Source organism: Callorhinchus milii, unplaced genomic scaffold, assembly GCF_018977255.1.
Source record: "Callorhinchus milii isolate IMCB2004 unplaced genomic scaffold, IMCB_Cmil_1.0 Scaffold79, whole genome shotgun sequence".
NCBI classification, from domain to species: domain Eukaryota; kingdom Metazoa; phylum Chordata; class Chondrichthyes; order Chimaeriformes; family Callorhinchidae; genus Callorhinchus; species Callorhinchus milii.
The window spans coordinates 14,608-158,786 of NW_024704820.1; the positions used below are offsets into that span (position 1 = coordinate 14,608).

At 43.1% G+C, this 144,179-nt stretch overlaps 3 protein-coding genes across 7 annotated transcripts; 2 read left to right on the top strand and 1 right to left on the bottom strand.

The window, feature by feature from the left end:
- Positions 1-960: 960 nt before the first annotated feature.
- Positions 961-17,894, bottom strand: myorg (myogenesis regulating glycosidase (putative)). The gene is made up of 3 exons (XM_007897154.2): positions 17,743-17,894; positions 4,835-4,933; positions 961-3,522 (listed from the first exon to the last, which is right to left on the bottom strand). Exon 3 carries the CDS (start codon positions 3,477-3,479, stop codon positions 1,263-1,265), a length of 2,217 nt encoding a protein of 738 aa, XP_007895345.2. The 5' UTR covers positions 3,480-3,522; positions 4,835-4,933; positions 17,743-17,894; the 3' UTR covers positions 961-1,262.
- A 19,007-nt stretch (positions 17,895-36,901) lies between these two features.
- On the top strand, positions 36,902-81,198 carry zfr (zinc finger RNA binding protein). Of its 3 annotated transcripts, none has more exons than XM_007897156.2 (20): positions 36,902-36,987; positions 37,161-37,242; positions 48,362-48,641; positions 49,924-50,047; positions 51,115-51,348; positions 52,704-52,921; positions 57,818-58,006; positions 59,084-59,369; positions 59,889-60,064; positions 61,088-61,207; positions 61,303-61,448; positions 64,610-64,748; positions 66,656-66,855; positions 68,268-68,433; positions 68,723-68,864; positions 72,205-72,302; positions 73,188-73,283; positions 74,655-74,766; positions 77,521-77,618; positions 80,096-81,198. In XM_007897156.2, exons 1-20 carry the CDS (start codon positions 36,951-36,953, stop codon positions 80,279-80,281), a joined length of 3,129 nt encoding a protein of 1,042 aa, XP_007895347.1. In that variant the 5' UTR covers positions 36,902-36,950; the 3' UTR covers positions 80,282-81,198. The 3 variants fall into 3 exon arrangements, with proteins under 3 accessions (XP_007895347.1, XP_007895348.1, XP_007895349.1); XM_007897157.2 differs by having other exon boundaries at positions 36,911-36,987; positions 64,613-64,748; XM_007897158.2 differs by having other exon boundaries at positions 36,911-36,987; positions 51,115-51,315.
- An 8,538-nt stretch (positions 81,199-89,736) lies between these two features.
- On the top strand, positions 89,737-120,954 carry mtmr12 (myotubularin related protein 12). Of its 3 annotated transcripts, XM_007897159.2 has the most exons (17): positions 89,737-89,948; positions 98,854-98,905; positions 102,787-102,929; positions 104,409-104,481; positions 105,113-105,249; positions 107,647-107,740; positions 108,991-109,132; positions 109,456-109,528; positions 110,315-110,424; positions 112,078-112,208; positions 112,718-112,796; positions 113,861-113,931; positions 114,829-115,001; positions 116,375-116,542; positions 116,988-117,146; positions 117,636-117,692; positions 119,308-120,954. In XM_007897159.2, exons 1-17 carry the CDS (start codon positions 89,880-89,882, stop codon positions 119,890-119,892), a joined length of 2,316 nt encoding a protein of 771 aa, XP_007895350.1. In that variant the 5' UTR covers positions 89,737-89,879; the 3' UTR covers positions 119,893-120,954. The 3 variants fall into 3 exon arrangements, with proteins under 3 accessions (XP_007895350.1, XP_007895352.1, XP_042201646.1); XM_007897161.2 differs by lacking the exon at positions 117,636-117,692; XM_042345712.1 differs by lacking the exon at positions 116,375-116,542.
- The last annotated feature ends 23,225 nt before the right edge of the window (positions 120,955-144,179 follow it).

The following is a 144,179-nucleotide window of genomic DNA, read 5'->3' on the forward strand; positions in this document are numbered from 1 at the left end:
TAACTTTCTCCTTCTGATGCGGATCGACCTGCTGTGAATTTTCATCATTTGGCAGATTTCAGCCTATTCCACTCACACCAAATCGTTTTTCACTACAGATCTGTACAGCAGGTTCATTACATTGTCCACACAGATAGGACACAGAGGGACACAACACAGATAGCAGCTTACTGCAGTGAATTCATGGAACTCCGGCTGATTATTCTCCTTAGACCAAGGCTACTAAGATGCTGTGAGCTTCTGATGAAGGGTCACATCTGAAATATTAGCCATTAGCAAATGTTTCCCTCTCAACGTACCAAACCCAAGTTACAGTCTTCCTTTTTGATGCACGGTTGAAAAACAACAAGATTACATTTGTATAGCGCCTTTCACGTTGGGAGGACAAACAGTAAAATGCTAGAAAAGGGACTCACTTGTTTTCCTTCTTTCCACACGGACACACATGCGCAGACAATTTAGAAAAGGGACTCACTTGTTTTCCTTCCTTCCACACGCACACACACACACACACACAGACAATTCCCGGGAGGGGAGAAAACAATACTTTTACAAGAGGAGACCAATTGTCTGAGAGATTGGGGGGATAAAATTCCAAAAGTAGCAACAACAACAACAAAAAATCAGTCTCTCCTTGGAAGTTATTTATCCTGCTTCCTCTCTCCTCGTTCTCATTATTGAAGCGTGTTTCTGGTATATCGATCAAGAAACATGTAATGTATTTATTTACTAAAAGGCATTCTTCTGATGCTTTCATTTGGTTTCAATGCTAGGGATCACATGTGTAACTTAATTAAACAGGACCATTTAGATTAGAGAAAGTATTTCCTTTCTAGACACATGCACACATACAAACAAACAACAGGGAATTGGATATGTACTTGAAAAGGAAAAAATTGCAGAGCTACAGGAAAGAACGGGGGAGTGGGACTAGTTGGATAGCTCTTTCAAAGAGTCGGCACAGGCACGATGGGCCGAATGGCCTCCTTCTGTAATGCAAGATCCGATCATTCTATGAAACACACACACCAAAACACACACAATGGTTGATACATTTTTGAACCACTGCTCCCACCTCCCCAACGCACACAGTATAAAGAGTTACAGCAGAGTCCAGTGCGGAGAGCCGTGCAAAAAACGCTCACAGCTGGCTCTGTGGTCCAATTTGCCGGACGCAATTTAATTGAGTTCAGTTTGAATATGAAGAAAGAGGGTTGGTGGGTTGTTGGTGGGAAAGTGGGGGAAAAAAATATATAACGCATTCAATTAACTTTGGTAAAATAGGCCACTTCATCGAGGTTGACGGCAAATTCGGTGATGAGGAAGGGAGTCTTGTCATAGAGATCTCCTTTGAAGCTCTGCCACTTGCCGCTGGGCAGGTACACGTCTCTGATCTTTGTGCCCTTTTCCACCACTGGAGCCACCATGAGCGAGTCTCCGATCAGAAACTGCGTGTCCGCGCTCTGGGCCTGGGGGTCGCTGGGTGCCAGCCACCAGAGCGGCCTGATGATGGGGCTGCCTGTCTGTGTGGCCTCCTCTGCCAGCTGGAGCAGCAGCGGTGCCACCAGGCTCTCTCGCAGGCAGGTGAACTTGTTTGCGATGGCCAACACCTCGGAGTCGTACAGCCAGGGCGGCACGGAGAACTGCATGGCGGGGAGGAAAGCCGAGAGCTCCAGCCAGCGGATGTATAGCTCGCGGTCGGGCAGGTCGGGGTCGGAATCGGAGACGTCCGTCCTATTGGGGTAAACGTTGCCCCCGATCATGTCGGGCAGGATGAAGTGGTAGCCGAGGAGGCTCATGGTCAGCGCGGTGGGGATCAGCGACTTCAAGCCCAGCTCGTAACCCCAGACCGAGTCACGGTCGATCATCCTGACAAAACAAGGCAGTCCCTGAGACCTGAAGCCCACTCGCACTTCGCACAGTCGTTGGGGGAAGGAGGCCGCCATTTCGGCGTACGTCTTGCTGAACGCGCTGGGGTCTGCTAGGTGCTTGTGAGTGGCGAAGCGGGCGGGGAGGTAAGTGCTTTCTCCCGCGTCAAACTTAAAAGAAGCCACGGCATATCCGTCTCCGTACCTGGACCTCAGGTTCTCCAGGCCGCTGCGAAACCACTCGGCCGAGGCAGGCTTGGTGAGGTCCAGCAAGGCTGCCACCCCGTGCCACCATTCCACCAGCGCGGGGAGCCTCCCGCCGGGGTCCGTGACGAAGAGCGAGCGCTCGACGCCCTCGGCAAAGCTGGGTGAGTTGTAGCTGACGAAAGGGTGAACCCAAAGCGTGACCTTGAAGCCGTCGCTCTCCAGTTTGTCCATCAGCTCGGAGACGTTGGGGAACTTGACGGGGTCGAAGTCGAACTCGCCATAGGTGCTGCTGTATTTGTCGTCGATCTCCAGGTGGCTGTGGTTGAACTTGTACTTCTTGATCTTCTCCGCGTAGTGCAGCACTTTGTTCTGATCCACCTGGGTTTTGTACAGGGCCCAGGTGGACCAGACCGGGTACCTGAACATGCTCTCCGCAGGCACGTTCCTGGGCTTCTTGAAGTGCTTCTTGGCCATGTAGCGGTGCATGACCTTCAAGTCTGTCCCCACGCACACCTGGTAGCTGAGCTCGGCCACCGGCTCCTTCCCCGGCCCTGGCTCGTGCCCCTGCCGGGGTTTGAATGGTGAGCCCTCCCCGTACCTGGCCTGCAGGCACACCGCCTCCTGGTGTGAGCTGTTCCAGCCCACGTGCAAAGGCACTGAATCATTCACGCGGACCGCCACCCCCCTCGACGACACCCAGTACCTCTCCAACACGCCCCCGAAGCCACCGCGGAACGAGTAAACGTCGCCGGTCACATAGGGCGCGGGCTCCATCGCCCCCGATACACGCATGGGCCAGTGCTGGGTGCTCATCTCCGCCCCACCATACCACTTAGCACCCGCCCAGAACATGCAGTGCTCCACGGCGGAGCCCGGCCTCCCCGCCCTCCAGTGAATGTTGTAACAGGTCACCGTCTCCTTGGGCTTCAGGGTCTCGACGTAGAAGTTGACCTCCCCTCGGTTGGACTTGGTGCAACTCAGCCGGTTCCCGCTGTCCCCCTGCAGGCAAGACTCCGGGTCGATGGAAGCCGAGCGGAAGCCCATTCGGAAGGAGACCGAGTCGGGGCTTTTCCTGATCACGAACCCCTCCCTGTGGAGCTCTAGCTGCTCTAGTCTGAAGGTGATCGAGGTCTTCAGTGAAGCCGTGTAGTAACACCAAGACATCACCGAGGCCACCACCAGGGCCAGGCCCAGTAAGATGGCACAGATCAAGGGCTTGAGTTCTTTGTATTGCTTCTCCTTGGTGGTGGCAAGGCTTCCTGGCACCACCTGGTACATGGTGTCCACCCGCGAGCTCTCGCCCTTGCCCGGCCTCTGCTGGAGCTGCTCTCTGTTCAGGGTCTGAGGCATGACCACGCAGTCGGGCACTGTGGCATCTCTGCTCTGCTGGAGCGGGCGGCTCATTTTCGTGACATCAAACGGAGCCAGGAGGAACCGCACACTGAGTCTTCACAACGGCACAACGGGAAGGAGGGAGATTGGGAGAGGGATGGAAGAAGTCAGTGAGTCAGTCACAAAATGCATCGATGTTAGATAGTCAACAGACAACAGCAACAACAAATTAACAAATTGTACCACGCCTTTCGTGTCAGGAGGAAGTCCCAAGGTGCTGGATGGTCAGGAATTTGGGGAATGGGATCAGGAGGGGTGGAGGGCAGGGAGGGTGGGGGTAGGAGGGTGACTGAAGGCACGGTCGAAGAGGAGGGTCTTCAGATGGACCTTGAAGGAGGCAAGAGATGGGATGAGGCTAAGGGACTGTGGGATGGAGTTCCAGAGGGTGGGGGCAGAAAAGCTGAAAGCGGGGTGGACAGGGTGGAGGACATGGAGTGGCCACTTAGTGTAGGGACCAGACTGGAAGGTATGGAGCAAATGGGGAGGTTAGGAGAATTTTGTTCATGCATAGAGGGGTTAGAGCATGGAATGTCCTGTCGGGAGTAGGTGGTTGGGACAGAATCCATACTAGATTTCAAAAGGGATCGAGATAGATATCTAAAAAAAAGGGAGTAAGCCTTGGTGTATGGAGCAAAGGCAAGTAAATAGGACCGAAAGGAATTGCTCTTTGAAAGCAACAGCACAGACCCGATGAGCCAAATGGCCTTCTGCACTGTACATTTCTATGGTTCTATTTCTATGATTCTAAAGAAGAGAAAGGAAAGATTTCCTTTAATTCAGAGCTCTCTAGTCAGATTGGTAGAATCATAGAAATTTACAGGTCTCAGAGTCTCAGAGCGAAGTATACTCCCAGGGACGCTACCCTGCATGAGGGGCACTATATAAATGCAAGTTGTTGTTGTTGCACTTTCAATCCCACTGCCCTGCCTTGTCAACCTCTGGCTGGACCTTCTACTGGTCACTGTGTTTCCAGCAAGCTAAATAGAGCCTTAAAAAACATACAACAAAAATTTCTATACAAACAAACTAGCTTTTTAAAAAAAGAATTCTTGTATTTAAAAGGCTTTCTGCCAGTATTTAAACAGAAAAAAGATTTGTTCTCAAATTGATTTTGATCTGAAGCCCGGCTACAGCTTAGCTCTCCCTTATCTCCTGTATTCAGATCTCACTGCTTAAAAGTTCAACAGTTCATGTTTACACACGTTTAAGACATGAACCACTAGAAGGAAGAATTTGCTTGGTTTCTCTCTCCCTGTGGAATTTTCACACACATCAAACGACTACCCCGAGATTGCAAAAAGAAATGACGCGCAAAGAGGCATTTGGTTTTTAATTAAACGCAAGTCAATTAATAATACACGACCTACCATGGAATTGGAGAAGCTGCATCTTGGGCGTCACGGAAACCTCAAGCAGTAACGTACACTCGATTTTTTGCTCAGGTTGTCGTTGTGCGAGTTAATCGCCTGTAAAGCATTGAAGTTAAAAATAAATACTCAAAACGAAAGTTATTCAAGGACCTGAACAAGAAAAACTCTTTAAACCTGTCTCACATCCAAGCCAACTAATATTTTACACATTGCAGATGTTTGCCTGTGTTAACCTGGCGCAGTAACATCAGAGGCGCTATATAGAAGGCATTACTATTATTATCTCAAAATGTCAATTATAATAATAATAATTCTTGGATTTGATATAGCGCCTTATCACATCTTCCAGATGTCTCAAAGCGCTTCACAGAATAAACTGTAAAATGAATTGACTGTCTATTTTGTGGGCGAAACACGGCAGACAATTGCGCACAGCAGTGTCCCGCAAACAGTCCTGGATTTAGTGACCCAATTTTTTTTAATGATTTATTTATTTTGATAGGATTATTAACCCCGGAAAAGCAATCTGCCAATCGTCTAGCAACTAGGTTTCTACTTACTGCTAGATAAACAGAGGCGTGTGAAATAAGGAAACTTGCCCAACATTTTGTTTGTTTCACCCTGCCCGGGAATCTATCCCAGGTCCTCTCGCTTGCGAGGCGAGTGCTCTAACCACTAAGCAACAGGACTCCACAAATGAAGGACAAAGCACACAGTACCTCTTCCAATGCTTGGAGCAAAGTTTAAGACTCTCCAGACAGCTCCCTCATAAGGTTCACAAAATTTCCCCTCTCCAGCAAATTCCATAAAGTTCCACGCAAATTCACCAATGTCGGTCAGGGTCCTCCTTTCCTCCCCCCCGTAACCATCCCCCCACAAACCCCCACATGCCTATACAGGGCAGTACGCCAGGAATACTGGTAACAAAGAAAGCTTCTCGATCTCAAAGTGCTCTCTGTGGGCAGGTTTTCATAACAGCACAGAATTGCACAGGCATTTCATGAGCTACTGTGAAATACTTTTAAACTGCTCATTGGAATCTCTGGCTTGCAAGCCATAAATTCCAGATAACAATACGGTTTTATGAAAATAATCAAATGTCGGAACTGCATGACAGAGATAAAGTAATTGGCCTGTATCTTTCACACTTTTTGCCCCCATTCTGCCTTTGCAGGTTCTCTTCTTGCTTCCACCAGGCCACACACATGTGTGGTCTGCTCAGTACATAAACATTACCATCACTCAAAGCCATCCAACAACAACAACAAGATTGCATTTATAGAGCGCCTTTCACGTCGGGAGGACGTCCCAAGGCGCTGTACAGTTGGGTCAGGACCCGAGCAGTGAGGAAATGGTCAGGGTGAGGGGAGGGAAGGGAGGGAGCGAGGAGGGGGTAGAGGGTCGAGAGGGGAGCTGAAGGCACGGTCAAAGAGAAAGGTCTTGAGACCGGCCTTGAAGGAGGAAAGGGAGGAAGCAAAGCGAAGGCACTGGGGGAAGGTATGGAGCAAATGGGGAGGTTAGGAGAATTTTATATACCTCCATACCTTCCAGTCTGGGGGAAGTTAACCCCATGTCTGCGGATGATGTCACCGAGGGGGAGCATATAGAGGGTGAAGAGGAGGGGACCGAGGACAGAGCCCTGAGGGTCACCGCACGAGACAGTGCGGGGGCTGGAGGAAAAGCCGTTTGTGGAAACAAAATGAAGATGTTGGGAGAGGTAGGACCTAAACCACTCAAGGACAGGACCTTGAAAGTTGAGGTGGGAGGACAAGTGGTGGAGGAGGATAGAGTGGTCGACCGTATCGAATGCGGCCGATAGGTCGAGGAGTTCGAGGAGGCAGAGGGAGCCCTGGTCGCAGATGGTCAAGATGTCATTGATGACCTTGACCAGGGCGGTTACTGGTGTCTGTGAGAAGTGGGGCAAGGAGGTGGAGCTGGGAGATAAGAAGTGGAGTGGGGATAGGGTCCAGGGAGCAGGTGGTGGTTTTCAAGGACAGGATGAGGTTGGTGACAGAGGGTGGGGAAACGGGTTTGAAGGTGTGTAGGGGAGGATGGGTGTAAACAGAGCCCCAGCGGACACTCTCAAGGTTACCTGGAATACAAGAGCAGAAAAGACTCCCATTGTGGAGTCCTGTAGTGTAGTGTTTAGAGCACCCGCCTTACAAGAGAAAGGACCTGGGTTTGATCCTCGGCAAGGGGAAACCTTAGGCAAGTTTCCTTACTCCACACGTGTCCGTTTATCTAGCAGTAAGTAGGAACCCAGTTAGTCGATTGGTGGATTGCTGTTTGGGGATAATAATCCCTAAAAAAAAATGTGGTCACTCAATCCATGGCTGCTGTGTTTCACCCACAAAATATACACAGTCAATCCACTTTACAATATATTCTATAAAAAACGCTTTGAGACGTCTCAACAATGTGGAAAGGCACGGTAACAAATGCAAGGATTATTATATTTTTATTATTACTACCTTACAGCCATTTTTTTGTCTGGCCTTTTTTTTTCCCTTGACTGTGCTTAACAGTATCCAGACCAGACCGAGAGGTCCACGTAAACATGCTACTTTGCGCGTGCCCGGGAACTCGGAACCATAAAGGAGAACTGTTTGGACACATATTGTATTCACCACAAGCTTAACCTACATTGGGACCTTGCTGTCCTTGGGGAGATGAGAACGACCAGAGTGATCTTCGTCCCTTCTCAGTGTTGTCCCAGATTACCATGTCCAAGCAAAATTTGGTGTCCACCACAAAGCGCAGATCTGATATTTCCTTCGCTCAGCAAACTCAGGCCTTCTATACTCCCCTCGACCCCTCACCCCCCAAATCGACAGCTATGCTTTCAGTCACTACACCACCAATAACAACAAAATTACATTTATATAATGCCTTTCACGTCAGAAGGACAGTTAAGGGTTTGCACCCGAGCTGGGGGTTGGAATCAAGAGAGATGGAGGGTGGCGGAAAAATTAGAGGGTTAACCTCTGGAACTTCCTGCTCAATCCCCTTCTCCTTGCTCCCTCTTTGCTTGTCTTTCCTCTTTGACCGTGCCTACGATCACCTGCCCTTTCACCCCAACTTGGCATCAAACTACGCCATTGTTAGGTGCTACCGAGACGCTACACTGGGTGAAGGGCACAGCGTAAATTCAAGTTATTGTTGACACAAATCAATAATTGACATGGAATCACTTGAATCTTCTAGTCAATACCTTCAAGATCCCCTCTTTTATGATCTAGCTTATCTCCCTCATTCTCTCCAGAAAGCCATCTGGGTGTCTCTTAAACCGATTTACACCATTTACTTACATAGCTTTCCTTTGTAACCTATTACACCTGTCCACTATCATTTCATTAAAGGTTATGATGAACCTTTATAAAACACTGGTTAGGCCTCAGCTAGAGACTGTGTTCAGTTCTGGGCACCACAATTTAGGAAAGATGTCAAGGCATTGGAAAGGGTGCAAAGGAGATTTACCAGGATGGTACCAGGAATGGCTAGAGAAGCTAGGATTATTCTCCTTGGAGCAGAGAAGGTTAAGAGGAGACTTAATAGAACTTTACAAAACTATGAGGGGATTCGATAGGGTGAACAAGGAGAAATTATTTCCACTAGGGGGTGGGTCGATAACCCGAGGACACCGATTTAAAATACAACAAAATACAACAACAAAATTACATTTACACAATGCCTTTCACGTCGGGAGGATGTCCCAAAGCACTGGTTGTTGTTAAAAGAAACAGAGGGGAGGTGAGAAGAAATTTTTTCACACAGCGAGTTGTTTGGATCTGGAATGCATTGCCTGAAAGGGTGGTGGAAGCAGATTCGATAACAACTTTGAAGAGGGAAGTAGGTAATTATTTGGGGAGGACAAGTTTGCAGGGATATGGGGAGAGAGCATCTTTTTCCCATGCTCAGACTATCACTATCTACCACTATCACTTTTTGATTCTAACCGCTATCAGACAATCTTGATTAAAGTTAAGTAAGGCCGCTTGTAAAAGATATAGGTAGGGCACTTTATATGTCACAGTAGCTTCAGGTAGATAAATATCCCCTAGGTTTGGAGCTGTAAACATCCACTAGGTTTGGAGCTGAGGGATGTCAAAGCTGGAGAACTATTTACCAGCCCTCCCCCGGCTCATATATAAGAACAAATTGCATTTACACAGTGTCTTCCACATCGGGAGAATGTCCCAAGGTGTTGGACAAAGAGGAGTTTGCACCCAAGCTAGGGATGGGACCAAAGATGGGTGGAAGGCAAGAGGGGGTGGAGGAGGGAAGATGACCGAAGGCACAGTCGAATAAGAAGGTCTTGAGATGGGCCTTGAAGAGGAAGAGGGCGAGTGAACTCAATCCTCTGGGGAATGGGGAGCAATGAACCTGGGAGAGGATGGGGGTGATCAGCTCACAGAGCTTAGTGATTACAATAATAATCCTTGCATTTGATATTGCTCCTTATCACGTCTTCGAGACGTCTCAAAGCACTTCACAGTATATACTGTAAAGTGAATTGACTGATTAATACATGTCCCAATCACATCTCAGCATTCCTATGAGAGAGACACCATGTAAAATCACTTGCTAGCACTGGCAGATTGCCATCATTTGGCTATACGTTAAAATTGCTTTTGGACACATGTACCATGGGTTCACATTTGGTGACTTCAGATATTTGGTGGTAGCAATTACTGTTACCCCCCCGTCTGAACTTTGCGTCAAAGGCAAAAGGACACAGCATCACCCAATCCCCAAATACAAGCTTTGCTCATAAAGGGGTAATTAGAAAACCACCATCCGTTTTTTTAGACTTTTGTCTCTGGAGCAATAATTTGGCAAAGCTAATATAAGCCTTGGCCATCCCATAGATTAAGTCATTTTCTGTTCCTGTTCTTTAACTTATACAACAGGAAACGCACTTTCCCTGACCTTTTAAGTCTGTTACTCAGGCCCACATTAATCATGGGATGTACTGAAAAGTGGATTGACTGTATATCTTGAGGGCGAAAAGGGGCAACGAATTGCGCACTGCAATGTCCCACAAACAGCCATGGAGCGAGTGAACAATTTTATTTGGAGGATTGATGGCCAGGACACCGGGAGAAACTCCATTCTCTTTTCAGATAGTGCCATAGGATCTTTAACATCCATCTGAACAGGCGGATGAGACCTCTGCTTAACGTCTCATCCGAAGGGCGGCACCTCCGACAATGCAACCCCACCCCCGCCTTGCAACTGCATTGGATTATCATCCATGTGATTCCATGTCTCGAACCCACAACCTTCTGAATCGTTGGGTATAAGGGCACATGATATGGAGTAAAGGCAGGAGAATGGAACTGAGATTAAAAAACAAAGATGCCAAGCCATCAGCCCATTGTGTTTGCGTCGGCTCTCTGTCGGACCCTAAACCCTGTCAGACGTGCTTTGAGGTGTTCTCCCCACGTAAAAAGAGCTATTCCAAATTAAGTTATAACATATTTGTGCTGAGGACTACATTACAATATCATTTATAATATTTAGCATCTTTTTCCATCTGGAGGACGTCTCACAGAGCTTTACTGCAAGTGCACACATCCAGCCCACATGCCTCCTGCACACATCCAGCCCACATGCCTCCTGCACACCAGCTGCTTTCATGTTTAAATGGCTCACTTCCAGGTTATGTGCAGGAAACGGGAAGTGATGTCGCCACAACCTGATGACCCGGAAGTGGACTTTTATTTTATCTTAAAGCACTAAAACCTGCTCGGGTCCCGACCCAACTGTCCAGCGCCTTGGGACGTCCTCCCGACATGAAAGGCGCTTTATAAATGCAATCTTGTTGTTGTTGTTGTTGTTGTTGTTGGTGGTGGTGGTGTACAGGGACTAGGTTGGCTGGCTTAACACATCCACGGTGAAACCAGTTAATTGCTCCTTACTGTTTTCGTTTGGGTTTTATGGATCCAATCACTGGGTCCACTGGACAATTAGGCTGTGTCCTGGGGACACAAATTTCAGCTTATTTTCCAGCACCAGATAGAAGTCCTGTAGCTCAGTGGTTAGAGCACTCGCCTCGCAAGCGAGAGACCTGGATATGATTCCCGGCAGGGCGAAACCTTGGGCAAGTTTCCTTACTCTACACGCCTGATAATAATCCTTAAAAAAAAAAAAAAATTTGTCACTTCAATCCATGACTGTTTGTGGGACACTGCTGTGCGCAATTGGCTGCCGTGTTTCGCCCATAAATATACAGTCAATTCATTTTACAGTATATTCTGTGAAGCACTTTGAGACATCTAGAAGACATGAAAAAGCGCTATATCAAATATATATATATATATATATATATATCAAATGCAAGGATTATTATTATTATATCCCTTTGAAGAACACAGTCCTGTAGGAGTCCTGTAGCTCAGTGGTTAGAGCACTCGCTTTGCAAGTGAGAGACCTGAGTTCAATTCCAGGCAGGGCGAAACCTTGGGCAAGTTTCCTTACTCCACACTCCTAATAATAATCCCTCCAAAAACTAAAAACAATAATTAAATTGGTCATTTTCAATCTACGACTCTTTGTGGGACATTGCTGTGCGCAATTGGCTGCCGCGTTCGCCCACAAATATACGGTCAATTCACTTTACAGTGTGTTCTGTGAAGAGCTTTGGGGCGTCCTCCAGACGTGAAAAGCGCTATATTAAATGCAAGGATTATTATTATTATTAACTTCATATGGGAACAGGAATTGGATTTGGCTGCCATGGCAACTCATGGTTACCTAGCTTTCTGTTATTGATATGTCAGCCTGGCTCATGTGACAGGACTTCTGTCTACTGAGTCAGAAGATCGTGGGTTCAAGCCCCATGTCTCACGTTGGGACATTGAACTCAGTCTTGGCTGACACTCCAATGTCGAGCTGGAGGGGTTGCTGTATTGTCAAAGGTGCAGTCCTTCAGATGAGACGTTAAACCGAGGCCCTGTCTGCGTGTTCAAGAGGAAGATCCCATGGCACCATTTGAAAAGAGAAACGACTTTCTCCCAGTGTCCCAGTCAACAATCCCCCACATAAACATTGGTCATAAACTTCATGGCAGTTTGTGGGACATTGCTGCTTACAAAGTTGGCTGCCGCGTTGGGCTGTAAATACATAAATAGTCACTGTACTTTACAGTAACATCCCGTGAAGCTCTATGAGACGCTGACATGACAAGGAGCGACGTCAAATACAAGGATTCTTATATACTGCCTAGAGTCACATGTGAAGAATGGTCCTCAGAAGAAAATAGCTGGTGTCTGAGGAGACTACACCCCAGCGTGAATCAGCGCCTTCAGTCGGAGGGGGGGAGAAGAGAAATGACATTCAATTGTGGATAAACATATGTACACACGACTGAAGCATAATTCTAATTAAAGCATTAAATTACAGATACACTAAACCACTTCCATCGGTCAGTCCCTCCCAGCAAACAGGATTCCTGAAACAAAACGGAAAACGCTGAGGGTAGAGGTTCCTGCAGCTGCAGACAGTCACATGGCTCCTGAGGTCTCACTTGTGTAGTGTAAGTTATGTTATTACAATCAGAGCTAAGGTCAGTGGCTTCAGAGATCAACAGCTTTCTCCCTCTCCATTCTCCCTTGTGTCCTGCTTCTTTTACAATACAATACAATATTTTACTAGACAATACTATTTACATGTATACCATGCCTTCCACATTGGGAGGTTGTCTCAAAGTGCTTTACACTATTGGTTGACACCTGAACCGAGGGTGGGGTGGGTGACGTTGGAGGGGGGAGCTGAAGGTGGGAAGAGGAAAAAGTTGATTGGAAGCTTGGTCAAAGAAATAACAAGATTGGTCTGGATGAAGGAGGCCCTTTGGCCCATCTGATCTCAGGCTTCCAGAATTCCTTCCTACCGTTCCCCCATTACAGTATCAAGCTGCTTTTTAAACGAGTCCAGTGTCCTAGCCCCAACCACCCTTCCTGGAGAACCCCCTACCTCTGCGACTTACTTACCCCACAACCCGCTGCCTCCACTCGACCGATTCCTGCCTTCTGCATGTCCCTCATGCCCTTCATTTCACCATTGATGGCTGCGCATTCGGCCACTACGCCCCGAAACTCTGGAACTCTCTTCCTCTATCCCTCCGCCTTGCCCCTTTCTTCCCCATCTTCAGGTCGCGCCTGAAGACCTTCCTATGTGACTGTGCTTATGGTCAACCCCCCACCCCCAGGCTTGGAGTTGTGCTCCGCCACTGTCCAGCATTTTGGGACGCTACATAAATGCAAGTTGTTGTTGTTGAGACCTGTTTGTCATTAATTACCCTCTGAGTAAAGAAAAACTTCCTAGTGTCTGTCCTGAAATTGCCCTTTCCAACTCAAAGCATATCCTCTTGTTCTACTGGGTTGGTGTATCCTAAAGTATTGTTCTGGGTTTACTTTTTCAATCCTATTTAAACTTTTAAAGACCTCTGTGATGCCCCAATTTGCCTAATTGTCGCTCATAGTTCATTTACTCTAACATTGGGGATCCTCATTGCTCTCCTCTGCACTCCTCCAAGGCCTGGGCAGTACATTTATGTTGTGTTGATCAGAACAGTATTTAATGCAATCTGACCGCAGCCCGAGTATGAAATCAGAGGCTCTAAACTCAACTGACTTAGCAATGCTTTTGCCTTTTACTGAACTGATGATTATCTGGAGGGACCTTGTCATGACATCATATAGAGGATTAAGCTTTGGAGAATCAAGTACGGAAAGAAGCCAAACCTTTACCCTCTTTATGGCCTCAGAGTTTTGCCAGGTTAAGTCCCAGGGCACTCCAGCATCCCTTTTGCCTAGTTTATTGTTGCCTGGTAAGTCTTGAGGAGTTTTCCAGAGAATAATAATAATAATAATCCCTGCATTACATATAGCGCCTTATCGCGTCTTCAAGAATCTCAAAGCGTTTCACAGAATATACTGTAAAGTGAATTGGCTGTATAGTTTGTGGACAAATCGTGGCAGACAATTGCGCACAGCAGTGTCCCACAAAGAGTCGTGGATTGAGAGACCAAATTATTATTATTATTTTTTGAAGGAATTTTTACCCCCGCAAAAGCGACTAACGACTGGGTTCCTACTTACTGCTAGGTAAACAGTCATGTGGAGTAAGGAAACTTGCCCAACATTTTGTCCTGCCAGGGCTCTCGCTTGCGAGGCGAGTGCTCTAACCACTGAACTACAGGACTCCACAATGGAGGCAGAATGGCTGAAACCTCAATTGCCGATAGTAGGGCATGGAGGGCATAGGGCATACGGTAGGATTGTAGGAGGTTTGCAGAGGTAAGGTTGTGTAGAGGGATTTGAATGTGCGAATAAGGATACTGAATTCTATCTGCTGGGGGATGAGGAGAGAATCAGAGGCTGGAGGTTTGTCAATTATCAGTCTAATTACCCTCCATGAAAAAGTTGCAGCTGTCAGCCTGGCTCAGTTGGTAGTCCTCTTGCTTCTGAGTCAGAAGATTGTGGGCTCCAGCCCCACGTTAGGGCTTTAGGCTCATTATTGAGGCTGACATTCCATTGCAGTGCTGGGGGTGCGCTGCATTGTCATAAGTGACATCCTTCGACCAAGACGTTAAACTAAGGGCCTGTCTACCTGTTCAGGTACTATTCGAAAAGAGAATACACATTAAGCCCTGTAAAACACTTTGAGATGTTTTGACAATGTGAAAAGGCTCTATATCAATGCAAGGATTAGTGTTAATTTTTACTATTATTAAATTGTTTTGTTTATATTGTACTACTTCCTGCAACTCTCTCTACTTGACTAATCTCTGGGCTTCCCTGCACATAGGTGGGTTTATTAAAATGGATGCAGGTTTGGCAATAGTAATACCCTCTACTATATTGGCAAGATCACATCTGTTTTAATAGGCCCGCTTCCTGTTTTACCACTCATTTTCTACTCATCTTTGTAAAGTACTCTGAGATGTTATTGTACGTGAAAGGCGCTATATAAATGCAAGGTGTTGTTTTCACACTGGGTACCAGTCAGTCTCCTTTTGGTAGCTGACTCAATCAACAGTTCTATGTGTAAAAACTCATACAGTCAAAGTCAAAAAGGCTATTCAACTGTGGGCGGGGGTTATAGTGCACCACATAGTGTCCATCTCCAAAGTTTAAGTTATTTAAAAAAACTTTTTTCCCAACATTACTCCTTCAAAGCTCGTCTCAAGACCTTCCTTTTTAACCGTGCTTCCGGTCATCTTCCCTCCTTCACCCCCTTTGCTCTTCACACCTCTCTGATCCCAACTCGCAGCTCGGGTGCAAATCCCTCACTGTTCAACGCCTTGGGACGTCCTGTTGTGGTTTACATGTGTCCACAAAACACGCAGTCATTACACTTTACAGTACATCATTGGGATGTCCTCCTGACATAAAGGTCACTATTCCAAATGTAAGTATTATTATTAATCATTTTTATTATATGAGCATTGTTTAACAAGGAGCCACAGTAATAGCAACAGCAAACTGAAAACCCTGGTCAATTTGCTCAAGGACGCTGAGTGTCAAAAAATACAGCACGTTGGCTTAAGGTTGTTACCAGTTTACATATAATAATGTTAGCAAAATATCAATAAGGGTTTGAGCAAGCACCAGGGAGGGGAAACAAGAAAGAGAGACATTGGAAACTATTACAGATTTTTAAAATTCCCAAATCCTAATAATTCAAGACCAGTGTAAAGGAGTAATCTTTTAGTTCTTCTTTATTCCTCTAGTTGGTCAGCACCCCAACGCACACTCTGGGGTTCCCAAGATTTGGCTCTTGCCAACCTGTGCCTAATAATTTCCTGAATTAGATACACAGGATGCGTCTCTTATTTTTAATAAACGACTGTTTTTGGGACCCGTCTGTGTGCAATTGGCTGCTGCGTTTCGCCCACAAAATATACAGTCAATTAATTTACAGTATATTTTGTGTAAGACGCTTTGAGATGTCTCAATGACGTGATCAGACCCTATATCAAATGCAAGTATTACTTAATACATTCTAACAATCTATCACTGGAATTTACATGTGTAGGTGGAATGCACGGAATTCTTAGTTTGGCTTGGATACTCTTAAGCACGGTGATGGGTTTCCGCATGTGTCAGACACCTGGCCGACCAAAACAAATTCAATCCAATAAAATAAAACAGCTCAAACAGAAAAATGTAACAATGTATAAGGAAAGGGTAGGGGAGTGGAATTACATATCCATAACGGATTTAAGCAGGCACCAGGGAGGTGAAAGGCGCTATAATAAATGCAATGTATTGTTTCTTGCTTTTGTAAATGCAATACAATGACTCTTTCAAAGAGCCAAGGTTTGCCTCATTCTGTGCTGTAAATTATATGGTTCTAAAGTTTAGAAATAGACTTTTAACAAAAGAGGTGCCTTACCCAGTGCCTTGGGATACCCTCCCGACATGAAAGTCGCTAAAATAAATGCAATTTGTTGATGTTACAGATTTTGTCAAAGGTTAGTGGATGACAATACCCTTCACCACTATAAAAATAATAATAATAATCCTTACATTTGTTATAGCGATTTTCATGTTGGGAGGATGTCTGAAAGCCCTGGGTGATTGAACACAGTAGCCAATTTGCACCTAGCAATGTCGCACAAACAGCTATTCAGGAAGTGAATGTGGAATTATATTTGGTGTATTGTTGTCCAGGGCGCTGAGTGAAACTCCCTTCTCACTGATTTACATTTTTCATTTCCTTAACAATAACTTTGATCATCCACGGCACGTTCACAAACACACAAGTCACCACACTTCAAAATAAAGTCCTGCAAGACACTTTGGGACATCTCGAGGACACAATAATGTACCGAATCAGGCTCAAGGAATATCATTATCATCACACTGCATTAACAAACAAACAACAACATCATCAAATAATTACACATGTGTAGCGCCCTTCACATCAGAAAGACACCCTTTGGTTAAACACAATCTTTTGTGATAAGATTGTCACTTCCTAAAAAATACATCATTTGTAGAGAAAGTGTTAGGAGTTGTATTTCGTCAATCAATCCACGACTATTTGTGGGACACTGCTGCGCGCAACTGGCTGCCAAGTTACACCCACAAAATACACAGTCACTACACTTTACGTTATGGGCACTTACAATATAATCTGTGAAGCGTTTTGAGACGTCGTAACAATGTGAATAAACGCTATATAATAACAATAATAATCCTTGCAATTGACAGAGAGCCTTATCACGTCATTCTGACGTCTCAAAGCGCTTCACAGAATATACTGTAAAGTGAATTGACTGTATATTTTGTGGGCGAAACACAGCAGCCAATTGCGCACAGCAGTGTCCCACAAACAGTCAGGGGTTGAGTGACCAAATTATTATTATTTTGATATCAAATGCAAGGATTATTATGATTTTAAACTGTAATATTATTTAAATATTTGGATTTCTTTTTTAAGACAAAATAAACGCTGAAGAAGACCGTAGACCGAGAGGATTTGGGCTTTCATATATATATATATACATCAGCCTTGCAGAGTGAACCATGAGTGAGTGTCTCAGCACCTACCTGATCTGCAGAATCATGCAGTTAACAGGAGCTTCTGTGAATGATGAATAATTCACAGGATCCCTTTTTGTGTTCCTGTCCACCAGATGGTTATTAACAGTGCTTCAGTTACACCAGATAGATAGAGAGAGGGTAGAGAGAGAGAGAGAGAGAGGAGATACAGAGAGAGAGAGAGAGAGAGGAAAGGAACCTATTTGTATCCTTGAGACAAACTGGAGGATACAGTACAAGGCCCTCACTGAAGAGTTTAGTTACAAAGTTTAGGTTTAATGTATATTTTCCCCACCTCCACAGAAAGCAGGCACAAGCCTGGCAGGTCAATGAACCCCCTGTGACTGCACTCACCTCCTTTATGATACAGATGATGGTCATGCAGCAAAGAGAGAGAGAGAGAGAGAGACCCACACAGATGTCCTTCACAGCACAATGTCTCTCTCCTGCCACAGCTCAGCCTCAGAGCCCAGGAACCTCCCCAGATTGATGCACAAACACCCCCCGCCTCCCTGCCTGCCTATTCCTGCTTCTGTGTGGCTCTCTCTCACCCATCAATCAACACTCCAATGGTTCACTGTCAACAGCCTGGTTCTTCCACTGGGAGGAGAGCATTTGTCACCTCGCAGTCAGAAGGTTGTGAGTGACAGACATCCCGCCACGTACGTACTTTGATAGTCTTAAAAGCTGAAGCTCCGATTACATTGCTGGGGGAGCGCTGTTCTGTTGGATGTGTTGTCCTTTCTTCTTATGAATATGATAATAATAATCCCGTTTTAAATGATATCACGTCACGAGATGATTCAAAGCGCTTCGCAGAATATATCGTAAAGTGAATTGATTATATATTTTGCGGGCAAAATGCCAATTGCACACAGCAGTGCCCCACAAACGGTTGTGGATTTAGTGACCAAATTGTTAGTTATTTACTTTTTGAAGCGTTTATTACACTCGGAAAAGTGATCCACAAATCGACTAACAACTGGGTTCCAACTTACTGCACTTACTGCTAGGTAAAGAGGCATGTGGAATAAGGAAACCTGGTTAAGGTTTTGCCATGCCCGGGAATCGAACCCGGCTCCTCTCACTTGTGAGGCGAGCCCTCGCTATCTTCAGATGAGACATTAAAGTCATGAGACGCACGGAAAAAAATAATCACCCACTCCATGGCTGTTTGTTGGGACATTGCTGTGGGCAAACTGGCTGCCGTGTTTCGCCCACAATATACACAGTCAATTCACTTTACAGTATATCCTGTGAAGCACTTTGGGACACCTTAATGACGTGATAAGGCGCGATATAAAATGCAAGGATTATTATTATTATTTAAGGACAGCACATCCAGTTTGACATATTGTAGTCATATGCCACAATCAACCATGAAAGTCAAATATTACAGTCGCTGGACCTTGAAGTCAATCTGCTGATCTCAAACCCTTTCACATCCTTGTCAGAGAAGATTCAGGTTACCTTGAACAAATGCAATTTGTGTTCAGTCTATAAAAATAATAATGATAATCCTTGCATTTGACATAGCGCTTTTCACGTCTTTGAGACGTCTCAAAGCACTTCACAGAATATACCGTAAAGTGAATTGACTGTGCATTTTGTGGGTGAAACGCGGCAGCCAATTGCACACAGCATTGTCCTTAAATAATAATTGTGGATTGAGTGACCAAATTATTTTTTTTTCAAGGATTATTTTCCCTGGAAAAGCGATTTGCCAATCAACTAACAACTGGGTTTCTACTTCCTGTTAGGTAAACAGAGGCATATGGAGTAAGAAAATTTGCCCAATGTTTCGCCCTGCCAGGAATCACACCAGGCCTCTCGCTTGCGAGGTGAGCGCTCTAACCACTGAGCTACGGGACTCCACTGTAATAAAAATTCAGCAGGTCACGCAGCATCTATGGAGAAAGGAAAGTGAGTCAACGTTTCGGGTGCATGACTCTTCGTCAGAACTATACATAGGTTTATATACAGCTGTTTCCTATAAAAGAATATCTCCAAACATTTACGAGATTAGTCAATTTTGATCTAATTAGCTAATTTCAATGTATTACTGGTTCAGTAGCCTTTTTGTTGATCCATTGGGCGTCTGACACACAGAAACCTATCACCAGGCTTAAGAGCACTTACATGCCATTTATACTTGGAAATTTCCCCAAGTAGAGTGGAATGCACACACCCTCCCTAGAGGGACCACTTGCTTAGTCTCAGGGTGGACTGGGTAGGGTAGGCAATTGCATCAAATCACAGTGAGGTTTCACAGTTAATAATAACAATCCTTGCATTTGACAAAGCATTTTATTGGCACTGCCAAAATGACTCAAAGCATTACTCAAGATATAACTGTAAAGTGTAGCCACTGCTTATTTATAGGCAGCCAATTTACATATAGCAGTGTCCCAACCATGAAGTGAAGGACCAATTTTATCTGGGGGATTGTTGGCCAGGACCCCAAGAGGAAGTCTTCTCTTTACGATCTTTAACATCCGTCTGAACAGGCAGATGGAGGCCACCATCCTCCTGCCCACAGCTTGGACACACATCCCTACTCATTGAGCGATGATTCCATCAATTGGAAGTCCAGAGAACATAAGAACAGAAGAATTTTCTCGGTGAAAGAAGACCAAGGTCCATCCAGTTTGTCTTCCACCATCCTGGCAGTTGCATGACATGTCATCTGAGGTATTATTTCCTAACAGAAATCTATCTAATTTGTTCTTGAAAGAATCAACACTGTCTGCTTCCACCATCTCCCTAGGCAGCCTGTTCCATACTATTTGCTCACTGAAGTAGCGTTTCTGCAGACTTGCTCTGAATTTACACCCCCTGCAATCGCAGGCCATGTCCTCTGGTTTTACTGTTCAGTACAAGATAAAACAGCTTATCCACCGTCTTCATTTTGTTTCCACAAACGGCTTTTCCTCCAGACCCCGCACTGTCTCGTGTGGTGTCCCTCAGAGATCTGTCCTCGGTCCCCTCCTCTTCACCCTCTATGTGCTCCCCCTCGGTGACATCATCCGCAGACATGGGGTTAACTTCCACATGTATGCGGATGACACCCAACTCTACCTTTCCTCCTCTACCCTCAACTCCACGACCCCCGATGTCCTGACAGCTGCCTGTCCGACATCGAGTCCTGGACGAGAGACAACTTTCTTCAGCTCAACGTGCGCAAAACTGAGGCCCTCCTGATTGGCTCACGTCAGCGCCTCCGCTCCTCAGGTGCTGACAGCATCAGCATCCAAGGCTGCACTCTCCACCTCTCAAAGCCGGTCAGGAACCTCAGCGTTCTGTTCGACCCTGAGCTGTCCTTTCTTCCTCATATCCGCGCCACAGCTGGCACCGCCTTCCATCACCTCCGAAACATCGCCAGACGACGGCACTACCTCACCCCTCATGCTGCTGAACTCTGGTCCACGCCTTTATCACCTCAAGGCTGGACTACGGGAACTCTCTCCTCGCCGGCCTTCCCGGCACCTCCCTCCACACTGCAGGTCATTCAGAACTCTGCAGCTCGTGTACTGTCCCGCACCAGGCTTCACGACCACATCACTCCCACCCTCGCTCGCCTCCACTGGCTCCCCATCCCCCAGAGGATCGAATTCAAGATCCTCATCCTCACCTACAAGGCCATTCACGGCCTTGCTCCCTCCTACCTCTCCGACCTTCTATCCCCCTACTTACCCGCCCGTACCCTCCGTTCCTCTGGCTCCGGTCTGCTCCACATCCCCCGCCCCAACCACCCTACCATCGGTGGCCGGGCCTTCAGCCTCTCAGCCCCGAGGCTCTGGAATTCCATCCCCCAGTGCCTTCACCGCCTCCTCCCTTTCCTCCTTCAAGGCCGGTCTCAAGACCTTTCTCTTTGACCGTGCCTTCACGGTCGAATCTCTACCCCCTCCTCGCTCCCTCCCTTCCCTCCCCTCACCCTGACCATTTCCCCCCTGCTCAGATCCTGACCCAACTGTCCAGCACCTTGGGACGTCCTCCTGACGTGAAAGGCGCTCTATAAATGGAATCTTGTTGTTGTTGTTATCTTGGTCTATGTTATCTAGTCCCTCTTCAGCTTCAGAGGCAGCTGCTTACTTCTCTGCATACTCGGTATCTAACCCTGTCTCTGTGAATCATTCTGAGATGTTGCTGAAACCTGTCGTTGGTCATGGCAGGAAAGGCCACACTGAGTTGGTGCCACATGTTAAGGGCACTATATAAATGCAAGGTGTTGTTGTTGTCATTGTAGGATTTCACATTCACCGTTGCCAGTCACCTTCCGAAACCTTCCTTGAGTGATTTATCTTAAATTTATCCCTGTAAACTGCAACAGTTACTTTCAAGTAACACAGCTGCCATACACAGAACTGAAACCACAACTGGTAACCAGAGGACACAGATTTAAGATGATTCGCAAAAGAACCAGAGGGGAGACGAGAAGAAATTAATTGCCCAGTGAGTTGTTATGATCTGGAATGCACTGCCTGAAAGCACGGCGGAAGCAGATTCGATAGTAGTTTTCAAAAAAGGAATTGGATATGTACTTGAAAAGGAAAGATTTGCAGGGCTATGGGGTAGTGCGGGGCAGTGGGATGAGTTGGATAGCTTTTTCAATGAGCCGCCACAGGCTGTAAGATTCTATGATTCTGTGATTCTATGCAACAAATCATTCCATCAGGCACTCTGACAACAATGTAAACTAATGCAGGCACGTCTCTGGGGCACGTAGACTCAAGTGCTTCTGTAAAACTAGTTCCGGGTGCTTGAAAACTGAGCTGTTTATAGGTTCTACAACAGCAGGTTTTTCTTCAAACAACTGAGTGTGGCTCCGTGCCATCTGGGTTCGAGGGCCTCAGCTGTGAACCTACTGGTGTCTCAAAAAAATTACTGTCTCCAGAGAAAAGCCCCCGTGAGTTGCACAGTTGTCAGATTGTCTGCTGAAATGATCTCGTTCAGTTGCGTGTATTGCCTGTTTTACGAAGAACACATAGAGAGTCATCAAAACGTCATCGACCTGAAATATTAACTCACTTTTCCCTCTCCATAGATGCTGCCTGACCTGCAGCGACTTAGCTAACCTTTATGGTTGGCTAACAGAATAAATGTTATGGATTGAGTATTTCTTGATTTATGCCATAATTCGAGAATTATTCAATCAAGAGAGAAATAAAAACACACTAACAAATGAACACAGACTTACCTAGACTCGTGCAATTTTTGGGGGGATGGGAGAGGGGGTGGGGGGGCTGCTGATTATTGACAGCCCCGAGTGCCACTTCCGGCCCGTGGGTCACAGGTTGGCCACCACTGAACTAGCACCTCAAAGAACTTCCCAGGTAATTGCTGTCAAGTGTAGTGACTATTTTTCCTCCATGGTCTTGCCCCACTCTACCTCTGCGACCTCCGAGCCCCCAACCAACTCGCCTCTTCCCTCCGCTCAGCCGGCTCCGGCTGCTCCACGTCCCCCGATCCACCCGCCCCACCATTGGCGGGAGAGCCTTCAGCCACTCTGCCCCCAATCTCTGGAATTCCATCCCCCAGTCACTCTGCCTCACCCCCTCCTTAGCCTCCTTCAAGTCCCGCCTCAAGACCCTCCTCTTCGACCATGCCATCCCTTCCTCCCACTTCCCCTCCCCTCCTTATCCCCCCAACTTCAGCTCGGGTCTGAAATGCTGTTCTCTGTCCAGCGCCTTGGGACGTCCTCCCTATGTGAAAGGCATTATACAAATGTAATCTTCTTGTTGTTGTTGTTTTTATTTGCAAACCCAACAGCCATTTATACACAGCAAAGTCCCGCAAACATTCAGGAGGTAAAGGTCCAATTCATCTAGAAGATTTTGGCCAGTCTACACAGAGTTACTCCCTAAATTTTTAGAATAGTGCCTTGGGATTTTTATCATCCATATGAAGGTGGTAGACGGGTCTTCAATTTAATATTTTATCTGAAAGACGGCATTTGCAACATTACACGTTTAGAGTTGTTTAACCTCGTAATCTTGAATTTCTTTCTTTAGAAGCTGGAATATGGTTTGCGACTCCAAGTTTCAATTTCTTTCTTCTCTTTCGAATCGATCTCTGTTTATACTGTTGTTTAGGTGACCTTTCATTTATTGTCTTTTGCAAGATGGTGCCTTTGTAAAAAAACAAATGCAACACAGCTCTCTCCAGCTGCAGACCATTTATTCAGGAGAAAATGACTGATAAGGAATGAAAACAGTTTGTTGTTGAAAAACAGTCTTTTGTTTCTCCTTCTTGAGAAAGTATCTTCTTTGAAGCTCGTCCCAACCAGCTCCCCTCTTATGAGATTGATCATATGTTTCAAATGTATAAACATCTCAAATATAATTTGAGATATGATTTAACACATTAAATACAGAATCCTACAATCTGCCCTGAAGTGGGTTAAGGTTACAAACATAAACCCGCTTTTATTATTGTAATTAATGTAAAATCGGTACCAATCTGCTTCATCTCTCTCACCACATTCGATCTCCAACCTATTTTAACATTTTTATAATTCTTAAGTGTTCATATAAAAAAAATTTACATCAGGTTTTTTGATACAATGCATAATCCAACAATTACAGTAAATCATTAAATAAAAATATATATAAATAAAAATAAACTAACAAGGTTATACTTAGATAATATTATCACATAATAAAATGTCACTTCAGTGGCTGTTCCCTTTTTTATGGGCACACTTCTTTTCTTTCAAAATATCATCTTACAAAATTCCCAATAAATGTATCCATATTTAATTTGTATAAACATCACTTTGATTAAATACTGGAATACACAAAATAAATGAATGCTTCTCTAACGCATCTGTTCTTGTCAATAAACAAGTAAATGAGAAAGGAGAGGATGGAGCCAATGAAGTAAATGAAAGTCTGTATGATCATTATCCACGAAATGGGATCAGAAAATATCTGATAATATATCCAATAATACAGGACATAACATTGGCTGGCCGGTATAACTGCCATGTCTCAATATAATTAACTCCACCGCACCAGTGTTCACCAACAATCAATCTCCAACTCACTAAATGCAACTTATCAAATTCCACCATTACTTAATTTCTAAACAACATTAAACATTTGTATTTGTTCAACTGCATGAAAGTGTAGGATTCTGTAATTAATGTGTTAAATAATATCTCAAATAATATTTGCGATATTTATATATTTGAAAGATATGATCAATTTTATATGAAGGGAACTGGTTATGACTAGCTTCGAAGAAGATCCTTTCTCAAGGAGGAGAAACAAAAGACTGTTTATAAGTAACAAACTATTGGAGATGGAGTTCCAGAGGGTGGGGGCAGATTGGCAGAAGGCCCGCTTGCCAATGGTGGAGTGGGCGAGACGGACGTGAAGCTGGCTGGAGCTCGCTGAGTGGAGGGAGGGGGCAGGTTGGTAAGGGGTTACAAGGTTACAGAGGTAGAGCGGAGCAGGATGAGGACCAAGATTTTGAACTGTATCCTCTGTGTGATGGGAAGCTAAGTCGGGTGAGGATGGGGGTGATAGGGTCACGGAGTTTGGTGCAGGAGAAGACATGGGTTGCATAGTTCTGGATGATCTGCCGCCTGTGGAGGGGGGAGTTGGGGTGGCCAACAAGCAGGGAATTTGCGTGGTCGAACCTGGATGTTATGAATGCATGTATGAGGGTATTGGCGGCCTGTGGTGTGAGACAGTGGCAGAGCCGGGCAATGTTGTGGAGGTGGGGGAAGGCAGAGTGGTCATGGAACGGATGTGGGGTAGAAACGATAGTTGAGGGTCAAACAAGATGCCAAGGTTCTGGACTGGCTTAGTAGGGTGGAGTGTGCAACCATGGATGGTGATGCTGTCAGCGCCTGAGGTGAGGAGGCGCTGACGGGAACCAATCAGGAGAGCCTCGGTCTTGTTGACATTCAACTGAAGAAAGTTAGCTCTCATCCAGGACTTGATGTCTAACAGACATTCTGTGAGGACAGCAGTGGTCCTGGAATCGAGGGTGAAGGCAGAGAGGTAGAGTTGGGTGTCATCTGCATACATGTGGAAGTTGACCCCATGTCTGCAGATGATGTCACCAAGAGGGAGCATATAGATATTGAAAAGGAGCATCTAACTGTTTTTAACAATTAAAAATAATAATACTAGCAATTAATACAGCACCTTACCACGTCATCCAGACATCTCAAAGCACTTTCAAGAATATACTGTAAAGTGGTTTGACTGTGTACTTTGCGGGTGAAACATGGCAGTCAATTGTGCACAGCAGTGTCCCGCAAACAGTTGTGGATTGAGTGAACACATTTCTTACTTGGGGGATTTGTTGGTCAGGAGACCAGGAGAAGCTCCCTTTCCTTTTTGAATAGTGCCAAGGGATCGTTAACATCTGCTTGAACGGGCAAACAGGACCTTTATATAATGCACCACCAACAAGGCAGCACACCCCAGCACTGCATTGGAGTGTCAACTTAGACTATGTCATTAATTACCCTCTGGGGGTACATACAATCCACTGTCAGGAAGATGAACAATCCAAATACAACCAGACATTTGCCAATGCCATGTTGAGGTAATAAACAGTGGGAATAATAGATAAACTTGTTTTTATACAGCGCTCTTCACTCAGAATTGGCTTGGAATCCTGAGCAGTTGCCTGGGGATATTATTCCCTCTGCTTTTCCCTCCCCGTGTGTAAGGACTTGTCTATCCCTTAGCCCATTTACACAGCAACACAACTGAGTGGAGAAAAATCAAGTTCACCTTGGGGCTCCAATATAAAACATCATGCTTTCCTTAAACATTGTTTAAAACAATTTTGAAAGGCAATTTAAGAGAATGTACCACTTATATTACACTTGGGAGGTACAGATGCTGTACACTGTGTTTCCTTCATTAAAGTGCCATAAAAACATCAAATAACACAATGCTATAACTGTATTGATGGCTTAACGTCTTTGGAAAAGGCATGAACCAAGTGACATTTTCAAGATTATAAAGGGAATTGACAATAATGATGTAGACAATTATTTCAATACCAGGGTACACCACTTGAAATCTAGGAAATTACTAGTAACAAGGGAATTCAACCATAACACTTCTGTTTAATGGACATAATAACTTTTACTGCTCAAAAAATGTCACATACATTCAGATTGGGGTCAAATTAATAGTAGCCTCTGTTGGCTACTTAGCACTCTGTGTTGGAGTTTGTGTGGAGCAGAGTGCGATCCCTCACTTTGCTGAGTTTCTGATCAGCAACTCCTATCTCTCCACAGGAAGGCCAGCGACCTGGTTCTAATCTCTAACCTGTGCTGAGTTTGCTGATCTCCGTCTCGGCTGTGTGAGGAGGTGAAAATGGACCCGTTTTTTCCAGGGTTAGGGAGGTGAAACCAGCCAAGGTTTCTGCTCCTGGTCTCTCCACAGCACCTCCACACGTGGCTTGCTGTCACTTACTGCCAAGGCTCCCACATCAGGCTACTTGGGCAGGTTACTTGGAGAGCAATAGGCGCCTGGGGAACAACAACAAGAAATTACATTTGTATAGCGCCTTTCAACTCGGGAGGATGGACGGGCCGGGAAGATGACCTACAACAACAACAAGATTTCATTTATAGAGCGCCTTTCACGTCGGGAGGACGTCCCAAGGCGCTGTACAGTTGGGTCAGGACCCGAGCAGGGGGGAAATGGTCAGGGTGAGGGGAGGGAAGGGAGGGAGCGAGGAGAGGGTAGAGAGTCGAGAGGGGAGCTGAAGACCTACTGAGCGGTGGAAGCAGAATATATGGGGATAGCAGGTCCCAGAGGTAGGAAGGAGCAAGGCCGTGGAGGGCGTTGAAGGCGAGGATGAGGATTTTGAACTCTATGCTCCGGGGGATGGGATGCCAGTGGAGCCAGGCGAGGATGGTGGGTGATGGGGTCACGGAATCTGGTGCGGGAGGGGACACGAGCTGCAGAGTTCGGAATGATCAGCAACTTGTGGGGGGAAGAGTTGGTAAGGACGAACCGCACTCCAGCACAAGGAGGCCAGACCACGGCAGAGAGACAGCAGAGACAGAGGGGGGAAAAAAAAAGTTAGAAAAATAACTGTGCATTTGAATTTTTTTAAAAGCGTTTGATTTCTTAAAAAGAACTTGTGTTCTTGTTGCATCGCATATTTAACGAATGCATCCCCTTTGAATGCTACAGTGTGTCTTATTGTTGACCAAACGTGGGAAGCAAATAAGTTGCCTTTTTTTAAAACAAAAGTTTCACTGCAAAGTGCAATACTGTACGACTCAAACATTTCTGTCTGACCACAAGATCATACACACAAGTAAACAGTTGCGAGTATTAGAAATATACCCAAAGTGAGTTTGAGGTAGGGTTCCGATTCATACACAAAGCAAATAGTTTTTTTTTGGACAACTGGGTGTATGACCAATGCGGAAACCCATCGCCCTGCTTAAGAGTATCCAAACCAACAGCAACAAGAACAAAATGACATTTATAGAGCGCCTTTCACCGATGGTAAGGCGGATAGGGCAGGAGACGTGGAGCAGACCGGAGCCCACTGAACGGAGGGAACGGGCAGGTTGGTAGGGAGTCAGCAGGTCAGAGAGGTAGGAGGGGCAAGGCCATGGAAGGTCTTCAAAATGAGGATGAGAATATTGAATTTGATCCTCTGGGGGATGGGGAGCCAGTGGAGTCGGGCGAGGGTGGGAGTGATGGGGTCACGGAGCCTGGTGCGTGAGAGCACACGAGCCTCAGAGTTTTGGATGATCTGCAGCTTGTGAAGGGAAGAGTTGGGAAGGCTGATGAGGGAGTTCCCGTAATCAAGCCTTGAGGTGACGAATGCGTGGGTGAGGGTTTCGGCAGCCTGAGGGCTGAGGCAGTGGCGGAGTCTGGCATTGTTGCGGAGGTGGCGGTAGGCAGTCCCGGTCATGGCACAGATGTGGGGGAGAAAGGACAGTTCAGGGTCTAACAAGATACCCAGGTTCCTGACTGGCTTAGTGAGGTTGAGTGTGCAGCCGTGGAGGCTGATGCTGCCAGCGCTTGAGGTGCGGAAGTGCTGGCGCGAGCCAATCAGGAGGGCCTCGGTCTTACTGACATTGAGTTGGAGAAAGTTGGCCCTCGTCCAGGACTTGATGTTGAACAGGCAGTCGGTCAGGACGCCAGTAGTCCAGGAGTTGAGGGTGGAGGCAGAGAGATAGAGTTGGGTGTCATCTGCATACATGTGGAAATTTACCCCATGTCTGCAGATGACGTCACCAAGGGGGAGCATGTAGAGGGTGAAGAGAAGGGGATTGAGGACAGAGTACTGAGGAACACCACACGAGACGGTGCGGGGGCTTGAGGAGAAGCCGTTTGCCGCGACGAAGTGGAGGCGGTGTGAAAGGTAGGACCTGAACTAGTCAAGGACAGAACCTTGAAGGTTTGAGAGGGAGGAGAGGCAGTGGAGGAGGATTGAGTGGTCCATGGTATCAAAGGCGGCGGAGAGATCGAGGAGGACGAGGAGGCAGAGGGAGCCCTGGTCATACATGGTCAGGATGTCGTTTGTGACCTTGACCAGAGCAGTTTCCATGCTATGGGCAGCACGGAAACCCGATTGGAGGGGTTCATTGAGTGAATGAGAGGAGAGGAAAGAGCGAAGCTGGGAGGCAACGGCTCTCTCAAGGACCTTGGATAGGAAGGTTAGATTTGAGATGGGCCGGTAGCTAGATAGCTGTGATGGGTCAAGGGAAGGTTTCTTCAAATGATAGTGGCTGTTTTGAGTGGGGAAGGAACAATGCCAGATGACAGGGAATGGTTAATGATGTCAGCGAGTAGTGGGGCAAGGAGGTGGAGCTGGGATTTAAGGAGATGGTGGGGATGGGGTCCAGGGAGCAGGTAGTGAGCTTCATGGAGGTTACGGTGGTGAAGACAGAGGAGGGGGTGACAAGTTCATAGGTGTGGAAGGAGGGATGGGTAGTTGTGTGGGGTGGGGGTAGGGAGGGGGTGGAAGTTCGGAGGGCAGTGGCAGCTGAGCGGATCCCTTCGATTTTGGCCTTGAGGAAGTCCAGGATTTTCTCACAGTGAGTCAGAGGGAAGAATTTGTGAGCCATGTCGGGGAAGGCGGAGGAGCCGGTTGGTGGTGGAGAACAGAAGCCTGCGGTTGCTCTTCGCTTCCAGGATTAACCTGGAATAGAAGAATAGTGAATAGTGAATTTATGGAATTCACTACCCCAGAAGGCTGAAGATGCTCAGTCCTTGAACATTTTCAAGGCTGAGACTGATAGATTTTTTAAAAAATAGAGGGATTAGGGGATATGGGGATAGGGCAGGTAATTAGAGTTAGGTCAGAAGATCAGCCATGATCTTATCGAATGGCGGGGCAGGCTCGAGGGGCTGAATGGCCTACTCCTGCTCCTAATTCTTATGTTCTTATGTTCTTATGTAAGAATAATTTGGCTGAGGCGAGAGCGGAGCGGTAGGTTTTGATGAGGTCCAGCCAGATGTGGCGTGGACTGTTAGGCTGGATTTGAACCAAATGCGTTCGGCAGCCCACACCTGGCCTTTAAGCGAGTGGAGGTGGCTGGTGAACCAGGGTAAGGATCGGGAATAGGGGGCAATTCGGGAGGTGAGGGGGACAAGGATGTCAAGTGCGGTGGAAAGGGTGCTGTGGAGAAGAGTGAGTGCAGCGAGTGGGTTGGTGTGAGAGGTGGGCCAGAAGGGGAGGAGATCAGTGGACTCCAGGGTATCGTGGAGGGATTGCAGGGAGATCTTCTTCCACAGGGTGTAGAAGATGGTGGTAGATTTAGAGACAGTGGGGAGAGGGATATGGGAGTTGAGGGAAATTAAATGGTGGTCAGAGATGGCCTCGTCAGTGATGGTTACATCCGAGACCCTGAGGCCCCAGGTGATCACCAGGTCGAGCGGGTGACCATGGGTGTGGGTAGCAGAGTGGATGTGGGGAGAGAGGTTGAGAGAGGAGAGAAGAGGGGAGAAGTCTGAGGAGATGGAGCAGGAGGGGGTGAAGCAGAGGTTGAAGTCGCCTAGGATGATGAGATGTTCGGAGCAGAGGCAGAGGGAAGCAAGGAGGGTGGAGATGTCAGAGATGAAGGTGGGAGATTGGGGCGCGGTAAAGTAAGAAAATTTTTAGAGAGAGATGGGAGAGATGGCAGAGGGTAAGGTGTTCGAAAGAGGGGAATGAGCCGGTGGAGTAGGGGGATAGGGCAAGTGACGCCCTAGATATGAGGGCCACACCACCTCCACGACGGTTGGGGTGTGGGGCACGATGGTAGGTGTGGCCGGGTGGTGTGGCTTCAGTGAGGGGAAGGTGTCACCTGCGGTTATCCAGGTTTCTGTGAGGGCCATGATGTCAATGTTTTCATCGAGGACCAAACCAAACTGAGAATTCCATGCTTCCCACCTACACGTGGGAATTCCAGAGCTGGATTGTTGGAATGGAATGCACACTCTCTCCCTGGAGGGACCCATCCTGCTCACCTAATTCCAGAAAGTATTAGGCGCAGTTTGGCAAGAGCCAAGGCTTGGGAACCCCAGAGTGTGCATTCGGGTACTGTTGGAGTCTACCCGACTAAAACCACATAGCTTGCCATTGATATCTCTGTCCCACTGCTTGTCCAGCTATCAACGATACTCTGGATGGGCCAAAGGACATTCAGAACATTACTCAATGAGTCAACTTTTAGTCAAAACAAAGACGTAAAGTATGCATTTCGAAGTCAGGATTATATAACAAAAAAAATCTTAAAATAATAAAGTTGATTATGTGACTAAGTAGAGTGAAGGACATTCTCCTGACCTCAACTCTCTCCATATCTAATTGTGGTGTGCAACACATGACCATGACTATTAGGCAGAGTTTAGAATTGTAACTATATCTTGTAGTACTAAATAGTTTAGAACTTCACATCATCAAATTGATAAAAGTAAAACAATTTATTCTCTTCCTCCTGTTGTCTTAGTCATTTCACTTCATGGCTGTTTGTGGGACATTGCTGTGGGCAAATTGGCTGCTGCAGTCACCTCCAAAATACACAGTCACTACATTTTACAGTGAAGTGTTTTGAGACTGCCTCCAGACATGAAAGGTGCTGTATGAAATGCAAGGATTATTATTGTAATTATTATTATTATTAAAGGCATTGATTCTTGATGGGATACAGTTTCATGAGAAACTTGCATTCCTTTGTGATTTAATTGAAGCGGCCATTGTACATGTGTGAGACTCACTAGGCAGTGGAGAGCATCGTAGACAAATGATATCCTGTCTTGTAATGAGGACATCACTTCTTCACTGAATAGTGGTACAGTATTCATCCTCCATCATTATATATGGCTATTTTCCTTCTCTCGTCTAGGACCATTGAGGCCAATTGTAGCACTCCAACTGATGTCTTTGATGATATCAGATAACTCAGCACAGACAAGGAATCAAACTTGCAAACTCTAGACTGTATAACTTAGCACTAGGTTGTACAGAAACTTTATTTTCAGAAAAAGGGGAAGGGCGAATTGCTCAATAATACAATTAGATTTGGGGTCAAGGAGGGTCAATGAAGCAATCCCTAGAACTCATAAAATATATGTACGGCACAAAGTGCCCATTGAAGTACTTTTCCATTAAAATATCTGCAGACTATTTCTCAATAGACCTGATACGATGATGTCACCATCCAACGCTCCAATGCAGTGCTGCAGGTTCAGGTGGACGTTAAAGATCCCACAGCGCTATTCGAAAAGAGAAGGATGTTTCTTCCACTGTCCTGGCTAACAATCCCCCACATACTAATTGGTCTTTCACTTCTTTGCTGTTTGTGGGACACTGCTGTGAGCAAATTTGTGTTCCATGTTCGCCTACAGATACACAGTCACTACACTTCACAGTAAAATCTTATGAAGCTGTTTAGAGACATCTCAACTACTTTTCTTCACTTTGTGGAATTCTCTATCCCAGAAGACTGTGGATGCTCAGTCCTTGAACATATTCAAGACTGAGGTTGATAGATTTCTAAAGGATAGAGGGATTAAGGGATATGGGGATAAGGCGGATAAATGGAATTAGGTTAGAAGATCAGCCATGTTCTTATTAAATGGTGGGGTAGGCTCAAGGGGCCGAATGGCCTACTCCTGCTCCTATGTCTTATGGTCTTATGGTCTAATTTGGTCACTCAATCCATGTTTTTTTTTGAGACACTGCTGTGTGCAATTGGCTGCTGCGTTTCGCCCACAAAGTTTACAGTCCACTACAGATTACAATATATTCTGTGACGAGCTTTGAGACATCTCGAAGATGTGATAAGGCATTATATTAAATGTAAGGATTATTATTATTATCTTCAGTGACCTCTCTTTGAGCCTGCCTCCAGATGTGAAAGATCCAATATCAAATGCAAGGATTATTATTATTGTTACTAAAGGCATTGATTCTTGCTGGGATACAGATTAAATGAGTGAGGTGGGGGAACGAGGCCAATGACATTTGCACTGTACTGTAGAAGATAATGAATTGGGACTATGCATTTATCTGGACTCAGATTAATTGTTTTTTATATGAATGGTGACAGGGAAATTTATTCAATAAACCAAATTATTTGTATATATAGTGTTCAATTAACCAATCTATATTCTTAGATTAGACATCCAAATGGTTTGGGATTTCTAAATTCTATTCAATAAACCGAACTACAACAATAACAACAACTTGTGTTTATATAGCGTAGGGTAGCATCCCAGAGGGCTTGACAGTGGCAGAGTGGGATACCGAGCCAGAGGAGGGGGGAGACCATGCAAGCACGGTCGAAAAGAAAGGTCTTCAAGCATGATTATTCAACTATTCAATTATCCGACATTATTCAATTACCCTAATTTCACTGTATTGTTATAAATATTAATAATAATCTTTTAGTGTGAGTTGCTAACATGTGTCAAAGACATGGAGCCTATCAGCAATCAGTAATAATAATAATCCTTGCATTTGATATAGCGTCTTAGCACGTCTTCGAGACATCTCAAAGCGCTTCACAGAATATATTGTAGAGTGAATTGATGGTTTATTTTGTGGATGAAACACACATAGATGTTCCTGGCACAGAAACAGAACTATAGAAAGTCATCCAATTAAATAACAGATCACTAAAACAGCCACCCTGGAGTAAATTCAAGATGCAAATCTAATCTCAGGTTTTGAAGCCAGTTATAAATCACTTAACAACAAGAACTAAATTAAATTTGTATACTTAAGCTTTGCTCTCGCACTTTATCACACCATCTGAAACCCCTTGATAAGATTACTGTCTGGTAATCACTCTGGTATCCATTAAAATGCGTAGCACCCTCAGTCGATATCTAGTTCTTGACACATTCTCAGATTTTACTAATGAATTAATTTCATTATTTAACCTGTAGTACTTTCCAAAGGAACGATTTAAAAAAAATATTGAAAATGTGTCTTGGTGGTTGACCCATTTGAAATGCTTTTCTAGTGGGACATCATGACAAGTAAATATAACAACAACAGCTTGGATTTACATAGCGCCCTTAACTCAGGGTAGAGTCTCACACCGTTTAACAGTGGCCGAGCCTGACGCCGAGCTGGGGGAGAGGAAGGAGGTGACCGTAAGTCCAGTTAAGAGGAAGATCTTCAGGCGTGAACTGAAAAAGGGGAAGGAGGAGGCAAGATGAAGGGAGAGAATTCAAAAGTTTCAGGATGTAGGACTGAAAGGATGGCTGCTGATGGTGAAGTGGAGGGCATGAGGGACAAGCAGGAGGCTGGAGCTAGCCGAGCGGAGGCGGTGGGTTGTTGACTGGGTATTAAGCAGGTCGGAGAGGTAGGGAGGTGCCACAGGTGGACGGGTATTTGAGGAGGACGGGTTTGCAGGGTTATGGGGAAAGAGCCGGGGAGTGGGATTGACATTACATTGCTCTATTCAAAGAGCCGGCACAGACTCGATGGGCCGAATGGCCTCTTTTTGTGCTGTACGATTCTATGATTCTATGATTCTATGAGGATCTTGATGTTGATCCATTCTGTGATAGGGAGCCATTGGAGCCTGGTGAGGTCTGATGTGATGGGGATATACATATTTATAGTGGCATAACACACATGTTTTTAAATAAAAGAATGTGCTATATCAAATGCAAGGATTATTATTATTATATTATAAAAGATTGAACCTCTGATAATGTAATACTCTCTTAAAACTGCTATAGAGTGTCAGCCTAAACTGTGAGTTCAAAGTCTTAGTGTAGGGCTTGAACCCACAACCTTCTGGCTCAGAGGTCAGAATGCTATCAGCTGAGCTAGACTGGCTCTTGATCAGTAACCAAAGACCCCTGCTAGAGGTGCCAATGTGATCATATTGGGTGAGGATAGGTTTGGGTTAACCTACGAAAATCCTCGCCACTGACACATATGAATAATGATCATTTCACTTGGGTGAGATACTCAAGGCTACATGGCACCTGTGGAACCATCTTTCAGGAGAAAGAAAAGAGAAGTCAAACAAATTTAGGAGGAAAGGGAGAAAATTGTTGAGAAAACAAAACAAGCATTTATGCTGTTTTTGGTCAGTAGAGTATCTGAAACATAGCAGCATACTTAAGAGTCTCCAAACCATGCTACTAAGAGTTTCAGATATGTATGGCATTGTTTGTCTTGTATAAATGCGCTTCCAGGAGGACGCAACCTCCTTGCTTTTTTCCAGAGTTTAAGCGCAGGTTGGCAAGAGTCACGTTTTGGGACCCCAGAATGTCCATTGAGTATTCACAGTTGATTACTGCCAAGTATAATGGAATAAGGAACAGTAATTTGCAAGGGCAAGGTCTCAATAACAGTCAAAAAAATTAGTGTCTGATATATCAGAAGGATTGTTGGCTAGGACACTAGGAAAATTTCCCTTCACTTTTGGAATAGTGTCACAGGATGTCTAATCTTCACCTGAACAAGCAGATGGGAGATCTATCCAATGTCCCATCTGATAGACTATACCGAGAAAAAAATAAATCATGTTTTCCTGTGCACAAAGTAATTTCACAGGAAAACAAATTTTAGGCACTTTGGAGCTTTTTAAAAAAAATACGAAGCTATCCCAAAATTATTTTCTGTACATTGGTTTGAAGCCCAAAGAAAACAGAGACAGAATGAAGGCTGTAAGATGAGCCGTAAATGTGTGAGCCACATGCGTAAGACTGGACAGGGTAGGATTAAGAGTGCAGTTTGCATACTTGCCAAGGTCAAACCATTCCCAGCACAGTGAAGCAAGAATGAGATAGAGAAAGAGAAAGGGAGAGGAGGAGGGTAGGGAATTAAACAGTCAGCCAGTTTGTTCACCAGTTTAAACGAACAGAGCTGCTGAAGCATGCTTGTGTTCTTGTAGCCAGATGCACAAGAATAAGTAGATTTGTTTCTGGCTTTGCAAAGCGAATGGATGGGAAGATTTGGGCACATATGTGTTAAATAGTGGGAGGGAATCAGAGAGAGAGGCAGAAAGATACAGAGAGAAAAGCATAGAGTGGGGCCCAACTCCACTGACTTCCCATCACACAGAGGATATAGGTCAAGATCCTGGTCCTCACTTTCAAAGCCCTCCATGGACTTGCTCCTCCCTACTTCTGCAACCTCCTTACCCCTTACCAACCTGCCCCCTCCCTCCGCTTGGCAGGCTCCGGGCTACTTAATGGCACCCACCCTACCATTGGCGGACGGGCCTTCGGCTATTCTGCCCCCACGCCCTCTGCAATTCCATCCCGCAGTCCCTCTGACTCGCTTTCTCCCTTGTCTTGTCTCCTTCAAGACCCGTCTCAAGACCCTCCTCTTCGTCCTTGCCTTCGGTCACCCTCCTTCCCCCTCTGTCCTCCGCCCTCCCTGATTCCGACCCTCAGTTCGGCTCCGAAGCACTGATTGTCCAGCGCCTTGGGACATCCTCCCAACATGAAAGGCACCGTACAAATGTCATTTTGTTGTTGTTGCTGTTGTTGCTATTGATTGCAGCACCAACCCTCTGGACTGAGTAAGCTTGGAAATGCTCTGCCTGTCATTAATTTTTACAGTTCCTACATTTAATTTACAGCTGTGCTTCTTTTTAATGTATAAAAAAATGAAAAGCATTTAAACACATACACGCAGATAGATAAAAATATATTTCAAATAACTGCTTCTCCTTTGTTTCTTTTGAGAAGTTAAAACAAGCGATTGTTTGAAGAAATAATAATAATAATTCTTGCATTCGATTAAGCACCCGATCACGTCGCTGAGACAATCTCAAAAGCGCTTCACAGGATATACTGTAAAGTGTAAAGTGACTGTGTATTTTGTGGAGGGGGGAAAAAAAAACCAAATAAATCTGCCCTTTGCTTTGATTATTTATTCATTGCGATGCATTATTCCTTTCCATCTTGGCTTCCAACATGCAGCTGAAACCAAGGGCACAAGCAGCACCCGAAGCACTACAACTCCCAGAAGGCATTGGGGGGGCGGGCGGGCGTGTGGCACATGCGCAGGAGAGCAAGAGGCCGCCGCCGCTCAGTGACGTAACATCCACGGGTCACCAGCGGGTGAAAGGTCAGAGTTGGTCGCTCAAAGAAACCCCCATGATTCCTATATGCCCAGTCGTTTCTTTCACCTACGGTAAGTGTCGAATAAAACGCCTAAAAACGCGCCGGTTTCGGTAACTGATGCTTTCTACGTGTAGCTGGGAGTGTAGTGATGCCGGACGGTGCCTTTGGGGTGAGCTCGCTAACCGTGTTTCCCCTGTTTTGCCCCCCCTCCCTGTTTGTTGGGGCGCCTCGCGTGCCGCACAGTGCCCGGCCGGCTCGGCGAAGATGCCAAAATGGCTACCAGTAACTACTTTGGATTTACCCATGGTGGTGCTGCACAGTACAGGTACGTGACCCACCGCCAGCGGTGCCTTCAAACACATCTCTTCACCCCCCCCCCCCCCCCCCCCCCCCTCTCCTTACCCTCCCCTCCCCCCCCTCCTCACACACACACACACACCTATACACTCTGCACACCTCATCTCACCCAACACCCATCTCTCTCTCTCTCACTGTCTTTCTAAACACACACATATTCTGTCTGGAAACTGTTTCTCTCTCCCCCCCCCCCCCCCCCTCCCTCTTATTTCTTAATCGTTCATCCTTGCCCCGCGTTTCTTTTTTTTTAACACAAAAAAACACCACCTCAAATTTCTTGTTTTTTTTCCCCTCTCTCCCCCCCCCTCCCCCCCCCCAAAAAAAAAAAAAAATTTTTTCGTCACGTATTTGTATAACTATGTGTTGGTGTTTAAAAATCAGCGTTTCCAGTAATCACCGAGTTTACCGTTCGGTGAATCAAATGAACAGTGTAGGTAACGAATTCTGTTTATTGGAAAAATATATACTGCATATATTTTTTAAAAGTCTTCAAATTGAGGTACAGGGTTAGCTTTAATGATGGAGGGATTTTTTGTACGTGATGGTTTTGTCAAGTGGATCAAACCCCCCCCCCCTTCCCCCCCACCCTCTTCCCCCCCTACCAGAAAAAAATTCTAAAAGTATTGTGTTGTTCCCCAGCCCTTCCCCTGCCTTTTAAGTAAACTAGGTTGCAACAATATAGATGTTTGTGTATCAAACAGGTAAGGCTAGTTAGACTGGGGTCTTACTCGCACCCTGTACAATGGAAAGACTGACAACATTTTGAGAAAAATGAATATTAATTTTTGTTAATGTATAACTAATATTTTTGGCCAATGTGTTCACAATTAAAGACTATTTAAAGACAATTAAAAACTAATTAAAGAATATAACCATACATAGATACCGTGTACAGTTCTGGTTGCTGCAGTACAAAAAGATATTGCAGAAATCAAGAAGATACAGAGGAGGGTAATGGAAGGACTGGACTGTGAGGAGTGACTAAGTATATTGGGCAAGTTCATGCTGGAAAAGAGAAGATTGAGAGGTGACATGATTGCTGTCTAAGATTCTAAAAGGGCAAGACAATATAGATCATGACAGGCTGTTTGAACTTATCCAGAATAGTAAAACCAGAGGACACAGGCTGTGATTGAAGGGGTAAATTCAAAACAAATCTATGCAAACACTATTTCAGTGAGTGAATAGTGAACCTGTGGAACAGGCTCCATAGGGAGACAGTTGAAGCAGGAAGTGTTGATTCTTTCAAACACAGATTAGATAGTTTTATTTTAGGAAATAACATGGGATATTGTACATGGGTAGTTTGGGACATATGTGCATGCGACTGCCAGGAAGATGGAAGGCGAACTAGATGGATCTTAGTCTTTTTTGGCTAGCATTTTGTATGTTTTATTCCATGTATTTCAAACGTGATTCTTAATTCTATATTGAATTAGTTAGCTAAAATAATCTTACATCCTACTTTCTTCCTCCCAGTCACTGCAGTTTTCTAACCTTTTTAAATGGTTTATTTGCATACTGTTATTAGTCACTTAATAGTTTTGAGTAATTTATGCTGAAGGCAGAACAGTGCAACCTAACACTATTGTATGAAAGTATAGTCCTGAATTATTTATGTTCAGAAATTTGAGTCTTAATGTATAAAACTTGCAATAGATTCAGCGAGTGAACTCATACTAGTCCATGTTTACAATTTAGCTTATAGATCAGGTTATGGGCTTGATCTCTGAACAAAATTCAGAGCTTTGCAAGGAGACACAAATAGAATTCATGATGCCTCATACACTGTGCATTAGTATCTTAATTAAAAATAGTCTTCAACTATGTTAAATTGAATATCGTGCCCTGCTTATATTACTGGGAATGATTTGAGATATTTTTTGTTGGTATTGCATTGTGATACGAGAATAGGATGTGAATTGTTGCATTCTGGCATCATCCAAACATATTATGTTTACTGTATTACTGGAGAGTGCAGGCTGCTGGGAGGGTTCATGTTTTGAATTTTAAATTGCCAACAGCCCCTCACCCACTTAACATATAGCTGCTACATCACTCGGACTGACCACCTGCTCTGCAAAAAGTCAGATACATCTGCTGAAAGCTATTGTAGAATTTATTGTGGTGAAGAATGATACAGTAGAAAGAGTTTGTATAAAAGCACATTTCCATCTAAAGGTCTTTAAAAAGAAATCCAACTAAAGTAATTGTTTCATCAAACCATTCTTGTAGATAGATGTAACGACTTTTCTATAAATTTGATTTACTATGTCTTGAGACTTATACGATTTGTATGCAGTGGGTAGGGTTAATTGATATTATCCATTTGCTGCATTTTTGTTCTGGCAACAGCTAACCTGGCACATTTCATTCCCCCCCTTCAATCAAAGGTGCTGACTGTTGGTGAGTACAATTCCCCAGGCACCATTTGCTCTCTGATAGGGTACATTCTTCATGAGCAGTATATGCTTTGATGAAGCTTTTGTAAAATTCAAATGTGTGAAAATCTGAGTCAAATCCAAAGCTGTTTACTGGTGCGTTCCATTTCTCTTTTTTTCCTGCAAAATTTAGTAGATGGTGATGAGGAACGGCAGTCTAGCTTTTTCTTTTTCTCCCTACCTCAGTGAGCTTAGGCAATTATAGTTCTCTGAGGTGAGATCAGCTAACTCAATACAGAAAAAAGATTTCATTTGGATCTTTATGGCTGTTATTATTGGAGTTGATTTTGTTTTAATTTTACAAAGAAACTGTTGCCTTCTCTGGCCTAGGATGCTAAAAACATTTTTTTTTAGTTCTCTTATGGCTGCTTTGGCAGCGATCAGCTAACTCAGCATTAACAGTGGATGAACAAGCTGAGTGTTTTTTTCAGTTTGTGTAGCTGGAAAATAATTCCACCCCAGGCGAGTTGGCAAGTATCTATTTTCCAGTTCTGGTCTTGTGCAGTTCACCCATATTGATGTATGCAAGTTGTTGCTATCAAAATCATTAATCCTGTTACTGCACTGATCATAAAAATTATAACCTGGAAAAGTAAATGAACTGTAACTGTTACTGCATACACATTATTTTACATTGTCTTTAATATGGTGTTTTTAAACCTGAGTTGATAGATGTGCGCTGAATAGTAAAGGACGAAAATATTATTGGTGTTGGAAAGGCAAGTTAATGGTGAAACAACTTGATATAAAAAAGCTTTCTTTCTTACCAGTCAGAAATTGCCTGCAGGGGCGATTTTAGGAGATATTTCTTCTCTGGAATATTCCTCCACTCCTCACATCATGATTTAAGATCTGGAATTATTGTGTAGTAGCTGTTGGATCCCTGAGGTATTAACATTTTCCAGATTTTGCTGCACTATCTTCCCAATAAAAAGCTGTTTTCTTGGTGCTTTTAGTAGTTTGGGTGTAGGTTTGGGTGCTACTTTGGGCTGATAGTCTAGCCTGATCTTGCAAATAGATTATTGTTAGTGGTACTATCCTTTACATCCAACATTAAACTGAGATCCTGTTTGCCTGTTCAGTTGAACCTTAAAGACCCCACTACTGGCAATGGGGTCTCCTCTCACTCCCTCCATGAACCCCTCCAATCGGGTTTCCTTGCTGCCCACAGCATGGAAACTGCTCTGGTCAAGGTCACAAACGATATCCTGACCACGTGTGACCAGGGCTCCCTCTGCCTCCTCATCATTCTTGACCTCTCCGCCGTCTTTGACAACGTGGACCACTCAAACCTCCTCCACTGCCTCTCCTCCCCCTCAAACTTCAAGGTTCTGTCCTTGACTGGTTCAGGTCCTACCATTCACACCGCCTCCACTTTGTCGCGGCAAACGGCTTCTACTCCAGCTCCTGCACCGTCTTGTGCGGCGTTCCTCAGTGCTCTGTCCTTGGTCCCCTCCTCTTCACCCCCTATATGCTCCCCCTTGGTGACATCATCCGTAGACATGGGGTAAATTTCTACATGTATGCGGATGATACCTCTCTGCCTCCACCCTCAACTCCAGGACTACTGGCGTTCTGACTGACTGCCTGTCCGACATCAAGTCATGGACGAGGGACGACTTTCTTGAACTCAACATCAGCAAGACCAAGGCCCTCCTGATTGGCTCGCACCAGCTCCTCCGCACTTCAGGCGCTGGCAGCATCAGCCTCCACAGCTACACACTCAACCTCACTAAGCCAGTCAGGAACCTGGGTGTCTTGTTCGACCCTGAACTGTCCATTCTCCCCCACATCCGCACTGCCTACCACCACCTCCACAACATTGCCAGACTCCGCCACTGCCTCACCCCTCAGGCTGCCGAAACCCTCGCCCACGCATTCGTGACATCAAGGCTCGATTACGGGAACTCCCTGCTAATTGGCCTTCCTAACTCTTCCCTTCAAAAGCTGGACTTTATCATCCAAAACTCTGCAGCTCATGTCCTTTTCCGCACTATGCTCCGTGAACCCACCACCCCCACCCTCGCCCGGCTCCACTGGCTCCCCATCCGTCAGGATAGAATCCAGAATCCTCACCCTCACTTTCAAGACCCTCCATGGCCTTGCCCCCTCCTACATCTCTGACCTGCTGACCCCCTATCAACCTGTCCACTCCCTCCGCTCAGGAGGCTCCGGCCTGCTCCAGGTCTCCTGCCCGAACAGCCCAACCATCGGCGGTGAGCTTTCAGCCTCTCTGCCCCCATTCTTTGGAGCTCCATCCACAATCCCTTTGCCTTGCTCCCTCTCTTACCTTCTTCAAGGCACGACTCAAGACCCTCCTTTTTGACCATGCCTTCCGCCACCCTCCTACCTCCTCCTGCCCTCCTTATCCCAACCATGCCCCCCCACCCTCAGGTCCTGATTCCTGACTGTTCATTGCCCTGGGACATCCTCCCAACGTGAAAGGCGCTATATAAATGTAATTTGTTGTAAGGAGTGTCAGGTGAATTTTAATGAAGATAAATGAAAAGTAATGTATATTGGAAAAAGAAACCAAAGGTTTCCGAGCAATGTGAAACTGCTGTCAACACAGCACATATTGGGTTCCTTTTCAAGGATATTTGATGGAACGCAGCAGAGAGGTTACTCGAGTGTAACTCTTGGTCTCTGCTATAGTTGTTTAACTAGAGTGCCTGTTGGTTCAAAAGCTAAGTTTATGTGGATATGTGACAATACATGTACTTGATTTAAAAAAATGTCACCTGTGTGAAGAAAGGTGCTTGGTATCAAAGGCCCTTATTGAGCATCTTAGTACAGCAGGAGGCCTAGGCAAAACTCAAGTGTTGACAATAATAATAATAATCCTTGCATTTCATGTCGTGCATTATCACACCGTTAGACATCTCAAAGCACTTCACAGAATATACAGAATTGACTATTAGTGGACTAAATGCAGCTGATAACAATACTGACTGATGCTAGCTGGAGGAAAGATAGAGGAAAAAACAAGAATATTCTTAATTCAGTGTAAGACTTCTAAATTTCTCTTGCTATTACAGCACCAATTTGTTATATTTGACTAAGGTTTTCTCTTGCTCTCATGCTCTCACAAGTCTCACATTGACCTAGAACTATACCCTCTCTCAGCTGACCCAACCTTCCTTATTAGCAAAACCTTCACTGAGCCTAACAACTTAATCCTTTAAAGTGCCTTCAATAGTTCTGTCTTTCAGTAGGTGGTAAATATTACTTTGGTGACATGATAGCCAATTGGCTTAGAGAATAAATTACTTAACAAAGATAGATATTAATAATTTAGCTGAGTTGTATATCACAAGAATGCAACTGTAGATTGATGACACTCAAGCAAAAGACTTTGGTGGAAGTAAGTTATTAATAATAATACTCTAATCCTTGCTTTTGATAAAGTGCTTTTCATGTCAGGAGAATGTCTCGAAGTCCTGTGAAGCTAAGAAGCAACAACTCTTTCAAGGACCTTGGAGAGGAAGGGGTGGTTGGAGATGGGGCAACAGTTTGTGAGCAGCGATGGGTCCAGGGAAGGTTTTTTTTTAGGATAGTTGTGATGACAGCTGTTTTTAGGGGGGTGGGAACGGCCCAGTTGCCAGGGAGATGTTGACGAGGTCTGAGAGTAAAGGGGCGAGGAGGTGGAGCTGGGAGGTATGGAGAGCGATAGAGATGGGGTCGAGGGAGCAGGTGGTGGGCTTCATGCAGGTATAGTGATAGTGAGAGAGTAGGGGGATTCAGGTTTGAAGGTGAGGAGGGAGGGGTGGGTAGTGGCGTAGTGTGAGGGAGAGATAGGGAGTGAGTGGTGGTTGGGAGGGTTAAGGCGGCGGAACGAATCAGTGATTGAATTTGTTTTTTCTAAATACAATTTGACTTTTTTCAAATGATTTCATAATTTATCAGCTTTGGTCAGTTGCTGTTGCAAGCAAATGTACAATACAAGGCTATAAACAATAAATAGCTTGAATATGAAGTACTGTTCCTTATTCCTACTGAATTTGCCTCCCTCCAAAAGAATTGTTGAACAGAAATTTCAAAGTAGGTTAGACTAAAAATAGACTAAAATTTTGTATTGCAAATCACTTGCCTTGCATAATGGTTCTTGGAGCTAAACTGGAACTGTGGTAACAGGCAGAATTCCTACTAGTAAATTCAGTTTCTCCAGGCTCGGACTGTTGCACCACATACAAAAGAAAACCCCACGCTGTAATGGGATTCTTTCTGGGTATAAAGGATCTTTTCAATATTTTAACAACTAACCCTTTGATCGCTAAATGTTCTCTGCAGTTTTCAAAGTGTGTTCTCGAGCTTAAATTTTTTTTCCCTTGAACTTCTGATACCAGGGGGTAAGATTTGTATTGGTTCGTAGTCTTCTTTGTCACAAGAGTAATGATCATTCAATTATGTAATGCATGGAAAATTCTATTTAATATCCCTGTTTTGAGTATTCCATTAATTTGGTAACTAATGTTTCATTTTGCCTTGATGAAAATTTCCTTTTCAACATTACCCCTTCCCCCAAATTAAACTATTACTAATTTAGACTCGGGTCTGGTGTCCGTTGGGCTAAAACTAACTCCCTTAAATTTTTCCTAGTGATTGATTGTATTCTTAACAGAATAGAGTTCATTCTTCCAGATCTGAAAACACTGTAGGCATTTTTGTTGATGCTTTTAATGCTGCACTTGAAGTGCTGATGGCATTCTTGCTTTGCCTCATGGGGGGGGGGCATCCTCAGTTCTCCAAATCTGTCTTTCTGCTGATGACAGGTCAGCCTGTCCAGTCTGCAGGACTTGGAGGGGCAGATCAGTCACATGAGATTTTTCTCCATCGGTTCCCGTTAACCTTACAAGCCAAAGCCCAACGAGTCGGGTGGTCCTAGCGGGACAAGCAGCAGGATGTTTCCCAGACAGTGTTTTCAATAGCAGGTGTGTGGCTTTAGCTGGTTAAACTTCAACAGTACCTCAGTGAACACTCTGGGCCGTGGCCTTAGCCAGCCTGCACCTAATACTCTCTGGATTTAGGTAAACGCCCTCTTCGCCGGTCTCCCATCCACTACCATCCATAAAATCCAAATCATTCAAAACTCTGCCACCCGCAATCTCACCCGCACGAAACTCCGCTCCCCGATTACCCCAGTCCTTGCCAGACTGCACTGGCTGCCTATCCCAGAGAGGATCGATTTCAAGATCCTCACCCTTGTATTCAAGTCCCTGCACTCCTCTGCAACCCTCTACCTCTCTGACTTCCTCTCTCCTCAAAATAGTACCCATTGCCTCCGTTCCTCCGGGTCTGGCCTCCTCCTCGTCCCCCGAGTCCTCCGCTCCACCCTCGGTGGCCGTGCCTTCAGCCACTATGCCCCGAGGCTCTGGAACTCCCTTCGCTCCCTCCCTTCCTATTTTCAGGTCTCTGCTGAAGACCTTTCTTTTTGACCGCACCTTTGGTCACCTTCCTCCCCCTTCCCCCGGCTCGGTCCCAGAATCCGTTACTGTAAAGCGCTTTGAGATGCCGTCCGGCGTGGAGGGCGCTATATAAATCCAAGATGTTGTTGTTGTTAAACATGGTGCATCCTTCCGGTGCACTCTGTTCCACACAGAGAAATTTCCATTTATAGATTTCAGTGCCTTGGGACGACGTGAAAGGCACCATATAAATGTAATTTTGTTGTTGCATGTGTGGAATTCTAGTTTGAATACTCTTTAAGCAATCTTAAAAGGTTTCCACTTTTCATGTACCTGGTTGACCTAAAAAAAAGTTCAACATCACGATAATGGGTTCCTCCCACTGTCTCTGATAGCCGCAGTTGCAATTTCTTTTTCTAGTTCTGCTGTTGAGATTTTAGTCCTGCCACATCGGACAGAAATGTGATTTTGTTTTGACAGAAAATTACTATGAATACAGTTTGGAAAATCATTTTGCATGCAATGATGCCTGCAATTCAGTTCCCCCAGCCCTACAGCAGCAAATATTTTGGTCATGCAACAGGGAACCAGCACCTTAACACAAAATGTCTGCGCCTACTCTGCTGCTAATAGAGACTTTAGAGCATTATGAGGCTTATGACATTAATAGCAAATTAACTAAGTGAAAACTCTCCTGGCAATGGGAAGCTGATGTTTATAATAAGTGGCTTGTTGGAAGTGAGCAGTTGAATTCTGCAGCTCTGGTCTGTTATTTGTAACTGAATAGTGAGGAAGAACGCTCTCAAAATTACAAAGTGTGTTCTTGGTTCTGGATCAACTAAGTGTTCTAAGGTAATTCACAAGCTATGAAGGGGGTGTTAATCAAAGAAAAATGATTTAGGCTTGGTTGACTTTTTCTAGTTAGTGTGAAGCTGTTGACCATGATAATCGTGCACAGTACTAACAGAGTTCATTTGAAGCAGTTTGTAATAGGTCACCGGTGAGGCCACATTCAGAATAATTGCGCATTTTTGATATTTTGCCTTCAAAAGGACATTGGTGAGTGTTCCAAGAGAAACATTAAGGGTGGTTCCAGGAATGAGGCTCCAAGTAATGGTATCAGTGACTCTGAGGTAACCTTTTCATTATGGAAAGCACTTGAAAGGAGCTAGGTTTTTAAATTGCTGGGAACCTAGATACAAGTAGGTTGTAAACTCACAGATAGCTCACATGACACAAGTATAAAATAAATAAGCTCATGCAAGACATATATTAAAGGATTTCCCCTCCCCCTATCCCCTGTATTTGTGAATGTCTGGAATAGACTTCTAAGGAAAACAATAAATGTGTTGTATGAATAATCTTAATGATATGTTAGAAAGAGAACAGTGAACAGAAATGATCAAGTGATGTATGAAATGTGAATGGTTGGGACTTTGGAAAGGAAGAGCAACCTACATGAGAGGTTAAATAGATATTGTGTCATTTGTTTTATCTTTTAGAAGCTGAGAGCAATTTTTTTTAAAATCTAGCTTTTGAAAATTAATTGGAATGAGTAAATCCATGAAGGAGCAAGTTATAGATGCCTTCTGAAAGGGCACCAAATGACCGTTTCTCTTTCCATGTTTTATTTGAGGCCTATTTTGACCACATTTTCTGTTATCCACCCCGTTCGGCACCTACCCTCAGTTCGAGTGCCCAGCCAGCAGTGTCAAGCTCTTTAAGACATCCTCTTGATGTGAAAGTTGTTATGTAAATGTACTGTCTCGTGCGGTGTCCCTCAGGGCTCTGTCCTCGGTCCCCTCCTCTTCACCCTCTATATGCTCCCCCTCGGTGACATCATCCGCAGACATGGGGTTAACTTTCACATGTATGCGGATGACACCTAACTCTACCTTTCCTCTTCTACCCTCAACTCCACGACCCCCGATGTCCTGACAGCTGCCTGTCCGACATCGAGTCCTGGACGAGAGACAACTTTCTTCAACTCAATGTGCGCAAAACTGAGGCCCTCCTGATTGGCTCACGTCAGCGCCTCCGCACCTCAGGCACTGACAGCATCAGCATCCAAGGCTGCACTCTCCACCTCTCAAAGCCAATCAGGAACCTCGGGGTTCTGTTCGACCCTGGGTTGTCCTTTCTCCCCCATATCCGCGCCACAACTGGCACCGCCTTCCATCACCTCCGGAACATTGCCAGACTACGGCACTACCTCACCCCTCACGCTGCTGAAACTCTGGTCCACGCCTCTATCACCTCAAGGCTGGACTATGGGAACTCTCTCCTCGTCGGCCTTCCTCTGGCTCCGGTCTGCTACACATCCCCCGCCCCAACCGCCCTTCCATCGGTGGCCGGGCCTTCAGCCTCTCAGCCCCGAGGCTCTGGAACTCCATCCCCCAGTGCCTTCGCCGCTTCCTCCCTTTCCTCCTTCAAGGCCGGTCTCAAGACCTTTCTCTTTGACCGTGCCTTCAGCTCCCCTCTCGACTCTCTTCCCCCTCCTCGCTCCCTCCCTTCCCTCCCCTCACCCTGACCATTTCCCTCCTGCTCGGGTCCTGACCCAACTGTCCAGCGCCTTGGGACGTCCTCCCGACGTGAAAGGCGCTATATAAATGCAATCTTGTTGTTGTATTAACCCTTTTCAAAAGTATTTTAAAAGGCTTTCTTTCTGTACCTTATTGGATTTGTCAGGTTTTGGTAGATTGATGGGCCTTCGATTGTATTCCAAGCATTGCAGTAATAGAGCTTGATTTTTGAACGTAAGTGATGTGGATGAAGACCTTGCACACATCTCTCTAACTAAACAATGGCGCATAAACTTGAAGCAGAAAATAAACGTGTCAGTCTGCCTGTCTGGAACTATCTGAGAATCCTCTTAAACACAAGAAGAAGATTCCCCAAGTACTAAAGTTTTGAGCCAGTCAAATGGGCCTCAAAGGAAACAATAACAACTTGCATTGATATAGTGAGAAAAGATCACTTGGTGCCAGTAAATCTTCCCCTTTGAGCCCCCAAAAAGCTGAATCAACATGAATGTATTTGCTTTCGGACAATGAAGAGCTGCAAATTCTTCATCAAATTCTGAAATGTAATGGAACTTTGGTAATTATTGAAGCGAAATACTGACATTATCGTTTTTGCTTTTTTTTAAAAAAAAAGCCAGAGTATCACGACTGCTATTTGAAGGCTCTGAGAATTCTACGTATGTAATCAAAACGTGTCTTGTTTGTTTTGAATTTCGCAGCCAACAGCCGGCCACTGGCATCGCATACTCCCATCCCACCACAGCTGGCAGCTACACTGTCCATCAGGCCCCAGTAGCTGCTCACGCTGTGACTGCAGCTTATGCTCCTGCCGCTGCTGCTTCAGCAGCCAGGCCAGTTCCAGCTGCTGCAGCAGCTGCTGTTGCCACAGCTGCCTATGGGGGGTATCAGACTGCACACACAGCAGCAGACTACGGATATGCACAACGGCAGCAAGAAGCCCCTCCACCGCCGCCGCCAGTCACCACACAGAACTACCAGGTACACCATAAATAAAGCACGTGATGTTGATTGCAGTTGTCAGATTTTAGCTGAATATTTATTGGAGGAAAAACGTCAAATTGTATGTTTAATAATATGTTGCGCTTCTGTAACAATCTCTTTGGTCCATCTGATCTCTCCCACACTACTTTCGTCCACAAAATATAGTCAATTCACTTTACGTTATATTCTGTGAAGCTCTTTGAAGACATCTTCACAATGTGAAAAGGCGCTATATCAAATGCAAGGATTATTATTAATATTATTATTAGTGTTACCAGTTCACTGAACATAAGTTATATGGCTCACCGGTTCAGTAACCAGGTAACAACAGTTTGGGGGAAACCTTCGGCACTGGAAATCTTTCTGTTATTCTAGAATACCTTGTGGATTTTTTTAATGCTAACAAAAAATGAAAATGCAATATTTTGGAATTTCATGCAATTTTAAGTAAGTTTTCTACCAAATGTTCTGCATGTCCAACTTCCAAACTTGTACATCAGAGGCCATTACTTTGGTGGAGAAAGGAAGGCTTGCTATATTTTTCTTCCTTTGTCTTTCCCTAACATAAGGGCATCAAGGTTAATTCCAATGCTTCCAGCTGACATCATCTGACTCGTTACATATGGGAAATTCAGCCTGTAATCTATCTTTTCTGTCTGACTTTGTACTAGACCTAATAGTTCCTTCTGCTTCTATCAGAGAGGGAAAAAAATCCTATTTATGGCTGAATTTTTAAAATCCAAATTAGAGTGAGTTTCTCCCAGTTTCCTGGCCAACAAATCCTCCCCCACTCTCCATAAAAATTGGTTACTCCATTGCTGTTTGTGGGACATAAAATTGCTCACTTCAATCCACGACTGTTTGTGGGTCACTGCTGTGTGCAATTGACTGTCGCATTTTGCCCACAAATATACAACCAATTCACTTTACAGTATATTCTGTGAAACGCTTTGAGACATCTAGAAGACGTGAAAAGTGCTATATCAAATGCAAGGATTATTATTATTGTTAATTGGCTGTTGCATTCGCCCACACAGATGCCCCACTTTACAGTAAATCCTGGAGGCACTTTGAGATGTCTCGATAATGTGATACAGCACTATATCAAATGCAAAGATAATTTTTCTTATGTCATTAATTTTTGCTCCTAGGACTATTTTTTGATGATCTCAATCAGTTTCTCTGCAATGTTTTCTTTCCAATGCTAATGCAGGACAAATGTGATGAGTAATAAAAATCTTGGGAGTTCGGTTTGGTAACCCTGTTCTTTTTATATTAGGATACCTATACATACGTGAGATCCACAGCACCAGCTCTCGCCTATGACAGTAAACAATACTATCCGCAGCCTACTGCTGCGGCTCAGCCACAACCCACTGCAGCAGAAGCTTACTACCAAGCTGGTGAGTTTGATGACAAAGGAAAGAATAATTAAAGTATGAGGATAATCAATATTAATACTGTAACCTCTGCTTCTACATAACTTGTACCACATCTACGTTAGCAAATAAGTAATGTAGAGTTTCATTTGCTAAACTGGAGTACTAGCCCCAGAGGTGTTGATTTTATTGAGTATATATTTTTTCATCTCAATTTTTTTTAAAGATACGGCTAGGTTGATGTATTGGATGGTTGTGCAAATCTTATCTGACTAAAATGGGTGGGTGGTACTATAGTTCATTACAATTTTGAGCATGCCAATAGGTTTCCCATTGAATAAAGCCTTGGGTAAGGCTTTAAATGTTTTAATTCTGTATGAATGTGGGACGGATGACTTATTACTATTTGAAAACTAAAGTGCATTATTTTTAAAAAAACCTGCTGTTTAAGTTTGACCCATGTAAATGTAAAGTGTTACATTTCAACTCTTTTGCTTCGGGTCAGAGTCTTTGAAGTCATATTTGGGAGAATGACCCACTTTTACTGTAGTTACTGGGTGCAGGCCAGTGTGGTCCAAGCTTTTGGCTGATTAAGCAATATTTTTGTGTTTCCCTTCCAGTAACGTATCAGGTTTATGCAGGGAGTGGAGGGTAAAATAAATGGAGGGAGGGAGGGAGGTGGGGGCTGATGAAATGGAGGGAGGGATGGGGAGCTGGATGAAATTGGCCTGCGGATCTAGGCTTCCAGCAACAACCTGAAGAGAACATTCTCTGTCTCAACTTGAGAATCCAGTGCCACTCCAGATGTTGCATGATCAGATAAATGAAGAGATTCTTGACTGACTGCTGCTGTTTTGCTGAATAACTAAGTATGAATTAAAACGTTAATCAGTGATTGCTTTACTGTGCATCCTACCACATGGTGTTCGTTGATAGAGCTCACTGAGTCTGGGGCTGCTAAATTTGGGTGGAGTTTACAACAATTCATAGCATATCTTATGAGACCCAGCAAGTTGGATTTAACGATAACCTTCTGTTAGTGTTCTTTTAAATCTTTTAATAAGAGGTGCTGAATATGTTTTTTTTTCCAGCTGCAAAGGCGGGATATAGCCAAGCTGCAACACAATACACCCAGGCACAACCGACTCGCCAGGTCACGGCAATAAAACCAGCTGCACCCAACCCAGCGACGACCACCTTCACTGTTTATCCTGTCTCCACCACCGTGCAGCCAGCTGCAGCAGCTGCTGCAGCCGCCGCAGCCACTGTGGTGCCATCCTACACTCAAAGTGGTACGTACGGCTCAACCGCTGTGACTTACACTGGTAAGTGGGGAATCCACTTAGATTTAGGGTCTTTTTTTGTCACTTACCATTTTAAAAAAGACTTTTTTCTTTGCTTGTAAAGATAAGGGATGTTGAGACTGGAAATTGGAACAGTGTCAGCAATGAGTACTCCCAGGTTAGGTACTGTAGGATTAAACATGGATTTGCCCAACATCCATTGGGAACCAGCTTGAGAAGTGCCAACAACCAGTTTAATGTTGGACCCTTACAGCCATCAATCTGGAGTAGATTTGATACCAAGGTCTCTGAGCAGAAAAGCTAGTGCTTAGCCATTGTGCTCCCCAGCTCCCTTGAATTGGAGGTTCTGTGCGTCTTTGTTCTTGGCTTTTTGGTTGCAGTGTTTTGAACGGAGTTTTTGTTGTCAAGAAATCATTTTTATGCATAATTGTGCATTCTGTATCCCCCCACCTAAAGTGGTTTATTAATAAGCCTTGATTAATGTCACCATGAGGCAACTGCCAGGATGTGTCCCAAGTTCAGTCTGGGGTTAAAAACTGAAGTTTGTGCCTCACCTTATTGTGCTGTCACTGGAATATGGAAAATTAAATGTATATCCCCACTGTTATAGTATTGCACTGTTATTGCAGGGCACTTGGCTATCAAGTTGGCTTTGTGGGTATAATTTAAATGAAGCTTTTCTACGACTGTTAAATCTGCCTCTTGTAGAAGCGTGGGCTTAATTTATACCCAAACAAGCTTCGTGTGAGAACCTCTAAAAATTTATTGAAGATATCAAATAATATCAAGTTAAATTACAGCTTGCAGGACTGAGATTACATTGGTATATTTGTCTTGATTAACAGCAGCTGCTTAGTGAGATCTTGTTGCAGTCAGAGTGTTGTGTTTTTGGTTGTGTTCGTATTGGACCTTCTGATGAGCTGTTGCAGGACCACATTAGTGTGCGAGTGCAGATGGCTGCAATTTGGTTTGCAATTTAGAAGCACTTTTAAGAGATTGTATGAAATCTATCATATATAAGTCTATTCTTGGGTCAGGCACGCAAACAAACTAGTTTTTAATGCCTACCTTGTATTGAAATCTGAATTGAAGTTACTCTCATCTCTCTGGTTTGCGTAGCACTTTCCTTGCAAAACAGTTGAAATATCCACAATGCTATCTGGATAAGGACCATGAACACTATTCATCAAACTACTCCAGTTCCAATGGGACACCTCTACCTGAAAGGGACTATTTAGTAGTATGTTCTAATAGTATTATTGCACAATCTGGCCCTTCAAGCATTATTACACCCACTCTCACCTTTCTTGGTTTCAGCCATTCGCGCCTGTTGTATCGATCTGCGAGGCAAAAAAGGTTTCTACTTTATTTTTTAGGGGCTACGTATGCTGGATATGAAGCTGCAGTGTATTCTGCTGCATCGTCCTATTACCAACAGCAACAGCAGCAACAACAGAAACAAGCAGCAGCTTGGGCTGGGACCACTTTCACCAAGAAAGTGCCATTTCAGAATAAACAGAAACCAAAGCAGCCACCCAAACAGCCTCAGATCCATTACTGTGATGTTTGCAAGATTAGTTGTGCTGGGCCACAGGTAAGAAATGTTTTACAATTGATGAGCAATGAAAATTGTGCTTGGTCTGTACACTGTGCCAATGTGCTTTAAACATTTTAACAAACAACTTTGGTGCATTGGAAAGCAATTGAGTCAAATGAAGCTTGCAGCACCAGCAAATAATAATCCCTGAATTTGTTTTAGCACCTTATGTCGTTGAGATGCCTCACAGCACTTCACAGAATATATTCTAAAGTGGATTGACGATATTGTCGGCAAAGCGCGGCAGTCGATTGTGCACAGCAGTGTCCCACAAACAGTCGTGGATTGAGTAATTCTACATTCTATACAAACCCAAGTAATTCGACATTTGACATAGTAAAACCTTTTGTTGAAAAATGTTTAGCAATCTGCCTATTTATGTAGGCTTGTTTTCGGTATACGTAATGTATATGCTCAGGTAAAAATACAAATTTAAGAAAGTACTTTATTTGAATGATGGCCTGAAATTACTGTTACTGTCCAGGATTGCACACAGGAAGAATGGCAAGGCATTGTAAGATTGCTGATGCCCATACATTAGTAAGAGTAATAATAATAATTCTTGCATTAATGTAGCGCTTTATCACCTTTTCGAGATGTCTCAAAGGCTTCACGGAATATACTATAAAGTGATTTGGCTGTATATTTTGTGGGCGAAACATGACAGTGAATTGCGCACATCAGTGTCACACAAACAGTCGTGACCAATTTTTAAGAGTATGCAGCTTTGTGCGAAAATTTTTAAAAATCTGGAGAACAGTTGCATTAACATTTGCTGTTGATCTATGAATGGTATATTCATGGTGACAAGGCACTATAGCTTCCATAGTGACGTTGACAGAGACCTTATCTTTTTTTTCTCTCTTCAATCCCTCCCCCCCTCTCCCCGTTAATAATTCAACAGGAGGTGGTAAGAATATAGTGTTTATTTCACTAATATCAAATATATATAAGACGAACGGTAAAGTTCACAATCTGTATTCAAACCATATGACCATATAATACAATAGTCCGCACCATACAACGACACAGATATACGAATCAAATAATTGAGAAATAACAATATGCACTCAGGAATTGCTCAGTACTCCAGACAAAACAGTAAGCCCGAGAACACACCCCAACATACACAGCAGAGATCAGCCCCTGGAAATCCTTCAGGGACAACTGATTGTGTGATACAAACCTTAATAAGGACTGGAGCCCGGTAAACCCTCGGACACAACCAATCCTATAAAAACAGTACTTAATCACAGAACTATCACTCAATATCACAGAGAGTGGCTCCTGTAAACTCAACAGAAACAATCAGCTCTTAGCACACACCTCACTTGTGCTGCTTAACCTGACTTCTGCTTTTCAAACAGACCAACCATCACTATTGTTATTACTTCTCTGCTTAGCAAACAGAACCGAAAACATATTACCCACTGTTCATCCTCTTTCACTTGGTCACTTTCTTTCTAGAAGTAAATTCACTCACCCCTGTTCATACGCATAGATACATTAGAATCGATATTGATTCCACTGGGAAGTGTGCTGACCCTCTACACAACTCCCAACTATTTCAAAGTTACATCTTTTATGTGTTTCTAACTCCACCTCTCCTTGTCACAGAGATTGCCCCCACCCTTCGCAGGCTGCTAGCAATCTTTGAGCAGACTCTTTTCGCATAGGAAAATAACTTAAGGAGAGAGATATATGTACAGCTAATTGGGAGGATTCCTTTCCTGTTTCTTAGTCTTGAGCTAATCAGATTTCCAGGAGTGCGCTTCTCTCTCTCTGAGTCTCCTTGATTTCATATCTGTGCTCAAGGACATGATTACTCAGTTCTTAGATGGGAGGATGACAATGCATCCAGGCACGGAGCGAGGGAAGGTTATCAGAACCTGACCTCAGCTGGGGTCAGGCCAATATATTCTTACCTTTGCTAATACTAATTGGCACATGTACCCTCTCAGGGGTCCTAAGGTAGTCATTTAAAAACACACACTTGTCTATCAAAGATAAAAAGAAGAACAGTAAAGTTCACAATCTGTATTCAAACCATATGACCATATAACACAATAGTCCGCACCATCAAAAATCAATCAAAAATCCTAAAAACAGTAAGCATCACAAATATAATCTTACGCACCCCCTTCCCCTGCATGTGCCTGTAACTTTGACATCAGGTTTCATGTTAATCTAAAATTAGCATTTGAAGAGAAAGAACTTGAAAGAGGATGTGGAAGGAGCAGGGTGTTTAGAGGTTAGTTGAATACTGAAGTGCCAGGAATGAGCAGCTGTATTGATTTGATGATACTACTTTACATTTATCATAATAATGTTTGCATTCGATATAGCTCTATCATGTTGTCGAAATGTCACAAGATATACAGTAAAGTAATGTGACTATGTATTTTGTTGGTGAACTCAGCAGCTAATCGGTGAACAGCAATGCCCACAAACTGCCATGGAGTGAGTGACCAATTTTATTTGGGGGATTGTTGACCAGGAGAAACTCCCTTTTTTCGAAAAGAGCCATGGGATCTTTACCGTCCTCCTGAACAGGCAGACAGGACCTCTCTTTAATGTTTATCCGAAGGATGGCACCTCCAACAATACAGCATCCACCCGGCACTGTATTGGGAGTGTCAGACTATATGAGTTTCAAGTCCCAATGTGGGGCTTTGAACCCAAACTTTCTGACTCCGAGGTGAGAGTGCCACCAATTGAGCCACGCTGACACTCCCCACCTTATTCACAGAAGATAATAATAATAATAATCCTTGCATTTGATATCGCGCTTTTCACGTCGGGAGGACGTCCCAAAGCGCTTCACAGAACATACTGTAAAGTGAATTGACTGTATATTTGTGGGCGAACGTGGCAGCCAATTGCGCACAGCAATGTCCCACAGACAGGCGTAGATTGAATATGACCAATTTATTATTGTTTTTGGTTTTGGAAGGATTATTATTAGGCTCTGTGTGGAGTAAGGAAACTTGCCCAAGGTTTCGCCCTCTGCCTGGAATTGAACTCAGGTCTCTCGCTTGCAAAGCGAGTGCTCTAACCACTGAGATACAGGACTCCACAAGATCACCATCATCTCACAGAGTTTTAGATTAAGAGTAATGATATCATGATTATAGGGGCTGAGAGGCTGAAGGCCCGGCCACCGATGTTAGGGCGGGGGATGTGGAGCAGACCGGAGCCAGAGGAACTGAGGGTAAATAGGGGCAGGTAAATAGGGGGATAGTAGGTCGGAGAGGTAGGAGAGTGCAATGGCCTTGTAGGTGAGGATGCGGATCTTGAATTCGATCCTCTGGGGGATGGGGAGCCAGTGGAGGCGAGCGAGAGTGGGAGTGATGTGGTCGCGAAGTCTGGTGCGGGACAGTACACGAGCTGCAGAGTTCTGAATGACCTGCAGCTTGTGGAGGAAGGTGCCGGGAAGGCCGACGAGGAGAGAGTTCCCATAGTCCAGCCTTGAGGTGATAAAGGCGTGGACCAGAGTTCAGAGGCGTGAGGGGTGAGGTAGTGCCGTAGTCTGGCGATATTCCGGAGGTGATGGAAGGCGGTGCCAGCTGTGGCGCGGATGTGGGGAAGAAAGGACAACTCAGGGTCGAACAGAACCCCGAGGTTCCTGATGGCTTTGAGAGGTGGAGAGTGCAGCCTTGGATGCTGATGCTGTCAGCGCCTGAGGTGCGGAGGCGCTGACGTGAGCCAATCAGGAGGGCCTCAGTTTTGCGCACATTGAGCTGAAGAAAGTTGTCTCTCGTCCAGGACTCGATGTCGGACAGGCAGCTGTCAGGACATCGGGGGTCGTGGAGTTGAGGGTAGAAGAGGAAAGGTAGAGTTGGGTGTCATCCGCATACATGTGGAAGTTAACCCCATGTCTGTGGATGATGTCACCGAGGAGGAGCACATAGAGGGTGAAGAGGAGGGGACCGAGGACAGAGCCCTGAGGGACATCACACGAGACAGTGCGGGGGCTGGAGGAAAAGCTGTTTGCAGAGACAAAATGAAGACGGTGGGAGAGGTAGGACCTAAACCACTCAAGGACAGGGCCTTGAAGGTTGAGGTGGGAGGACAGGCGATGGAGGATAGAGTGGTCAACTATGGGACACTGGTGGACAATAAGGGTTTGCACCCAAGCTGGGGGTTGGCTTGGTTGAGAAGCCAGTTGGAAAACCACAGCAGGAGTCAGGAGATGAATGATTAATTTATTTTGGAGCATTGTTAGCCAGGACCCCAGGTTTTTCAAAAAGTAGGCAAGGGAGGGAACTAGGCAAAGGGAATGTAGGATGGAGTTCCAGAGGATGGGGGCAGGAAAATCTCCCTTCCCTTTTTGAATACTGTCATGAGTTCTTTAATATCCATCTGAACAGATAGATGGGACTTCGGTTTAATCTAACATCCGAAAGATGATTCCTCTGTTCCCCAACAATCTCCTGGACTAATGCCTAAACATTTCTTTAGATTGTCTTCTAGACAAGTCATTTCCTGATTGATAACGCAAACAATAGTCTGAAAAACATTAAGCGATGGTAGAAACACAAATTTGTAGCACAGAGGTGCTGTTTGACTCTTTTTTTCTTTTTTTTAAATTGCTCCCAGTTTTAATCCCACTTTCCAGTTCTTTCTCCATGTCCCTCAATATTTTACTTCAGCGACTTGTCCAATGCACTTTTGAATAAATCTATTGATTCAGTCTCAGTAAAGGCACCTGTAGTGATGAATTCCACACCTTGAAACCTTGTAAATGAAGAAGTTCCTTATAATTTCTGAAACCCCTGATTCATCTGTTAATAATCCGTTACCAAGCAAACTTTACTATCTGTGAACAGCAAGTTTAACAAAGAGTTTATATTGATAGTGAGGGAATAATGTATCCATTGGTTTTGTAACCAGACCTACAGAGAACATTTGGAAGGGCAAAAACACAAGAAGAAGGAAGCTGCTCTGAAATCCACGAACCAGAGTAGTAGCACAGGAGTGGCTCGAGGTGTTCAGAATCAGCTGCGTTGTGAGCTCTGTGACGTTTCTTGCACCGGTGCAGACGCTTATGCAGCTCATATTCGTGGAGCAAAACACCAGAAGGTAAATGTGCTGTTTGCAGTTGTATAACTCAAATGCTTTTAATAATTTAGTTCTGGAGATGCTTATCCAATTCAATTGGTTTGTTAAGCTTCCGGCAAATGTCCATCAAAGTCAGGGAAAGCTCTTTTGAGGGAAATTGCAAAAATGTATTTTCAAATGTACTTGAGTGTATGGAAAAAGCTTGTGAAACTTATTCTATTGTGGCTTGAATGAATGCTATTCTTCGGCTTTAATGGAAATAGAATTAGTTTCTTGCAGCAATGGCTGTTGAGCACAGTTTGCAACTGGCAATCTGACCATTTTGGGATTGATTTGTGTGTGTGAGCGTGCGTGTATGTGTGCGTCCAGTCTTACTTCAAGATACAAAGCTTCCTTTGGATTTTTTTCCAGCTTTATTTTTGAGCTGAGAGTGAAAGAGTAAATAGGTACAACACGAAATACTGCAGATGCTGGAAATCTGAAAACAAAAACAGAAGTTGCTGGGAACACAAAGGGTCGTGGATCTGAAAAGTTGACTCACTTTCCTTTCTCCATAGATGCTGCCTGACCTACTGAGTGTTCCCAGCGACTTCTGTTTTTGTTTTTAAATACGTACAACTGTTGTTACCTTTTTGTTTAAAAAAAATGATCTATGTATACAATGATTTGTAGTCCGAGTAAGTGAATGCACTTGGCATTCAACTTTGCCTGCCAAAATGTTACGGTTATTCTTTTTTTAACTGTGGGCATTTTGTTTGGACAAGGGTCAACGAAAGAGGCACAATGCAAGGAAAACTAGAAAATATTTAGCTTGTATTTTGAAAGAATATATTCAAAGAATTGTGTGCGATGATGAGATCAATTGGCTTCCTCATGCCAGGCAGCATGAAACTTGGAAATTCCTACAGTGAAATCATTTAAGTACTACTATTATTATTATGATGACTGAAACTAAGTGCCAAATGACTGAAGAAACGCTCTAGTGTTAGACCCTTAATATGAAATGTAATCTTTTTAATTAAACCTGAATTTACACAATACTTGTTTTGCTGCTGCAATTCTGTCACAAAGCAAATTGATGATCTTTATGCAATCTAGGTAGTCAAATTGCATACCAAGCTCGGCAAGCCTATTCCATCAACAGAACCAAGCGTGGTGAGCCAAACCGCCACAACAACAATGACTGGAGCCTCCAGCAAGCCGACTGCTCCAAACCCTCCCACAGGGACCAGCAGCACTGCTGCTGCTGCTGCTACTGTTAATGCTACTGTTCCCACTGTTGCTCCAGCAAAGTCCAACCCTGTGACTGCTGGACCTGTCAATAATGCTGCTAACAAACTGGTTGCTCCTAAAAAAGCAACAACACCGAAGATAACCTTTGTAGGTAAGTACAAATACTGGGATTTACCATTGAAATTACTTTGGGGTTTTAGTTCGTCACTTGAAAACTTTGCTGTGGGCACTCCACTAATGCTTCATTAGCCAAGGCTTTTCTGTTGCTTTTTTTTTTAAAAAAAAGCTGTTTTCCGATCGTCAGATCCCTGCTGATGTTGCTTCCTTCATGCTGCTCACACGCGGCCAACAGGACTTGATTTCAACAGTAATCTGATTGACCTGAAAGTAAGACATTGTTTTAGCGAGCGAAAGTTCGACTGGTGTTTGAAGTGAGACAGGTGGCCTTCCTGCGCAAATGCAGTGAATGTGGAAGCAACAATTGCGCCCTTTTGTAATGCTGTTTGAGATTTTATGATAACCAACTACTATGTCGTAAATATAATTTTCTGCTATTTGAATACTCTTTGTGATAAAATTGCATAATTATCTCATCTGGGGTGGGGGGAGATCAAATTTTATTCAGCTAAGATGAGTAAGTAATTCCCGCGTATTGATTTCTGTTCGTCAGGGGGTAACAAGTTGCAAACCACAGGGCCGAAAAATGAGGAGGTCAAAGCAGCTGAAGTCAGGGTGACTTCACCACCTATTCAAGAGATGAAACCTGAGCCAGCGGTGGAGCCGATGACCACACTTGCTTCATTGCAGAACGACGTCCAACCTGTTGGTCATGATTACGTAGAAGAGGTAATTTTAGAGAGGCCCTTTGAGAAAGCTGGGATGTGCTTTTTTTCTCATAATTAGTTTCACTTTCTCACAATTAACATGTACTTATAAAAGCATTTTAAAAAAAAGTTTTCTGATAGCTGAGATTAAATTCATAAGGTTGTGTGTTGATGGCTTCTCAGTGCTGAGTTGGCTGATTCTGGTGGTAAAGGTGGGGTGGGGGTAGAAAATCTCTCTGCTGTGGTTTGGAGAAGCTTGTGCTCCTGTTCCTCATCACTGTCCATTTGCTTTTCTACTCTGTGCCACTACCATGGAGTCTGTGTTCAGACATATCACAAAGACGCAACCACTGCTATTCCCCCCCCCCCCTCCCACCACTCAAATGGAATTTCCAATGGGTGTTCACTGTTGTGGTTTGCACATGAATAACAGCCTCTTGGGACAAGTACTGGAAGGACATCTGTATGCGTACCTACATAGAACGAGTCACAATTGGAGAGAGAACAAAAGTTAACATAAAATTACTACATTTAATGTAGATTTAAAAAGCTGGTGATTCTCTAGGTTTTACTCGGTAAAGAGAAAGATGAGTATGTTCCCTGATTTTTGGAGGGGAGGTGAGCTGCCAGATAGCGCTCGCAGTGATGAGCTATGCAGTTTTAGCTGGTTAAACTCTTGTGGTACCCCCAACAAATCTGGAATCCCCAAGCCTTAGCTTACCAGCCAGCATCTTGTATATTCCGGATTTTGCGCAAACTCCATTCCAGACTTGGTGGGAACTACTATGTTGGCATACATGTGTGGTTTCTCAGTCTGTTTTGGATACTCTTAAGCACAATGATGATCTATATGTGTCAGAAATCCCTATTTGGAATCCAGTTGTTACTGATAACTCGTGTGATATTTGGAAATTTCAAAATGTACTTGCATGCAACAACCACAAACGTTTTCAGTGGACACATGTTCCTGTGCAAAAATATCTTGGAAAGCTTGTTCTCTGAAAAAAATGTCAGCTTTAGTCACCTCATTCCTTTGTTTTCCTAGGTTCGAAATGATGAAGGAAAAGTGATTCGCTTCCACTGCAAATTATGTGAATGCAGCTTTAACGATCCTAATGCAAAGGAAATGCACCTGAAAGGAAGAAGACATCGACTGCAGTATAAGGTACGTGTTGAGTCAACAAAATTATTCCCATTGCTGGCGCCGTGCGTGCCTGGTGGATGTAAACATTGATGTGGAACTTTTAATTTATATTTAAGAAAAAAGTAAATCCGGAATTGCAAGTGGAAGTAAAACCAAGCATTCGAGCAAGAAAAATCCAAGAAGAAAAGATGAGAAAACAAATGCAAAAGGAAGAATACTGGAGAAGAAGGGAGGAGGAGGAGCGCTGGCGCATGGAAATGCGGTAAGCAGGACTGGAAGCCAGCAGCAACAACAAAATGACATTTATATAGAGCCTTTCACGTCGGAAGGACGTCCCAAGGCGCTGTCCATTCCTGAGGGTTACACCTTTAAGCAGTATACAATGCAGAATTACATTTGTAAAGCGTCTTTCACGTCGGGAGGATGTCTGAAGGTGCTGAACAGTCAGGGATTAGGACGCGATTGGGGGGACGGAAGGGTGTTGGGATCAGGGAGGGTGGAGGTTAGGAGGGTGGTCGAAGGTACGGTTGAAGAGGAGGGTCTTGAGGCATGACTTAAAGGAGGCAATGGAGGGGGTGAGGCAAAGGGCATATGGGATGGACTTCCAGAGGGTGGGGACAGAAAGGTAGAAGGCCCGAACTCCGATGATGGGGTGGGCAGGGTGGGGGACATTGAGCAGGCCAGAGCGTGCTGAGCGGAGGGAACGGACAGGTTGATAAGGGGTTAGTAGGTCGTAGAGGTAGGAAGTGGCACGGCCATGCATAATAGTAATGGGAGTTTTTCCAATCTGTGTTTATGAAACGTTATACATATATTTAACATATGCTGTGTGCAATTAGCTGCCGTGTTTCGCCCACAAAATATACAGTGACTACACTTTACAATATATTTTGTAAAGCGCTTTGAGACGTCTCAAAGACGTGATAAGATGCTATTTCAAGTGCAAGGATTATTATATTGTATTGTATCAAGAAGAGTCACTAAGGAAGGGTTCGGTGGGGTGGAGGGCAGAGAGGTAAGAGAGAGAGGAGAGTCTTGGGAGGGGTGAGGAGAAGGGACTGTGGGATGGAGTTCCAAAGGGTGGATGCATAAAGGCTGAAGGTCTGACAGCTGATGGGGCGAGCAGAGTGGGAAAGTGGAACAGGCCGGAAACTGCTGAGCTTTGTTTTGTGCATATATTTAGCTATGGAAATATTGAGTATCAAGATGAGTCACTAAGGAAGGGATCTTGGGAATGGAATTTATTACTGCAATTTTCCCTTGCGGTAGGATCAATAGAATCTTTCCAAATAGAACCGGGTCAGCACCTGAGGAGTGAAAGCATTGAGATATAAGGAAAGAGCTGGAAAGTGGGATTAATGCACAACAGAACTTTCTCTTGTCTACTTTTATTTGTGGTCACCTGGCATTCTTTGGTCCAAAAGATGGAGAAAGTGTGAGAAGCAGTGCCCCTCACTCTCTCATTACAAGCTTTCATCTTTCTATGTCCTACAATGAGGTTTATAGCTGAGAATATTACTGCTCTGTTTATCTACCTCCATAAACTAACATAACTATAATGTGTGTGTGTGTGTGGGGGTTGGGTGGGGGGTGGGAGGATAGAGAAAGAATGTGCCTTCTTACCTCTATAGTTATCTTGACAGAAACCATTATTAAGGACCCAGAAGTACTGTTGTGATGAAAAAGCATAGTTCAACTCCAGAGAGCCTGCTGTTTTCCCCTGTGTATTTTTCTCGTTTTTCTTTTCTCTCACACACCCACACCCACCACCAGCCTAGTGTTAGTCTCGCTCAGCTGGTAGTACTCTCACCTATGATTCAGAAGGTTCTGAGTTCAAACCCCATGTCAGAACTTGGAACTCGTATAGTCTAGCTATGCGGCATTATTGGGAGTATGAGATGTTAAACTAAGGTGCTGCCTGCTTGCTTAGGTGGCATTAAAGATCCTGCAGCATTATTTGAGAAAAGAAGGGAGTTTCCTCTGGTGCCTTGGCCAGCAATCTCCCTGATTTTAAAAATTGGTCATTCATTTCATGGCTGTTTATGGACATTACTGTGTGCAAATTGGCTGCTGTGTTTGCAAATCAACAACAAAATCACATTCGTATAGTGCCTTTCACATTGGGAGGACATCCCAAAACGTTGGACAGACAGAGTTACGGACCCAAGCTGAGGGTCGGGGTGTGGGANGGGGGAGGGCAGGGGGTGAAGCAGGGAGATCGAAAGCATGGTCGAAGAGGAGGGTCTTGAGGTGGGTCTTGAAGGTGGCGAGAGAGGGGCCGAGACGTAGGCAGTGCGGGATGGAGTTCCAGAGGGTGGGTGCAGAGTGGTGGAAGGCCTGCCCGTCAATAGTGGGGCGAGCAAGGCTGGGGATGCGAAGCAGGTCGGAGCCCGCTGAGCAGAGGGAGCGAACAGGGTGGCAGGGGGTTAGGCGGTCAGAGAGGTAGGGGGGAGCAAGACCTTGGAGGGCTTTGAAGGTGAGGACCAGGATCTTGAACTGTATCCTCTGTGTGATGGGAAGCAGGTGGAGTTGGGCGAGGATGGGGGTGACAGGGTCATGGAGCCTAGTGCGGGAAGTTCTGGATGATCTGCAGCCTGTGGAGGAAGGAGTTGTGGAAGCCCACAAGCGGTGACTTTGCATAGTGGAGCCTTGATGTAATGAAGGCGTGTATGAGGGTTTTGGCGGCCTGCGGTGTGAGACAGTGGGGCACAGATGTGGGGTAGAAAGGATAGTTGAGGGTCAAACAAGACCCCAAGGTTCCGGACTGGCTTAGCAAGGTGGAGTGTGTAACCGTGGATGATGACGCTGTCTTCGCCTGAGGTGAGGAGTCGCTGACGGGAGCCAATTAGGAGGGCCTCGGTCTTGTTGACATTCAACTGAAGAAAGTTAGCTCTCATTCAGGATCAAACTACTTATTCCAGGTTAACCTGTAAGGCACTTTGGCAGGCTGGCTGGATCTGGCTGGCTAGCTCAGCCTCCTGGGTGCATGCGGAGTGAGAGTTTGGAGTAGGCTAGATCCCTTCCTTCTTACAGGTTTTCTCTTTTTACTGCAAATCCACTTCACAGGTGTGCTGTTGTAAACCTATCTGCTGAATGTTTCATGCAGGATAAGTCTGTCCACTTGTCTTGTGTGACACTATCTTACAAAAGGAGAGCTCCATTAGAACACCCAGCAGTATAGTACCATTTCACTTAAAAGGCGGTAACACATCTTGACATTTTGTGACCTAAAAGCATTAAAAACCCCAATTTCATAAAAATAAAGTTAGGAGGTTAGGTTGTGCGTTACAAAAGCAGCTGGCTGGCTTTCTGTGGGCATATATGGAGCACTCCATTGAGAAATGCTATGAAATAAAACTCTGTAGTGTTAATTCTTGTGAATGTTGACATTAACCTAACACGCAAGCTATCACTTTTGCTCAGAAGGTATGAAGAGGATATCTATTGGAGGCGAGTGGAAGAGGAACATCATTACTGGGACGATCGCCGCAGAATGGGTGATGGGTATCCTCCAGGCTTGCTTGGAGTTCGACCAGGAATGTTACAGCCCCAAGGACCACTGGTACGTTATCTTTTGTGAAAGCTCAACTTCTTGAAAATAGTCTGTCGCTGTCAGTAAAGTAGCCTGGATTGAAAAACAATTGTGAGTTAACATGAGGTTCTTCAGAATTTAGAAATTGGGTTTTAAACAATTAAACAAGCTGAAGTCCCTGTAGCTATCTAGCAACCTTCTGGAAACTGAAAGCAAAGATGGACAATATTGAGATCAATTTAGCTTTCCATGTTTGAAAAGAGAAGGAAGTTGCTCTCAGCATCCTTGCTAACAATTCTCCAGATAAAAAGGGCCATTCACTTCAAGCAGATTGACTGTCTTTAATGTGCTTTGAAACATCCTGATGTAAAAGGTGCTATATCTTATGCACAAATTGTTGTTATAATTGATTAGCCAGAATGGGTATAGCTGAGTAATGGCTATTTGGGTGAATTACTGGAAAGGAGGGGATAAATTACAGGTGGAAAAGTAAAAATGTGCTTTATGATTGCACAAGAATATTTTGCACGACAGAAAATAGTACATCTACGAAGATTGCACCTTTTTATCGTGCATCACTTGTGACTTGCTTCACGCCATTTTAAATAAATTACACAGTCTTTTCCAACATTTATTGTGTAGTGAAGTTGTGAGCAATAATAATTCTAGTTTAATTGCTCGACTTAATTGATAGTGACGTTTTTAGAATCATCCAAACATATTCAGTCTGGCCTTTATTTAAAAAAAATGTATAATGGTTTGCCTATTTATTTGTTGACCTGAAAGGGCACATCTCAGCTGGGGCAGCAGTCTGCTTATTCCCAGACCGCTACTTGTAGCTCCTGTAACCAGCTGTCAGGGCCTACGAGAGGCTCCAGATCTGACATCCTTCTGATTTTTGACTTGACTTCTCCTATCCCTGAAGAGAAAGTTCTTTATAAATATTGCGTGATCCCTAAGGCAATTGAGCAAAAGCTGTACCATAATCATCCATATGTCATTCCAGCCCTGTTCCTTTATTTTATTCCTGCTCAATGCCAGCTGCATTGCACAGACTTGAGTAAAATGTGCTTTAGTCATGTTAGTTTTGAGCATCAAAACGATTTTATTCATTTCAATCTCTACTTGTGTCTATCAGTTTGTAATATTGCTCCCAACCAGATATTTATCTGTTTTAAAAGTGGGTTATCAAAGCATCATCGACTGTTGTATATGGCATTTCACATTGCTGCTATTCTGTTGGGAGGGAGAGAGGAGATATTCCTTGCTAATATCCTTCTTTAAATCTCTTTTCCAGGCCTGCTCTGTTTTCAGTCAAACAGGTTGCATTCATGTAAATTACTTGTGTATCACCAGGTTAAGATGTTTAATGTTTTTTGAATGCAAGCGGCGGTTGTCAGGGAGATTATTGGAAAAGAGAACATTTCTGTTTCCGACTAAATGGGAATCAGTAGACTGGATTGGCTATAAATTTTCCTGTGGAATTCATTATTTGCTGAATTTAAAATTGTGAAACTACTGCCCTCCACGGCCTTGCTCCTCCCTACCTCTGTGACCTGTTAGCTCCATATTGACCTGTCCGCTCTCCCTCCGCTCAGTGGGTGCCGGCCTTCTCCACGTCCTCCGCGCCCCCCATGGCGGTCGGGCCTTCAGCCTCTCCGCTCCCACTCTTTGTAACTCCATCCTACATTCCCTTTGCCCCGCTCCCTCGCCTCCTTCAAGGACTGTCTCAAGACCCTCCTCTTCAACAATGCCTTTGGTTACCCTCCTACCCCTACCATCCAACCCTCCTGATCCCAACCCCAGTTTGGATCTGAATCCTTGACTGTCCAGCACCTTGGGACGTCCTCCCGACGTAAAAGGTTCTACACAGGTGTAATTTATTGTTGTTGCAATGCAAATTTTTTTAGGTGTTAAACTGTCATCCTCTGCTTTAGCCTCCTAGGCGTCCAGATTCCTCAGATGATCGCTATGTGATGACCAAGCATGCTGCCATCTATCCAACTGAGGAAGAGCTGCAAGCGGTCCAGAAGATTGTCTCACATACTGAGCGTGCTCTTAAACTTGTATCTGACTTCATCACAGAGCAAGATAAACCAAAGAAAGAGGAAGAAAAGAAGGAAATTAGCAAAGAGAGGTAATATTCTTTCCAGTAGCAACATTTATTTTCAGTTATATGAGAGTTTAAAACGTAACTAATAATTTTTTTAAAATCTTTGCATTTAATAGTGCCTTATCTGTCATTGGGGTACAACAACAACTTGCACGTATATAGCGTCTTCCATGCAGGCTAGGGGGTTCAGAGTACTTTGGAGGATATACTGTAAAGTGTTGTATCTGTTTCGTGGACAAAGTTTGTAGTTAACACCATATCCACGACTGTTTGTGGGTAAACTGCTGCGTGCAATTAGCTTACGCGTTTTGCTCACAAAATATACTATTCACTTTACAGTATTTTCTGTGAAGCGCTTTGAGACGTCTTGAAGACTTGATAAGGCGTTATATCAAATGCAAAGATTATTAGTATTCAGCATTAGGAAAGATAAAAGATTTCAATGTTTTGGGTATAAGATGTCAGAGCTTTTCTTTTTATCTATCCCAGCTTGAATCCCATTGTTGGAAGAATCGCTCCATTGATATGGCTGTCATTTCTTTGTTTTCCATCTGTTTGTAATCTCAAATCGTTAATTTTTCTCCAGTCCCTAATGTTAATTACTGTTTGGACAGAATTGTCATCTTTACGACAACTTTTAGTCTTTGTGGTTTCTCGGTCCCACGGTCCCTTCGCCTCGCTTCCTCCCTTGCCTCCTTCAAGGCCGGTCTCAAGACCCTTCTCTTTGATCGTACCTTTGGTCGCCCTCCCACCTCTCTGCCTTCCCTCACCCCTCACCACCCCTCCCCCATGTTCGGGCTCTGACACCTGACTGTTCAGCGCTTTGGGAAGTCCTCCCGATGTGAAAGGCGCTTTATAAATGTAATTTTGTTGTTGTTGTTCTCATGTTTCCATTTGGCTGTAACGTGATGTTGCTGAAGCATGGAATGTGAAACGAGCCTTTCAGTGCCCTGAAGCCCATTCATTGCGCCGATTTGAGTATAATGTGCCGATTTAATCATGGACACTATCTTACTTCTTACATTTCCTAAAGAAAATTTCTGTTTCTGAATGGTCAGAAAGTCATCTAATGTCCCATTACAAATAAGTTATTTAATGCTGCCTGTTTTCAAAATATTAATCACTCTGTGGCATGTTCAGTGCAGTCAGGAGGAAATTTGAAGCCCAAAACAGTTAATAGTTAAGTGGACATTCAATCAAAGCGAGTTTGAGTTTCAGTATTCGCAGTAATATCCTCTGTTGGTCTTTTTCTCTCTCTCCTTCCCCTTCTTTTTATATAGTAGGGGGTTTCTAATGATGAAAGCTCGGAAATAACAATTTGTTTAATTACCGTCTTAATGAATTATCAATCCTTTTCTTTCTCCTGCCTCTCCCCCCCACAACCCCCCCCCCCCCCCCCCTCCACATCTCCTCTCTCTTCCTGCTTACTCCAGAAGGGATGAAAACCAGAGAGCCTTGAAGGGGGTAATGCGTGTCGGTGTACTCGCTAAAGGATTGCTCTTGCGCGGAGACAAGAATGTGAATCTAGTGCTGCTTTGTGCAGAGAAACCGACCGGAGCTCTACTGAATCGCATTGCAGAGAACTTGCCAAAACAAATAGCGGTATGGGAATTTTACTCCAAGCAGCGATCTGGTTACTTGGTACTGAACTTGCTTTTTTCCCCCGACACCTCTTCCTCGTTGTAGCTGAAGCTCCAAGTACAGATGCAAATGCATTAAGCATTTATGTGCAGTATTAAAGCTTGTTAGATTGTATACAAGATCCCGGTGAAATTGTATTGATGTGTATGGTCCAGTGTGGCAAGCCAGTCTTAAAAAGGCTCGGCATCTCTATAATGTTTGTGCAACATGTTCCCTATTAATATTTTTAAAAGATCTTCTCTAATTACAGGTAACAACCCCTGAGAAATATGAAGTGAAATGCTGCATACCGGAAGCATCCATAGTTCTGTCCTCGTGTACAGAACCCAAAATGCAAGTCACCATCACTCTTACATCCCCAATCATTAGAGAGGAGAACATGAGGGATGGAGGTTGGAAGTTTATTAATATTCTTGACTTATCTGCTTTTTTTTCTTGCTATCTTCAGATGCCAACTTCGGGCCCTAGGAGTTTCTCTATGACACTTTCAGTACATTAGAGATTTGAAAGAGGGCCAAGTTTGCAGCATGCTTTAATGTGTGCAGAATGTGAAGTCCGCTGTGTGGTGAAGAGGAAAGTGTTGTAGAGCTCGCCATTCTGAGGTCCTTTGGTGGTCTAAATTTAAGGTGCTCCCCTGAGTACAAGCTGGCCCCTCTATTCTTCACATTATTGTATTGCAATTTATAATGTGCCGGTTTTAGATTGATATTTTTAACCTAATCCATGGGCTATCTTATTGCAGAACGGGGCTCTTAATTTCCACAGACAGCAGAGTACTGAATAACACCATGGGAGCCTTAGAGCTTCCCAAGTTACAAGGCAAGGTGTGGAATAACTGGTAAAATGGCCTGAGGAATGCTAGATTATAACCCATCGATACAAATTCCCAAACGTGTTGTGCTGTCGGTCTTTTTCTGGGTTGACAGCGCACAAAATGTATTTAAAATGGCAAAAGTTGCAATGAGCAACAACAAATCACATTTGTATAGCGCCTTTCAGGTCAGAAGGACGTCCCAAGTCATGGGTCCACATTTCAACAAAAAAAAGCAATGTCATCTGAATTCTTGGAGGGGAGAAAGCGAAAACCCAGGCACCAATGTACCACATGCCTTGTGCGTTGAAGTGTTCTCTTTGATCTTTTTTTGGGGGAAAATTCTGTTGCTCTCGCAAAAAAAATCTTTGCAACTTTTTAATAAACCAATAAAGAACGGTAGAGTTTGCCTTGACAGTACAGATGCGTTTTGAAGTTTGTTGAATTTGAGAGCCCTGCTTAAATGTAAGATTTAATTGTAGGCCTTCAGAATATCCTTTGGGGAGTTACTGAACGACAAATGAAGGCTTTGTGAGAGGAATCTCTGGATGAGGGACCGGGGTAGTAACACATATTTGAAAAATTGTCGAATTGTTGGTGAGACTGCCACCAGTGTCTTGCTACTGTTGACTCTGCAATAACTTGTGACTCTTGTTGGGATGTAGATTTGCAACACGATGGTTACTTTTATCTTATCCCTAGCTCATGGATTCAGTCCAAAGCCTTCTTGCATCAGCAGCAAGAATCGAATCCTCTCAGGGGCTGCTGCCACGTCATCGGAAGGATTTTTGACCAAGGTTTTTGTAAGAGCTTAGCCACACCTGCCACACAGTTGTCGGATGGACTGGAGCCACTCCAGCCTTGCTTGTGTATAAAGTTTATCAGAGATCGAACAATGCCATCTAGTGTTGGTATCAGATACTTTTTGCTCTGTGAAATGAAGCAACTTGACAAAGGCAGTAATTCCAACAAACCCTTTCCTGTGAAAATCACACCATTTTGAATTCTAATTTGATTTGAATTTCCAAAAAGCATTCAAGTTGTGTCTGGAACAGTACGTGCCATAAGGAAATATCTTATGCCAGCATTATGCATATTACCAGATATGTGGTATCGGTCTATCTCTTTAAGTGTGTTACTTGCAGAATTTCCATTTCCTTTCCTGCTTTCTTCAAGTCAGTCTGATGCTGCTGATTTAAAACTGATAGTTTCTGTCAAACTTTAGCAGGGCCACAAAAATTCATTACTGCAGAAGTTAACCATCAATCCCTTCCTTTTCAGTAAATTTTAAATCCCGTGTTTTCTAAATACTATATTGTAACATTTGCAGCTGAGAACATTTCTCCCTCCTGTGCCCTCTCCCCAGCCATTGAAGATGAAAACTATGTAATTGGTACTTAAATGATCAACATAAGTTGTTGATAAGGAAAAACACACTGGACAGGGGGATTGAGTCGCACAGTGGATTAGAACTCTGACTGTTCATCTTTTATAATATAATAATTCTTACATTTGATATAGCGCTTTATCACGTCGTTGAAACGTCTCAAAGCACATCACAGAATATACTGTAAAGTTGATTGACTAAATTTTGTGGGCAAAACTCGGCAGCCAATTGCATCCAGCTGTGTCCCACAAACAGTCATGGATTGAGTGACCAAATTAGGATAGACTCCAGTCCAGCCCAGAAGAGGATAAAAGTATAAAAGTACCTGTAAACTTTCTGCCTGCTCTTTGAGTCCTTAAACCAACTATTGAATATAATGCAATTGGCTGTTAATTGTAAACTTTGACAAAGCTACGTTGTGTTCAGCAGTAGATATTCAAAGTATCAATCACTCCTTCTCTTAACTCCACTTGACCTAAAACTAAACTGAATCGAGTGCGATAAGAGGTTTAGTCCAGCCTTCAGTGGATGGGAGCCAACCAAGAAAAAAGCACACATTAACATTTGGCAAAATTGCCATCAATTTTCAATCTCTGACTGTAAAAACAGGTAGTTAGGAATCAAAGCTATGCTGGAACGGTGGAGGTACTAGTGAGGTTTTGATAAGCAAGCTCAAGGTAGTGTTGGGATTCCTCTGCTTTCTATCCATTGATAGTAATGATCAGGCATCAAATTGGTCAAGTTGCCAAGTTTAAAAATTTAATTCCTGGGATATCTTCCTGTTCCTCTGAGCACAGGCATTTTTTACAGTAATTTTAGAGAACTCTTTTTTAAAACAAAAGGATAAATTGAAGGGGATCTGACAAGGTCGACTAGAAAATCTTTGTTTCCCGTGAGTTGGTTTTGAAATATCGTTAGCATGTAACACCGTTATCTTTTGCTTTGTGCACCATGTACTGTAAGAATATTGCAATATGTGGTAACTGGTAATGAACCAATGCCCTAGTTTTGATGAAATCTAAACTGTAAAAATAATCCCCTTCCAACAAAAGCAATGAGAATCAAATACTGTAATAGTATATCATTTCAAACTTGTCCACCTTGTCAATTGACCTTATCAGGTTAATAAAATCAATCTTCCTCTTCAAGACATGGATTTCTAGTGGCCCTTCTATTACATGTTCTGAATTGGCTGGTAAAGTGTGGCTGACAGTCCTCCCCTGTGCTTTGGGGCAAACTGATATTTGAAGCAGTCGTTTCCATTATGTTGGGTGCTTTCACATATGTTTTTCTTAATTTAAATAAAAGGAAAAAAAATGCAACTTCATCGCCCATGTAAGATGCTGAAACGTTTTACAATGCATTCAATTGGAAGACATTGGGTATTCAAAATGAAGTTTTATTGATCTCTCTCCCATACGAAGTGTGAGTTTTTAGGTAGCACGTGTGGCAGTATGGCTATGTTTCTGAAATGAAATGCTACCTGGTCAAACACCCGTTCCTCACTGCACTTTGCCAATTCGATCCATTTTAGATGTCACCTCGGTTATGGTGAAAGACCCACCGAACGTCTTGGACAGGCAAAAATGCCTTGACGCTCTGGCTGCTCTCCGCCACGCTAAGTGGTTCCAGGTTCGCAACATCATTTTACTTTCTTCTATGTAGCCTTATGAGAGATGATTGAGTAATGACTTTCCATTAAAACGAGCTATTTACATGGTAAATTTAATATTCCCAAGGCTGCCTACATTGATTGTGCCATTGCCTAAGACTGACCAGGAAAAATAGTTTTTTTAAGTGCAATGTTTCTAGGTTACTTTTTCAGTTTTTCCATTTTTATACATAAAAAAAAACTCAGTTGTGCATTCATTTTTTTCTGGTCATTGACTGTAGCATGAGGCATCCTTGTGTCGCTTTACATAACGTTTGCTCTTTATCAGTATTGTGTTGACGTAGTAATTGTTCCATAAGGCTGCAGTTATTAACCTGCTTTTAAAAAAAATTATAATGCTTCCGTTCAGCTTTTGTAAACTTCACCTGCTGCATTAATGACTATTTTAAAGTTAATGGTTTCAATCCTGGTGTGGGAGACAGAGGGAGCTGCTTGACTTACTGTGACTTTTTGCAGTGCAGCAAATGTACAGTAAGAAAAAAAGCAGACTGCCATGTCTCATTCCCTTTTTAATTTATAATTGTGCACTTAATTTATATAAATGTCTTGTTCTGTAAATATACGCTAAGAAAATGGGGACCTGGGTTCACAAGAGGGCAGGAAGATAAGCTTGGCAAGCTTCTTCCTGTTTCTGCTGTGTACTTCGACCCCCTATTTCTTTAAAATCAGAAAAATTCTGCTGTAAACAGTGGGCTCGCAGGAAAAATAGTGGAATTATATTTTGAATGAATCCACCGTCTTTACAAGCTCCTGTTTAAAGTAGCAGAATTTTTCCCTCTGTTATGTGCTCTGTGTCCTTGAGAGTTGTTGATGTTCACTTGACTAGATTTTTGTTTCTGCTCAAGGCTAGAGCCAATGGTCTCCAATCCTGCGTGATTATTATTCGCATTCTTCGTGACCTCTGCCAGCGTGTACCAACCTGGGGAGTTTTGCCAGGCTGGGTGAGTGCAGCTATGTTAGCTTACAGTAAGCTCAGGGGACCCTCAATGCAGAGGATGAAGAACCGCTTTGAATCAGGGCTGGGGAATGGTTCTCTTAGTACAACATGTTTGTCTGTGATGTAACATTAGGAGACCGCACAACTTTATTTTTCAGTCAGTTTTGTTTCCCGAACAATCTTTTTTATCATCCGGATAATGTAACCTAATGTGATGCGCCATTTCAGAACTTGAGTGGAAGTTGCAGATCTAGATGTGCAATTCAATTTTTTTTTGATCTTATAAACTTTTATGTTCCTCGTTTATGACCTGAGTAACTGGAAAAATTGGTAGTCCATTTATTGCATTGGTAATCGGTATGTATTCCACCAAACCTTGTTTTAATGCAGATAATCAACAGAATGGAACCTATTAAGAATTATGCAACCCAGTTGTAAACTAATCCATTACTCCTGATTTAGCCGAAAGTTGATGTCTTATTTCTAATACCATCACTAGAATCTAATGTTTGCAGTACATTTTTTTCCTTTCTCATGAAAAATATGTCAGCCTATAGAAAGGGTACAAGAGTGAAACTGAAGGGGTTTGGGAGGGGTGGGGGGTGGTATGAGTATTATCCCAGGCATGTTACTGTACACTTCCAAGCATCCCCTTCAAGAACCATATTGTCAACAGTCTGGGCTGTTTACCAGCCACTGACCAACTTTTGAGGGGAAGTGGGACATGAAGATGTGGTGAAGTGTATTTGGTATTTTTATTCTCTATCGCACCACACTGACTGATCTGTGTACGTGGAAATCTATAAGATGTATGAAGTGGTTTACGCCTGACAAATTGTTGGGTTTCACTGTGAAATGTCAGTCTCAACTGATTGACTGTGTTGAAATTGCTGTGTAGATGCCATTTATCCACTCTAATTGGCACTGACCCTACTGTGGATGAGCAAAACTGGAAATTGGTCACCACCAAAATACACATTGACTGCAATTCTAACTTTAAAAAATGGATCCATTGTTATTCCTTCACAAAAGTATCACACTGTGCCAACCGTACTCTCTCTAACTCATTCTTGCACTCTTTACCTTTATCTCTATCTTTCCCTTTCGTGGACTTGATGCCTACAACATCCAAAGTATTAAAAACTAGGTGATGTGAAGTTGCTCGGGCCATGATATACTTGTGCAGTGTGACAAGTTTTGTGTCTCTAATACCACCCTGTGAAGTAGCAATTTTACACTTGCACATAATTTTTTTTTTGCCGGTTTCTTGCGGGCTACATCTACGTAGATAAGCGGACATACAGAAAGTTGTACGGATAAATGGCATCCTACTGTAACCTGTTTCGTGCTGCGATTAATTGTTTGATTTACATAGGCCATGGAGTTGCTGGTGGAAAAGGTAATCAGCAGTGCTTCTGGACCTCTTAGCCCTGGTGATGCCATGAGGAGAGTTTTTGAATGCGTTGCTTCTGGAATACTCTTATCAGGTGAGGTTTGAATTTTTGACTCAACTGGTTCTGAAATCACTGATTGGAATATAATTTAAACATGAGTAGTTGATTTAAACAAATAGTAATTCATTTTTCTGCTTGACTGAATTTAATTTACAGAAACCTATTAATACAGGTTGTGGAACAAGAAACAGCAAAGGAAATGAACCATTTCGAGTCAACTAAAAGCATTCAGGATGGTTAGATTTAGAGAATAGATGGAAGGAATATTGTAGGAAATTCAAGGCGTAGACTGATGGTCTACTGATTCCTGACTTCCAGGCATGACTACGCCAACTCCCTGCTTGTTGACCTTCCCAACTTTCCTACACAAGCTGCAGATCATCCAGAACTCTGCAGCTCGTGTCCTCTCCCACACCAGGCTCCGTGACCCTATCACCCCCGCCCTCACCCGTCTCCACATGCTCCCTTTTCCCCAGAGGATAGAGTTCAAAATCCTCGTCCTCACCTTCAAAACTCTCCACGGCCTTGCTCCTTCCTAGCTCTGCGACCTGCTAACCCCATATCAACTTGTCCGCTCCCTCTGCTCAGCCGGCTCCAACCTGCTCCACGTCCCCCGCCTGGCTCATCCCACCATCGGTGATCGGGCTTTCAGCCTCTCTGCCTCCACCCTTTGGAACTCCATCCCACAGTCCTTTCCCCTCACTCCTTCCCTTGCCTCCTTCAAGGAACGTCTCAAAACCCTCTTCGACTGTGCCTTCGACCACAGACTGCGCCTAACCCTTATCCTACCTGCCCTCAACCCCTCCCGATCCCAACCCCCTGCTCCTGTCCAAATTCTGACGTTCCAGCGCCTTGGGACATCCTCCCGATGTGAAAGGCACTAAATAAATTACTGTGTCAGCACATTTCGTAGATCTTTTCATTTGATTTGTCAAATTATTCCGCATACTGAGTGATGTCTGTGGGGATATAATCCTGTCCCAAAATTTGAACAACTTCAATTGGAATTTTGTGAGCTGTCAATCACACTATGTGTAATTTGGCAGCATTCAGAGGCAAATTAGAAATAAGCACTATTTTGGGGGGTTATTGTATTGGAGACTAACTATATTGGGGACTGAATGTTTGTAGAATGAGGTAGCAAGAGTGTTGCACCAGTTAACTTCAAAATCAAGAATGGCACAGGTTGGATGCATTGTAAAGTGAGAAAAAATATTTTGGTCCCCTTGACCCCAAAAGTAAAATTACATTACTGAATGAACACTTAAACTTGTAGTGATTCTATAATATTTAGTTTGCATTAATTTTTTTGTAGAAACCAAATGAGTAGTTACAATAATCAGAGCTGGTGGAAAGCCGTTGAGAATTTGCAAACATTTTATCTCTTCTATGAAGTATGAAGTCTATCATAGCCCAGCAATGAAAGACTTCAAATATTGCACTCCTTTAAACTAAGCCCACCATTTCTATGTGAAAATAGCAAATCCTAATTATGATATTGCCATTGTGAAGATTTTTAAAACTTTTTAATTAAAAAAAATTAATTTCTGTGCCTTATCCATTAAACACACTAAGTATAATATTTGCTAGGAAATATACTATTGGGGCAGGTATTTCTGCAGCCATTATGCTGATTGACAAATTGACATTTTATCGTCTGCTTTGGTTCACCCAACAAATGACGTTTTAGAAAATAATCCAAAAATCAGTTTGGGGTAGAATTGTACCGTTCGCCTATTTTTTGGTCAGCCGGGTGTCTGACACATGTGGAAACCCATCACCATGCTTATGAGTTTCCAAAGCAAGCGGAGATTTCCATACATCCCACCTACACTTGGAAATCCCAGAGGTAGATTGTTGGAATGGAATGCGCTCTCTCTCCCTGGATTCTGGAAATTATTAGGTGCAAGTTAGCAAGAGCCAAGGCTTGGAGACCCCAGCGTGTGCGTTGGGGTAACTGCTGCAGTCTTAACCAGCTAAAACCGAGTCCTGTAGCTCAGTGGTTAGAGCACTCACTTTGCAAGTGAGAGACCTGAGTTCAATTCCAGGCAGGTCAGGGCGAAACCTTGGGCAAGTTTCCTTACTCCACACGCCTAATAATAATCCCTCCAAAAACAATAATAGATTGGTCATTTTCAATCTACGACTGTTTGTGGGACATTGCTGTGCGCAATTTGCTGCCGCATTTGCCCACAAATATACAGTCAATTCACTTTACAGTGTGTTCTGTGAAGCGCTTTGGGATGTCCTCCTGACGTGAAAAGCGCTATATCAAATGCAAGGATTATTATTATTATTGATGTTGCTGTTTGGCAAGCTTTCCTGCTGCTTGTCCCCTAGGACCACTCTACCTGTTAGGTCTTTGGCTTGCAGGGTTAACAGGAGCTACGTGGGGTGACTCTTTGCCCCCAGTGACTGGTCTGTCCTTCCAGGTTCTGCCAGGTGAGCCAGACTGGCTGTGGTGTCATCAGCATTCCCTGGAATACTGCCGACCCGCCTGGCTCAGGAACCGGACTACCGAGACCACCACAGAGAGCTGGCTCGATTCTGACATCCGATTGACAGGCATGTCACCTTGAAGCCAGTTCAGCTGCAAGGAGACCCTGCTGTTCGCCTACAAATCTAGTCCCTACATTCATAGTAAAATTCCGGCAAAGCGCTCTAATATGTTTTGAGGATCTGAGAAGGCACTATATAAAATGCAAGGATTGTTTATTTGTTGAGTTGCAAATATACTCATGAAGGTTAAATACCAGACTAAAATTTTCCTACCAAATTGTCTTTCAGGTGGTCCTGGATTATATGACCCATGTGAAAAGAATCCCAGTGACACACTGACTTCAGTGGCTGCACAACAGCGGGAAGATATCACAGCCAGTGCACAGGTATGGTTCTTTTAAGTATACAAGGCTATTATGCAGTCGATGTGCCTTTGAAAGATGACTCAAAATCCATTGTTGCAGTCATTAGGGATTACTGGTGACACTGTTGTTTCTGGGTTTGACTGGGGTCAGTGCTTCAACAACTGTCTAGTGCTTTCCGCCAACATCATCTGTCCCATCTGCCTTGTTTATAAGGCAAGCTGGTAATTACAAACTGCAAATGAAAGTTGAAGTATTAAAGCCGTTGACACCTCTTAAGTATGAAGAGCTGTTTAGTTCAGGGCTGATACCCTTTGTACATAATTTGTTTCTTCAATTCCCATGTCCTGATTACTGTAAATAATAATAATGACCACTGTGATACTACTCACTCCATCTTCCTTTGTAGCCATACTTTTCTGCCCTTCAACCATGTCTCTTATCCGTGTGGTCACGTTGCCTTTAATTTCATGTACCATAATCTTTCTCATAAACCTCTTATGTGTGTATCTTCTCAAATGCTTTTTGGCACCAACTGGAGCTGAGGAGGTTTGTGGCTAATGTAATGGTGTCCCGTAGCATAGCAGTAGTGCGCTCAGCTCGCAAGCGAAAGGCCTCTAGTTCAATTCCTCGGCGAGGGAAACCTTAGGCAAGTTTCCTTACTCCACCCACCTCTGTTTACCTATCAGTAAATAGGAACCCAGTTGTTAGTCGATTGGCAGATCCCTTTTTGGAGGTAATAATCTATTAAAAAAATAATAATAATTTGTCACACAATCCATGACTGTTTGTGGGACACTGCTGTGGCACAATTGGCTGCCACATTTCGTCCACAAAATGTACAGTCAATTCATTTCCCAGTATAATCTGTGAAGCGCTTTGAGACGTCTCGAAGCTGTGATGAGGCACTGTATCGAATGTAAGGATTAGTTATATTTTGTTTATAACATGCTGTGTCATGATGCCACCAATTTTTTTAAAAATTAATTTGTTTTTAAACCTATTCTAATTGTTTAGAGTTCATGCAGTTCATTTTCACAGATGTATATTTTTGAGCTCCTGATGCCAAAATTGGTAGATTTAGCACTCCGAGATGCTATATGAATATGAAAGCAAGTTGTTGCAGTTGTTCTATTACTTGTTCTCCAAGACGGAAGCCATACTTTTTGGCTCTTGTCAACGTCTAAAATCGCATGGTTCTCACCTCCTCCACCTACCTGACCTGCCCCTAAAACTCCGAACCCATACGCAACCTGGGCGTCAGGTTCGACCCCCAATTATCCTTCCTCCCCCACATCTGGTTCCTCACCAGCACCGCTTTCTTCCACCTCTGACGCAACGCCCGTCTCCGCCAATACCTCACTCCAAAAGCCACCGAAACCCTGGTCCATGTCTTTGTCACCTCTAAGCTGGACTATTCAGATGCCCTCCTCGCCGGTCTTCCCTCCACTACCATTCATAAAATCCAGGTCATCCAGGACTCTGGATTCTTACCTCATTCTTACCTGCACCAAACTCTGCTCCTCGATGACCCCAGTCTTTGCCAGACTGCACTGGCTGCCTGTCCCAGAGATGATCGATTTCAAGATCCTCACCCTTGTATTCAAATCCCTCCACTCCTCCGCACCCCCCCTACCTCTCTGACCTCCTCTCCTCACAACAGTGCCCATTGCCTTCGCTCCACCGGGTCTGGCCTCCTCCTTGCCCCCAAGTCGTCTGCTCCACCATCAGCGGCCGTGCCTTCAGCCACTATGCCCCGAGGCTCTGGAGCTCCCTTCCTCACTCCCTTCGCCTCGGCCCCGCTCTTGCTATTTTCAGGTCTCGGCTGAAGACCTTTCTTTTCGACCGCGCCTTCCTCCCCCTCCCCCTGGGTCGGCCCCGGGATGCGTTACTGTGAAGCGCTCTGAGACGCCGTCCGACATGGAGGGTGCTATATAAATCCTTGTTGTTAAAATCACTCTCCCTTATGGCACTGACTCATTTATATATTTAAAAAAAACAGGAAGGTGCTGGGTTTTATTCATGTTGAGAGCAGCAATACAGGTGTTACAATTGTGCTCCATAGACCAAGTCTTTGTGGGGAGTCAGCCCTCTAGTGGCTGCAGTTGGAAAATGCAAGTGTATGAATGTTGGGTGAATATTTGGAGCGGTGTTGGGTTTGCCTCTTCTTCATTCAGCCGGTCTTTCTGAAGAATGGCCACTTCAACTAAATACTGGAGCCACATGGTTCCTGTGTTAACCCTGCAAACCAACAGCTAACAGGAAGTTTCAAATGTGTAGGTGGCAGAGATATGCGGAACTCTACGTTAAACACTCTAAAGCATGGCAACTGGCTTTTGTAAATGGACCCAAAAAAGGCAGCAAGCACATGTGGGGCTCCACTCAGCTGGTACGTTTCCAGGAGGGGAGGGATATTAGAAGAGGATAATGAATTGAAAGCTTTCTTCCTGTTCATCGTGTTTTGGGGTTTATGAAAGGTGTTTTTCTTTGCTCATTTTCAGTTTGCGTTGAGATTGGTAGCATTCCGACAGATTCACAAAGTCCTGGGAATGGATCCATTACCTCAGACAAATCCACGTTTCAGTGTTCGCAACCGCAAGAGGAGAAGGGACAACAGTGATGGCACTGATGGATTGGAAGCGGAGGGAAAGAAGGATAAAAAAGATTTTGATGGTGGCGAGTTTTAATGTTCTCCTTAGTAGCCCCCCCCCACCCGCGTCTATCCCCAGATTAATACGGTATTGACCTTCTTGGACTTAACAGAAAACAATGTCTGACTTACAATAAAAAGTGCTTCTGTTTTACTTTAAATAGTTATGATAAATGTAAATAAAGCACACCCATTTTACACCTTAGTGGCATGTTGTCATACTCATATTTAAACATAATTGTTAGTGGTCCCACTGTGACCTATTTAAATACTCAGCTAAACTGTATGTGGTTTTTCTTTGTTTTTTTTTCTCCCTTTCTATTGCCTAGTTAGCACTAAACCACATTGTGTAGAAATGCTTTTGTAATCAGACATTGCCTTGTTGTTGTATCTGGTCTCGTTTAGTAAGTGTAAAGAGTACATGGGTGTGTGCATTCTAACAAATCCTGAAGGTGACCCAAACTATGGACTTGAAGGTCAATACTGTAACTTCAGTTCAACTAAACTCTATAAGCTTTTGCAGAGCCTGTGACTTGTCTGATAAGTAAAGTATGACGATGTATGTGAATAAGAACCCGTTTCTTCTGTTACCCAAAGTTAGTTCATTGTTAGCTGTGCATCAGCAAAAGAGAAAAACAGTTCTGTGTATGGGCTTGCCAGCAATTTTAATGCAGTGATTTTACATTCATATCTAGGAAACCCGCTTGCATGACTGAGTTAAAGCTGAAAAAGGTTTGTGTTGTAGAAATGCTTTTATAAAACTAACAATTTGCTTGTTTTGTTTTCAATGTGTAGTTTGTTTTTATGGTTTAAATATTATGTAGTGATTATAAGCTTGTATGCCGTTAACGTGTTGAGGCAGTTCTGTTGTACCTAAGGTGGAACTGTAACCCATGGTGTATACTTTGATGGCTGTCGATTCCTACCACCACAATAAAACTTAACAGAGGAAAAGTTTCTTGTTTTTAATGTTACAATTGGCTGCCTAGATTTTACATAGTAGCTTTCGCATCACTACTCTTAAGAAAAAGGTTATTGCATATTCCAAAGTACTGAGTAAACTGATCTGATCAAATAAAACTGTCCTATTCTTTCCTCTTCCCAATTACTTCAATAGCTTAGAGATGGTAGGTAATTGTCTCTCATTCTTTTGAAGTATAAAAAGTGGCTTGAAGGATGCAATTTTGTACCTTTCTTGCTGTATGTTGCACTTGTACGGGACTCAGAGCATTAAGACTGAGCAGGAACTGATCACTTTGAAAGATTTGATAAGGTTTTTGCTTTGAATCGTGAGTGGGTGACTGTAGCAATGCACTTCATGATTCTTGATTCAGTTAGAACCCAAATGGCTTTGTGCTCATCAACAAGATTAAACAATAAAAGACAGTTCTATAACTCGTTTATATGTGAAGAATGGCCACTTGGGTGGTGAAGCACTAGATGATGAAATAGTAACGGTGCTTTTAGAATTAAAAACCCAAATATTTTGGCACCTTCCGGTGGGATGAACAAGGAGGAGAAATCTGCTGTTCTTCAGGTGGATATTAAAGATATCGTGACAATTTTAAAAGAGAAAAATATTTTCTCCCTGTATCCTCAGTAAAAATCCACCTGACTAGCAGTGGGACCTGAATGTGCACAATATGACTGCTGCAATTGTCTACAAAATACCTTTTTGACACAATAAGGCACTATAATAATGTTAGTTTTTGCTCTTATGACTTCTCCATCGGCAACACCTCTTACAGCAAGAATTTATTTTTTAATCTATACATTGTCTTCAGATTTTTGGTTTTGCAAGTTAACATCAAGTTTCTCTCAAATAGTATATTTTAGTTTCATTTCTCTTTCGTTGGTCAATTCAGGATTCTGGTTTCAAGAACTGTATTTATCCAGGAATCATTTCCTATATGTTGACCAAGACAATGTCTGACACTGTCTGGTTTTCAGAAGAGCAGTGTGTGCTACGTTAAACTGTAACTGCGTAGTCCTTTGTGACCATCTGATTCACTGGATTTTGATTTTGATGGAAGATGTCACAATCCTGCAAGCAAAGGTGCTTTGTTTGGACTGGAGAATTGACTACAAATTATTTGTTGCTGATCCAAAATGCCGGTGTTGAATGCTTGTCAACTAAAAACAATGGGGCTTTTAAGAATTGCTCAGCTCCCTTCAGTTAAAGCTGTGAAATTGCTTCTTAAGAGTTCTGCAGCTGTCTTACAGGAGAGCAAATGTAGCTGCAGTGTTTTCAATGTAGTGAGGCATGTCTTCTGTTCCTAAATGTGCATTGACAGCTGCGTTAGCTATGCTTGCTGCTTCAGCAGTGAGTGCAATTTAATGCTGAAACACATGACCATTGTACGTGCTTTTCTCCCCTTCATCCTGTAAATCCAGAACTGGTTCTGATTGAGGCTACACTACTATGAAGCTGCTTGGAAGGCTTTGAATTTCATTTCTCAGCCATATAAGACATTACAGGCATTAACGTGTTTATCAGTGTGTGGTGGGAGTTCCTTGTTCCGTAAAGTTGTGTAAATCTTTTTTAAAAATCCCTATTCATCCATTTGAGCATTTTTATTTCATTTACCCTGTTTGCTTCCCTTATGCATGCTCCACACAGTATTTTTGAAGGATGCCCATTTATCCTCAGCTGATATAACCTTAACCTTGTGCTTTTTCCCCTGTCCTAGTCTAACTTTACTAAGCTTGACGTGCCCAGTTTAAAGTTGTCATATCAAGGTTTGTTTATGTACCAGCACTGTTTCCCAAGTTGGATTGAATGTTGTGCTAAGGTCACTATCTTGGTCTTGACTGATACTCAATACTGATACTTGACTGATATTATTATTATACTCAGACTCGAGTTTCTTCCAGGTCACAAGCTGGCTATCTTGGGCACATTGTCAAATACAGCTATGCATAGAATTATTTAGTCTAACCAATGGGTATCTTTGGAGCGAGCCACGGAGCAATGTTTGCACATCCTCTCTCTGTTAAAGTGCTCTGGGACACTACCATGTGTGGGGGGCACTATACAAATGCAAGTTGTTGTTTAGTTCAGCTCATTCAGCCCAAGTACTTATGAAAAAGGCAGAAAAATTGCAATGAAGACTTTAAATTTTTTTAGTTTGTATTCAAATCTTTGGACTGACTTGATGAAGTTTGACCTGATTTTGTTTCATCCGGAAATATCAAAATGCACACACGAGCCATCTTTTCCCCAAGTGGCTAAACCAAGTCTCGTAAACATGAACCTTCTCATCTCTAAAGCTATTCCAGCCACTAGAATGTAATCTATTAAAAGATTTTTTTTAATAAATTTATTTTAAAAAAAATCTTGGTGTTAAATGATAATGTTCTATTGGCTGGAATAGCTTTAGAGATAAGAGAGATTCACATTTGCAAGACTTTGTTTGACCATTTGGAAAAAGGGTGGCTTGTACAGTACTTGTATTTAGTTTAATTCAGTGTAAATACGTACATTCAATCTGTAGAGTTTAGTAAAATGTTAAACAAATGATCCCTTGAGGAAACTAGTGTCAGTTTCACTCTGTGTATGTCTGGGTGTGTGTGTACTCATCCTTTATTTATAATAATAGAATTACAACAATAACTTGGATTTATATAGAGTCCTCCACGCTGGACGGCATATCAGAGCGCTTTACAGTAATGGATCCCGGGACCGAGCCGGGGGGAAGCGGAGGAAGGTGACCAAAGGCGCGGTCGAAAAGAAAGGTCTTCAGCAGAGACCTGAAAATGGGAAGGGAGGGAGCGAGACGAAGGGAGTGAGGAAGGCAGTTCCAGACCCTCGGGGCACAGTGGCTGAAGGCACAGTCGCCGAGGGTGGAGCGGGGGACGAGGAGGAGGCCAGACCCAGAGGAACGAAGGCAACGGGTACTGTTTTGAGGAGAGAGGTCAGAGAGGTAGGGGGGGTGCTTAACAGACATAATGTTAGCAGGAATTAACTGATATATCTTTGCTGCTGCTATTTCAGGATTTTATACAGAAAGGCAAACCATACTCCACGTACCTTTTTTTTAAAAAAAAAAGTAAAACTAGAGGGACATTCTGTGCTAATGTTTGTTACAGTCCTGGGGGGTGGGAGGAAGATGGTAAGTGAGGTGGCTCTGACATGATGTGCTTGTCAAAGGAATGTCAGAATTGAATCCACTCCCTGTGGCAAAGTTGGTAGTGTGGTTCCTGAGCGAGGCAGGTCTGCAGGACTCTGATGACAGATCAGTCAGCCTGGCTTATCGGCAGGACTGGCCAGGGCAGACCAGAAGGATGAGTTTATAATCTGAGTTCCTTCTACTATTTAATTTCTTTCTCCTGTACCTCTCCACATAGCTTTTTTTTTCTTTAGTGCCATCTAACCTTTACTGGTCAGTCATACACTCCTGTTTTCTCTCCACTTATAACTTCGAACAAACTACCACCACCAACAACTTGCATTTGATGGAGCGTCCTTTACACTGGAGAAACTAGGAGAATGAAGGGATAAACACACTTGATTTGATAATGTCAAAATGTCTCACACAATGAGTTATTTTTATTCTGAGTGGTGTCTGATACACGTGCAAACCCATAGTTAAGAGAGTCTTAATTCCAAACTAAACAATCGAGAGCTCCACATACAGTTTGGTTTCTGTTTGATTATAGAATATTCACTATTTCCCTCGAGGGACACACCCTGTTTATCTAATCCAAGGCAAAGGTAATTAGGCAAAGGTCAAGTCTTGGGATCCCAGAGGGTGGATTGTGTTCCTGGAGCACAACAGCTAAAACCTATTATCATTGTGAACACTCATCTCTTGCTTATCTAGGACAACCCTATTCGTTAACCCTATTCATTAATAATAATAATCCTTGCATTTGATTTAGTGCCTTAACAGGTCTTCAAGACAACCAGCGCCTTAGGATGTCCTCCCGATGTGAAAGGTGCTGTACAAATATTTTTTGTATTTTGTATCTCAGAGCGCTTCATAGAATATACTGTAAAATGAATTGACTATATTTTGTGAGCGAAACTGCTCTACAATAACTAGTGCAATTTAATCCATAAGTGCTAATCAGAAACTTCTCAGTCAACATAAATCTGGATTCAGGTGATATTTTTTGTATTGTGAACTGGCTGCATTGTAATATAATGCATTGTTGAATCAATAAGGAAGGATAGGGGCATTAAAAGGGGTTTGAATTTTAGGGACAGTCCTTATGGCCACAAATTACTAACACAACACACTGACATTAAGGGGCATGTGGTAGTGCAGAGACTTGCATAGCTTCGGATCAGAATCTGAATCTGCAAAAAAAAAACTTTGGAAGAGAAAAATGATTTGCCTTCTGTCAAGACTGATCTTGAAAACAGCTGCACAACATGGGATTCTGTGTTCTCTGATCCATTCCTGACAACACACACACAGACAAACCATGAGTGTTGTTGGTTAAAGACGCCTCCAGCTCTGCTGGCTCTCCAACGTAATAGAATACCTGAGACTGTTGCAGACATGTAAAAGTGTGACCTGGGACTATGTGCTCCTCTTCTGAGATGTTTTTCTTCCTGCCCCTGCGCAGTAATAAAGGCTCCATGTTTCTTTTCCTCATTTACATGCTCTCTCTTGCCGACGTCATCTGCAGACACAGGGTAAACTTCCCCATGTATGCGGATGATACCCAAATCTACTTTCCTCATCCAGCTGAGACTCCAGGTCCACTGATGTTCTGTCGGACGTCATCAAGACCTCCAAAATCCTAAACCTGCGGCTGAATGTTAATGAGAAGCCATACTCCTTGGCTCCTGTCAATGTCTTCTCTCCTGCAGTTCTGACTTCCTCAACCTCCCCGGACTTTCCCTAATACTTATCAAACCTGTATGTAACCTAGGTGTAAGGTTCGATCCCCAGCTGTCCTTCCGACCCCACATCTGGTCCCTAACCAACACCGCTTTCCGTCATATTGTCACCTCCGAACGTACCTCACACCCAATGCAGTCAATACGCTCATCCATGCTTTAGTTACTTCCCGCCTCAACTATTCCAATGCCCTCTTCACTGATCTCTCTCGCTCTACTGTCCACAAAATCCAACTATTTCAGAACTCCACTGCCCATATAATCATCCACTCTAAACTCCGTACTCCCATCACACCAATCCTCACACTACAAATCCCGTCATGCTCTAGCACTTCCCTACCTTTCCGACTGGCTTACTCCCCTCTCCACCATCCGCCACCTCCACTTAGATGACTCCAGCCTCCTGCTTGTCCCTTGTTCCTTCCGCTCCACCATCGACAACCATACTTTCAGCCACTACACCCTGAAACTTTGGAACTTCCTCTCTCAATCCCTCTGCCTTAGCCCCTCCTTTTTCAGATCATGTCTGAAGATTTTCCTCTTCAATCGTGCTTACAGTGACCTTCCCCTCGGCTTGGTGTCAAGCTCCCCCACTGTTAAGTATTCCGAGACGGTACCCTGCAGGAAGAGGGCTATAATAAATACAAGGCATTGTTGTAATGAACGTTGGTGTAGTTCTTCCGAGAGCAAAATAAAGAATGTTTATTGTTTCCCTCTCATTACATTCTCTCCTCTTCTGAGACTGTCCCACTGAAACTACTTATACATAGACTGAAATTCAAACTTGGATAGCATCAGCAGTATTCCTGGTTAATGTTTCCCCCACAGTAACCCTGGAGCACTGATGTCACTCTTCAGTGACTCAACCAAATGGTTACCATTTATGTAGGAATGTTACCAGGCTTATTAATGCTTAACTAGTATTTCCCTGGAATATGAACTTGAGTCCCCATGGCAGGACCTCTGACGCAGAGCTGAGGGTGCTACCAAGTGAGAGGTAATAATAATAATAATAATCCTTGCATTTGATATAGCACCTTATCATGTCATTGAGATGTCTCAAAGCATTTCCTTCACAGGACACACCGTAATGTGGATTGGCTGTATATTTTGTGCGCGAAACACGTCAGCCAGTTTGCACACAGCAATCTCTAGTTTTTTTTATTTTTTTGGATCTGTTCCATCCTTTGACGTTATTTATTTACACACTGTTCCTGCACTTAATAATAATCCTTGCATTTGATGTCGCGCCTTATCACATCCCCAAGATGTTTCAAAGTGCTTCACAGAATATACTGTAAAGTGAATTGATGTCTTTATCCATAATTTGTTCCCAATCTTGGTATGTATTTTATATCTAAATGTCAAATATTACAGTGATTATTAGATTTCATAAAATGTTAATCTTTAAACCTCTTTCCTCCCACAATGTTTTGAGTCGTGTTGATTTTTAAAAAATGTTTTTGGATGTGATTAAGAAATTTGGAGGGGGGTATTTGGGAAGGGAAATTTACATTTTTAAAACACAAAAGTATTGCTAAATTCCTATTTTAAAAAAGATTTTGAAATGAAAGAAATTGTCTTGAGGTGTTGCAGTGTTGTGAAATTTTCTGCACACAGCAGAGGGTTCCTGATAAGGATTCTGGCCTAACTTTCGTGGGTAAATATTAATAATAATAATCCTTGCATTGATATAGCACCTTATCGCGTCTGAGAATGTACTGCAAAGTGAATTGACTATTTTGTGGGTGAAGCGCGGCAGTCAATTGCGTGTTGACGAACAGTCGTGGAGTGTGTGACCAAATTATGATCATTTTTATTAAGGGATTATTTTTATCCCCAGAAAAGCGATCCGCCAATCGACTAACATCCAGATTCCTAGTTACTGCTATGTAAATGGAGGTGCGTCGCGTCAGGAAAATTGCGTAACGTTTTGCTCTGCCCGGGAATCGAACCCGGGTCCTCTTGCCGGAGCCTAACCAGCTAAAGCCGCATAGCGGGCATTGACAGCGTTGCCTGGCGAGCTTTCCCGCTGCTTGTCCAGCTCGGACCACCTTATCCTTTGGGGCTTGCGGGGTTAACTGTTAACTGTGGAGTCCCGTAGCTCAGTGGTTAGAGCACTCGCTTTGCCAGCGAGAGACCTGAGTTCAATTCCAGGCAGAGGGCGAAACCTTGGGCAAGTTTCCTTACTCCACACGGAGCCTAATAATAATCCCTCCAAAACCAAAAAACAATAATATATTGGTCATTTTCAATCCACGACTGTTTGTGGGACATTGCTGTGCGCAATTGGCTGCCGCGTTCACCCACAAATATACAGTCAATTCACTTTACAGTGTGTTCTGTGAAGCGCTTTGGGACGTCCTCCCGACGTGAAAAGCGCTATATCAAATGCAAGGATTATTATTATTATTATTATTATTAACAGGAGCTGAAGGTGGAGCATCTGTGCTCGCAGTGACCGGTCTGCCCGGCCAAGTCCTGGGCTGCCATCAGCAGTGTCCTGGACTGCTGAGGACCTGCCTGGATCACTCAAACCTGCAGCTGCACTGGGGCTGGGGGTGCGAGAGCAGTCACTGGGGGGAGAGAGGAGTCACTCACTGACCACTCCTTCAGGTCCTCAACTGGAGGGAAAGGGGTTAAAAGGAAGACTCACAGGGGGTGGGCGGGGCCGAGCCGTGGGTGGGGTGATTGACGGGCGAGTCGGCCAATCAGGCGGCGAGTGTGTCGCGAAGTGGAACGTTGCGACGACTGGGCCGCCAATGGGAGGCGAGAGGGAGAGGAGACGGATACAAGTGGAGTCGCTGCCGCCTGAGCTCTGACTGTAGAGCAACACTCACACACTCACTCACACACTGGGGGTACAGAGCACTCACACACACACACACACTGGGGGTACAGAGCAGCACTCACTCACTCACACACACACTGGGGGTACAGAGCATCACTCACACACACACACTGGGGGTACAGAGCACTCACACACACACACACTGGGGGTACAGAGCAGCACTCACTCACACACACACACACTGGGGGTACAGAGCAGCACTCACTCACTCACACACACACTGGGGGTACAGAGCACTCACACACACAGGGGTACAGAGCAGCACTCACTCACACACACACTGGGGGTACAGAGCACTCACACAAGGGTACAGAGTAACCCTCACACACACAGGGGGGGTACAGAGTAACCCTCACACACACAGGGGGTGGGTACAGAGTAACCCTCACACACGGGGTACAGAGTAACACACACCCAGGGGGTGGGTACAGAGTAACACACACGGACTGGGTACAGAGTAACACACACACACACACGGGGGGTGGGTACAGAGTAACACACACACACGGGGTGGGTACAGAGTAACACACACACACGGGGTGGGTACAGAGTAACACACACACACGGGGTGGGTACAGAGTAACCCTCACACACGGGGGGTGGGTACAGAGTAACCCTCACACACGGGGGTGGGTACAGAGTAACACACACACACGGGGGGGTGGGTACAGAGTAACACACACACACGGGGGGTGGGTACAGAGTAACACACACACACGGGGTGGGTACAGAGTAACACACACGGTGGGCTACAGAGTAACACACACACACACTCACACGGGGGGGGGGGTACAGAGCAACACACACACACGGGGTGGGTACAGAGTAACGCTCACACTCACACGGGGTGGGTACAGAGTAACGCTCACACACACGGGGGGTGGCTACAGAGTAACCCAGAGACTCACACACAGTGGGGGGAGCGCAGGGACAATGCTGAGTCTGGGGTCTGGCAGTGGGAAAACTGCTAAACCCTCCTTCGTCTCGTACGTCTCTCCAGAGGTGAGTGGTTTTTATTCCTTGTGTTTTTATTTGTTTTTTCTTTTCTTTTTTAAAAAAACATTGACTGAACCTGACCCAATACCTTGGTTTTGTTGCATTGATCTCTCTCTCTGGTTAGTGAGGGAGGGAGGGAGGGAGGCAGAGGTGGGTGTTGTTATTCCTTTATCCCTTCTGTTCTTATTTTTTGAATATAAATATTTTTTTTAAAAAAAGCCCTGACTTGCCCTGACCGCCCGCCCACCCGCCCGCCCGGCTTTTGTTTGCTGTTTGGCATGAAATCTCTCCTCTCCAGTGAGAGTGAGTGAAAGGAAACCTGCGGAATGGGCGCGGTGCCCCCCCTGGCATTACCGCCGGTGTTTGCAGAGACCCTGTGCCAGGCGTTGGCTCACAGGCCTGGGTATGGGTGTGGGTGGGTGGGTAGAGAGAGAGGGAGGGAGGGAGGGGGTGACCAGCTTTTCTTCCTTCCTGCAGCTGCCACTGAGGTTTCTCATTCAAATTAGGTCGGAGGATATCCTTCACAAAAAAAACCATCTGAATAATACCTTTCGCCCTCTTTGATTTGAAGGGAGGGGGAGAAGCCGGGAGAGGAGTGAAAGGAAAATGTCCTAAGAATGTGGGTACAAACCCAGTCATGAGGCAATTCCCCTCCCTTCTCTCCCCCCCCCCCCCCCACCCCCCAGCAATGACATCTTCTCCCATTGCCTGGTGGTAATTTATTGTACTGACAATCCAGACTCCCTTCATACCACAGGAAAGCAGGGCGCTGAGCTCCCTTAGGATTTTCCTGGAGTTTGGCTTGTAGGACCATGTGTAATGTAGAATAAAACCATGGATAAGGACGGCATTAACCCGGGTCCCATCTGCCTGTTTAGTGGATGTTAAAGATCCCATTGGTTTATTCAAAAAGCAAAGGGAGTTTGATTTTCTTCCAGTGTCCTGGCCAACAATCCCCCCTCCCCCCCCACCCCCAAACAAAATGGGTCACTCACTCCACTACTGTTTGTGGGACATTGCTGTGTGCAATTGACTCTTGCGTTACACCGCCCCCCCCCCCCAAAAAAAAAAATACACAGTCATTCCACTTTACAGTCTATCTGTGAAGCGCTTTGGGATGTCTTCCTGACCTGAAGGATGCTATACAAATATTAGGATTGTTATTATTGTAATAGGATAATATACTGTGCCAGAGCCTATGATTAAAAAAAATCAACTTTTTTTTAAAAATGGTTATGTACTATATACATCTAAACTCGCTAAACTATTTGATCTTCTGCTGGTAGGAAATGCAGTGTGCATGGTGCATCTTATGCATGTACCTCGGTTGTCTTTTGACCCCTTTTATAAAATATGGGATTATATTTACCTCTTTCCAATCCAAGGCACCATGTTTGTTTACAATCATTCCCTGGCTAGGATGTGACTTTCATTTTCCACTTCTTAAGCACCCTATTGCGCAATCTGTCTGGACTGGGGGCCTCGTTTCTTTTTAGTGCTTCTTTGTCAACACTTCAACATTTCTATTATTCTCAGAATGTCTTCGCCCATCGCCGGAAATTTTTACTTCCCTGAACCAATATTTACATAGACTGTACTGCACAGAAATGGGACATTCAACCCAAATCTGTGCCAGTGTTCATACTCCACATGAGTGTGGAGTATGAACCCACTCTGTACTCCCTCCCAATTCCTTTTGATCCCTTCTCTCTCATGTGTACATCTAGCTTCCTCTTAGATGCATGTGTACTTTTTGTTTCAACCACTGGTTTGGGCAATGGTTTCCACATTATCTGCATGAAGTAGTTCCTCCTAAATGTAGTCACTATTTTATACTTGTGTTCCCTGCTTACAAATACCCCAATAAGTGGGAACTGGCTATTTATGCTAAACTTCTCAAACTTCCCTATACTGTTAAGCACCTCCTTTAGGTTCCCTCTTAAATTTCTCTTAAATGTCTCCTATAGAAACCCCACCCTATCCTGATATCCAAGCACTCAGGGACACTACCCCGCGTGAAGGGCGCTTTATAAATGGTGGTGGTTGTTGTTGTTGATAGCAGTAAACTGCCAGCCCTGGTATCATCCTAGTAAACTTATGCTGTATTCTCTCAATTGCTGCTATATCCTTCTTGTTGTCAGGTGACCAGAGATGGACATAATGCTCCAAATGTGGTCTGACCAAGGTTTTGTATAAATTCAACATCATTTTTATATTCTATTCCTCTGAATATAAAGCCCCAAATCTCATTGGTCTTTTTTATAGTCTTATTTACCTTTGTAACTACATTTAGAAGTTGTTCAGGATAACTGCTATCCTTTGGCTACAGTTACTGTGCCACCCTGTCCACCAATGGCATTTATCAAATCGAATAATACTTTAAAATCACGCCTAGGTTTGTGCTGCATAAACACACAAGATAACAGTCACAGGTAATTGTAGCTGGCATTCATTCCACATGTTCTTAATTTAATGATGGAGTGATGGAGATTAGCAAATAGTAGATTAAAAAATGCTTTCTCTTTTGTTGAAGGAATGCAACTCTTCAGCTAAACCTTAGAATCGTAGAAATGAACGACACAGAAGGTTCACCCCCATTGAGTCTGCACCAGCTCTCGGAGCAAGGTGTCCATTCAATCCCTCTGCCCTGCCTGCCTTATCCCTGCCTTTGGGGAGCTGCTTTTCAATATCAAGCTTGCGATGGCTGATTAGTCTGTGATCTCAAAGATAGCTTAGAAACATGAGTTTTTTTTCCCCTAGTTGTTAGTCGATTGGAGGATCACTTTCCCTGGATAATAATTCCTCCACCACCAACCGACCCCCCCAAAAAAAATTGGGTCACTCAATCCACGACTGTTTGGGGGACACTGCTGTATGCAACTGGCTGCCACATTTCGCCCACAAAATACATGGTCAATCCACTTTACAATATAATCTGTGAAGTGGTTTGAGATGTCTCAACGATGGGATAAGACGCTATTTCAAATATATAGCAATATCTATCAATTTGACTACCAGAAACCTCTTTATTGGATATGGGCATCAGGTCGGCCCTTGATTGGAAAATTTGATTGGAATAAAAGCATGGTCACATGATATTAGAGGTGCTATAATAATAATAATATAACAATCCTTGCACTTAACACATTATTGAAATGTCTCAAAACTGTTTGCAGAATTTTGCTGTGAAGTGCAGTGACTGAATTTGTAGGTGCATCAAGTGTATAGATTATCAAATGCATTGGTGATTGTAAAATATAATAATCCTTGCATTTAGATCTAGCTTCTTATGATAATAACAACAACTTGCATTTATATAGCATTCTTCACACGGGGTAGTGTTCCGGAGCACTTCATGGTATCAAGACATCATTAAAGCACAGGATTTTACTGTGAAATATTATGATTATATCTGTACTTGTTAAGTACAAGGTGATTTATGTGGGTACACAGCGATTTGCTGTACTTTGAGATGAGTCAGGCACATGGAGAATTTCAGAGCAGTGGGGACTATTTTCACATCTTGTTTTCTTTGCGCACCGACCCGTGTGAAAGATTATTTTCAGGAACAGATAAAAATTTCACTGCATAATTGATGCGTCCGTAAGTGTGTCAGCAGGAATCGCACTAGCTGGCAACTGCTGCATGTTATGGAGGAGATTTGTTGGAGTGAAAGGGCAGGAGTTTAAAGAGAGGTTGTGAGTAAGACACATGACGTTGTCCCTGTATAAGCAAATCAAGCTTGAATTACACTGCCTGTTTTGTTCTCCTTTCCCTCCTTCCCAATTTGAAAAGGGAAGAATCATCAACCGAACAATGCAACATACCTAATGCAATACAGTCTTAAGGTGCAGTTTACATGTTTATGGTACCTTTTACATCAGGAAGATGTTTCACGCAGCTGGCTGGGCACCTGAGGTGGGTGGGAGCTGATGAGGGTTGGGTGGGAGAACGATGCCCGAAAACATGGTCCATGAGGCAAATCCTGAGGTTGGCTTTGATGATGGGGAGCGAGCGGAGTGAGTCGGAGGGACCCTGGGATACAATTCCAGAGACTGTGAGTAGAAAGGCTGAGAGCTTGTCCACCGATGGTGAGACAAATTGGCCTGTTTTAAAACCTCTTATGACAACGAGTAGGTTTAAGAAGTCCATTTAGAAACCAATAATAAATCTAAAGAGAAAAGAATCCGATTACTTTTCATCATCCATACGTTTGTCTGTTATGTGTTGGCTATGCTGTGTCTAAGACATTTATACTTCGACACATGTTGCTCGAGGAATAACCAATGGTAAAAGTTTCAGTGGCTTCTTTCATACTGAGCAGGCCTTGGGCTACATTTAATAAGTGCATATTCTCTCTCTCTCTTTCTCTCACATCCATAACTGATGCTCCATTAAAACTTTCCCCTGACTCATTATGAACTTTCAGTTCTGTGAGGAATGGCACATATCTGCAGTTGAAAAGCCCAATGTCATCGCCACAATTTGATTTCAGGAAGTGCCATTTGCTCCAGCACTTTATGCTAAGGTTGTCTCACAAACATTTTGCATGCTTTTAATAATAATAAATATAATAATAATCCTTGCATTTGATATAGCTCCTTATCACATATTCAAGAAGTCTTTCGCCCACAAAACAGTCACTGCACTTTACAGTTCAGTCTGAAGCGCTTTGAGATGTCTCAACTACATGATAAAGTGCTATATCAAATGCAAGGATTTTTTTTATTTAGTAAAGCGTTTCACAAATTATATTGCAAAGTGAATTAACTGTATATTTTTGGGGCGAAACGCGGCAGTCAATTGTGCAAAAGAGTGTCTCACAAATAGTCGTGGATTGGGTGACCATGTTATTATTATTTTTTGTAGGGATTATTACCCCTGGAAAAGTGATCCCCAATCGACTAACAACTGGGTTCCAACTTACTTCCAACTAAGTAAACAGAGACATGTGGAGCAAGGAAACTTGCCTACGGTTTCTCCCTGCCCGAAAATCGAACCCAGGTCCTCTCGCTTGCGAGGCGAATGCTCTAACCAATACGTTGCAAGACTCCCACGCGCTAAGGTTCTGTAAGGCAGTTGCACAAACAACAGCAACAAAATTTAATTTGTATAGCGTCTTTCACGTCAGGAGGATTACCCAAGGCGCTGGGATGTCTTGCAAAAAAACATTTTGGCACCTTGCGTGCTTTTAAACACTGTGTAAAATGCCCCGCTTAATTCACAAAATGGTTTGCCTTAATATGAGATTGTTGTGGTTTGGGGAGTTTTCAGTTGTGCCTGGGGAGACGCGGAAGGGGGGGGATTTTGTTTCAGTGACATCTGGATTTGAAAGGCGTTTCGATGCTGCGGTAATGCTTGTTGGAGACTAGAGAAGTAGACACCACAACCCAGATGGGATCAGTGGTGCGTCCTGCCACGGTTGACAGCAATTGTATTCTTTGCATAGAGATGTTGCCAAAAGATAATGTTTCATTGGTCAACAAGGAGGAGGGCAAAGAACAAGGAATAAAACCTCATTGTGACAAATAGGCTCCTCCCAGCTCCAAAACATTGCTGTAAATTCCCATCTGCTAATTTCAGTTTTGTTCCACATACAACAACTCTGTTCTTCGGTAGATTTCTTCCCGACAATTAGAAGACATCAATGTCCTTTTGTTGGAGATTCTTTGGAGTAAATTGCGTTCTCTGGAATGCCTACAATGTCAACCATCTCAAAGCACTTCATGGTGACTGCTGCTAACTATAAAATTACTTTATATTTGTAGGTGAACATGGCAGCCAATTTATTAATAATAATATCCTTGCATTTGATGTAGCGCCTTATGCCGTTGAGACTATATTTTGTGGGCGAAGCGCGGCAGCCAATTGTGCACAACAGTGTCCCATAAATTTGTAGATTGGGTGACCAAATTATTATTTTTTATAGCGATCATTACCTCCAGAAAAACCAATCGGCTAACAATCAGGTTGAGACGTTTTAAAGCGTTTCACGGAATATACTGGAAAATGAATTGACTATAATTTGTGGGTAAAATGTGGCAGCCAATTGCACACAGCCATGTTCTAATTTGCACAGTAATCTCCTGCAAACAACTACGAAACAGATGGACAATTTTTTTTCCTCCTTGGGGATTATCGGCCAGGACACCCAGAGAACTCCCTTCTCTTTTCGAATGCCACGGGATCTTTAACATCCTCCTGAACAGGCAAACAAGACCTTGGATTACTTCCCCCCCCCCCCCGCGCCCCACCACACAGAGGTTAATCGTGTGTCAAGGATCTCTGAGAAACTATGACCTGACAATAAATTGGCTCTGGTGGATAAGCTAGCTAACGCTGATATAGGCTTGATGAGCTTAAATGCCTGTTCCCGTACTGCAATTCCTATGATTCTGCACAGTGTAGCGTGTGTGTGCGTGTGTGTGTCTTTTTATACTGACTTGGGGGAATGATGCACATGAATGTGTCCAGTCAAATTTGTGGAAAGGAAGCTTTCGGAATTTCTTCGCGTAAGTCAAAATTAGTAATCGTGAGCCACACCACATTACTTACAAATTGTTCTGGAGGCCAACGAAATATGTCTTTAATGGGACTGTAGAAATTTACAGTGCAGAAGAAGGCCATTTGGCCCATGATTTCTGCACTGGCTCTTTTGAAGAACAATTCCATTCAGTCCCATTTACCTGCGCTGGGACGCTACCCTGTGTGGGATGCTGTAAAAATGCTTTTTGTTGTTGTTTCCCCTTACCCTGAAAACTGCTCCTTGAGCAGTGCGTGCAACACTGGTTAAACAGCAATCAGACTTTATCTTTCACTGCTTTCAGCAGACCAGACTTTTCTGCTCCGTTTGCTTCAAAAAGTTGTGGTATCCGATCTATCAGTGCAGAGCTGGAGGCAACTGCACTTCCCTCCTCACCTCCTTCCCCAACTGTCCAGCGCCTTGGGACGTCCTCCTGACGTGAAAGGCGCTCTATAAATGAAATCTTGCTGTTGTTGTTGAGTGTTCAGTAGAAAAGTGAAACTGATGGCGCGCTGTAAATGTGGCTCCACTGCAGTTGGAACTCACTATGAAAGGCAGTAGACGGGTCTATTTTGCCCGACAATTGGCGAAATCAGCAAAACACTGACCAGCCTGTTTCATCATGTCCCTCGCTCGTTCTGCTGTACCATTGATGGGAGAGTTTTTCGCCATTTTGCCCCTTAGTTTTGGTTAGTTTCTTCAGTCTACGTTAAGACTGAAGAAACTAAACACCTAGGTAATTGGGGGACCGGAAGGGTGTGGGGAGGGCAAGGTTATTTCCCTGAAAACAAAATATTACAGTGACTCTCTCAGGTTATTCCCCTCAAAGAAGTTGCTTTAATTTGGGATCATTGTCCGTCTACTGCTCTGGAAGCCTCGCTGATCGAGACTCCCTTCATCAGACAATAATAATAATAATAATCCTTGCGTTTGATATGGCGCCTTGCCACGTCTTCGAGACGTATCAAAGCACTTCACAGAATGTACTGTAAAGTGAATTGACCGTATATTTTGTGGGCGAAACACGGCAGCAAATTGCACACAGCAGTGTCCCACAAACAGTCGTGGATTGACTGACCACATTTTTTAAAAAAAAAGTTGGAGATATCAAGCTAATTGCTGCTACAAGCACTATATTGGCAATATTGAAGGTCTCAGACCTGTTCCAGGCCAGGTCTTGGCATTCAGTTTGCCAGCCCACTTAATTGGCAGTGTTCTGCAATCTTCACCATTTTTTTCCCAATTGACCACAAGAACGTACAGGGCCATTGCAGACCATTGCGGTCCCTAAGCTTATTTTTTTTTACAGTAATCTCTCATAACTTGCAATTGCTTTGTGTAAAATAGCGAACTAATTCCCTCTTGAGTTTCCTGACAATTGGCAGAGCTGACAATAGTGATAATATTCCTTGCATTTGTTATAGCGCCTTATCGCGTCTTCGAGATGTCTCAAAGCGCTTCACAGAGATTCTGTAAAGTGAATTGACTGTATATTTTGTGGGCAAAATGCAGCAAGCAATTGCGCACAGCATCGCCTCTCAATACAGTATATTCAAGTGCTTTGAGATGTCTCGAAGACATAATGCGCAATATGAAATTCAAGAATTTTTTTTTGAGGAATTATTACCCCCGGCAAAGCGATCCACCAATCGACTAATAGCCAGGTTCCTACTTACTGCTAGGTAAACAGAGGCATGTGGAGTAAGGAAACTTGCCCAACGTTTTGCCCTGCCGGGAATCGAACAATCGAAGCAAGTGCTGTAACTACTGAGCTACAGGACTCCACCAATGCTTCTATTAGTGCAAATTGTTATTGGGCGCACAAGGTATTTTTTTAAATGATTATAAGACATGCCTTTACGTTCTCTTCCCCACTCTGTGCCCATGAATTTAGATGCCAACTTGGCTCGGTTGGTACCACTCTTGCCTCTGAACCAGAAGTTTGCGGGTTCAGTCAAGGCTTTGTTAGAGGCTACAGATGAGATGTTAAACCGAGGCCCTGTCGGCCTGTTCAATTGGACATTAAAGATCCCATGGCACAAGAGAGGAGAGAGGAGAGTTTCTCTCGGTGTCTTGGCCAACGATCCCTGAGAAAAAATTGGGTCAATCACTTCATGGCTATTTATGGGATGTTGCTATATGCAAACTGGCTGCCACATTTGCCTACAAATACAGTTGCTACAAGTCACAGTAAATCCTGCGACAGTTGCTATCAAATGCAAGTGTTAACTTCTATTATATTAAACTATTATAGGATTATTATCTGAAGTGAATTTAAATTAATAGAAATTTTTTAAAACTTTAATGTCCAGTTAATATTTTTGTTTGTTCCATAATCCTGAATTGATTGGACATAAAGAGCGGCAACTTCTTAATGTTTGTTTTCAGGAAATAAAGGTGAAAGAAAAAGAGGAAGAGCTGATGCCGCAGTTATTACCAGGTAAAAACTTTTCCACTAAATCTCCTATGTAACAAATGCCTTCTCTCCACTTTCTGTCTTCTCCACTAGTGAATTGAGCCAGTTTTAGTAGATCTTGGCAGGACGAAACATTGGGCAAATTTCCTTTCTCCACATGCCTCTGTTTACATAGCAGTAAGTGGGAACCCGGTTCTTAGTCGATTGGAAGATCGGTTTTCCAGGGGTTAATAATTCCTTCAAAAAAAAATTGGTCTCTCAATCCATGACTGTTTGTGGGACACTGCTGTGCACAATTGGCTGCCTCGTTTCGCCCACAAAATATGTAGTCAATTCACTTTACGGTATATTCTATGATGTACTTTGAGATGTCTCAATGATGTAATGAGGCACTATATCAAATGCAAGGATTATTATTATTTGAGATGGTTCGTCGAGGCTGGGATTCTCTTTAGATGGTGCATTTTCAAATGAAGCAATTTTGAAGGATTTTCAGCCTATCTGTGCCGACTTAATGACATTAGATGGTGACTATTTTTGTGTTTTTAAAAACGTTTCTTTAAAAGAAAAATTTTTATTTTAAATAAAACGAACAATGGAACTTAATTTAAACATTCTGGTGAATCGTAATATCCCAATGGCACGGTTCAAAAAGGGAAGGGAATTTCTCTCCCCGTGACCTTCCTGGCCAACAATCCTCCAGATAAAATTGGTCGTTCACTTCACTTCACTGCTGCTTGTGGAACATTGCTGTGCACAAACACCCGACCGAGCAATTTCTTTTTTTAAACAAAGTTTAAATTCGGAAACTTGCCAAGGCTATTTATATTGTAGGTAGGAAAAACAATTAAAACTTGCTTGATCAGAAGCCCATTAAAATGTGAAACACATCTTTGTGAGGTTGCTTTGGCATGTTGCAATGATTTAGAATAATAAGGATACATTTATGAAGAGTTTTTCTTAATAAAAAATGTGCAAAATATCTACTTTACTGCTGTCTGTTTAAAATGTTATGCTGCATAAGTACTGTTTAGGAATTTTGTGTTTTGGTAAAAGCAGAAAGACTGAGCTTGATATTGTTCCGGCGAAAATAAAAGCAGCTGCTATTTATAATGTACTTCAAATTAGTTACACAAACTACATAACAGAGTTGCTTCTGTTTGAGGTTTGAATGTGCTTTCAAGTCTGTTACACTCTTAGGGAAGTTGAGAACGGCTATGTCAGCATAGGCTGGTAATGCAACCTTTTAACCTTCTGGTCTATAAGTCGGGAGAGTTGCTCATCTAGAAAAAAGTAATTGAGACTATTGGTTCTTCACTAACATTGCACGTTTAGGTGGATGTTAAAGATCCTTAGGTACTCTTTGAAAGATAGAAGGAAGTATTGTCCTGTTGCCCTGACCAGCGATCCTCCAGATAAAATTGGTCACTCGCATCTTGGCTGTTTGTGAGATGTTGACTGTGTACAAATTCGCTCCAGTGTTGCCTATAAAATGCAGTTTTGAGCCGTTTTGACAAAAAAATTGTTCCCTCAATGCACGACTGTTTGTGAGACACTGTTGTGCGCAGTTGGCTGCTGCATTTCGCCCACAAAAATATATGCTTTATAGTATATTCTGTGAAGCGCTTTGAGACGTCTCGAAGACATGATAAGGCGCTATATCAAATGCAAGGGTTATTATTATTACTTGCAAAATCCATTCCCTCTCACAGCGTGGATCACTCACGCTATTTTAAAAACCACACTGAACCCAGCTAGCTCGGATGCCTATCATAGCAGTTTCCTTCTTTGTATTGTTCTGCCGACTGGTTCTTTATGTGAGCTCCGTTGGTTTCAAGATTTATGTGAGGGAGTTGCCGGAGACCTATCCTTGATGATATGCCATTACCGGTTGCCATAAGAACATAAGAATTAGGAGGGTGTAATCTTAATTTCCATGTACCCTCTGTCTGAGCCTTTTCTGAAGCTTGCGTCTTGAAAAACTGCGTTATTACTAGTTTGGGTTTCAGCCTGAGGGGTTCATGTGATCCAGTAAACCAGCAAAACCTGATCTGACACTATCCTGGGAACACCACACTATATTTCCGCCAAAGGAAATTTCACACTTAATTCCTTCAACTTTATCCTCCTCTGAATACAACTCAGTGTTGATATTCTATGGGCAACTCCTATGGACTTCCCTTATGCAGATGCCCATAAGAGCACTGGCAGTCTGTCAGGTTGAACGCTACTGGTATTGTGTAGTCCAAGAAAAATGCACAACTCCCAGTGCCTGAGGCTGGTACAATGAATACTGCATTCCTGCCAGTGTGGTTCAATAAAGGTTCAATCCATTTCTGTCACAACCACATTTTGAGCAGTAGTGAAACTGGTGTTCAATAATCAAATGTCATTCAGTTTATTCTCTTGGAGCAGCCTTCATACTTGACATTTGCAGGTGATGAGACATTGGGCATTAGCCTGGTTGAGGTGGTATTCTCACTTCTGGATCAGAAGGTTGTGGATTTGTGACCCATATTGGGATTTTGAGCTCACAGACTAGACTGACATTCCAGTGCAGTGCTGGAGGCAGATGAGATGTTAAGCCGAGGTTCTGTCTGCCTGTTTGGGTGGACAGTAAAGATTCCATGATGATTCGAAATGAGAGAGGAGTTTATCAGATGTTGCTATGTGCAAATTGACCGCTGCATTCCTGGGTGGGACAAAACCTTCAGCAAGTTTCGTTACTCCACATGCCTCTGTTTACATCGCAATAAGTAGGTATTCGGTTGTTAGTCATTTGGAGGATCGCTATCGGGGAGCAATAAAACCTTCAAAAAAAAATTATAATAATTTGGTCACGCAATCCACGACTGTTTGTGGAATGCTGCTGGATGCAATTGGCTGCTGCATTTGACCCAAAAAATATAGTCAATTCATTTTACAGTAAATTGTGCGAAGCTCTTTGAGACAACTCAATGATGTGATGAGATGCTATATCAAATGTTATTATTATTTGCCTACAAAACACAGAAAATACACTTTACAGTTACACTGCCTGCCTTTATGCAGCTTGGCATCCAAGAGCCACATGGGAGGCATCTCCCAAGGGTGTGATATCTTGAGTCCTGTAGCTCAGTGGTTAGAGCACTCGCCTTGCAAGCGAGTGACCTGGGTTTGAATACCAATAGGGCGAAACGTTGGGCAAGTTTCCTTTCTCCACACGCCTCTGTTTACCTAGCAGTAAGTAGGAGCCTGATTATTGGTTAATTGATGGATCGCTTTCCAGGGGTAATAATTCTTTCCCAAAAAATATTGTTCACTTCAATCCAGGTCCGTTTGTGAACACTGCCGTGTGCAATTGGCTGCCGCGTTTTGCCCACAAAAATATACAGTCTATTCACTTTACAGTATATTCTTTGAAATGCTTTGAGGTGTCTCAAAGTCGTGATAAGGAGCTATATCACATGTTGTTATTATATATAACCTGCTGCAAAATTGGTTTAAAGAGTGGATGTTCCACTTTGTGAATGCACCAATGGCTTTATGGATCTCAAGCCTGTAGTGGTGTGGATGGGGCTTAGTTTTAAATGACGGCATCTTCCACGCACACACAATAGAATTGAGATCTAAATCTAGGTAGGTCATGTAGCAAGCGCATAATAAAGTGCGCGGTAGGTTAATTTAAAAAAAGCACTGAAATCATCTCAGCGACGATAAAATCTGGTTTATTTTGTAAGAAGGGGATTGTCGCTACGTGTAAAATATACGTTTTGAACATGCAGCAAAATAAACCCTGCAATTTGTAGTAAATCTGAAAGATACAATGCATCGTCAATATTTATTATAAATTGTACATACAGAGATGATTCACACATCAGTCTGAGTAACGTTTTGTGCCCTCTCTCTCTCACTTCCAAACACAGGTGAACTTATTATCTGTGAAGCAAACACTGTAATGAAGTACCCCCGAGAGGATGCGTTGTTACAGAGGGGATTCTATGGAAAACTGGTCTGCACGAATTTCAAGATTTCCTTTCAAAGTACGGAGCAGTTGCTGGATGATCTGGTAAGGGTGGCTGGGAATCTTCCCGGATATCCTGTGTTGTTTTTGGAGAGAACGCCCATTGCCCCTTGTCTCTCTCTTCAGATCACGTCAGCTTGGCTCAGTGGTAAACACTCTCGCCTGAGTCAGAAGGTTGTGGGTTTGAGCCCCGAGTTGGGACTTGGAATCACATGGTCTAAGCTGACACTCTAATGCAGCGCTGGGGGCATATTGCATTGTCGGACGTGCCGTCCTTTGGATGAGACGTTAAACCGAGGTCCCATCGGCCTGTCCAGGTGGATGTTAAAGATCTCATGATGCTATTCGAAAAGACAAGGGATTTTCTCCCGATGTCCTCGCCAACAATCCCCCAAATAAAAAGAGAGTCAATTGTTGTTTGTGGGACATTACTGCGTGCAATTGCCGACAAATACAGTCACCTTGTTTCACAGTAAATCCTATGAAGGGCTTTGAGACGTCCTTCCCATGTGATAAAGTGCTATACCAAATGCAAGGATTATTATCATGGTGGTTGACTCCCTGTGTCTATGCCCCTCCTTTACTTAGGTATATGACTGTGACCAATGGTTATGTGACTGACTGCAGTCTCCACCCCTACCCTGACTTCTCGAAATTATTTCACCATATGATGCTTTTTGCATTTGATCTATATCAGGTCATTAACCAAAGATAAACAGGAAAAGATTGATATTGGCTGTGCCCTGCCCTCTTGGGCTGCCCTGCTGTGCATGTTGTTGTTTGTCTATTGTCTGGATCAAATTTCTTTCTCTCTCTCTTTCTTGCATTCATTTCCCATCCTCTACAATTGAGTTTTTTTTATAAATGCAAGTTGAGTGTTGCTGTTTCAAAAAATCGTTGATCTGAAGAAAGCAGTGGCTTATCAATTGGTTGTAGTTTCCATTTTAAACCTAGTGCTACAGGTTCTGTTAAGCGATACATTATCATTGAAGTACTTGGGACCTTTTAATATTTGCACGCAATATACAGCCATTCCACTTTACTATATAACCTGTGAAGCTGTCAGTAACATGATAAAGCGCTATTACAATGCAAGGATTTTTATTAATGAATTCTGTCTGTCCATATTCTGCTCTTGAATAGTACAATGTAGAAGGTGGCAACCTGCAGATCAGGCATTAAACCGGGGCCCAGTCTATTTGTGCAGGTGGATGTTAAAGATCCCATGTCACAACAGTATTTGAAAGAAGGGAGTTTCTCCCAGCGACCTGACCAGCAATCCCCCAAATAAAATTCACATTCGTTTCACGGCTATTTTTGGAATATTACAGTGGGCAAATTGGTTGCTGAGTTCGCCTACAAATACACAGTCGGTACATTTCACAGTAAAATTCTGTGAATGGCTTTGAGGTGCCTTGACGATGTGATTAAAAAGTCATATCAAATGCAACTAGTTTTTTTTTGATTCTTTCAAATACCTTCTCAAAATCTAATTGGGCTTCATTTTATTTTGCATTGTTCCAGGAGCAGCCTTTTAGAAATAAACTGATGGGCGAAAATGACATTTCCCTGCACTGTGTGGACCAACTGTTTGGAGGTAATGTAAGCAGGAAACCAAACTGTAGTAACTTTATTTGTTGTGATGTATCTGCTGTAATTGGATGTAGTATGAAGATTTGTGACTATTTAAGGTGCTATATCAAATGCAAGGATTATTATTATTTAGTGTGTGTGGTGTAAAATGGTATGGTCCAGACTAAATTCACAAATTAAAACATCAAAAAAACTTCCAAACATGGAGTCCTGTAGCGTATTGGTGAAATCTTAAGGAAAATTTTCCTTAATTCACATGCCTCAGTTTTATTTAGCAGTAAGTAACAATACAGTGGCTAGTCGATTGGCAGATCACTTTCTGTGGATAATAATCCCTTCAAAAATTAAAAAACAATTGGTCACTCAATCCATGACTGTTTGTGGGACACTGCTGTGTTTCATCCACAAAATACACCATCAATCCACTTTACAGTATATTCTGTGAAGTGCTTTGATGTGATAAGGCACTATATCAAATGCAAGTTATTATTAATAAACAAGTGGCTTGCCGGCTTACAGTACTAGTGAAGTAAGTTGCTTATTTACTACTTACTAACATATTGCCTACATGATGTTCCTTTGCTTCAATAGAGGATCATGACTGACTGTGTGTTTTGTTTTTCCCTGTTGTGAAGTGTATGATGAGAAGAAGAAGCCACTGCTACCTGGAGCTATAAAGAACAAGATTCCTGAGAAGCTCCTCGTGTACTGTAAAGACTTTCGTGTCTTCTACTTTGGGCTGAGACAGGCCAAGGAAGAAGATGCAAAAAGGGTAAATCGGGGAAAACTAACATCGGCATTAAAATCTCTACCTGTGTAGTTTTTCCATTTTTGCTCTGTTTTAGATGGAACATTTCCCAGTTACATTGTTGTGGGTGAAGTAGATTCCCACCAATAATACTTCATGGCAGTTTGTAGGATGTTGCTGTGTGCAAATTGGCTGCCGTGTTTGCCTACCAATAAGACCATAAGAATTTGCTAGACGAAAGAAGACCAAAGTCCATCCAGTTCGCCTTCCACCATCTTGGCAGTCGCTTGACATGTCGGGTCCCAAACTACATATTGTATTCCAAGATATCATTTTCTAACAGAAATCTATCTGTGTCAACAGCAACAACAGATTGTATTTCATATTGGGAGGATGTACCAAGGCCCTGGATACAAAATACAACAGTCGCAATACTTTACAGTAAATTCTGTGAAGGGCTTTGGAGATGTCCTCCCGATGTGAAAGGGGCAATATGAAACATAAGGATTGTTATAGAGTTTTGCCGCACAGGCCTATTGCACAACAGAGGGGCTGAGATTTGGTGTGATTTTGCACCCACTAAGTCACTGGTTTCACCCTGCGAGCAAGAGGCAACTGCTTCCTTACAGGAAAGGGGTTGTGTTCTGCCTCCGTTTCTGTACAAGCACCTCATTCAATCTGTTTCAAAGCAGAATTGACTAAGACTGGGAAGCCAATGAGCTGTGGAGGAGATGGGGGAGACGGGCCAGGGGTAGGGAACAAATGCCTTTTATTAAATGTAGGTCTACTTCTTGCTAATGGTTAGAAATTTGAAGCTTTAAATCACCAGTGCCTTTTCCTAGTTTGCCAGCAATTAATTCAGGTCAAGTAAGATTTCTTTTGTAGTGAGTTTCATGCTGAACTTCACTTTCAAGAATGCCAAGGCAGCCGGACATGAGGTGAAGTTTAGGGGCGTATCAGGAAATGTTTGATTTGATGACGTGAAGTATTCTCTCTAATGAACAGCTGGAATCAATCATTAGAAAGGCTGACTGAGGCCGAGGCACTCAAGTCATTTTAAGAAATGGTTTGGCACAATACATGTTTACGTTTGTATAATGCCTCTCACATCAAGAGGATGTCCTGAGGCACTTAATAGTCCTGACTGGGCACCTGATGGGGATGGTGGGGAATAGAAAGTGACCAAAAGTACAGTCAAAAGGATGATCTTGAGACTGACCTTGAATGAGGTGATGGAGTAAGCGAGTTGGAGGGACTCCAGGATGGAGTTCGAGAGCGTGGATGCTGTAGAAAGAAGGCAATATTGTGGGTACTCTGTAAGGATGAGAAGGAATGGGCACCCTACAAACTGTTCTTGTGGTGGTGATGATGATAATAATAATAATCCTTGCATTTGATATAGCGCCTTATGTCTTCGAGACGTCTCAAAGCGCTTCACAGAATATACTGTAAAGTGAATTGACTGTATTTTGTGGGCGAAATATACAGTCAATTAACTTGATTGTATATTTTGCCATGATCTTGAGTTTGAGAGTCTCAAACACCGAGAGTATTCGATAGCTAGAATGGGATACCAACAAGTTGCTAGATACTGAGAGGACACTTATTTGACGTTTGATTCTATGATGGAAAGACTGTTTTGAGAAAGATAGAATATTACAGCACAGAAGGAGGCCATTTGGTTCATCATGCCTGTGCTGGTTCTTTGAAAGAGCTGTCCAATTAGCCCTGCTCTTTCCCCATAGCTTTGCAATTTTTTTTCTTTTCATTTATCTCTCCAATTCCCTTTTGAAAGTTATTATTGAATCTGCTTCCACCGCCCTTTCAGGCAGTGCATTCCAGATCGTAACAACTCGCTACGTTTATTTTTAAAAATCCCATCTCCACTCTGGTTCTTCTGCCAATAAATAATATGAAATTGTCTGAAAACCTTATTACAACATGAGCTTGCTGAGTTGGAGAAAAACTAGTCTTCTGCCATGTATTGTCCTCCACCAAATATATGTGTGTCTCTTGGTAATTCGACAATTGCTACTGGAATAAATTTCTTAGTATGAGAAAGCCATCAATTCTACGTTTATGTAGTGTATTTCACATCAGTGGACATCTCACAATGCTTCTCAGAGTCAACCAGTTGCCTGAGCTAGGAGAGAGGTGAGCTGAGGAAAGTGGGGGAGAGGAAGACGAGAGAAGGTGACCAAAAACATGGATGAAAATGAATGTTTTAAGACTAGCTTTAAAGGTAGGGGGGAAAGGTGGAGTCGGGGGGTGGGGGGGGGGGGGGGGTGGATTAGGGGGTACTGCAGGATGCTTTTTCAGAGAACGGGACAGAATGGACCCAAAGCAGGGAGGTGTTTGCTGAATATCATGTTTTAATGACTGATCAACTCTCTCTCTCTCTCTCTCTCTCCCTCCCTCCAGCTAATCCAGGCAATCGTTCACTATTGTTTGAACCTGATGACTCTGAAATGTTTGTTTGCTTTCTCTTATGTTGGGAAAGCAGGTGGTCTTAAAGGTAATTTTTTTTCCTTTGCCTTTTGTCTGTATGCTTTGTTTCTAGGCCGATATATATTCTTCTCTGGGAAAATAATTGATTGGTTTGTGGCAAAGCAATGTTCCAAGAGGTGGGTGTTTGCAGAGTAAATGGTGGTGCTGTTGGTGAGCAGTGACCTATCAGCAACATTTCGGGAACATTTTTTTGTTGCCAATTCTTTATCTTTCTCCTCTTCTGGAGGTGTGACTCCTGCTGATTATGATAAGATTGCTGCTTCAAAGGTGTTTTCTCAGCCTCTAGCTGTTCTGCATTTATCAATGCTCCTTCCCTGTGGGCTGTGTTAACTCCAAGGTGACGTGCTTGGCAGTGGGGTGTCAGAAATGAGTCAACTCTCTGTCATGGCCTCAGTCATCTGGCTCTTGAGCCAAGTGGGTTCCTGCATTACAATCAATAGCAGACCAGGTAGCTTGGTTCATCGGCAGGACTTGGAGGGGCAGACTCAGTGCAGGTCACCTTGGAGCTAGCTCCGCTCCATGGAAGTCGGACAAATGCTCAAAGGCTGGAGAGTGAGCCAACGCTAAAGACAGCAGAAGTCTCATCGTACTCGCTGGGGGCAGGGATTCTTCAACACAGATCCCATTAACTGTGCAAGCCAAGGTTCTACCAGGTATAAAGCAGTGGTAAGCTTGCCAGGCAGTGCACTCGCTGGCAAGTTTTATCTGTTTGAACTCCACAATCTTGGCTCCCAATAGTCTACACCTAATGATTTCAGGATTGAATAAGCAGGGTGTGTCCCTGGAGGTGTGTGTGTAGAGAGTGTGAATTCCATTCCACATACTGCATTTGCGTGTGTTGATGACGCACAGTAAACCTCAAACAAGTTGTATCAGTTGGGACTACACATTTAATATGACTTATGCAAAGTATGAGTAATGTCAAACCTGCATAGAATCTGAACTCTTGAACGGGACCTGGGCAGATAGTTGGACGACTTGGGCGATTGTATGATTTACACAAATCGGATTTATTCGAGTTTTACTTTAAATGTGTGGAACTCTGTCTGGTTTGGATACTCTTAAGCACGGTGATGGGTTTCCACATGCTCACTTTCCAGCGGGGGGTCACCAAGGTCAACAGGAACCCTGGATAACTTCTTCTCAATGTTTTCGAGGCTGAAGACTGCAGTAATTTCAGGAGGCTCATTTGGTGAAATTACATGTCCTATCTAGAGAAGAGATGAATGAATTTATTTTTTCCTCTCGTCTGTTCAGTGGGTCCAGTGGATGTTGATGAGGGGCCTCCAACTGTAATGTTTGAAACTAAAAGTGACTGGAAGATGGAGCTTGATCGCACGGAAGGTGTTCTCACATACAGAGTGGTTACAGTTAATGAAAACTATAAAACCAGCTCCAGGTGAGGAGTTAATAACCAGTAGTATTGTAATAATCCTTGCATTTGATATTGTGCCTTTAGACCATGTCTCAAATATTTCATAGAGTTTTCCCTAATGTGTAGTAACATGTTAGCGGAATCAAGCTCTGCCTCCGTTAAGCGCTCCGAGACACTACCCTGCATGACGGGTGCTGTATAAATGCTTGATGATATTATTATTATTATTTCTGCCCAGTGTCAAGAATGGCTTCCCATTCTCTTCCTCTTTTACAGAGATGCGGTTTAAAAGCAGGTTTACTTCCTACTTGATCATTAATTTTTTCTCTGCTTCCTGTTAATTTTAGTCTTCCACAGTTCTTTGTTGTTCCTTCGACGGTGACTGATGAAGAAATTAAGTCCAAAGGAAATGGCATACCCGTGAGTTTTGTTTTTCCTTTCTCCCCACGTTTATCCCACTCTCTGTTCTCGACTATCTTCACAATTGGGAGCTTTACAGCATGACTCATGCTGATGTCCTGCCAACCATGTATTTATTATCCAGAGATAAAAACACTTAACCCTTGACTCCTGATCTGATCCAGGTAGATGGCTTCCACGTTTTAACGCAGATTTGGGCATCTGCATCTTTCTTCTTATCCCTTAGATATTTGATTGCAGTTTTTTAGTTATTTCAATGAAATAGATGCTTCAGTTATTACAAATAGCCAAATGGTGAACTAAGTGGCCTCTTTTAACCTCATTATATAAATGCAATTTGTTGATGTTTTGTAAAGTGACCTGAGCTTTACATTTATAATAATAATAATAATAAAGAGCTGGCTGTTGGATAAATAGCAATTGATTCAAATTTACCAGCAGTGATAGGACAGTAGTTTAAGCTTACTTCCTAGAAAACCTGAGAACCATTTTGATGCTCATAACCATCTGAATCTAAGATTAGGATACAATATTGCTTTTTAATTGCTAGATAGTGAACTTTTTGGGGGCTTAGTCTGGGAAATAGGTGTTGTAATGTCTTCCCACCCCCACCCTTTAACAGTGACCATGACTCTCATTCGTATAATGGTGCTTTGTTCAAGGAGATGCAAGAGTGATGTGGATTCAGTTACAGGCTCTTTGCCCTCTTTCTGTATAGATGTTGTGAGTGATTTTTTAAAATATTGCACAGTTCTGAAACTCTGCCATTTATCTCCATTCCTGCAGCTTTGGTGCTGGTCTCACTGCAGTGGTTGCGCCTTGTTAAAGATGGCTGCCCTTCCCGAAGTCACTGATCACGAGGTCGCTTCTCAAGCCAACAAAGATTTCATTGACAGGTCGGTTGCTGTAATGCACATTTCAGCTTTCCAGAGTGGCCTACCTCTCACAATTTACTGTTGCACTTACGGTTGCTGTAAAACAAAGAGGAAATGACATATGTGTAGATCAGAAAAGGAAACCACTAAACATGGATGTTATCTTGCATTTGATAGTGTCTCACTTCGGGAGGCTGTCTCGAAGCCTTTCACAGGATATAACGCTGCAGCCAATTTGTGTGCAGAAAGGTCTCACAAATGTCGGTGAAGTGAATGGCCAATTCTATCTGGGGGATTGTTGGCCAGGACACCAGGAGAAAATGCCATCCCTTTTCAAATAATGCCATAGGATCCTTCACCTGAACAGGATTTTTAACATCCACTAGAACAGTCAGATGAGACTTTGGTTTAAAAGGCACCTGTAAAGGGAGGTACCTCTAATGATGTAGTGCTCCCCCTGGCATTGCATTGGTGCGTCAGCCTGGACTGAGTTCAAAGTCCTGACTGTAGAAACTACAACCTTCTGACTCAAAACATGAGACTACTATCATCTGAGCCAGGCTGATGCCTCTGATATGGCACCTTATTTTATCCCTCCATGTTGAAGTGTCTCAAAGTGCTTCTCATCATCTATTATTATGTGTTATCTATCCAGAACACTGATTGTCCAGCGCATTGGGACATCCTCCTGATGTGAAAGGCACTGTACAAAGGTAGTGTTGTTATTGTATACACAAGCACTCCGGGACCCTACCCCATGTGTAGCGAGCTATATAAATACAAGTTGTTGTTACACAACAAATAATATGCTCCATCAACAGCAATGGAATTAAATGCACTGTATTTTTAGGTGATGATTTTCAACGGGGTTAGCAATATTTTGCAGGTCATACTATGCTCCTTGCTCTTCAAAATCATGCCCTGAGACTTTTTTTCTGGCCAACATTCCCCCAAATAAAGTCATGGTTATTCACTCCATGACTGTTTGTGGGATATTGCTGTGTGCAACTGGCTGCTGTGCTCACTCACAAAATAGACACTCTACTTTACGTGTATTCTGTGAAGCGCTTTGAGGCATCTCAATGACGTGATAAGCTGCTATATCAAATGCAAGGATTATTATTATTATTAACAAAAAATGAATGGCCATCTGAGTTGCCAGAACAGGCGGATGATACCCCAGTTTCACGTCTCATCTAAAGACACTGCCGACAATGCATTGCTCCCTCTTGTCAGAACTGCACTGGGATGTGTCTGGATACGTGAGCTCAGGTCCTTGGTGGTTGAATCCACAAAACTATGAATCCAGAGACAAGAGTGTTACCAAACGAGCCACAAATCAACACTGGTTCAGAGAACGAGGCTGGAGCTTCCTCTTCTGCTGAAGGATGACTGCCTGGTTGCAATACACTATAGGCCTCTGTCTCTGCTAAAGAAGGACTGTATGTCTACAGTGAGGCATAGGCCAACCTCTCTGCTGATGAATGGTTGCAGTGAGCCTTAGAAGAATTGAACAGTTTTTTTAATAATTGAGGGTTATTTTTGAGCTAAGTGCGTTTTTTTAATAAAATACTGTTGCGTTCAAAAAAATCTGTGTAATAGACCATAGAAATGTTTATTTTTCCTCTCTCTCGCTCTAATCATTAAATTCTCTTGATTTTGCNTTTTTTTCAGGGCGTTGCTTGCACTCAGTAACAGTCATCACGTAAGCCACAGAGTCAGGCCTGAGAACCTGTCAGCCACTCTCCCGTCCCTGCAGGAAATTCAGGCTTCGTATAACAGATTCAAACAGCTGTTCCTGATGGGTAAACTCATTTGTGATTTTACAGCATGCCTTGAAGAATTATTTGCGTAGCCTTTTAGGTATGAATTGAAATAATTGTGGAATTTTTTTTATATACAGGTTGACCAGAAAGTCATGATAACTACCCTATTATCTTAAAAAGTATATAATCTTTTCTTTGAGACTTATTAGATTTTGTGATGGTATCATGACTTTTTGGTCACAACAACAACTTGCACTTATATAGCGCCCTGCATGCAGGATAGCGCCTCAAGGCACAGACACATAGGCACCCTGTGTGTGTGTGTGTGTGCATTAGAAGAGGGATATTTTATAAGAGTACGGTGAGTGAGATTGCAGTAGTTGCCTGCAGTGAAGTTGTTGACACGATAAGATCGATGGGGCACTTGGTCTTGTTCTGTGTTGATTTCTATGATTCTCTAAAGTGCTGAGACTTGATTGACATCTAAACTCATTGAATATCGGGTTAGATATATATATTCACTGCTGTGCTAATTTGTTCTCTTACAGACAATGGGACTGAATTCTGGGAGTCCGACCATAAATGTCTGTCTGCTTTAGAGAATGCAAACTGGCTGGAAATTATTAGGTTTGTAACTTTTTTTTAATGTTCATTGTAAACTATATTGTCATTTATTTTCCTAATATTTTTTGGAATTAAGTAAGGAGGATGGGTCCCTTCAGGGAGAGAGAGCGTAATCCATTTCAACATCCTATCTCTGGGGTTTCCATGTGTAGATGGGATGCATGGAATTCTCAGTTTGGTTTGGATACTCTTAAGCATGGGGATGGGTTTCCGCATGTGTCATGCACTCGGCTGACACCCAAAAAAATCCCAATAAATTATGATCAGGGAAGGGTACTTTAAAGGTGTGTAAGAGAGGATTAAAGATGTGGAAACAAAATAAAACTTTAAAGTCTTTAACGCTACCGTAATTGCAGGCCACATGAGTGTGCTTTTTTAAAAAAAAAAGTGTGTAGTCTGTCTATAGCATGATCTATCTTTTTAATTTTAGTTTACAGTGTGTCTTCAAATAAAAAAAGTGTGTTTGCTCCTATGGGAATGCTATTAGGATCCTGAAGGTTATTAACAAAGTAACTTTTCCTCCCGAAGAATCCTTTGAGTAACTATGGCTCTCATTGTAAGCCAGCTGTTAGACATGTACAGGATTGAGGAGCCTTTAACAAACCTATTTTGTTTTCTCCCCGCAACCCCCAACCCACCATGCCACGTTAAAAACGAGGAACGTCTTACCGTTAAAGACTTGGCTGCAGAAAGCTGGCAGGGAGTGAAGTCTTGAACCACAGCAGGATGTTTATTTTGAGTGCCACATTAGTGCACTCACATCTCATTTGCCTTAATCTCGGAAAAAATGTTGATGAGACTCTGCTTTGGTGCATTCCCGCACATTGTTTTAGCTTCCTCTTCGATATTTGTTTGGCCTTTTCCTTTTAAATGTGTGTGTACTTTTAGAATTTTTAGGTTTATAAATTTTAGCAATTTCTGGGCAATGTATCCGGTGGATATTTTTTTGTGTGTTGGGTGGGGGTGGTGGGGAGGGAGCAGCCTCAGGGCTATTCTTTTTATGTCACTGATGGGTGAGCAAATGTGTGGTTGAAGGGCATCAAGCTGTTGATTGTGTTGCTTCACAGGCAGTGTCTGAAGAAAGCCTTGGATGTTGTTGAATATTTGGAGCATAAAAACACATCTGTGGTGCTTGTGGGTAAGGACTGATTTGATATCTTTTGGGGTTTCTTGCAAAATTGTGAGCTCTTTGTGAAATGTCCCATTTTTGGAATCGGCTGACAGTTAATAGCATTCTTATCTCTGAGTCAGGAGTTTGCACATTTAAGTCCCACATCTGGACTTTGAGTGCACTGCTGGGTGCAAATTGCCTATAAATACAGTCACTACACTTTACTCTAAATCATGTGAAGCTCTTTGAGATTTTGTTTGGCGACTTGATAAAGCGCAATATCAAAGCCAAGGATTTATTATTTTCACAATTTAAAAATCATCGTGTAGAATCCCATTCAAGTTCCAGGTAAATTCTTAATCCAGATTGGTTTGATTAATCCTTGCACTTGGTATTGCATCTTTCACTTCTGGAGGATGTCTCAGGAGTCCTGTAGCTCAGTGGTTAGAGCACTCGCCTCGCAAGCGAGAGACCCCTCGCTTGATTCCCGGCAGTGTGAAATCTTGGGCAAGTTTCTTTACTCCATACGCCTGATAATAATCCTTCAAAAAAAACAATAATAAAATTGGTTGCTTCAGTCCACGACTGTTTGTGGGACACTGCTGTGCGCAATTGGCTGCCATGTTTCGTCCACAAATATACGGTCAATTCACTTTACAGTCTATTCTGTGAAGCGCTTTGAGACGTCGAGAAGACGCGAAAAACCGCTATATCAAATGCAAGGATTATTATTATATTTGCTCTGCAGTCGAGTCATTGCCTTCAACTGAGTTCCTGTAACTGAGTTACAAAAAAAAAGTTACTCCAATCTGACTGTAATCGCGGTGATCCTGTGAGATGTTTTGCCATTGTAGACTGTAAAAGTGGAAGGTCTGTGTTTTTAACTGCAGCTTTTTTTTGCTTTGTTTAAACTGACGAGTACAGAAGAAGATGGGTCTGATCTGTGCTGTCTAATAGCGAGTCTGGTCCAAGTCATGGTCGATCCGTACTTCAGGACAATATCAGGTTTCCAGAGTTTGATTCAAAAGGAGTGGGTGATGGGCTGCCACCGTTTCCTGGATCGATGTAATCATCTGCGAAGTAATGATAAATACGAGGTAAGAACAGGCAAATAAAGAACGATTTACATTCCAATGTTCTGCTTAACTTGGAAGAGGGAACATTATCTAAGGTTGATCGGCCCACAGAATCCCATTGGGATTGCTTGAATTGAATGTGGTTATTGTGAGGAATTTGTGCTAGGAGCTGTGTAAATCGTGTTTCATAGACATCCATGTAATTTGGGGTGGTTGAAACATAGATTCTCAAAGACATGGTAAGGCGCTGTATCAAATGCAAGGATTATTTTATTATTATTTAGGAGAAAAAAGCTTCAGGGCAGCTCAAAAACTCATTTCACAGGATTAGGTGAAGGGTGAAGTTGTCCAGTTTTAAACTGAACAAAGATGATTGAAATATCTTAGTATTCTAAAAGCTTTGAGCAATGATATTAATCATATAGAGTGGATTACTCTCCAACTTCCTGCCCCTTACTGGAAGGGAAAGTACTTTGACTGGGGATAGTTTCACTCATGTTGGTTGCTGTCTGATACCTTGCCAAGTCTTCATTCGTGACCTTAGCCTCTGTTGACTGCTGCCCAACTAACCCTAATCTTGTGTAGACAGATACCCATAGTTGAGCATCAGAGGTTTAGGTAGCTATAGGGAGTAGGAAACCTAGCTTTCTCTTTTCCCCCCGTTGGTAGCCCAGGAAACTGTAGCCAATTGAAGTATCTTTACTAAAATGATTGATTGGACCTTGGGGGAGGTAAAGGCAGGGGTTCCACTGATTTGAGCCAGGAAGGAGAAGCATACAATTGTACATCTGGTGCATAAAAAGAAAACCTGAGATCTTCCTAATTTTTGAGAGAATCTAATTCTTGCAATATTTAAAATGGACTACATGCAATAGCACGATGTGTGCCAAAAGTTGCGCCATGGAAGATTGCACTGCGAGATAACTTGACTTTACAGTATAGCATGTGAAGATGTCCTGGTGATGTGGAAGTCCCTAATGACATGGAATCCTACAGCATAGCAGTTAGCATGCTCGCATTGTAAAAGTGAGAGGAGCTGGGTTCAATTCCCGGGTGGGTGAAAACCTTAGACAAGTGTCCTTACTCTGCACAACTCTGTTTACCAGTAAGTAGGAACCTGGTTGTTAGTCAATATCATTTTCTGGGAGTAATAATTCCACCCTCAACAAAGGAAAAATAAAATTTGATCACTCAATCTATGACTGTTTGTGGGGCACCCCTGTGCGCAATTGGCTGCCGCGTGTCTCCCACAAAATATAGTCAATTTACTTTACAATATGTTCTGTGCAGCACTTCAAGACATCTCAAAGACTTGATAAGATACTATATCAAATGCAAGTATTATTATTGTTACTATACCAAATGAAAGTATTAACTTGAATTATTGCTCCCAGGTGCCAGTCTTCCTGCTCTTTCTGGAATGTGTGTGGCAGTTACACCAGCAACATACACCAGCCTTTGAGTTCACAGAGACCTACCTGACCATATTGTCAGACAGTCTGTACATCCCCATCTTCAGCACCTTCCTGTTCAACTCACCACAGCAAAGAGATAAGAACATGGTAGGAGCCTTGGTCACTTTGTTTCATTCGTGCGTGCGTGTGCATTTGACATTATTTGTCTCTTGTGGGAAGCATTAAGTAGAACACTTACTTTTGCTAGGATTCAACTCTTATACAAAGGAATATTCATCCTTGAGGCAGGTAGGTAAGGAATTGTACATGTGTAGGGGGGTGGGTATTGACTTATTTCGCTGCTGGACATAAAGGAACCAATGGAATTTGCAACACAGAAGAGAGCCATTCGGCCCATTGTGTCTTTGCTGGAACTGATGCTAAAAATGATCAATGGTGTGTTTTGAATAAATATGTGGTGCAGAAATCCATTTTTTTAAAACTTTGGGCATATGTTTTCTTGTGTTGCAAACCTGCCTGATGGTTCCCGCACATTTACAGTTTGGTAAGGTTTCCCAACTCAACACAATCTGTTTCCTTACTTTGTTGTCAGTTTGGTGAAGATCGACATATACAAAGCAGGTCTTTGAAACTTCCTACAGTATGGGAATGGTCTGTGCAGTTCGAGCCCTCAGTTCAGGCACTATTTTATAATCCACTTTTCATCGGAAAGCCAAAAGTTGATCACGTTCGAAAAACCCAGCGAGTTAAGGTAATGGTTATTTCATGTTATTTATGGTTGAATATACTTTGTGAATATGAAAGTGATACATGTTTAAGTATGTGGTGCTTCTTATTTTTGAAGTTTGAATTATATGTGGATCACAGTCTTCGAGGGTCCAAAAATATAAACTCTCCTGGGGAGTGGACATGTTAGGAAATAATATCTCGGGATACGGAATATAGTTTGGGAAGCGACTGCCGGGATGGTGGAAAGTGAAATAGATGGACCTTGGTCATCTTTTGCCGAGCAAATTCTTATGTTCTTATGTGTAAAACAGATTCCTGGATAAAGCAGTTTAATACAGAACAAGCTAACCTCTTTTCTAAGAATTGGATAAATGTGTGTGGTGGGTTAAGGTCCTGCATCTCAGTAGACCAGATGATGAACCTGTGATTTTTAAAAGAGAAAGCAACAGTACATTCTTACACAAGCTATTATTGTCATCTTGAGTAAATCACCTTGTTCATATCATCAAAGGACCCTGCACTGAACTGCTTGGAGAATGTCTTTGAAAATGATCTGGATATACTAGAGGTATTTTAAGGTCTTAAACTTTCTTTAATCTTGCTTCATCTCCCTCCCCCACTCACAAATCATATACTATCTTGTGTATGAACAGCTGCATGCGGTATAACTTTGCATTTCTGTTACATGTAGAGTGGTACCAAAATCCTAAGAAAATCACTGTTGCAAATTGTTTGGTGATGACTGATGATCGGATAGCAAGAAAGGCTGTGTGAATAGGCTCTGTCAAGCACATTGTGTTTTTTTTAATCCATTTCTGCGCAAACATATTGATCCTATCGCCCACTGAGTACAGTCAATCCACTTTATAGTATATTCTATGGCGCGCTTTTGAGACATTTCAATGACATGATAATGCAAGGGTTATCATTTCCCATTTACCTGCATTCGCTTACACTGATATCTAGGGTAGTGTGGTTGGTTGAGTACTGGCACTAGGGATTAGAAGGTTCTGAGTTCTAATCCCAAGAAATTCACATAGTCCTTCACTCTGTCCTTCACTCTGAGTTTTATAAAATTAGTGCCTAAAAATATTGTATATGTTGTGTGTTATGTGGTAGTGGGGGAAGAGATGGGGGTTAAGCAAAGCTTGAGGAGTTCCATACTAGATGCAGAGGAAATCCAGAGTGGTTGACCAGTTCCTGAGAGATTGAGACTTAAAGTGTAGAGATGCCCTCGACAGTAAGAGCCACAATGGTCCGAGCTGTATGCTCACATACATGTTCGCATGCTCAAATTTGGATGTTTCAAATTGAGAAAAATGGATTCCCATCAATAAACATGTGTTTTTAAAAATATTTATTGTTTGAACTGCAAAAATGATTGACTTCTGAGCTGTAAGATTGCCACGGGCGTGACTTCCTGTGTACTGTGCATGGGCACTATGTGCAGGAAGTGACATTGTTGGCATGCGCAGCATGTGGGAAGTGATGTGCTACCTTACAACCTTGAATTCATCAGTTTTGTGGTTAAAAAGATCCCTAAACATACTGACAACCTAAATATAGCTTAAGTGTTCACCATAGCTTAAAATCTCTTTTTGTACAAAACTATTGGACAGCTTGAGCTGTATTGCAGCTTGAAATAAGAGGGGAACAAGAAAAAAGGATTGACAGGAAATGGGAGATTTATATCTTTTTTACGAAAAAAAAGAAAGTGTTTTCTATCCTAACCTGTAATGACTGATACCACATCTACCTGAAAGTGAAAAGTACCCCTCTCCAAATTTGCCTGGCTGCATGCAGTGCTGATTTACTGGCTGTTTTTGCTCAAAGGAAATTCTACACCAAAATATCTGTTGGGTGTCTTTCTGTTCCATCTCGGTTTCACCAACTTGAATCATTCCAAGACACTCCTTTATTTCATCCAGTTTACAACCCCAATGCATAGATTTTTCTAGTTATCCTGGGGTATCTGTTCTGTCTCATCGCATGTGGAATTTACTTGTATCCATTTGCGATGTGCATTTCATCCGCTGGTTTCCAATTCTTTCATTTCACATTGGCTGCAAGACCGAGACATCTTGTAAGTGTGTATACAAGCAAACTGCATTGATGAAAGTTCATTCTTTTTCTCTTCTCTCCCCCCCCCCCCCCCACCACCACCCCACCGTTTCACCTGTTAGCCACAGCGACAGATGTCACTGCCATCGAGTCCATCTTATCAATCCAAACCTGTTGCCAAAAAAAGCTTCTTGAGGGAAGAGACGGACAATCTGATCAAGACTTTCCTTGGCAAAAAAATAAGCAGGTGGACGTTTGCGACTGAAGACACCGCCATCGACTACAGACCCTTTTACGAGCACTGGCGCAGTAAACCAATCGACTATCAGGGGCTTCTGCTGCCTCTGTACGACAGCCCGGTGATAAGGATTTGGGTCCAACGCTACATGCGCTGGATCCCGGAGGCTCAGATACCAGGCGGTGGTCCCACAGCCACTCTGAACAAAGCGTGCGAGGTCCAGGACGAGATCAAAAGCCTAAAGATGAAACTGGAGGCCACGTTACTGCAGAGGCAACCGAGCTCTCCCAGGGCAGCCTCCTGCTCGTTTCGCCTGAGCAGCCGCCTCTCATCGGTGTTTCCCTTTGGCACGATACGCAGACAGTCCGTGAAGCCACGCATTCCAGTCTCGACAAATAATTCGCTCAGTTTTGGCTCCATGGAGAACTTGCCCGATGATGAAGTGGAGTCACTGGGCGTGTGTGTTTAGGCTAGAGGATTCAGCACTGTGTGTTTTTTGATGTAGTTCCTTTCTCAAAAATCAGCCTTTTAATTTTTTTTGTCCCTCTGTGATTTTTAGTGACTTTTTTTTAAAAAAAAGTGGGTTGCCGTGAGCTTGGAGGCTTGAGCAAACCTGGGTGTTTGCCTACTGAGATGTTCATTAGTTTTTGTGCATTTCCACCTGCTGCTTTTCAGGGTTTTATTTCTTCAGCAAAGATATGAAGCTGCCTTTGGTAATACCACGGAGTCTGAATGTTGCTCTGAATTAAAGTGTCTTCAGCGCTGTGTACATACTTGCTTCACTCCCAGCAATAGAATAAGAAAACTGAAACCTCCCAAACCGTGTTGAATTGGACCTAAAATCTTTTTTAAGGTTGGTGTTTGGAGTGTGAGGAAATCCATCACCACATTTAAGAGCATCTAAACCAGACAGAGTATCATATCTCTTTGCTACCTACACATGGAAATTTCCGTGCGTCTACAATGGAATGCGCATACTCTCTCTGGAGAGACGCACCGTAATGCTGGAGAAAATTGGGTAAACGTTGCGGTTTCCCCCTTGACCTCCACCCCCCCCTTCCCTCCCGGATAGCTGCCAATCTGACTGAAAACAAAACTTCATTTTTGGGTTGAGTTCTGTGCATGTACAGGTTTAGTACAGAACACTTTTTTTAGTGAAATGAAAGTGGCCTATTGTGATTAGGGCCGGCTCAACCCTACTTTATATCATAGGTTTGAGAGTTCATTCACTACCCAATGTAAGTCTTGAATGCAGAATGAAGAAAAAATATTTTTTTATTTTAAAAAGTGACTTTTTTGTCCACTTTATCCAATGTTGGCCAATACGTCAATGAACTGTTGTGAACTTCTTGCTGCTTAAAAGGCTTAAATTTTATCAATCATCATAAAAACATTTTTAATAAGTAACTTTTTAGATGACCTTTAGTGAATTTAAATCTTTAAGGCCAATTCTTAATATGTACCGGGTGTTATCAGCCTCAGTTGGTTGGAAGCTCTCTGGCCTTTGAATCCCACATTGGGATTTTGAGCTCAGTCTAGGCTGACATTTCAATGAAGTGCTGGGGGGTGGCGGGGGGGGGGAAGCTACATTGTCAGAGGTGCCATACCTGGGATCAGTCATTAAACCAAAATCCCATTTCCATGATACTATTTGGAAAGAGAATGGTGGTTCTCCTGGTGTGCTGGCCAACAATCTCCCAAGTTTCAAGAAAAAAGGTCATTCATTTTTTTAGAAAGGCTGTTTTAGAAATTGGCTTGTGTATGTGTACCACCTACAAATACAGCTACTACACTTTACAGGAAAGACTCTGAACTGCTTTAAGGTGATTTGATGTGATAAGCGCTGTATCCAAAATCCAAAAAAGGATCACTAATTGTTAACACAGCATACTGCCAAAACTGAGCCTACCATGCTTGAACATTGTGGGTGTTTGCATTCTCATTCACTATTTCGGCCTCAGTATTCTTTTTATAGAGCTAGTTGCGTCTCGATTCCTTGCTCGTGCAATGGAGACGACTGTTACTTTGGATTGTTATGACTGTTGGTGGATTTTAAACCTTTAAGGCCTGTTTCTTCATCTCTTTTTACGTTCGAGGGAATTCTTTTCCGCAGTGGCACAAACCTGTACGATTGATGTAAATTGATGTAAAAAAAAACATAGAATTTGGAGGGGGGTGGTCGATTATCTGCCTTCCTACTTTTTATACATGTACACCCCCTGCCAAAACGTTAGCATTTGGGGAATGTGATGAGCGTTAATAGATTAATCTGTAAAAAAAAAATTAAGCATGAGAAAAGGCCTTCATGATCCAACCCTACACAAGGCTACCCCTATAAGGTGACATCTGAGCCATGCTTGTGGAGAGGATGTGTTGCAATCCTCCTATAATTTGCCTGTATCGTATTCTAGCATTCCCCCCACCCCCCACCCCTGGCAGCATATTCTTACAATGAGTTAATTTTTCACAGTTGTGTTGGTTGCTGCAGAGTGTGACGCTAGTGACTGTGTTCTCTTGGTGTGACTGTAGATGGCTGAACTGTTGGTGTTTCTATTTTCGTAGGGCCAACTGTGGGGGTATGAGGTAATTCTGACTTTATGGAATATGTTAATTTAACTGCTTCCTGCATTTGTTGCGCGCACACTCGCTCTCTCTCTCTCCCTCTTCCTGCCTGCATTTTACATGAGGTTGACGTGATTCTAGTTCAGTGTTTCTTTATAACCATGATTAATGCCAGAAATTTTAATACCCACATGGCAGGAGGACACGGGGTGGACAAATGTTCTTACAAAAGCCATCGCAGCCCTTCAAGCACCCTTTGTGATTCTTTATTATTTATTTATATACATATAATAATATATACACACACATTTATCTTTGCTGGCCAGGATATTGTAGTGGTTAGCAATAGCAGCCTCATGATTGTGCAAATATTCTATCTCTGTTACATATTGCCATATTGCTTACCACTATGCCTCTTATCTGGTGAGCAAGGATTAACTCTTGCTTTACACTGGAAGTATATTTCAACTTTTCTCCATTACATTAATATTTCAGACAAGTTGCACACCACTTTCACATCCCTGTGTTGTGTCCTGATTTTAAATAGCCTCTGTCTGCAACAATCTGAATTTACCACAGAGTGGTGCAGGAATTGAATCTTTGGACACCTCAAATCCATGACAGTAATACAGTGATTCGAATAAGTCTCTTCAGAATTAAGGACGTTGATCAAATAGAAGAAACGCCAGTAGGAAATTGCAATCGCCTATGCGATCGCTCTTGCTGACTTGAATATTAATTTTATCTGGAATCCAGTCGTACGACTAATGATTTGGTCAGCTCTGACAAGCCACAGCTTTGCACTGTTGTTTCCTTTTTTCATCGTTTACCCTTGTACTCCTCTTAAGTGTGTGGCTTTTGTACGGTCAATTTGATTCAGTTGGATTAATTTAAACTATTTATTCATAATCCTGAAAGGCCATGACTGATGTGATGGGAACAGTTTTCATATTCCTGGTCTGGATTATTGCGTTCCCAGATCAATAACTACTGACGTTTTGCCTTTTGTACCACCTGTACTGTTGCTATTTACGGTTGCAATAATCCCTTTATTTGGGGGATTATATATAAGTCTATCACTGTTATCCCAAATCGATTTGTATATATAAATGTTTTTTTTCTCACTTACAAGGCCCAGTTTTTAAAATGGTCAACAAAATCGTAGAAAAGGAAGAAAAGTTTTTTTTTTAACGTAGGGCATAACAAAAGCCCCCCCCAAAATTCCTGGAGCTAATTTTCTACTAGTGGGAGAGGCGAGATCTTTGGATTAGGCGAACTATCCGTTCATCTGAAGTGATGCGTTATGAATTTTATTATGCACAGTGGTGTCTAACACGCTCTAGCTCTATTAAGCTCAGAGACGCAAGTTTCTATGAGTTGCTGGGAGCCTTGATGTCTGGAAATGTACTTAAATGCGTGGTGTACATCCTTCACTGTCCAGCAATTTCCTTCTCTACCAGATCTCTCATCTGCCAATGGTTCTCCGTCACTAACGTGTAAAAACCATTTGGTCACCGCTTCTCAAACTATGGTTCAGCTTTTTTTAACCAAATTTCCTAAATTTTGTTTTAAAGACTGAAAGATTTAAACTACTTCACGACTGAATGCTTTCTCAATTGGCACTCAATGGGTTGTTGCACTGTAAGCACAGACATACTGTAGTAATAAATGCTTGTAATGTAATGTGCTTCTTTTAAATGATGATGTACTCCTGTCCTACTCTGTATAGAGCGAAATGTGAGAAATAAGGTTCATTTAAGATGTATATTAAATGGTATAAAGACATGAAGATTTAGTGCTTACTGCTTTGAGTTGGTTCAAAGCTTGCATTTTTTAAAAAAAAATTCATGTCAGATTATTAAAATAATAAATTTCCAGGATTTGTTTTATTTTAATACTTGCTCTGTTCCTTTGAACTTTAAATACTAAAACCACATTGATTACACTTAGATTACAAAACTGATGGCTAGAAAATAGGAAAGTAATTGGAAAAGCATTTTGGAAACTTTTTGATTTATTTATTCTGTATGTAAAAATATAATATTTTCTCTCTTCCCACCCCCTGTAATCTTAGGCAATAAATTAACTCCCCAAGATAATTTGTTCTTCTAAAGACTACCATGGATTTGAATCTTGCCCATTGAAGATGTACATGTCTGGAAACACTGTCGCTTTTATTCCTTGCTCCAGATTTTGTCACTGTACTGCGCACAAGTCTTTCAACTGTTCGGCTTTAGTAATAAGGTTTTGGAGAGCTGTGTAATATCTAGATAAACTTCACACTAAATATTTTTCGCAAGCAGGAACTCCCAATTAAATCCTGACAAACACCCTACTGACTAGTTTGCCAAGAAATGTGTGTGAATCGAGATTGATGAAACTCATTGAAAATCGATTTAATTCAGCAAATCGATTTTAATTCAGAAACTATTATCTAATGTACGTATATGGGTCAATTTATATTTAGTTTGACGTTAATTACCATGCTATAAATCTACCATTTCCACTTGTGTTGGAGCACTCTGCGCGTTTTCAATGTGTATTTTTACTTCCCATCCAAATCTTCACTTATAAGATGATGAAATTAAATTAATAAATTAATGTGTTTTATTTAATAGTTAACTTCACTCAATTATTCAAATGAGCCACTTCTCTTCATGTTATTAAGTTCAAGGCGTTAATCATGAAACTTTCCTCTCTTGTCCTAATTTGGCATTAAAGTTTACAGATTGGAGTAGCTTCAAAATTCGAGCTGATACTGCACAATATAAAAGTTATTTTTTTGCTGAGTAAGCATTAGATAAGTACCAGTAGCTTTTTTGAGAATCCAGATGTTTTCATTTGGTTCTATGTTTCTGTTGCTTAAATGAGCCTATTTGTCTTCAGGATTGTATTAGACTACTAAACAGCCTTAAACAGCTGTGTTTTTTTGTGTGACTATATAGTGAAATGTATGAATTCTATTGTGCCTTGTTAATGCAACACTGATAAATTGCCAATTTATAATTTAGTACACTGAAAAGTGAGCTGTACTTTTGGCTGTACTACTGTTTTATATGGCAGCACTGATTAATCTATATAATGTATTGGGTGTTATTGTATGTTTGGGATAGAACATTTCTACTGTATCATGTTTTTTTTTAGTAATTTTAACCTTCATAAGGTTTTCTTGCCAGCTGAGGATTGTATGCGGAAAATTCATTTTTTTTGGTCAATAAACTCTGGAACATTTTGCATTTTTGAGTCTGGAAATTGTAAAACCCTTTTGCAATTAATAAACAGCAGTTTACATTAATATAGCGCCTTTCCCCATCGGAAGAATGTCTCAAAGAATGTCACAACTTCTTGGGGTGCTTCGACTCATAGCAGAATATTTCCTCCAATTTATCAATGTCCTATTTGGGGGGAGGTAAGTGAATGCAAAACTTGGCAATAGAAAATGAGCCCAGGTTACAGCTCCTGGTGTCTACAGACCCCTCTTCTGGCTATGCTTGTGTGTGGCAGATAGGTAGGGAGAAGGTGTCCAGGCTGTGTTGCCCTCCAGAGCTGATTAACTTGCTGATACTAAAGCGAAGCATTGCTACTTAGGTCGGGTAACACAGGGCAACTATTGAACTGAACCCTAGGAAAACAAGAGACCAGTATCTCCCAGTCAATCAGCCCCAAATTAAAACGATCATTTTAGAATTTACCACAGATCTGGATAGTTACACCCTGGCCACTTTGAAGTTTCAGAGCAATGTTGGGAGAGGGTGTGGTGTGGTTGCCACTGTTGCTCACATCTCATTTTGTGGGGCACGATGAAAGCGATCAGGAACAATACTGGTTGTCCAATTTGCTGCGATCATCTATGCTTTTTGCTGGCGGCACCAGTTGAAATCCATTTTAACCCAGAGAGATCTCCTCCTTGTGGCCAGAGGGATGTATTTCTGTCTGTGTCCAAATTGGCTTGTGCGTTTGCTTACAAAATTACACAGTCCCTTCACTTAACTGTAAAATCATGTAAAGCATTTTGAGACTGTGAAAGGCCCTATAACAAATGGAAAGATTTAGTTAGATGCTTAGGAGCCAGAAGGTAGCTTGAACATGCACATTTTTTGGGTAGCTTCTCTCTGTCCCTGACCACCTCAGAGACCTGAATGAGTTCTTGCTTTGTTGTCTACTCATCTCACTTCAGGTTGCTCCACAACTTACCTGTGGACATGTTGAAAATCTGAAGTTCACCCTCTTTCAGTCTCGCACACTTGAGATGCTACCCAATGGCCCAAGGCCAATTTTCTTGACCTCCTGATAACTCTGCTTCATTTATGTCTTTATCCGTATGTGCGTTGTACCCAATCTTGGTATGTATTTTATATTGAAATGTCAAATCTTGCAGTGATTATTAGATTTCATAAAATGTTAATCTTCAAACCTCTCTTTCCTCCCACATTGTTTTGAGCTGTGTTGATTTTTTAAAATATATTTTTGGATGTGATAAAGAAATTTGGAGGGGGGATTTGGGAAGAGAAATTTACTTGTTTTTTAAAAAAAAACTTGCTAAATTCCTATTTCAAGAGAGATTTTGAAATAAAAGGAAATGGTCTTGAGGTGTTGCCGTGTTGTGAAATTTCCTGAACACAGCAGAGGGCTCCCGACAAGGAATCCGGCCTAACTTTCCTGGGTTAAATATTAATGATAATAACCCTTGCATTTGATATAGTGACTTATCATGTCTTTGAGAATATACTGTAAAGTGAATTGACTATTTTGTGGCCAAAACGCAGCAGTCAATTGCGCACAGCAGTGTCCCACAAACAGTTGTTGATTGATTGACCAAATTATGATCATTTTTATTGAGGGATTATTTTTATCCCCAGAAAAGCGATCCGTCAATTGACTAACATCCAGATTCCTACTTACTGCTGTGTAAATGGAGGTGTGTGGAGTAAGGAAATTATGTAACGTTTTGCTCTGCCCGGGAATCGAACCCGGGTCCTCTTGCTGGAGGCTAACCAGCTAAAACCACATAGCTGCCATTGACAGCATTGCCTGGCAAGCTTTCCTGCTGCTTGTCCAGCTAGGACCACCTTGTCCTTTGGGGCTTGGGCTTGCAGGGTTAACAGAAGCTGAATGTGAAGAATCTGTGCTCCAAGTGACTGGTCTGCCCTGCGAAGTCCTGGCTGCCTGGGCTGCCATCAGCAGTGTCCTGGACTACTGAAAACCTGCCTGGCTCAGGAACTGGACGACTGAGTCCATTCTGTCGCCAAACCTGTTACTCCAAGGAGATCCCACTTATTTCACCCCCCCACCCCAAGGAGGACAGTGACTAGTGGGACGTTTGACAGCTGACAAGCGCAGGTTTGAGCCCTCACTAGATAGATAGTAGGTACCAGGAACTCCCTGCGAGTGTCCCGATGAGCATCTCAGCATGAGAGCATTGCCACATCTTCCTGGCTGCAGCTCGGGCACACATCCCTTCCCATTGAGCAAAGATTCCCATTGGAGGTGGAAAGCTTGAGCAGCAACTACTCTCTAATACAAACCAATCAAGGTGGATTCCAAGCCCTGAATATATGAATACAGGTTCATGAACTCAGACATCCAAGTAACGCCTTCCAGCAACTGTTGTCCCAAGCCTCTGAGTTTCCTTGTTAACTATCTAACGGAAATCTGCCTTCAGTGTGATGGGGGGACCTTTACAGGACAGTTTGTGACATGCCAGCCACATTGATGTTCTCGAGATCCAAGTCCAATTCTGCTTACTCAGCACCAGCTGCTCAATTCAGGATATCCTGCCCTGGGCAAATAGACATAGCTGCTGTGAAACCAACTCCGCCTCCAGGATGCTCAGTGGTAGGTCAGTCAGTGTAGGCCGGTGCCCTCCCTCTCTGCAGGCACTTGTTTACCACAAATCCACCTCAGGGCTTGATCCTGGACTTCACAAATGGGCAGGAGGAAGTCTCTCCGCTGCATCTTCAGGAACTCAAAACCATATAGAACTGTTTGCACACAGGTATTTTATGCTACAAGCTTGTCCTGCATTGGGGCCTTGCTGTCCTTGAAGAGAGACGAGCACAACCATAAAAGTTGGACAATGAGTCCCAATTGCTTCACAATATTTACTGTCGGGTGCAGTGACTTGTTCCTCCAGCCACAAAGCAGAATGAGTTAATAGAGTAAACCAATGTACACTTCTTTTCCCATTAAGTTCTCACCCACCCGGTTGGCCCAATAAGTGTGACTGACAATTTCAGCTCCGCCATTGTGGTTTCCAGCTGTAAGGGTCATTGGGTTGGGTTTAGCCGGCATTCTGCAAATGCTGTAGTGAAACCTTATTGGAACTAACAATTTGGAGCATTAGCGAGAATGAAGATTGCGGGCGCCTGGGGCTTAGGGTCAAACCACTTGCGCTGAGGTAAGAGCAGGGGCTTATTTGCTTATTAAGCACTCTGGGACGCTACCCCCCATGAAGGGCGCCATATAAATGGAAGTTGTTGTTATTCACACCTGAAACAAGTTGGTGGTTACTGATTGAAATTCTTTGTTTTTTTTACACAGATTCAATGTGATTATCGCAGCGTGTTATATGCAACATCACATTTTTTCACCCCCTAGATTTGCTCTTGGAATGAGGTTATGCTTAATAAAAAGATTTCATTTTGATAACTCAGGTGTTTTTTCTAATCTAGTCCAAGGGATGGCACATTCCCACATGGGATGGTAACCCCACACCTCTGAGCTTCTAGTGTTAACTAGAAATTGGTCATTCATTTCATGGCTGCTTGTGGGATATTGCTGTGTGCAAATTGGCTACCACGTTCTCCTACAATATACACAGACACTACACGTCACAATAAAATCCTGTGAAGCACTTTGAGATATGTTGACCACGTGTTAATCCACTGTAACAAATGCAAGGATTATTATTATTATTGATTATTATTGCTAATAAAATAACTACATTGGTCTGAGGAATGGAGAGTCATATTTTTTTTGGTCAGCCAGGTGTCTGACACTTGCAGAAACCCATCACTATCTTTAAGAGTATCCAAACCACGCTGAGAATTCAATGCTCCCACCCACACATGGAAATCCCTGAGAAAGATTGTTGGAATGGAATATGCACTCTCTCCCTGGAGGGACACACTCCGCTTACCTAATCCTGGGAAGTATTAGGCGCAGGTTGGCAAGAGCCAAGGCTTGGGGACCCCAGAGTGGGCTGTGCATTGGGGTAACTGCTGAAGTCTAACCAGCTAAAATGCATAGCTTGCCATGGATAGCACTGACTGGCAAGCTTTCCTGCTACTTGTCCAGCTGGGACCACCCTAACCATTATGTCTTTGGCTTGCAGAGTTAACAGGAGCTGAGTAGGATGATTCCCTGCCCCAAGTTACTGATCTGCTCTGCCGGACCTGCCAGTGAGTCAGACTGGCTGTGCTGGAGTACTGTGGAACTGCCTGGCTCAGGAACTATACTACCAAGACTGCCATAGAGGGCTGGCTTGATTCCGAGACTCTGTTGCCAAACAAGTGAGTTCAGTCCAAGGAGGCCCCACTTACCCCCCCCCCCCCCACCGAGGATCGTGTGGAGACTGTAGTCGTTGCCTTGCCTCTACTATAAGATTAATAATCCTTGCATTTGGAAGTTATCTGGCCAACTGAGAGGAGAGATGTTCCCTGAGCTTCACTAGTGCCCCCTGATGGACGTTTAGAGTAATACTGGTGGAGAAAGCCTGAGAGCTGGGGCACTGTGCTCTCAGCTGCAGTTTGTGCATGACTTTGGGGAAGAATAATAGTCTGTCTTACTCACAAATGAAAACATTACACTAAAGAGGATTTGAGCTAAGCCATTAGCGGTTGAATTCCAATTATAATGAATAAACATGACTCATGTTTTCCCCTCCAGCTAAAAATTCTTCACAAGCATGGAAAATGCACAACATTCTAGTAAGTCGTATTAAGACCAATCCCTTTCTTTCATTAGCAGAAGAAAAATTTCGGGTTTTAAAATCTCCTTCCCAGTTTGTGCTCAACACCAATCTTGTATTTTTGTAGCACTCTTACTGGTGGGTCAGAAGGTTATGGGTTGAAGCCACATTAACTTAGTGACAAGTTAAGACAGGAATGAGTTATCAGGAGTTTACTGTATTCTTCCAGAAACATCAACACAAAAGGCAACTTTTTGGTTTCTGTTAGTTTCTGTGCTGTGCACAATTGCCTGCTGGGTTTTGCCGACAAAATATACAGTCAATTCACTTTACAATATATAATGATCTCTAAGACATGATAAGGCATTACATCAAATGCAAGGATTATTATATCACATTTAACCTGTGGCTGAAATAAGTTGAGTTGCATTGTCAGGGTGACATTTTCATGAGAGGTTTGGATTTATTTTGTGTTCCTTGCATTCCTTTTATTGTATTTTCCTGGTTGAGGGAGCCGAGGTGTTGCTGTAGTAACATCTCCCTCTGTCAACTCTTTTCTCTCTCTCAAGGCCTCGCTTTTCTGTGCGCTTACGACGCAATCTTCACTACTTCCCTTTCAACATTCAGCCTTAGCTGAAAAATATTCAGTCCTCCCAATATCCGTTCACCTGGTACCTCCTCTCCCATCCTTTTGTCTTCAAAATAATCCCTTTAGAAACTAAATTAATTTGGTCACTCAAACCACAACTGTTTGTGGGACACTGCTGTGCGCAATTGGCTGCCATGCCTACAAAATATACAGTCAATTCATATTACAGTATATTCTGTGAAGTGCTTTGAAATGTCTTGAAGACGTGATAAGGCGCTATATCAGTGCAAGGATTATTATTATTTAAACTCTTAAAAACATAAACCTTTGACCATGTTTTTTGTCAACACCCTCAAACTTTCATTCCCCTCTTTTCTGCTTTGTGATCCCACTTTGTCTTTGTGAAGCATTCAAGACATTTAACCTTATGTGAAAGGTAATATAAGTTATGTGGATAAAAAAAATGCAATAACAGAAAGTTAGGAGGCATTGTAAATTGTTTAGATGGGAGCAGGAATTTACGAAGGGACAGATTAAATGATTGGGCAAAATTGTGGCAGATGGAATTCTATGGTGGAAGTGTGAGATCATCCACTATGGATCCAAAAATAGTAAAATAGAATATTTTCTAAATGGTGAGAAACTGTGGAGGAGCAAAGGGATTTGAGTGTCCACGTACAGAAATCACTAAAAACAAGCTAACAGGTACAAACGTTATCAAAAAGGCTGATGGGATGTTGGTCTTTGCCTCAAGGGGGCAACAACAACAACAAGATTCCATTTATAGAGTGCCTTTCACGTCGGGAGGACGTCCCAAGGCGCTGGACAGTTGGGTCAGGACCCGAGCAGGGGGGAAATGGTCAGGGTGAGGGGAGGGAAAGGAGGGAGCGAGCGAGGAGGAGGTAGAGAGTCGAGAGGGGAGCTGAAGGCACGGTCAAAGAGAAAGGTCTTGAGACCGGCCTTGAAGGAGGAAAGGGAGGAGACAAGGCGAAGGCACTGGGGGATGGAGTTCTAGAGCCTCGGGGCTGAGAGGCTGAAGGCCCGACCACTGATGGTAGGGCGGTTGGGGCGGGGGATGTGGAGCAGACCGGAGCCAGAGGAACGGAGGGTACGGGCAGGTAAGTAGGGGGATAGTAGGTCGGAGAGGTAGGAGGGAGCAAGGCCGTGAATGGCCTTGTAGGTGAGGGTGAGAATCTTGAATTCGATCCTCTGGGGGATGGGGAGCCAGTGGAGGCGAGTGAGGGTGGGAGTGATGTGGTCGGGAAGTCTGGTGCGGGACAGTACACGAGCTGCAGAGTTCTGAATGACCTGCAGTGTGGAGGGAGGTGCCGGGAAGGCCGACGCGGAGAGAGTTCCCATAGTCCAGCCTTGAGGTGATAAAGGCGTGGACCAGAGTTTCAGCAGCGTGAGGGGTGAGGTAGTGCCGTAGTCTGGCGATGTTTCAGAGGTGATGGAAGGCGGTGCCAGTTGTGGCGCGGATATGAGGAAGAAAGGACAACTCAGAGTCGAACAGAACGCCGAGGTTCCTGACGGCTTTGAGAGGTGGAGAGTGCAGCCTTGGATGCTGATGCTGTCAGCGCCTGAGGTGCGGAGGCGCTGACGTGAGCCAATCAGGAGGGCCTCAGTTTTGCGCACGTTGAGCTGAAGAAAGTTGTCTCTCGTCCAGGACTCGATGTCGGACAGACAGCCGTCAGGACATCGGGGGTCGTGGAGTTGAGGGTAGAGGAGGAAAGGTAGAGTTGGGTGTCGTCTGCATACATGTGGAAGTTAACCCCATGTCTGCGGATGATGTCACCGAGGGGGAGCACATAGAGGGTGAAGAGGAGGGGACCGAGGACAGAGCCCTGAGGGACACCGCACGAGACAGTGCAGGGGCCGGAGGAAAATCCATTTGTGGAAACAAAATGAAGATGGTGGGAGAGGTACGACCTAAACCACTCAAGGACAGGGCCTTGAAGGTTGAGGTGGGAGGACAAGCGGTGGAGGAGGATAGCGTGGTCGACCGTATCGAATGCTGCCGATAGGTCGAGGAGGACAAGGAGGCAGAGGGAGCCCTGGTTGCAGATGGTCAAGATGTCATTGGTGACCTTGACCAGGGCGGTTTCTGTGCTATGGGCAGCACGAAAACCCGACTGAAAGGGTTTGAATAATAATAAATAATAATAATAATCCTTGCATTTGATATAGCGCTTTTCACGTCAGGAGGACGTCCCAAAGCGCTTCACAGAACACACTGTAAAGTGAATTGACTGTATATTTGTGGGCGAACGCGGCAGCCAATTGCGCACAGCAATGTCCCACAAACAGTCGTAGATTGAAAATGACCAATTTAATTATTGTTTTTGTTTTTTGGAGGGATTATTATTAGGCGTGTGGAGTAAGGAAACTTGCCCAAGGTTTCGCCCTGCCTGGAATTGAACTCAGGTCTCTCACTTGCAAAGCGAGTGCTCTAACCACTGAGCTACAGGACTCCACAAATAATGCATGGGTGGAGAGGAAAGAGCGCAGCTGGGAGGCGACAACTCTTTCAAGGACCTTGAGGAAAGGAGAGGAAATGTTACTTCAACTATATAGAGCCTTTATCAGACCAATCGCACCTCAGGAAGAATATATTGGCTCTGGAGGGGTTGCAATGCAGATTCACCAAAATGATGCCAGGGCTTAAAAGGTTGAATTATGTATTCCTTTGGATTTAGAAGGTTGAGGGGTGATCTAATTAAAGTTTTTAAAATGATAAAAGCATTCCATAGGGTAGATACAGAGAAATTATTTCCTATGTTGGGGGAATCAAGAATAAGGGGCATCATCTTAAAATTAGAGCTAGGCCATTTAGGAGTGAAATCAGGAGGTAGTTTTTCACCCAAAGTGTAGTGGAAATCTGGAACTCTCTCCACCAAAAGGCTGTGGATGTTGGATCCACTCAATTTTTCAAGACTGAAGTGCAAAGATATTTGTTAGGTAAGGGTCTGAAGGGATATGGGGCTAGGGCGGGTAACTGGAGTTGAGGTACAGATCTTATAGAATAGCGGAACAGACTCAAGGGGCTGAATGGCCTTCTCCTGTTCATATGAGCGCTCCAACCAAGAAGCTACAGGACTCCACAGGTGGTAGAAAGTGTGAACCTTACATTTGAGATCTCACTGTTCAGAGTTTATTGTTTACAAAAAATCTACAACTTGCTAATAGCTTTGCAAATTGTGTTGAGTTTGAGAGGATAGTCGTCCATTGCCTACACTCTCCCCCCCCACCCCACCATCCCCATCTAATAGTCCATTGTGCCGAATTCTCATTTACATTACATTACTTACCCATTCGTCAGGAGCTGTGCTGCCTTTTGTACGATAACAAGCATTGGATCTTGAAGGGCCTGGCTTGAGAGGAATAAGACAATACTGTTAATGTAAGAAAGCATCTGAAAGGCACAAAAGCTACATTATTTCAGTTCCACAGGTCTGGTAATCTGAGGCCATCCTTAAACCTTCTAAAGCCATCCGAATATGACACCGGAAAACGGAGATAAGAAAAATGAACTGAGGCGCAGATAAATAATGCTATGTAATCCTTGATTGCGTTAAGGGTTTTGCTTCATGTTTTCAGTTTTAATACAGTTTCTGCTGTGAATACAAAGACTGTAGTTAAAGCGAATGATACCAGCTTGTCTCTGTTTCAGGCAGTTTCCTCCTCGGGCTTTTCAGCGTGGCTTTGGTTTGCTGGAGGGATTTTTGCTGCTTAAAGCAGAGGTGAACTTGCATGAACTCTATCTCCTCCTTTTCGGTTTTTGACCTTCATGCTGCAGACTTGGATCATTTTGAAGCGATTTTTCAAGGTTTAATGTGGAAACCTTGGAGACCAGCCTCCTCAAGTTAAACTCTTTGATATGCAGATTGTTTTGTGTTGTGCAACCTTTTGCATTCATTTTTTAATCGTATTTACCCACAAAATACACCATCAATGCACTTTGCAACATATTCTGTGAAGCTCTTTGAGATGTCCGTATATTTTGTGGGCGAAATGCAGCAGCGAATTGTACATAGCAGTGTCCCACAAACAGTCGTGCATTGAGGGACCAAATTAAAAAAAAATGTAAGGGATTATTACCCTCAGAAAGCAATCCGTCAATCGATTAACAACTGGGTTCCTACTTACTGCTAGGTAAACAGAGGTATGTGGAGCAAGGAAATTTACCTAAGGTTTCACCCTGCCCGGGAAACGAACCTGGGTCCTCTCGCTTTTGAGGCGAGTGCTCTAACCAATACGCTGCACATGTGTGGATTTATCCGGTTAAACTCCAGCAGTACCTCAATGCAATTTCCAGGGACCCTAAGCTGTCTTTTCCCAAACTATGCCAACACTCTCAGGTAAACAGCATGCATCTCGCTAAGGAGAGAGTACACAATTCATACCAAACAAGCAGAAACTATATGTATTTGGACAATCAGTAGTGTGGAGAACTGTAGTGCATTGGTCAGAGCGCTCGCCTCCCAAGCAAGCAACCTGGATTCGATTCCCGGTCAGGGCAAAACCTTAGGCAAGTTTCCTTACTCCACACGCATCTGTTTACCTCGCAGTAAGTAGGAATCCAGTTGTTAGTCGATTGGCGGATCACTATTCTGGGAGTAATAATCCTTTTAAAAAAAATTGGTCACTCAATCCACGATTGTTTGTGGGACACTGCTGTTCGTAATCGGCTGCCATGTTTCGCCCACACAATATATAATTAATTCACTTTAGAGTATATTCTGTGAAGAGCTTTGAGAAATCTCAAAGATGTGATAAGGTCCTATATCAAATGAAAAAGTTATTATTATTATCGTGTGGTTTGGAGACTCTTTTGGTAATGGGTATCAGATTCCCATCTGTGCAATATATAATGTGTAGAATTAAAACAATGAGTTATCAGGAGAGGGCCACGGAATTCAACCTGTGCTGATTTGAACAAAGAAACAGTGAGAAGGTCTTTAAAATGCAGAGTGGAACGGATGATATAAGCAAGTTATTTCACTTTGATGTCAGAGCCTGAGGATACAAATTCAAAATTAACAAGCCTGAAGGGAGACCAGAGATTAGAGGAAATTTCTTTCCCACAGAGTAGTAGGTATGTTCAATAGACTTTCTCAGCTAAAGAAGTTAATGCTGTTTCTATTAAATCCTTTTTTTAAAAAAAAGGTTGGATGAAAAGCTAGATAATAACAGGACTTAATGTTACGAGGATTAGGGCAGGCATAGAGGATTAGGAGCCTATTTTTTCATTGGAAAATAGGTTGCGAATGGGAGACTTGGCTTTGTGGTTGTTGTCATTGAGATTGGTGTGTGGAGGGGGTGGGGTGTCTCTATACAGCACATCTGTGTACACTTGTAATGAACACACTGTATGTTAAACCCCTTTGCGAGAAGATTAAATAACCTGGGAAGAAGTTTTGGCACTGCAAGTTGTACCCAGTTCGTGGAATCACATTTCTTATGATGTCTAATCATTGAGAGGAAATACATTCATATTTTATGAGCTAGACTACTACAAATAATCCTTGTATTTGACAATTCGTTTTTAGGAACTTTATATCTGATGGCACGGTGACTAGCATAATTTTTGGTCGGTTGAGTGTGTGATACATGCAGAAACCCATCACCATGGTTAGAAGTATCTAAACCAGACTGAGAGTTCCATGAATGCCTGCCTCCTACACATGGAAATTTCCCAGTGTCTGGGATGGAATGTGCACTCTCTCACCCTGCTGACCTTGTTACGGAGAGTATTACATGCAGTTTGGCAAGGTTTCCCAAGGTGTGTTTTGGGATAGCGTAGGAGTTTTACCAGTTAATCTCTGTCCCAGTGACTTCTCTCCCCCTCGAAGTCCAGCTGAGAAGCCAGGCTGGCTGGGCTGTCATCAGCAATGCCCTGAAGTATTTCTCGAGCTCTGTAACACCGGAGTGAGTCAAAGGTATTTGATTCCTTCTATTATGGATTTTTTTTTGATTTGCAGTTCGTGCCATAGACTGATGTAATCACCAGATAAAGCTAATGTCAAACTACAGCCTTTTATACTGTTTATTTTGTGTGTGTGTGTGGGGGGTGGGGGGGGTGGAGGGGGTGTGCGTGAGGGGAGAAGAGGTCACCTCGCTGGGAAGGTAATTTATCTGCCCTGGTATGTACGTGAACAGAACCCTGTGAACAATATATCAGACAGAGCTTTCTGTTCCTGAATGAAACTGGCCAGTTTAAGCCAATATTAATGCAATTTAAAACCTCTACAGAACCTTTGATGCAGTTCTATCCTGTGCTTTGGCAGGCGGTTCAACTTGACCTGCTTTATATGCCAGCTTTGTTTCCTTTTCGAGCATCTCAGGACCCGTGACCCAGTAATACTGAAACCAGGCTGCTGTTGTGTCAGAGTTAAACCGACTGTTGCCTCTTATCAAGTATCTGCGTTTAGTTACTTTATTTCACTCATTTTCTCAATTTTCCTCATTTAGTTTTGCCCATGTCACAAATCCATTTTGCTTCCGCCTACACCCCTCGAATAGATTAATGAGGCAAAATGCCCCCTCGAGTATCTCAATCTTTTGGGTTAGCCTAAAAAAATACACAATCCTAACAACACCAACATGCATTTATACAACAACAATACATTACATTTGTATTGGGCCTTTCATATTGGGAGGATGTCCCAAGGCAGACAGTCAAGGATGTGCATTCAAGCTGGGGGTTGGGATCAGGAGGGGTGCAGGGAGTGAGGATGAGGGTAGAAGTGTGACCAAAGGCACGGTCGAAGAGGAGGGACTTGAGACAGGCCTTGAAGGAGGCAAGGGAGGGAGCGAGATGAAGGGACTGGGGGACTTCCAAAGGTCCTTCACGTGGGGTTAGGATCCTGAAAAGCGCTTAACCGTGGTGGAGCTTGTTGCCGAGGACGGGAGAGGTGCCAAAGGCATGGACAAAGAGGAAGATCTTCAGGTTTTATCTTAAGATGGGCAAGGAGAAGGCAAGGTGGAGGCGAGGGAATGAGGCAGAGAGTTCCAGAGTTTTGAGGAGTTGTTCCTGAAGGCACGGTCGCTGATGGTGGAGCAAAGGGGACGAGGGCTGACAGACACTTTATAATATATCCTGTGAAGCACTTTGAAATACCCTCCTGGCGTGAAAGGCCCTATATCAAATGTGGGGATTAAACTTCAAATCCAGCTACTCTTCATAACACTTAACATTAACAGCTACCTAAAACACTCCTATCCTCCACACTTCAGCCTTTCCACATCTCCGCCACATTGCCTGCTTCTCCCATTGCCTCTCACCGCAACCTACTGAGACCCTGATCCACGCTTTCATTATGTCCCGGCTTTACTACGCCAACTGCCTGCTCACTGGTCTTCCCAACTCTTCCCTCCACAAACTGCAGATTATTCAGAACTCTGCCGCTCATGTCCTCTCCCGCACCAACTCCGGGAACCTATCACCCCCGTTCTTGCCCGGCTTCACTGGTTCCCCATCCCTCAGAGAATTGAGTCCAAAGCCCTTGTGCTTAACTTCAAGGCCCTCCATGGTCTTGCTCCCCCCTACGTCTCTGACCTCCTAACCCCATTATCAGCCTGTCCACTCAAACTCCCCCTCCTTCCCACCCTGCTCATTGATCCCCATCACCTTCATGAGGTGCTTTGATATATTCACCCTATTTGAAAAGCCCTATATAAGCGCAAGTTTCTTTTATCTCACGTCTGAAGCTTTCATCCATGTCCTTCCTCACGGCGTAGGCAGGCAAGTTATTCTGACAAACCACCAACACTCACCATTCAACTGGCTGTTAGGAGTTACACAAGACCCAGAAGCGTACCTAAAATCCTCCTCCCCTCTCTCAGGGTGACATACCCTACCTGCCCTCTGCATTCTCAGACAGCACCTGCTCAGCAGGCTCTTGTTATGCTGTGACACATTTTCACATTTTCCTCTTTGTATTAGAATTGGCCGTCTGCTTTAGAACAGAATGCTGATTTCTGCTCAACTGTTGAATTTGAAATTGACAAGTTAGTGCCATGAAATTGACGTGAAATTGACGAGGTCATGAGTAGCCCTTCTGCCATTCACAGAGTACAGGCACTACAGCTGGCTGAAACCACGATTGCATAAAAAAAAGCGTTTCAAAAAATCTTAGGCCTGATATCCACCGTAAACAACAAGTGCTTGGATTTATACAGCTGCTTTCGCGTAAGATTGCGTTTCAGGGAACTAACCATTCGGCAGTAAAATTTAAGGTAGTGCGCAATTGTGAAAATTCTTAAATTCAATCTGAATTTGGGAGCTGTTTTTCTGCGGTTCTCAAAATGAAAAGGTAAGGTAATAATAAATAATAATAATAATCCTTGCATTTGATCACGCCTTATCACATTGTTGAGATGTCTCAAAGCGCTTCACAGAATATACTGTGAAGTGGATTGACTGTGTATTTTGTGGGCGAAATGCAAAAAAAAGGTAAAATCCAGAGAACAAACTTTATTGTTCATGAAGGATGCAAAGTTTTAGAAGTGTAAAAAAGTTTTAATTTGGTATTCACTTCATGACAGAGCACTATAAATAATGGTTACTCTTTGTTTCCGAAGATGGTCTTTCGCCCAACGTGAACAGATGGGATGTGTGAATTTGTTTATAGTGTAGAAGCTGCTGCCCACACAGCAACTGCACTCAGGTAGCAAACCGTGTAACCTGGTGACAAGGAGTATCTGAGAAGACCAGACCGTTTGCTAACAGCATGGCAGAAACCATCCCTCCCGGAAAGTGATCCAATTGACGAACAATCGGGTTCCTACTTGCTGCTGGGTAAACAGAGGCATTTGGTGTAAAGAGTCCTGTAGCTCAGTAGTTAGAGCAATCACCTCGCAAGCGAGAGACCAGGGTTCGATTCCCGGCAAGATGAAATGTTGGGCAAGTTTCCTTACTCCACACACCCCTGTTTTCCTAGCAGTAAGTAGGAACCCGGTTGTTAGTCGATTGGCAGATCGCTTTTCCGGGAGTTAAAATAAAAACAATAATAATTTGGTCATTCAATCCATGACTGTTTGTGGCACACTGCTGTGCGCCATTGGCTGTCGCGTTTCGGCCATAAAATATACAGTCAATTCACTTTACAGAATATTCTGTGAAGACATTATTATAAGGCGCGATATCAAAGGCAAGTATTATTATAAACTTGCCTAAGGTTTTGTCCTGCCTGGGAATCGATCCCAGGTCCTTTTGTGAGCACGCTAATCACAATGCTATGGGACTCGTATGCAGAGCACTAGACCTGGCTTCAATCGACCAGGGATTAGCACAGTCTCAAATGCCATTGTGCTCGGCTAGCCTGTGGGCACTAGGTAGGGCACTGATTTACAATGTGGAGAATCATTCAACAGGCAAATCCATTTTTTCCTCTAATGAGTATCTTTTGTCAGCAAATATAATCGTGTACCATGGAAAAGCATAGCGATTTTCAGCCCGGAAGAAGCCATTTGACTCATTAGGTCTGTGTCACTGCTACCTGTTCCTTTCCAAATTTTCTCAGTTAACAAGCTGAACAATATCAGAGCTGGTGAATGTAGGGACCAGTCTTCCTAGATCAGGCTAGACTCGGAGTAACACTGATGACTCTGCTGAAACATATATAGTTTCAGTGTTGGATTAGTGTTGGTTGCAGCGTAACCACAATCGACAAGAACATTACCTCAAAGGGGGCAATCCAGGCCACACACCACAAGCACCAAATAGCTTCAAATATTCTTCCTGCACAGCCTTATATAAAGTATTTGAAACTCTTCATTGTTTATACTGGGCTCTTGTATCTGGCTGGTATCCCACACACAGTGCTTGTTAAACTACCAAACGCAACTGAGATACTCTATAAAACTAAGTAAGTCAGTGCCTGGCCAAGATTCACTGGCCTTCAAATTTGAACACAGTGGATACTCATAATACAAACAGTGCAGTGCTGGGTCCTACAGTACTGTAGTCTTATATCCAAGCCCATTTTTTTAATATTGAACTGGGTCTAAAGGATTTTGGTGGGACACTTGGGTGGGATGTAGCTAAACTCAATCTTGGCTTCCCAGATTGATGTAATGCATCTTACGATATTTTGATAGGTGCTTGTTTTTATTTCTGAGAGGTTACCATTTATTTTCTTTACGTGAACTCTCCAGCATATTTGAAGGTAGTGTCTTTCCTATCGTTTATGGTGCACAGAGAAAATTAGTTCCAGCAGAAAAAAACATTTGGTGAAGACACTTGGAATCAAATCATAACCCATTCACGCAGTTCAAGAATGGGTTATAGATCGTGTAGCATGCCAACAGAAGCTGTAAAGTATGTCACACTTGTGTGACTCATGATAGCTTGAAATTATGCCAGGATGTATTTGAATAATAATAATCCTTGCATTTGAATATAGCGCCATATCATGTTATTGAGTCATATCAAAGCACAGGATTTTTCAGAGTGTAGCATGCAGAGATGTATTTGTAGGCAAATGTAGTAGCTAATTTGATTTTCATAGAATCATAGTCTATTTGGTCATCTTTTACCCCCCCAAACCACATCAGCTCGGCTATCTAGCAAGGTGTTAAATGCTTTAAGATGTCTTCCCGATGTTAAAAATGCTAAATACATGTTTATTGTATTGGTGTTCTATTGTAATGCAATCTTAAGCATTACATTGGAAATGTACCACAAATTATATGTACAGGTTTATATATAAAATTGCATTCCAATCATTTATAAGAGCACAGGGCTGAAAAGAAAAAGTTTCTCTGAGAATCTTATCAAAAATCTTCCAGAGAAATTCATTTTTCACTGTTTGGGGGATCTGTTGTGTATATTTGCTTACAAATACTACACTTAACAGCATTTTCATATGAATGAACTATTTACTGTATACAGTTCTGGTCACCACGATATAAAGGGGCTGCCCAGGCCCTAGAAACAGTGCAGAAGAGAGAAATGAGGATGTTTCCCAGTGTTAGAGGAGTGAGCTTTGAGCAACAATTAGACAAGGTAGGGTTCTGGAGAGAAGATGACATTGAGGGAACTGGATGTTAGACATTGGACTCATTTAAAATGCCGCTTGATGCTGTGATGAGGACGTTGAGTGGGTGTTCTGGAAGGATGAGATCAGATAGGCCAAAGGGCCTTCTTCACCCAAACTAATCTTGTGATCTTGTGATTACATAAGAACATAAGAAATAGGAGCAGGAGTAGGCCATTCAGCTCCTCAAGCCTGTCCTGCCATTTAATAAGCTCATTGTTGATCTACTAACCTAATTCCATTTACCCGCCCCATAACCATATCCCTTTAGTTTTTAAAAATTATTATATTATTATATTTTTATTTTTTATGTATTTGCCCAATGCCCTCTTAAAAATGAATATGGATTCAGCTTTGACCACCATTTTTGGTTGGTAATCATTAATATTTTATTAATAACATTTAAATATTTAAGTGAAGATGATCACATTTGTTAATCTACTAATTGGCTGGTGATGCTAAAATCTTGAGCAGATTAAGACTGATAAAGGAAGTTTTTATTTCTAAACTGAAATTAGCATACTTGTTTTTCTACACTGCTTCGAAGCCTCTCTTACAAACATTTGTGGATGGTGACAATCAATTTGAGTCTTTCTAGTTGAAAATGTGGTGTCATCTCCTAACCTCGGTCCTCAACAACACAGGAATGGATTGTTTTGAGACCGATCAGACATGAAGTCACAGGGAAATATGTGAAACAGCTGTTGTGCTCTTTCCAAAATGCCTCTGCTTTTACTGAGAGCACAGCAGACAGAATAATAAACGCTGGCAAGTGAGCTGCAAACAACAATCCTACTCGGCTTTCAGATCATGTCACTAACTCAGTTTACCAATGTCAATGGAAGGTTGTGATGGACTTTATTGCCTTCTGCACACAACCTGGTGGCGACTGGTGGCTAATTGTAGAACACTGTGTTATCCAGATGCTTATGTAATTGGTTTCTTTCTAGAGAATAGGCTCTGTAATAATAATGATAAAATGATTATCCTGGAGTGCAAGGGAGCTAGTTAGCAGTATTTCTTGGTGGGATTTCTTAATTGTTAGATTTCATGTTGACCTGTGCGAGCTACACTCTGGATGTAGAATGCATCTGAGTGAAGCTTCCGCAGGTTGGCATGACGTATTTACTGCACCCATTTGTGAGACTTGGATTCCGTATAAAGAAATCCCATTAAGAACCAGTGCAAGCAAATTAGACCCCCAATGACAGCTTGTCATACAATTTTCATATTAAGTGTACTGAATGTAATGCACTGAAATTGGAAACGTAAGGAGAGGTTTTTCACATGAGACTATGGAGGTTGAGACAATAAGAACATTTAAAAACTGACTGTTTTGTCAGCAAATGCTGCAGCCAATTTATGCACAGCAATATCCTGCAAACAGCCATGAAGTGAATGACCAATTTTATCTGCTGGGTTATTGGCCAGGACACAGAGAGAAACTTCCTTCTCTTCTCGAATAGTGCCACAGGATCTTTAACGTCTTCATGGACCTTCAGATGGGACTCTGGTTTGATAATCTTGGCATTTGTGGGGCCTTATGTCAACAAATTCGCTTTACAGGATTGTATTGTAAGGACGGCACCTCTGTCAACGCAGTGCACTCTAAGCACTACAGTGTCAACCTAGACTATATGAGCTCCACTTCCTGATGTATAGCTGAATTCTGACTCAGAGGTGAACGTGCTTCCAACTGAGCCAGACAGACACACAATGAATAAAGGTTTCTAAAGAGTGCTAAACCTTGCAAAGTTTTAGTACAAGTGTTCACATTTAAATGCAGCTACACATTGTTAATGTTGAGCTCGAATTAATAATGAACACAATTAGTTTCTGTCTCAGTCTGTGTTGGCAATACAAGGATGACTTCTTCAATGTCTCCATATCCCAACAATGATTTCATTGTAATAAACAGTTTCTCTCAGCACAGCAATTACTAGGCATGAATCCTGGAATCTACGACTGTCCTTCCGATGAGACGTTAAACCAAGGCCCCGTCTGCCTATTCAGGTGGACTTTAAAGATCCATTGGCACTATTCCAAAAGAGAAAGGGGTTTCTCCCAGTGTCCTGGCAACAGTCCTCCAAATAAAACTTCTTATATACACACTTTACAGCTCTTTGTGGGACATTGCTGTACGCAAATTGGCTGCTATTTACAGATACAGTCATTGAACTTTACAATACAATCCTGTAAATCCTGTAAAGCCTGTAAAGTTTGTGGAGTCCTGTAGCTCAGTGGTTAGAGCAGTCGCTATGCAAGTGAGAGACCTGACAGGAAGGGCGAAACCTTGGGCAAGTTTCCTTACTCCACACGCCTAATAATAATCCCTCCAAAAAAACAAAACAATAATATATTGGTCATTTTCAATCCATATGACTGTTTGTGGGACATTGCTGCCGCGTTCGCCCATAAATATACAGTCAATTCACTTTACAGTTTGTTCTGTGAAGCGCTTTGGGACGTCCTCCCGACGTGAAAAGCGCTATATCAAATGCAAGGATTATTATTATTATTAAAGCGACTTTGTCGACATAAGGCCCTAAGTCAAATGCCAAGAATATCACGTCATGATAACACCTTCAGCATTTATTATAAAGAATATTAACAATGATGAGGAATGAGTAAGATGATAGTCTCGCTCCTGGATACAT

Coding starts and splice junctions, on each gene's coding strand:
- myorg (XM_007897154.2), bottom strand. CDS start 3,479: ATGAGCCGCCCGCTCCAGCAGAGCAGAGATGCCACAGTGCCCGACTGC.
- zfr (XM_007897156.2), top strand. CDS start 36,951: ATGATTCCTATATGCCCAGTCGTTTCTTTCACCTACG. Junction 51,349..52,703: donor AACCGCTGTGACTTACACTG/GTAAGTGGGGAA, acceptor TTTATTTTTTAG/GGGCTACGTATGCTGGATAT. Junction 64,749..66,655: donor TACAGCCCCAAGGACCACTG/GTACGTTATCTT, acceptor CCTCTGCTTTAG/CCTCCTAGGCGTCCAGATTC.
- mtmr12 (XM_007897159.2), top strand. CDS start 89,880: ATGCTGAGTCTGGGGTCTGGCAGTGGGAAAACTGCTAAACCCTCCTTC. Junction 112,209..112,717: donor CAAACAGCTGTTCCTGATGG/GTAAACTCATTT, acceptor GTTCTCTTACAG/ACAATGGGACTGAATTCTGG. Junction 115,002..116,374: donor GAAGTAATGATAAATACGAG/GTAAGAACAGGC, acceptor TATTGCTCCCAG/GTGCCAGTCTTCCTGCTCTT.